This window comes from Geotrypetes seraphini, chromosome 5 (genome assembly GCF_902459505.1).
Source record: "Geotrypetes seraphini chromosome 5, aGeoSer1.1, whole genome shotgun sequence".
NCBI lineage: Eukaryota > Metazoa > Chordata > Amphibia > Gymnophiona > Dermophiidae > Geotrypetes > Geotrypetes seraphini.
Genome location: NC_047088.1, coordinates 218,338,515 through 218,482,693, shown reverse-complemented (window position 1 = coordinate 218,482,693; position 144,179 = coordinate 218,338,515). Strand labels below are relative to the sequence as shown.

The following is a 144,179-nucleotide window of genomic DNA, read 5'->3' as shown; positions in this document are numbered from 1 at the left end:
ACCAGTCGCTTGTGTAAAAAAACTGCTCTCTGTCCCATCAAAAGCGCCCTGCTCTCTCTCCTCTACCACCTCTCCTTCCCAGAACAGCACCGGAAGCTAGTCCTTACCCTGCTCTTGCCGCCCCGACTCTCCTGCTCTCTGCCACCCTTCCCTGCAGTGCGATCCCGTGGTTTTAACCTGCGGGTTTAAAGCGGGGCTGCACTGCGGGGAAGGGTGGCAGAGAGCAGGAGAGTCAATAATTATGCCTGCTTACCTGTGGGGGCTGAGTGAACTTGAGCGCCGCTAAACCCAGGAGAAACATTTTTGTGCTTGGGAAGTTCAGGGAGGGGAATTGTTGACGCAGGCCAGGACTCCTGAGGGTTCGGATGAACAGGTGGAACAGTAAACGTATGCGCAGACCATCTACAGGCAAAGTAGATGGTCTGAGCATGCGTCGGGATCGCTACACAGCGATCCGTGCCGTCGGATGGGTGTGTGCCAACGATCGCCCCCCATTTGAATATTCTTTCTTCGTGACTTGGTTGGCCTGCTGCGGATCAGCCACGGATCGGGCATGGAGAGGCAGGTTAGTGAATCTAGCCCTATGTTCCTATGGGAATCTTTAAGTGTTTAGCGTAAGCTAATCATTAGCATGCACTAACATGGAGAAGGTAGACAAGGATAGATTCTTCAAACTACGGGGAACCACAGGCACAAGAGGGCACTCGGAGAAACTGGAAGGGGACAAGTTTAGAACCAATGCCAGGAGGTTCTTCTTCACACAGAGGGTTGTGGACACATGGAACGCGCTCCCGGAGGAAGTGGTCGGGCAGAGTACGCTATGGGGATTCAAAGAGGGATTGGATGGATTCCTGGGGGATTGAGGGATACAGATAAGGGTAGATAAGAGTATGGAAAGAGTAAAGATAAAAACAAGGGGGCTATAGGGTTAAATCAAGTAAACATGACAGGTCATGGACCTGATGGGCCGCCGCGGGTGCGGACTGCTGGGCGCGATGGACCTCTGGTCTGACCCAAATTCTTATGTTCTTAATGCGGTAGTGCCCGTTGATGAATTTCCCCCCCCCCTTAGTCATGCAATGAATATTGGCTGACCAGGATATTCAGAGGGAGATAGCTGAATATTGGCATTTAGCCGATTTAGTGGTATTCAGTGAATTTGGAGCCATTTCTGGCCAGCTGTCTCTGAATACCGGGCCAAATGAATTTTGTTGGCTTGACATTTTTTTTGGGGGGTCAAATATATAATTGTAATGTCATATCCGTATCATTCATTGTCTTTCCTAAATGTTGTAATAGATTAGCATTGCAGAGGATAGCTCACAATATAGCCACATTTTGCAGCCTTCTATATCAACAAGGACAAATGGTTGGCTGCTGAAACTCACAGAGGCACATCACGTAAAAGCAGAAAGCAGCAGGTGATTAACAAGTATGTTAAGACCTGCTCTTTTTCAATTTAATTTCTATGGGTTATTCTTTATAGAGATGGGATGCATAAACCTTGGCATTTTGTTGTTGATGCTCTTCTTGGGTGGTAAATACATTCCAAGTGGGCCACGTTTGGCCATGAATTTACAACATTTTTCAAAATTATGGAGTGGATCTCTTAGAACAAGAGGAGTAGCAACCCTTCATTTTGATTGATTATTTTGCCAAGTATTGGCTACCAGGAATAATAATTATAAGCTATCCTGCTGTTGAAATTCATTCTCTTATCTGATTTACAAATTAAGGTAATACAAAAGGGGGGGGGGGAGTGTTTTTCTTAGAATCCAGGTCTGCCTATATGCAATAAACAGTATTATGCATCCCATTAATAAACTGCTTAAGTTTATATTGTTATCTGCTACAACGGCATATAAAAGATAAGGCCAGCATTGCACTGCAACACTTACAACAGCTTAGTAAAATGGTCCCCAAATTTGATAACCGCTCTATCCAAAGCAGATCACAGATATAAATATTGGCAGTACAATTGCCTCAGCTTAAATATATTTATTTTTAGTACTGAATGGTTTACATTCAGGTACTCAAGTATTTTCCCCAGTGGGCTCACACTCTACGTAATGTACCTGGGGCAATAGGAGATTAAATGACTTATCCAGGGTCACAAGAAGCAGTATGGGATTTAAACCCACAACCTCAGGGTGCTCTGGTTGTAGCTCTAACCACTGTGCCACACACTCCCACAATAAAAACTTTAAATAGTTGGAAGCAATAAGCATCAACTTTACTAACTGACCCCCAACCCAAAGCAGCCATAACCCCCCCACCCCACCCTCTTCCATTGGTAGTCAGTATCAAACTAGTTTTCAACTCAGAGTAACAGCAGTGTCACTGGGCCATGTCTCAACTTATGGCAGTGTCACACAAGAGTTACCATTATCTTATTCAAAGTCACTCAAAATACTTTGATTATGGGGCTCATTTTCAAAACACTTATGAACCCCAAGACATCATAAGGTTACAGCTGGGTCCAACTACCCCTTTTTTTCTGCCAGCTATGATTACCCCCTATTCCTACAGCATGCTCCATAAAATGGCATAAAAACCCACCAACACCCAACAAAACTGTTAAAATAACCAAAATAGGAAAAGTGGATGGACATAAGGGACCAGATTCGTTAAGAGGCCCCTAAATTGGCACCTACATTAATTACCTAAACAAGCTTTAACAAGCTCATAATTGTAAAAAAAAAAAATAATAATAATTGGCTGATAGACACCCACTCAATTCTATAAAAGCTAGGTAATTCTATAAAAGGTAGGCTTAAATCAGGCCACTTAATAGCAATCCTATCTGTAAGCAGTTTGGTTTATGCAGTCAAGGAGAGTGTGCCAGTCCCCATCAGCCTTGGACCTCAAACTCTTCCAGCTCTTCTAGCTGCTTGTGGGATTACTGCTGGTTCTCTGATCCCCAGCATTTTGGGTTCCCATCGGGACCTGGACACTCTTTACTGGTTCCTCCGCTGGTTGTTAAGCCTGAACTCCTGGACTCCAAACTCTACCGGGCCCTCCGGCTACTCCTTCTTCCAGACCCACTTTCAGTTACCCAGTCATCTTTTCCTGGGCTCATGCCTTGAGGACTCCTTCCTGTCACTCAGACTCCTCCATTCCCTGAGGACTCTTTCGGTCCCTCAATCATTCTCCATGAGGACTCTCCCAGTTGCTCACTCTCCTGATCACTCACACCTTCTCCACCACACCCTCTGCCAGTTGTCAAGCTTGAGCTCCCCTTGGACTCCAAGCTCTACCGGTTAGGCTGGTCTATTAGGCTTACCAAGCCAGCATTCTTCTCCTTGAGGGTTGCCTACTCCCAAAGAAGCTCCTTCTTTTCTCAGCTGTTTGCTCTGGAACTGTCCTATTCAGCACCTTACTTCACTCAGGGTGAGTGGACAGTTTCCAGCAGCCTTTGCAAGATCTTATGTAGATTAGCTCCTTCTATCTGCTGCAAAGGCTTCCCTTCTGCTGGTCTGTGACAGGAACTTTACCCTATCACAGGCAGACATAGGGATCCTTTTGCCAATCTGCGTTAGATGCTAATGCATGCCTAACGTAACAAAAATAGCCTAATGTGGGATATATTAAAGTGTTCCATGTTAGTTTTGTCATTTGTGTGTGCTAAGTGCATAGTCATTATTTTTTCTTAATTATCTTTGAAGGGCATTCTTGTACTAACCAGTTAGCACATCTACATACTAATTGGTTAGCATAAGATTAATGCAGGAGCCCTTACCGCCTTCAAAATACATGGTGGTAAGTGCTGCTGCAGTAATTTTTGTATATGGTCACACAGTAATAGACAATCTCACCTCTGATGGTCCAATAAAATGTGTAAGGATTGATATAGGATATGTCATATATTGATTTTTATGAATTGAGAAGTGTTGGACATACCCTTTAGTGAGACTTAAGTGGAGGTCACTAATACACACACTAATGCTAACAGTGCATGGCCATATACTGAAAAAAATGAAAAATAGTCCTTATTCATAGCCACAGGAAAAGAAAATGATTTAAGTGTGCAGGAAAGACCTACATAAGGGCACACTAAGGCCATTTCTTACCACAACTTAATAAAAGGACCCTATAGTTATGTATTTATGGAAACTAACTGTTTCTCATAATATTTCAGAGAAATATTGCTAGAAGACCCATTTCCATAAATATGAGTAAAAACCTTGCATGGCTCTGGCTCACTGTAGTGTTCCTTCAAAGCTTAGTGTATTGATCCCACAATTAAAGAACTCAAATATATGCCAGGCAAAACTATCAAACTAAATCAATTTCTTGGAGACAGGATGATCCAGATGCTGAGGCTTCAGTTGTTCCAGCGTGTCAGATTTTAATTTACCTTTAGTTGTTTCTAGATTCCAACCCCCCCCCCCTTTCACACGTTCAAAATAGTTGTACTTCTAGACTTAGCTCTGTTTATGTAGCCTGAAATATTGGCAGTTGTGAAATAACCTTTCAAATATGCTGCATAATTAGTTGCTTGAATCGCTTACTTCTGATGCAAGCCAGGGCAGTGGCTCATTTTGATTATTGCAATGGGGATTATCTTGGTTTTCCAAAGAAAGGCCATAGCCAAATGTCCAATATTCCTATGTTCCAGAGATACACATGTGCAGACTTGTATTATAAGTTACACACTTAACTGTGAGTCCCACACATGCTCTGCCCTTATTCCAAATACATCGAAAGTCCCCCAAATGTAAGAGTGTCACTAGGGAGATGGTTCCCATATAATAAGGTAAATATTTTATAAGGATAAGGAGGTTTCAGTGATTTGTAAGTGCATCCCAAGCACTTCTAGTAAGACAATAAGGAGTCTCAATGGACTCAATTGTCCCGGAAAATACACATCATTTTGCTCCTCTAATATGAAATCTTGTGTGTACCAAAATGAGACCAGAAACTTTGTGAAAATTCCACCCATGTGCGCACTTACCTATATAATATCTGCTATGCACAATGGCTCTGATTCTATAAATTACGCCTTAGTTAGGTGCTGGTAGGCACCTAGATCGGCAGTAGCCAATTTTACACACAAAACCTACATTTTTTAATTGGCTTAATTGGCATAATAATTTATAATACCATTAAAAGCTAATTTTTTAAAAAAAATTTTTTAAACAATTTAAATTCGACACAGAACTAGTGGTGCCTATACTAAAGTGCCTACCGGATCCTACCTGAAAAGTGGGTGTGGTTAGAGGCAGAGAATAGGTGTGGAAAACCCTGGCCTAATATACCGGAGGCTAACATTACTATGCCTAGTGACACCTAAATTGAGTTAGATGCCACCAGCCGCGATTCTATAATAGAAGTCTAGTGACTGATTGACAACCATGCTGAACATCACCTAGCTATTAGGCCCCACTAGGCGTTCTTTATAGAATCAGGACTAATCTGCATATATTAAAAGAATAGCATTTAAGTGCACTTGTGGCATTTATATGTTTCGCATTGTTGCTGCATCAGGGGAATATTTTAAACAACGAGCTACCGCTTCAAAGATTCTTGTTTAAAATCAAAGCTCCTTGTTTAACCTTTTCCTTTTTTTAACTTTAATTTTTATTGAATTTAACATACTTTACAAGTATAACTACTTGGTTTAGAAATACAGAATCATGTTCCAAAAGAAAAACATCATTAAACATTACAATATTTAAAATAAATATATATATGAAACTTAACTCTTCCTTAGACCTCAGTTAGGAGGAGGAAAAAAGAAAAACAAAGATATTATAGGGAGTAATATTACAATAATACAACGAAAAAGGTAAAGACTTAAACGCTACAACCCGGCATTTCCTTTAAGCTACACTCCCTCCACTAGATAAACCTTTGAGATCTAAAACGGAACGTAGATGATCTGGTGTAAAGTACACATATTTCAGACCCCTAAACTTAATAACACATTTGCATGGATAAGCTAGCAAAAAAGTAGCACCTAGCTTCCTTGTCTCTTCTCTCATGCCCAAAAACATTTTCCGTCTTTCCTGGGTTATTCTAGTTACATAAGAACATAAGAACATAAGAAGTTGCCTCCACTGGGTCAGACCGAGGTCCATCTCGCCCAGCGGTCCGCTCCCGCGGCGGCCCATCAGGTCTGCGACCTGTGAAGTGGTTTCTGACCACTTTTATAACCTACCTCAAGTTCTATCTGTACCCCTCTATCCCTTTATCCTCCAGGAACCTATCCAAACCCTTCTTGAACCCCTGTACAGAGTTTTGGCCTATCACTTCCTCCGGAAGCGCGTTCCATGTGTCCACCACCCTCTGCGTAAAAAAGAATTTTCTAGCATTTGTTCTAAACCTGTCCCCTTTCAATTTCTCCGAGTGACCCCTAGTGCTTGTGGCTCCCCTCAGTTTGAAGAATCTGTCCTTATTTACTCTCTCTATGCCCTTAAGGATTTTGAAGGTTTCTATCATGTCCCCTCTAAGTCTCCTCTTCTCCAGGGAGAACAGCCCCAGCATTTTTAACCTGTCAGCGTATGAAAAATTTTCCATACCATTTATTAGTTTAGTCGCCCTCCTCTGCACTCCCTCGAGTACCGCCATGTCCTTCTTGAGGTACGGTGACCAGTATTGAACACAGTACTCCAGGTGCGGGCGCACCATTGCGCAATACAGCGGCATGATGACTTCCTTCGTCCTGGTTGTAATACCTTTTTTGATGATGCCCAGCATTCTGTTTGCTTTCTTTGAGGCTGTCGCACATTGCGCCGATGGTTTCAGTGATGTGTCGACCATCACCCCCAGGTCCCTTTCAAGGTTACTCATCCCTAGCAGTGTTCCCCCCATTTTGTAGCTGAACATCGGGTTCTTTTTCCCTACATGCATGACCTTGCATTTTTCTACGTTAAAACTCATTTGCCACTTTTTTGCCCAGTCTTCCAGTTTCGTTAGGTCCCTTTGCAGGTCTTCACAGTCTTCCGTGTTTCTAACCCTGCTGCAGAGTTTGGTGTCGTCAGCAAATTTGATAACCTCACATTTTGTCCCTGCCTCCAGATCGTTAATAAATATATTGAACAGTAGAGGTCCCAGCACTGACCCCTGAGGAACTCCGCTCGTGACCCATTGCCAGTCTGAGTATTGGCCTTTTACTCCAACCCTCTGCTTCCTGCCCGCCAACCAGTGTTTGATCCATCGGTAGATATCCCCTTGTACCCCGTGGTACCACAGCTTTTTAAGTAGCCGTTCGTGAGGTACCTTGTCGAAGGCTTTTTGGAAGTCAAGGTAAATGATGTCTATGGATTCCCCCTTATCCATCTGGCTGTTTATTCCCTCAAAGAAGTACAGCAAGTTCGTGAGGCATGACCTTCCCTTGCAGAAGCCATGTATAACCATAAACGTTGACCACAAAAAAGTGATCCAGACTTTTTAAAGAATAACCTCATAACTGCATTAAGATCTTGTTCAAAGATAAAGTTAACAATTAAAGTTCCTCTTTCTTTAACTTCCATAGATGATTCCTCTAATATTGCCGTAAGATTTTGCAAGTCTTTATCAGAGACCAAGTTCTCACTCTTAGGTATATCAGAATTTCTTTTTGAAATAGGTAAAAAGTATACTTTATTTAGGGGCGGAATCTGATCTTGTGGAAAATTCAAACATTCTAGCAGGAATTTTTTAAAAATCTCAATAGGTGATATTGCCGAAATCCTTGGGCAATTTAGGATTCTCAAGTTCAATCTTCTGTTAAAGTTCTCAATCATTTCTATTTTACGGGCAGTAGAATTTTGTTCTTTAACAATAGTGGTAATTGAATTTTTCAATGAAGCTGACTCAGTTTGTATTTTGTCCATGTACTCTTGCTTGACTTTTACCAAACTATCAGAAAAGTTATCCATTTTCTTAATCATTACCTCAATATCTGAGGCAGTCTTCTCCACCTTCACATCCAGTCTCTTGATAGCCTCTAGAAGTGTCTCTAGTGTCACTGCTGGGGTGCTTGTTGGTACTCCTTCTCCTTCAGCCACCCTTCCACCTAGCGTTCCGGCTAGGGCAATAGCTCCTCCCATTGCCTGCTCCGGGGTCTCCTGCTTCTCTCCCTCAGGGTCAAGCTCAACACTCTGCGCCTCTGCTGGACATGGAGGCGCAGAGAGATGCGGTGGAGACAGTGATGTCATCAGGTCCAGAGACCCAAGTGCTCCCTCACTCAGGTCCAACGTGGAACTCTCCCGCCGCGGGGATGTCCGGGCGTCGGCTGGGCTCAGCGGCTGTAGAAACTGCTGAATCGTCTATTGGGCTGGAGACGATGTGAGCAGCAGTAATTGACCCGCTCTCACACTCCCCTTCCTCTTCGTATGAGGCATTTTAATAATGTAAGTATCTGGTTCAAATAATTGAAAGGTTGAAAAAAAAACGCTAAGCCTGCCAAGCACAGCTAGATAGCGTCCGCCATCTTGGATTCCTTCCTCTTGTTTAACCTTTTCCTATTGTAATAATTGTAATTATTTTAGCAAAGTTTTGTATTATTCACCGTTATCATTTACGACTATTGTAAACATAATGTAAATAAGTCATAAGTTTGAAAATATGGAATATAAATGTAAATTATAGTAGTGAAAGCCTTAAAAGTAAGCATTTACCTCTTAATATTAAAGGGAGAATTCATCAAGCAACATTAGGGTCTTAAGTCATAAACATGACTTAAATGGCCTTAATACCACTTGACATAAAGGCCCTGATTCTCCAAAGTGCGTCCCGATTTTAGGCAGCTGTAGGCGTCCTACAGCTGTCTAATCAGCCAATCGGGATGCACGTTTTTTTAAAAAATGCTCCCCAGGCAGGCCGCCTATATTGAAGGCACCTCCGGGAGCCTAGGGAGACCTGCAAGATGCCTAAGCTCACCTAAGGGCCTTAGGCGGGCCTTAGGCGAACCTAGGCGGCACTACGCGTCTCCCTAGTAGAGGAAGAGACGCTTAAAATGTAGGCTAGCAAAATGCTGGTCTACATTGTAAGTAGACGCGGCTGCTATACTTATGGCAGCAAGGGATCTCCCTGCTGCAATAAGTATAGCGGCCTCGGTCGCGGCCACCTGTCCCATCGTCGACAGGAGGATGCCCAATCCTCCTGCTGGAACCCCATGGAACACCCCTCCCTCCCAAACTGGTAATCGCCGACAGGAGGATGCCCAATCCTCCTGCCGGAACCCCCCTGGAACCCCCCTCCCCTCCCAAACTGGTAATCGCGGGCAGGAGGATGCCCAATCCTCCTGCCGGAAAGCCCGACGACCCCCCCAAAACTAACCTCCCTCCACCAACTAACCTTTACATGTTGGTCGGCTGGACGGGTCTTGCTGCCGTCCAGCCGACGGGCCCGCCTCGTGGAAATGAGACGGGCCCGCCCCTTCCCAGCCCATCCCCGCTAAATCTAAGGCCTGATTGGCCCAGGCTCTAGAAGCCTGGACCAATCAGGCCTTAGGCATAGCGGGTCCGCCCATCCCCACTAATCCTAAGACCTGATTGGCCCAGGCTAGGCACCAGGCTAGGCACCTGGGCCAATCAGGCCTTAGGATTAGTGGGGATGGGCGGATCCGCTATGCCTAAGGCCTGATTGGTCCAGGCTTCTAGAGCCTGGGCCAATCAGGCCTTAGATTTAGCGGGGATGGGCCGGGAAAGGGCGGGCCCTTCTCATTTCCACGAGGCGGGCCCGTCGGCTGGATGGCAGCAAGACCAGTCCAGCCGACCAACATGTAAAGGTTAGTTGGGGGAGGGAGGTTAGTTTTTTTGGGGGGGTCGTCGGGCTTTCCGGCAGGAGGATTGGTCATCCTCCTGCCCACGATTACCAGTTTGGGGGGGAGGGGGGTTCCGGCAGGAGGATTGGGCATCCTCCTGTCGGCGATGGGACAGGCGGCCGCGAATGCGGCCGATATACATATTGCAGCAGGGAGATCCCTTGCTGCCATAAGTGTAGCGGCCGCGTCTAATTTAACCTGATTCTCTAACCGGCGTCTGTACCCTGGACGCTGGTTACAGAATCGGGGTTTAGTGTAGGGCCGATTCTGTATAGGACACCTCTCCTGGGCGTCCTATACAGAATCAGGGCCAAAATGCCATGGCAATTTTTAAGTCACCAAGGGTTAGGCAGTAATGAGATGAAAAACATGCAAATAGCTTATTGTGACTTCTGGTGAAACACAACAAATCTGTTAGGGCCCAAAAAGTACAGTAAAATAAACCGAGCTTGTTACTGGGATTATTTCAGTACCTAGGATCATCGGGCTGTAAAATTGTAGCCTGATACTCCCACATCTGCAGAGCAGAATCTTCATGGCACCACACTCTCTTGAACCTCAAGATCTCCCCCCAACCTCCTTTCAGTACCAACTCCTTCAGCATCAAAACCCACAATCTCCCATTCAAGAGCCCCTAGATCCCCTTCTCCTCCATCATCCATAGGGGATACCTTTATGGGAAGCGGTGGTCCAGGGGGATATTCAGGCAGGAGCGAGGACCACTTGCTCCTGCCCAGTCTGGCACATTTAGGGAAACAGCACCCCTAGCAGAATACTTATACAACTAATGCAAGGAGTCATTTTTTCTCATAAGGGGGGGTACTAAATTGGGGGTGGGAGGGTCAAGAGCCTTGATGCTGAAGGGGGTCTGAGGGTCTTGAGATTCATAAGAACATAAGAATAGCCTCATTGGGTCAGACCAGTGGTCCATCAAGCCCAGTAGCCCATCCTCACGGTGGCCAATCCAGGTCACTAGTACCTGGCCAAAACCCAAAGAGTATCAACACTCCATGCTACCAATCCAGGGCAAGCAGTGGCTTGCTCCATGTCTTTCTCAATAACAGACTACGGACTTTTCCTCCAGGAAATTGTCCAAACCTTTCTTAAAACCAGCTACACACTCCGTCTTACCACAACCTCTGGCAACGTGTTCCAAAGCTTAACTATTTTCTGAGTGAAAAAAAATATTTCCTCTTATTGGTTTTAAAAGTATATTTCCCTGTAACTTCATCGGGTGTCCCCTAGTCTTTGTAATTTTTGACAGAGTGAAAAATCGATCTATTTGTACCCACTCAGGGGGGATCTGGTGCTGAATTGGATTGATCTAGGGGAAACTCTGCTTTGGAAATCCAGGACTATCAGACTGCAGGATTAACACTGCTTGTGAGGTAGTATCAAAATCCCGCAGGCTGTTGAATCCCAAGGGTAATCAAGGTGTGGTAAAAGGCAAACTTATGCTGCACTTTGATGAATTTGTCCCTGAACCTGCTAAACATGTGCACTATTGATGTTTCACAAGAAACTGCAGTTTTACGTTTTCTTCAGATCCCCATACACACAATAAAGTTGTAAAATAAGTATGATTATATTCAAAACACAATTGTTAAAATGGGTAAAAAAAACCAAAAAACCGACAATAGCAAAAAAAGCAAAGAAGCAAGTGAATTGCTGATCTATATAGAAGAAAATACAGAAATCATACTGCCAATGTTCAATAAATAGTTCAAAGTTTCTAGCTGCAACGCCTTGTCCCTTTAAAACTATAATGACAGATAAGTATATTTTATTTGAATTTACACCCCTGCTGAGATATGCCACTTTCTGGATGGGTTTTGAGTGACAACAGTGAACCTTGGAGTGGAACTTTCTATGACACTTGCCTCAGCATGAATCTATATAGTACAAGGCCTGTAGGATTTCAACCTGCTATGTAGGCCCGGTTTACAGCTCCTCTCCTTTATTTGACTACTGACATGCTCTGCTGGTGCTAACTCAAATAAGGATATAATGGTAAAAGATATATCTTAAATGAGGCACTTGGCTATAATTGAAGTGGCAGGAACATCATTGTCAATCTACAACCTTCTGTCTCCAGTAAGTTTAATTTAGATAACTCAAAAAAACACTAATGCTATATATGGTTACATGTCAATTAGATCTAGCGATTCAAATCTATGCATTTTCTAAATAATCTTAAGGAGATACCTAAGACCAGAACACCAGTCTTATCTGCTGCTACACATTCAGAACAATTTTCCAGTTCACATATGGAAAAGTGATAAAGCATGAAGGAGAAAATTATGGGTTTCAGGATTGAATTTTGGTAGTATTAATATTGAATTTTGTGTACTTTTTTAGCAGCAATTTTCTTGGAGCTAATGCCAGCCTCAAGTGGGAAAATATGCTGAAAAATACCTACTAATATTCTTTGAACAGGATATGCTCTCTCACAGAGCAAAGTGCATTGCTAGTTAATATGAACCTGGTTAAATTAGTAAAGCCAAGGGAAACCTACTAAAACCAATATAAAACAGATACATAATTTGTTGTAGAGCTAAAAGGGTCCGCTGAAAAGTTCTCAGCCCAACCAAGAAGAGAATGATGTAGAGCTATGAATCTTATAAGTTATTCACACTTTTCTATACACATTTTATTTCATATCATTGAAACAAAAAGTGTTCAGAAAAGGTGGAATAACCTGGAAGATTCTTGGCTCCACATCATTCTCTTCTTGGTTGGGCTGAGAACTTTTCAGTGGCCCCTTGTATGTACGTAAAACAACCTAAATCGTTTGAAGGGATATTGAAGGGAATTGACTTAGTAGAGAAAGAGAGATTGTTCACCCTCTCCAAGGTGAAGAGAACAAGAGAGTACTCGCTAAAGTTAGAAGGGAAAATATTCCGTACAAACGTAAGGAAGTTCTTCTTCACTCAGAGAGTGGTAGAAACCTGGAACGCTCTTCCGGAGGCTGTTATAGGGGAAAGCACCCTTCAGGGATTCAAGACAAGGTTGGATAAGTTCCTACTGGAACAGAACATACGCAAGTAAGGCTAGACTCAAATAGGGCATTGGTCTTTGACCTAAGGGCCGCCGCTTGAGCGGACTGCTGGGCATGATGGACCACTGGTCTGACCCAGCAGCGGAAAATCTTATGTTCTTATCCTGTCAGCAAAAAACACATAATTTTACCCCAGTTGTCAAGTTGATTTGTTCCATGTACTGAAGAACAAAACAACTGTAAGGTTACATAAATGTAGGATTTTAAACTAAGGAGGGATTTTGTCAAGAGACACTAACCGATGTAGCGTGTGCAAACCAATTTAGCAAATGCTAACGATTAGCACATGCTAAAATCTAAGATGCCCCTTTAACAAAGCTGTGGTAGCGAGTCCTTGCACAGCAAATATGACACAGCCCATATGAACTGAATGGGCCGTGCTGCATTTGCCACAAAGGAATTGTGATCACAGCTTTATAAAAGGGACCCTATAATCCTATCGGCATCTTAACATTTAACACGTGCTAATCATTAGTGTGCACTAAATTGGTTGGTGCCCCTTGATGAATTCTCCCCTAAATTGCCAATTTTTAATGGATGCACGGAACACATTTGCCATGTATGTTAACTAATACATGGGACATTTTGCTCATAACCTAGGCTTGAGAGCAATGAATTTAACATTGCCATGACCACAGTAAACGTCACCAACACCACTGCAAATCCTCAATATGCAAACAACAGATAAGAAACTCAAGAAGGGACCTTTTACTAACATGTATTAAGCACTTAGAACTAGATTCAGGAAAGAGCACCATAACTTAGGCATGAAAAATATGGGCACAAGCCCCCAAATTCTTTGATGTTTACATTGGTGCACGTCAATATATGTGTACAACTTAATTGATTAATAGGCTTAATCAGTGCTGATAATTGGCAATTAACTCAAAATTGGTGTTAATTCAAGTTAATTGAAAGTTAGGTACACATCTTGGTAGGCACATAGGACAAAGTGTCATGTGCCTTGTCTAAAGTGAATAACTAAAAGTGAGCGTGGTTAGGGGTGGATTGTGGGTGGGTTGATTTTTTTTTTTTTTAGATATGCGCTTGTTTTTGACTTGTAGGTCAGCAAGAGAAGTTTACACTGTATTCGGAAATGGACGGGTCATCAGGAGCGTTATGGGTTTGAACCCACAACCTCAGAGTGCTGAGGCTTTTAGCTTTAACCACTGTGCCAAACTCTCCCCTTCTGCTCCATTAGAAGGCAGCAGGATGCGTACCACTGCCTACAATCGGGACACCGTCTTAAGAATCAGGCCCCAAGTGTCAATTATATAACTATAATTGAGTGCAAAATTGCCATTATAAAATTGAGCAGGGGTCCTCGAGAGCCGTATTCCAGTCGGGTTTTCAGGATTTCCCCAATGAATATGCATTGAAAGCAGTGCATGCAAATAGATCTCATGCATATTCATTGGGGAAATCCTGAAAACCCGACTGGAATACAGCTCTCGAGGACCGGAGTTCCCTACCCCTGAAATAGAGCTTAAATCGGCATGTGCACTCCTAATTTTAATTGTGAGCACTTAAGCCATGTTAAAGGCTGATGTAAATGGCCACACCTAAAGTTGGCAGTTATGTACATATGTCATAATGTGCTATCACTTATGCAGATGCATTTAGGCATGAAAGGGTCCTTTTACTATGCTGCTTTAGGTATTAATGTGTGCGTAACTGGGCATAATTTATTTATTTAATTTATTTATTTATTTATTCATTCAGTTTTCTATACCATTCTCCCAGGGGAGCTCAGAACGGTTTTACATGTCTTTATTCAGGTACTCAAGCATTTTCCCCTGTCTGTCCTGGCGGGCTCACAATCTATCTAATGTACCTGGGGCAATGGGGGGATTAAATGACTTGCCCAGGGTCACAACACTTAGGGCTCCTTTTACAAAGGTGCGTTAGAGCCTTAACGCGTGGAATAGCGTGCGCTAAATTGTTGTGCTTGCTAGCCGCTACCACCTCTTCTTGAGCAGGTGGTAGATTTTCATGTAGCGCACACTATAGCGTGCGTTAATCCGGTGCATGCACTAAAAATGCACGCAAAGAAGGGCCATGTTGGGCACGCACAGAGGGGCCATGTTGGGACAGAAAATGGGCATTTCTGCGTTAATGAGATAGCACATCTACATTACCATGTGCTAATTAGAGCAGGATTAGCGCGTGAGCTCTTACCGCTTATAAAATGAGTAAGTGCTCATACACTAATTGTTGTTAATGGCTGTGCACTAATGTCAATATTAGCACTTGGCCATTAATTCAAAAAATAGAAAATAGACCCAAGTATATAGAATAGTGCCTAAGTGCAATTAGCACCAATTAATGCCATTTGAGAGTTATTATTGGGACTTAAGGCCAATTGGCACCTGATTTATCATCTCTTTTACAAAACCGTTCAAGAGGTTTTCAGTGCCGGCTGGCGCGCCGAATGCTCTGTGCTGCTCCGATACTCTATGGAGCTCTATGATCGTTGGAGCAGCAGAGAACATTCAACATGCCAGCCAACGCTAAAAGCATCTTGTGCAGTTTTGTAAAATGGGGGAGTTAATAATTAACCCCCTCCCCCCCTTTTATCAAGTTGTGTTAGATGTTTTTAGCATGGCTGGTGAGGTAAATGCTCTGACACTCACAGGAATCCTATGAGCATCAGAGCATTTAATCCACCAGCTCGTGCTAAAAACCTCTGGCGCAGCTTAATAAAAAGGGCCCTATGTTAGGCGCATAACTGGTACTATTCTGTAACTTGCATGCCCAAATTTCCACACTAGTCAATAATTTGGGCACACAGCTTTATAGAATCCGAGGCTTAATAAATGGTTAGCCTGTAGTAGCAAGCCATGGTACAAATGCATTTGTGCGTTAAATAGTATGTTATTATATTTTTTCTAATTTTTTTCCCTAAGGGGATGTGGCATGGGTGGAAAGTAGGCACTTTATAGAATCACAATTATCATCGTTAGGCATCCTTTGGGCCACATTGTATTTAGGTTCCCCATATTCTTGGCTTAAATTCCTAAACCTAATTCCAAAACAGGTGCCTACATACAAAATTTGCCTACAATCCACCCCTAACCATGCCTACTTTGTGGTAGATGCCTTAAACTAGGTGTCTATCTCAAAGTGGTAGGTGCCTACCATGTTAGGTGACTAACATCCAATTAAGTGCAATTTCTATCAATTACGAGGTACTAATTGTCAATTATCAGTGCAAATTAAATCTATTAAAAAATTAACGCTGGGTTTTTACTAAACAGCGGTAGAAATTTTGCAAGGTAAATGCTTCAACATTCATAGAACTGCTAGTGTGATTCCCAGTTGGCATTTGCAGGATATAAGAAACAATATGGTATGGTATGAGCGTCGGAGCATTTCCTTCAGTGGCCTGCGATAGAAACCTCTACCACCATTTAGTAAAAGGAGCCCTAAGGCTAGGTGCGCTGATGTAGGCGGGCTTTATAGAGTGTGCCAGTAAGAGATCATGCGGTAATCCTGCATATGTAAATAGCACATGCTAATGTAGATGTGCTAATCATTTAGTGCAGGAACATGCACTATCTGCCCCTTGACACGCTGCCTCCTCCCCCCAAAAAAAGTTAAAATATTATATAGCACCTGGATTAGTATGCACTACTTTGGCAGTTATCTCGCAGGACACCTAAGTGTGTCCCGTGTTACATCATTTTAAGCTGTGTTAGGTGTGCATGAGCACATTACACAGCTTAGTTTTATAATGATGTTAAAAAAATTCTTGGGGTATTTCATGTCATTTGAAGTAGTCTGAATTTTGCATATTATTTTGCAATTTCAGCTGTTTTCTATGTATGGAATGCCAGCCTTAACATTTTTCCCTTCACTTAAAATAAATAAACCCTTGATCCTCATGTCAATGCCCTTATAGGAGTAGCCTAATGATTAGAGAAGCACACTGAAAAAGCCATGGTTTAAAAACCACCGTCACTGCCTGTGATCTTGAGCAAGTCGTTTAATTCTACATTGCCACAGATACAATCTTAAATTGTAAGCCTCTGGGGACAGGAAAATGTCTATTTTATTGAAATATAATGCATCTTCATTAGTTAAATCCAAAGTAACAAGTTAGGACACATCCACCCTCATCATCACAGTTTTCATTCTGAAACCCTCTCACGCTCCTGATTCTCAAATCTAGACCCCTAGTTCTCACTGGCCATTCTTTCTGTGGGTCACCTAACACACTTTTAACTTTTCCCACACCATCATGCCCCCTACTCCAACAGAATATCTTTCCATTTGCTAAATCGTTTTCAGACGGTTTAGCATTGCTGTAAAACAGTATCTTGTGGATTGACCCATATAAGGCAGGGGATGCTGACTGGAGTGTTGAACAACCTGCAAGGAGGGTCTTGTGTGTTGTTGGTTTTTTTTTGGTTTCTGATTTTGAGTCCCTGACATCAGAATGAAGACTGAGAGGTTGGGGACTTTAGTGTGCATTGAAAAGGTGGTGGAATTTTGACTGATGTTTAAGAGAGTAGAGACACATAGTTAAAATTGGATGGGTGGAAGGCTTCCCCTGATCTACCTGACCCGAGGTAGAGAATAATAGTATGATTTTTGTACCCTGCTTTACATATGGAGTTTCACATTTCTGAGCAACTTAAAACATATTGATTACACTTCATAGACAGGTTTGTGTTGAATGCGAAGTCAGTTCATATATTATTTATCAAAGCAATTTCTGACTTCTTCTAGTTTTCACTAGTAACATCCCCGCCATCTCATAAGGAAAATTACATATGGAATCGGCAATAATGTAAAATGCCCAAGGATGAACTGGCAGGATTCTATTCAGTATTCATCCAAAGCAAAAATTTTCTGCAGGCCTACAGAAAAAGACTAGAAAGTGCCATCAGTACATACAGAAGCTATATTTGGATATGTTATGTCTTTGTTGAGGTTAATTTGAACATGTAAAAAATCATAAGTAGTAGATAGAAGGTGGATCCACACAGCAAGAAAGACGGTTAAAATACAATACAATATGGGTCTTATATACCACAATCACCTAGCAAGGTTGGTTTGACGCAGATAACAAATCCCAAAACCACTAGTGCAGTTAAGAAACTTAAAAAGATAAAACTTCCACTTTTTACAAAACCTCATAGAGTTAGATTCATACCTTATTGTTATTGGTAAAGAATTCCATCTCAAGGCTGCTTGATACAAAAAGGTAGATATTTATGTGTATTGGACTTGTTATACCTCCAGTACTGACTGGCATATCTGTACAGTAACCTGGATGCCACATTCTGAATAAGTTGAAGACACTGGATTTGAGATCATGGTAATCCATCATATACAGAATGGGTAATCATTGGAGCGTGACATTCTGTATGAAGAGCTGAAAAGTCATGAAAGTTACGTAGAAACCGCAAAATGTGTAGTATTCTACAGGGATAGAATGAAATCAAAAGTATTTAAAGAATGAGGCTGGGGGAAAAGGAAGCCCAAAAAGAATTGGTTTAATATTTGGCTGGGAAAAGGGATCAGTACCCCAACAGACCACTGTTTATTTGGTTTTCAGAACTAATTTATGTGAGGCAAGAAGGCAAGGAAGGCAAACAGGATGCTAGGAATTATTAAAAAAGGGATGGTTTTCAAGACTAAGTGCTCCTTTTACAAAGCTGTGCTAGCGGTTTTAGCGTGCTCTTAGCGTGCGTTAAATTGCCGTGCATTGAGCTGGCATTAGTTCTAGCCACGTAGCGCAGGTTTAGCACGCGCTAAAAACGCTATCGCAGCTTAGTAAAAGGAGCCCTAAGAATGTTATAAAGCCTCTGTATCGCTCAATGGTGCAACCTCATCTTGAGTATTGTGCTCAGTTCTGGTCTCCTTAGCTCAAAAAAGATATAGCGGCACTAGAAAAAGTTCAAAGAAAAGTGACCAAGATGATAAAGGGGGATGGAACTCCTCTTGTATGAGGAAAGACTAGAGAGGTTAGGGCTCTTCAGCTTGGAAAAGAGACGGCTAAGGAGAGATATGATTGAAGTCCACAAAATCCTGAGTGTTGTAGAACAGGTACAAGTGGATCAATTTTTTACTGCATCAAGATTTTGCCACAGCCTAAAAATGCGCTAGCCGTGGGCTCATGAACTAAACAATATATTTTATTTTTTAGTATGAAGGGTATGCTTGGGGCAGAGAGTAGCTGTGCCCTGCACTAATCAGCACTCAGAATTGGCGCATGCTGACTGATTAGCATAGGATTAGCATGAGTGACCTTACTGCCTACAAAATAGGCAATAGTAAGGGATCAAATGCTATAGTATAATATCATTATAACAAACTTCAAGGGACCTGGAAAAACAGTCCGTTATATCCAGAGTTGCATTTTAACTTTATTTAGGTCAACTTGAAACAACATTCAATCAATGAACAACAGTCACTGCACAACCATATCAGCAACATCAAGAACAAAACTCAACAAAGCATTGGTATGGCATTAAATGATTGCAAAACCAGAACACTAAAAGATGTTCTAAAGCATTATGTCGTACTGTACTGGAAAGAAAATACTCTGTCATTTTCCTCTGGGCTGCATTTTGATACAATATCACCAGCATGCCATGCTACTTGTAGGCGGAGCCTGCATGCCCGTCATAGCCAAAGAAAATTAGAGCTAAAAATGGCTCTCGGGACCAAAATAGTTGTCCGTTATATCTGAAAGTCCGTTATATGCGAGTCCGCTATATCTGATGATTTTCAGTATGTTTATAATGGTGCTCGGCCAGGACCAGCGGACCTCGTCCGCTATAGGCGAGGTTCCATTATAAGCGAGTCCGTTATAATGAGATTATACTGTAATGGCCATACACTAATTTCAAAATCAGTGCATGGTCATTAATAGAGAGAGCCAAATTGCACTCATTTTAGAGCCATGCTAAACAGTGGCCTTAGCGTGTGGATAACCCATGCGATAAAAAAATAGCACAGACCACTTTTTAGCTCAGGTCACTTTAGCAGAGCTCAGTAAAAGGGCCCCTTAATTTGGGAGCAGTTAGGTGAACTTACCTCATGAAATAAACTAATTTCAGTTATAATATGTTACCAGAATTATTATTATTGTTCTATTCAAAGTCCCTTCCTTCTGTGCCATTTTGGCTTTTTTTGCAAATTATGGGCCCCTTTTAGAAAACTGCGGTAGCAGTGCTGCCACAGTAAACACACCGAAACCTGTTCAATTCCTATGGGCTTTGTTACATTTACCGCAGCAGCATCACTACCACTGCTTTGTAAAAGGGGCCCTATGTGTGGAACTTCTGTATATGTTATGTTACTGTTGTTTATCTCTGATATAAATCATCTTTTTACTGTTAATTGAAAGGCGGTATATCAAATGTTGCAAAATAAAGAAATAATTAGACTTGGGACTCTGAGCCTGCCAGGATGATTTTAAACATTCTCTCATGTATAATGGAATCAACTTACTTTTCAATAACTGAATATATAAAAAATATATCTTTTCAATCAATTAACTGAGCAAGTCCTTCCAGTAGGTAATAGGAAAATGTCGTGTAGAGAACATAAATGGATCAATATTCAAATGCAGTACTGTGATGTTTAATTATATTATGTATATTCAGTGTCACTAGCCTGGTAACAGGCAGCACTGAATATGCATAGACATCATTGACTGGTACAGGCTCTACAAATAATGATGATATCTCTCTACTCTCCATGTGCAAACACATGTGATGACCCACACATGCATGCTTTTTATACTACCTGAGCGGTCAGGGGTGGATATTGGACAGAGTTGCCTTTTATGCTTATAATTGATAGAATATGGGTGTTCTTGTTTTAATTTGTATGCAAACATTTCCATATCCTTCCAAGCAGGATTTCTACTAGTATTTTATAAAGAAATCTTTCTAAAGTAGGCTACAAATAGTCACCTTCTTGCCCTGCCAATCTAGGTAACCTGTTCTATGGTTTTCCTCTGAGTAAACCAACACAGGTTGGTTGGTCATATGATAAAGATCACAGCCGTTCATTCATAGTAGTGAATCTAGCTTTTGATAAAAAATGAAATTGCCTTCTTTTCCACCCACATTGTGGGCCAAATTCTTCAAGCAACATCCCAAAATTTAGGCGGCGGTAGGCATCCTACCACCTTGTAATGAACCAATCAGGATGCATGTTTTTTAAAAAGAAGAAAAAAATATAGGCACTGTTCTTAGGCACCTGTCTCGCACCTACAGATGCCTAAGGCCAGTGTGGGTATGGTTTGTGCTGGAAGCAGCCTTAGGCACCCATAGGCATCCCTAAGCACTTCCGTAGATGTGAGACAGGTGCCTTAAATGTAGGCTTTTAAAATACTGTCCTACATTTAAGGCACCTAGGTTAAAAAATATATATATGTATATATATATATATATATATATATATATATATATATATATGCTTCTGGACATGGCAGGCACCACTTCCAGAATCAGGCCCTTTTTCTGTCAACATGCTATCCCTCTCTTTGTTCCTCAGCTGTACATCATGTTTTCCAATGAAACCATGAACCATTTCTTTAACTATTATGACATGGAGAAATCACATTGTGCTTTAACCTATCAACAAAGGAGCAAAGCAATTACAGAGCTAAACAGAATCCAGGAAGACCCAATAAAGAAAAATCCAAGAGAATTTGGTAAAAATTCTTAAGGGGCCTTCCAATATTTAATTTAGTCTTGGTATGTGATTAATAATCTGATTCTAATTCAGAAGACTGAACCACAAAGGTACATCTTTTGGGTATTTTTAATAACCATAATACAACAATCTGCAAATTAGCAGCTGGCCTGACTGGTATTTCACTTCTACTGTGCTTACTCAAGTAAAGCAGTTAATATTGGTATAATCATCAAACTAACATTAGTCAGACAAATGAAAATGATTTTTAATGTTGTGAGGGAGAATAGAAATGTTCAGAACTTAGGGTATCTAGAGAAAGGTGCCATAATTCTGGTAAATTGTAGTCAGGCTACTTCAAAAGGTTACTAAATTTAAAATCATCATTTTGTATTAAATATGTCAAAATCTTGCACAGTATTTTTATTGTGTTAATACATGATAAATTATTATACAGGAAAATAAAGGGGAAAAAAACACCCAGTATTTTGACTTAGGGCTCCTTATCAGTTCTATGAGTGGTGGTATTAGCTCCGACACTCATAGAATTCCTATAAGTGCTGGAGCTAATACCTCCATATCCGGCGATAAAAAAGCCTAATGTGGCTTCATAAAATGGGGGGGGGGGGGGTGTGAGACTTACAAATTATTATTGGACAGTTAACCTTATATGGAAAAGTGTAATCAGGTCTTTGAAGCCTCCTGCTGTCTTTAATATGTGCCCATGATTAACCAAGGACAGCGTGTTGGGATCAGGTAAGAGAGGAACCATGCCATGAAAAACCCATGCCCAAGGGTTGGCATCAGTCCTGGGGAACATAAGAATAGCCTTACTAGGTCCATCAAGCCCATTAGTCCGTTCTCAAGGTGACCAATCCAGGTTCCTAGTACCTGGCCAAAACCCAAGGAGTAGCAACATTCCATGCTACTGATCCAGGGCAAGCAGTGGCTTCCCCCATGTCTTTCTCAATAACAAGCTATGGACTACGAAAGGGGTGGAATGCTGGGTCCAATCCCTAGTCCTAGGTCTTCTAGACTACTGCAACATCCTCTATCTCCCCTGCCCCGCAGTACAAAACACAGCTCTAATCTATTCGCTGAAGAAATATGACCACCTCACCGTCGCAAACCTCGACTCACACTGGCTCCCAATACAAGCAAGAATATTATTCAAATTTTACTGTCTACTATTCAAAGCTGTGAATGGAGACAGCCCAGCCTACTTGAACAACCGCCAAACTACCACAATCAGGCAAAGGAGAACCCAGACACCATTCATGCACCCCTCAATCAGAGATGTCAAATGCAAAAAAAAAAGTACGATGGCCTACTGGCCACGCAGGCAGCGAAACTAGACCACCATCTCTCCAATCTACTGATCACGACACCAGACTACAAAACTTTCAGAAGAGAAATAAAAACTCTGCTATTCAAGAAATCCATCAAGACAAAATAACACCACAGGAAGCATTTCAATCTTCCCCAGATCCTACAACCTTCTAACCAAATTATCTAGTTTATAATCTCCCCCAAAGCAACCCGTTCTGCTTTGTAACTCTCCTGGAAATGTCCAGATAACCTCTTATGTAATCCGCCTTGAACCTGTATATCTTTTCTAGTTCTGACTGCCAACACTGTAACTGCAGCTCCTCCCATATTTCTCAGTTCAGTCGCTTAGGTGGGTGTGGCCGTTTGCCTAAATAAATGTTTTTAAAAATTTCTATTCCACTTAATGCTTCAGTGGATTATAATAAAACATCAAAACATCAGACATTACAAAACTACCACAGACCAGTTAGCTGCCAGACTATCCTTTAAACAAGAAAGACAAATTTACAATTCAAAAGAATTTGCTGTCCTTCCAGGCTGGCTGAGCCTGCTTCTGCTTTAGCCTTTTGGTGGTTCTCCTTGCAACTCAGAAGGCCGCTACCCTCCCAAAAGTTCTCCCCTTTGACTGACTGTTCCTAAGGAGCCTCCTCTCTCATTGGGCTACTAGTGCTGATTGCACTCCAATAGCCTGGTTCCTCTGTTGGGTTATTAGTGCCGATCACACTCCTTGTCCTTCAAGAGGAGCTTTTGGGGATAGTTCCCTGCTGGGGTCCAGGTTACCAGTCCTCAACAGGGCTCTGCATCCACCATAAAAGGGCTCCTTCTAGAGGGCTGCTTCTGTTCTTCTTTGCCCTTGGGCACTAATAGTGACTCTGCAGGCCCTTTTTTTCTGCCCTAAGCTGCTCTCAATGACCTCTTGCCTTAACCTTAGCTCCCAAGGGCAGCTGATCTTCAGGAGTATCTCTAATGGTGCGCCAAATACCAATTCTAATAAAAGCTCTATAGTAGCAAGTAACAGTGTTTCCCACATAGAGAGTTCTCTCCTCGATGAGTATTTTGCACAGCGATGACTATGCAGTGACTCATGGATTTCAGGCTCCAACACTTTTTCTCCTTTTGCAATTTAGCTCCCTGAACTCCCTACCATTTTCTCTCTCCTTTGAACTCATGTGGAATAGATTCTGCTCTTCTCAATATATATCCCCACATTCATTTGGACCAACAAGCTTTATCCTCATTCAAGAAATAATCTCTCAAAAAGGTATTACATTACTCACAAATGTCTGTGTATTCATCCCTCAGTGCATGATTTGCATAAGGCATTAACCAACCCCCCTCTGCTAAATAACTATGGGGGTCCTTTTACAAAGGCGTGCTAAACAATTTAGCGTGTGCTAACAATTAGCGTGCACTAAATGCTAACGTGTCCATAGAATCTAATGGGCGTGTTAGCATTTAGCACGCACTAATTGTTAGTGCGTGCTAAATCGGTTAGCGTGCCTCAGTAAAAGGACCCCTATGTGAACTGGATGCAGTTCTCCTGCATCCCCAAAGGGTGGCAGTTACAACTGTTCCCATGCAGTTTCAATGCAAACAGATAAACCTGATTTTAAACCAACCATACACAAAGATTTCTTCTTTTAAAGCTCTGTCAGAAACCCACCCCCATGGGGATTTCACTTATTAAATACAATTGGTTTTAAACATTTCAAACTAAACACCAGAGAATAAGTTAGATGTTCATATTGAAAGGCATGGCTGAAAGACATGCTAAATATGATTTAAAGGATAGCTTTAGCAAAGTTTTCCTGAATCTTAAAGCAAACAGCTTTATACTGGGGTAACTGCTGAAGCAAAAAATATTGTTGTGTCTCTGCTGTATGTATAGCTTTTCCTGTTTACTGAATTATAACTCAGTAACTTGACAGTAAATGATATACAGTAGGAAACATTTTTAATATTTCCAAGGCTTAATGGTCCTGTAATCCCATTCCTGTGAATACTATTTACAGAAAATCTTAGCACAGTCTCAAGATCATCAGCCTAATGACTGAGTGTATGTGTGTCTGCATCCATCTGTTTTTGGAAGAGCTGTCAAAGAAAAACATGAAAAAAGCAGGGATGTTATAAAACTATCCATATACAAAAAGGGGGAAATTCTAAGTTAATTGAAAAATGCCATTTAAAATGGCAACCCCCCCCCCATACTGGTGTCTAAATGAAAGGTGCTGTAATCACTTCTAGATAGGCACTTTATGGAGCTTAACACCACTATGGGTGTGGCTTATGCTGGAAGCATCATTAAGCGCCATAAAGCGACACAGGGTATTGGTCAATGGAGATTGCTCTGAGGAAAGAGATGTTACCAGTGGTGTTCTGTTCTTGGGTCTGTTCTTTTTAACATTTATATAAGCGATATTGCTGAAGGGTTGTCAGGTAAGATTTGCCTCTTTGCAGATGATACCAAAATCTGCAATAGAGTAGACCCCCTGGATGGTGTGAATAGCATGAAGAAAGACCTAGCGAAGATTGAAGAATTGTATGAAATTTGGCAGCTAAAACTTAAAGCTAAGAAATGCAAGGTCATGCATTTGGGCTACAAAAATCCAAAGAATGGGACTTGGGTGTGATTGTATGTAATGATAGGCACATGAGATCTCTTAGAGAGAGAAAGAGATAAATGGTTACTGCCGATGGGCAGACTGGATGGGCCATTTGGCCTTTATCTGCCATCATGTTTCTATGTTTCTATGATTCACAATAAAGATAGGTGCCCTAAATGTATTTCTGGTGCCTATTTTTCCTGGAGGCGTGTTTCTGTATAGGGCACCAGTGCGTGATTGACATATGATCGGTGACCGCTGATATCAGCGCTGTATACAGATTCCAGGTCAACCCAAAATGTCTATTTACACTGCATCCACTGCTAAATTTTTAGGGCCTCATATTCAACCAGCTGTAATCTGCATTTTGCTAATGGCTGCCAATTATATACTGTAAATTCAATGCCAAGCCATGTCCAGACTGGTGAAAACTATTCAGCACATAACTGGCTATGAAGGATAGATCATGCCACTGAGTCAGCCCAACTCATGGCAACACATACAGTGATGAATCTACCTTGTGATGTTTCATGGCAGAGTAGTGGAGTGGTTTGCCATTGTCTTCTCCTGCACAGTGTGCAGCTCCACTATGTTGTTGCTGCCCAACATAGGGCCCCCTCAACCTACAGCATCTGTTATTCTCAGGTGGTCTTCCATCTAGGTACTAGCCAGACCCAACCCTGTTTAGCTTCTGTTAGCATAAGCAGACCTACTCGGGGCAGCCAGGCCGTATAGTGTATGGTCTATTAATCTTGTTATACCGCTCGTTCATTTCACAGGTCCAAGCGGTTTATAGAATACAATTAAATAAAGAAAAAAAAAATAAATATATATATATATAAAAGAACTCCATTATTAAATAGATAGGTCTGACCCATACAAACAGCAAACATACTAAGAAACATGCACTTCCAAAAAACAACAACTCCTTTGTTGAGCAGGATAAATCTAGCCATACAAACAACCATACCAAAAAGCATTCACTCCTAAATAAAATCATAAAAATACCATTGAGCTTTAAAATTTCACCAGACTGTTAACTGAAGATCTAGAACATTTAGAATATGTGAGTAATAACGGATTGATTTAAGTCTTGCCCGAATGTTTCTTTGAAAAAAACAACTGTTTTTTTAACATAATTTTGAAAGATTGTAAATTTGCCTCTAATCTTAACTCTCATGGCTTATGGTTCCATAAATTTGGAACTGCAAAATAAAATTCTTTATTACAAGTAGACTCCCACCTAGCTCTATGAACAGAGGGTATTACCATTCTGTTATCTTGAATTGATCTCAAGGCTCTTAGTGGTGAGTAAGGAATCAAATATGAATGTAAAAAGTCAGGTTGTAGAGTGTAGAAAAGTCTATGTGAAAGGAATAGAGCTTGAAATTGAATTCTATAACGAACGGGTAGCCAATGATACTAATGTAAATTCGTAAGTTCACTGTAATGTCGCTGTCTGTATACAGTCTCTTCCCTTGTAAACCACTTAGAACTGTTTATGGTATGGTGGTATATAAAAATAAAGTTATTATTATTATTACTACTACTATTAATTATTTCTATGGCGCTACTAGATACTATAAGTAAAGAGGTGTTACCCTATCAAATTTTTTCTTGAAGCCTAAAACTTTTATTGCAGTATTCTGCAAAGTTTGTAATATTTTCAGATTACTATTTGAGGTCTCCAAGTACACAATGTTACAATAATCTAATTTTGAGATTATTAAAGCATGAAGAAGGGTAAGTAGATATTTCTCATGAAATAGTCCTTTTATAGTCTTCAAGGCTCTTAATGTGTAAAATCCTTTTTTTAATCATATCTGACACTTATTTTTCAAAGGTCAGCTGGTCAACCCAAATTTCCAGATTCCGAAAATTTCAACTTCCAAATTTGGTTGTGAGTAATGTCCTGTAATCCAACAAGATACACATTTCTCAGTGCTCAGGACTAATCTATGGTCAGCTAACTATTGGGCAATTACTCTAAGTCCTTCTTTCAGAGGATTCAAATCTAAGGGCTCCTTTTACTAAGCTGCGATAGTGTTTTTAGCGTGCGCAGAATTTTAGCTAGAACTAATGCCAGCTCAAAGCGTACACTAAAACTACTATCACAGTTTAGTAAAAGGAGCCCCAAGTGAATGGGATCAATTTTAGCAACTAATAGGATGTCATCAGCATAATTATACACTCTAAAGCCCATCTCCTGAATTAAAGTAATAAGTGGAGCCAGGAGATAGTACAGAACCTTGGGGAACTCCACAAGATAGCTGATATTTTTTAGAATTAGATGTTTTTCCTTTTACTATGTCCTATTATGCAGAAAAGGCTATAAAGAACTTCATAAAGACAGGCTTGCATTTTATGATATTCTATTTATGAAACATAGATGGCAGATACAGGCCAAATGGCCCATCCAGTCTGCCCATCCGCAGTAACCATTATCTCCTCCTCTCCCTATTGGCTAAGACTCTTTACACCTGCATTGTGATGTCATAGAACTTTATGGTTATAGAAACATAGAAGCATGATGGCAGATAAAGGTCAAATGGCCCATCCAGTCTGTGCATCTGCAGTAACCATTATCTCTTCCACTCTCTAAGAGATCCCACGTGCTTATCCCAGGCTTTCTTGAAATCAGACACAGTCTCTGTCTCCACCCCCTCTACCGGGAGACTGTTCCACGCATCTACTACCCTTTCTGTTATCTGAGACAGTTAATTGCTGACTCCATACCCAAAATACCCAGTTTTGGCTTGAGCGCTAACTGAGTATTTTCATTGGAGAGTCTTTGGACGTCGTGTACCTGGACTTCAGTAAAGCTTTTGACAGTGTCCCACACCGCAGGCTGCTAAGCAAGATGGAATCGATGGGGTTAGGAGAGACACTAACTGCATGGGTCAATGATTGGCTGAGTGGCAGACTTCAGAGGGTGGTGGTTAATGGTACCCTCTCTAAAACATCGGAGGTGACCAGTGGAGTGCCGCAGGGCTCAGTCCTGGGTCCACTCCTTTTCAACATATTCATAGGGGATCTGACTCAAGGGCTTCAAGGTAAAATAACACTATTCGCCGATGACGCCAAACTATGTAATATAGTAAGTGAATGCAGTTTACAGAATTATATGGCGCAGGACCTGCTTACATTGGAAAGTTGGTCCTCAACCTGGCAGCTAGGCTTCAATGCTAAGAAATGTAAGGTCATGCACCTCGGAAGCGGAAATCCATGCAGGACGTACTTCTTGAACGGAGAAACTTTAACTAGGACTTCAGCAGAACGAGATTTAGGAGTAATCATCAGTGCAGACATGAAAACTGCCAATCAAGTGGAGAAGGCTTCATCTAAGGCAAGGCAGATATTGGGTTGTATCAATAGAAGTTTCGTCAGCCGAAAGCCTGAAGTCATAATGCCGTTGTACAGGGCCATGGTGAGACCTCATCTGGAGTACTGTGTGCAATTCTGGAGGCCACATTACAGTAAAGATGTGCGCAGAATTGAATCGGTTCAACGGACGGCCACCAGGATGATCTCGGGGCTCAAGGGTCTCTCGTACGAAGAGAGACTGAACAAATTGCAGCTCTACACTCTTGAGGAACGTAGGGAGAGGGGAGACATGATCAAAACATTTAAGTACCTCACGGGACGTGTCGAAGTGGAAGATGATATTTTCTTTCTCAAGGGACCCTCGGCCACAAGAGGGCACCCGCTCAAACTCAGGGTCGGAAAATTTCATGGCGACACCAGAAAGTATTTCTTCACAGAGAGAGTGGTTGATCATTGGAACAAGCTTCCAGTGCAGGTGATCGAGGCAGACAGCGTGCCAGACTTTAAGAATAAATGGGATACCCATGTGGGATCCCTACGAGGGTCAAGATAAGGAAATTGGGTCATTAGGGCATAGACAGGGGGTGGGTAAGCAGAGTGGGCAGACTTGATGGGCTGTAGCCCTTTTCTGCCATCATCTTCTATGTTTCTATGTTTCTATACAGTAGTTAAGTGCTGCTGGAAATACCCATTTAGCCCTTGAAAGGTGATTTAAATGACCAGGAGCCTCTACTGGCCATTTAAATCATTTTGAATATCGAATGCATAACTTAGAATTATTTTCTGAGGACGGGGTGTTTGTGACAAAGTCATTTGCCAGTGGTTCACTTATGAGTGATGGCACATGAATGCACTGGGAAAGTGTGCACTGTGATTGCACATGGGGGGGGGGGGGGATTCTGTACATAGTGCTCCAAAATCGGCACTAGTCTCCACAGCTGACAGAAAGGTTCTGCTCCAATATACCCGTTGGATAGACTGCAGTCCTGTACTACTCCACCTCCTATTCCCAGTTCCCCCTAAGCTAATCCACCTAGTGCAGTAGTCTCAAACTCATGCGGCCCGGCAGGTACTATTTTGAGGCCTTCAGTACGTTTATCGTAATCACAAAAGTAAAATAAAACAGTTTCTTGATCATATGTCTCTTTAGCTATAAATTACAATATTATTATTAAGACTTAGCCAAAAGGAAAGATTTATAAACTATAAAGGGTTTTACCTCATGCAAAATTGTCATTTCTTTAATAAGACATTAACTATTTTTTTCGGAGGCCCTCCAAGTACCTACAGATCCAAAATGTGGTCCTGCAAAGGGTTTGAGTTTGACGCCACTGACCTAGTACATAAGCCCTCAGGGTAAAAAGAGAGCAGATAGTGTTTCAAGGAACATTTTATTGAGGACAACAAAACATGCCATGAAATAAACAAGCTTTTTTCTTGTTCAGGATATCAGCTTTATCTTACATAATAATCAAAGCAAACTAAACAACAGAGGTTTCTAACAAGCCTTTTTATTGAGAAAACCGTATCTTCCACTTTAGCTTTTCCCTTGTATTGAACTTCTAACATGACCTACCTAAAATGTTATTTCTTGAAATTCTATGCTTCAGTCATCTGGGACTGTTTCTTTTAGCAGTTAAAAACAACTCCCATTCTCCTGGGGAGTTTTAACCCAAAGAGTACCACAACCTCTTCCGTGGGTTATGGCTCCCTTTGATTACTTGTCAGGGCCTCCCTTCCATGAATTAGCCAGATCTAATCCTGTTTAGCTATAGACAACCAACCCTTAACCAGGGCTTTCTGCTACAGAGAACTTCCTACCTAGCTCTGAGCTTTTTGGGTCTTCCTGTTCTAACAGATTCCTCCAGCCCATAACTCCTTTTTAATGGCTTTACTGTTATGCACACTTTTCCCTAAGGTCTTGACCTTCTTTCCAGTGTCCACCTGCTTAGGGTCAATTAATGTGCATCCCTTGCAAAGGAATAAACTTTCTTGAGCCCCAAACTTTCAACACCAGCTTTACATGGCTTTTCCTTTCCTGCCCCTTTTCTCAGGGCTTGGATCTTCTTTCTAGTGTCCCCTCTGCTTAGAGTAAATCAAGGTTATTATTTATTTGCTATACCGCCTATCATTACGTCTAAGCGGTTTACAATAAATTTAATAAAAACATAACTGATAAAACAGGGGATTAAAGGATAACATTATTACTGGGACACACAGACAAAATTACTTCACATCCCTCCCAAAGGAATAAACCAACTTATGCTCACTTAGAAAGGAGTCTTCCTTATCATGAGGTAGCCAGCTCTTCCTTCTCCCAGGGCTAGACTTTCCCTGTGTAATCTTCCCCTTCTTGGACAGCCTGTTCACCTCTCAAAAGAAATACACCCTTCTCCTTCTAAGTGCTTCTCTCTCTGTATGGCTTTCCCTTCCTTCTCCAAAGGACCTGATTGACTTCAGAGTTGCCCCCTTTTCCTTGCTGATGAATAGCCTACAACTCAAATAGAACAGCCTGCTTCCAACCTTTGGCTAGCAGGCTGAACATTCATATACCAAGCTCATCTCTTCTGTTTGCAGGCTTCAAACATACAGCCTACTCTCCCTTGCAAAGACTCGCAGCCCCACCCCTTTGCTATAGCTGCCTTAATGAGATTAGCAACCTACCTATAAGGCAAGAGATTTGGAACTACCTTTCCCAGAAGCCTTGAGTTCTGCCCTGGGCTGTCTGCTGAGCTAACTTACTTGGCTGTGTTTCCTCTTTCCCTTCCCCATAACACCTGCACAGCCTGACTATGCAGCTTTCTCAAGTACCTGCATCATGCTGCTGTAAGGTAAGAAAGTCTTGTTACTTTACTTTCTATGTGTGGGAAACTTGGGGTCTGCTATATTTCCTAAACACACCAACCCTCATTTTCTCCACCTCACAGAGATGTGACTGGCTTGCTCATATACAGTATACGTGGGGGTGCTGAAAAGTTCTCAGCACAACCAACCACCTTCCAAAATTCTGAGCGTTATTTGGCCACTGTAGCTGAAAAGAGTGTTATTTTGTCAAGTGCCAATTTGCAGAAACAAAATTCGCCATTTTGACATTGTTACAAATCATTGATTGAACCATATCAACATCATTCTCTTCTTGGTTGGGCTGAGAACTTCTCAGCACTCCCTCGTATATCTCTATCTATCTATAAATAGATATATATTTAAGAGGCCCCTCAAATGTTTTGCAAGTCCATATATTTGCTGACTCCTGGGAATATTGTGACCATGTGTGAAATGATGGCAAGAAAACCCCTACAATGTTGAAAATAATTTTGCATGTACCACAGAACATAGTGTGGCCTAGTAAGGTTATAGCATGGTTTTGGATTCCTCTTGCACTTGTTAATACGCAATGATAATCTACAGTAAATCTATTTAATGTTCATCAGACCTCCATTTCAGCTTCTGAAAAAAAGTTCATGGAAGAAATTTATAGTCAAGGAAGTGATTGAGATTCAGTCTCATAGAAAAGTATAACTCAATATCTTCTACGCTGAGAACATTCTTCAGTTGCATGAACAGTGTCACCTTGCAGCAGTGAAAGTGCCCTCGGGGTAAAAGCTCAATTTCAGGCAAGTAGGATGCAGAGCGTTGCTTTCTATTGAAACAGTTGCAGGATCTGTACTTTCTCATTTTCCAATACAGTAATTGATCTCCATTTGAATCTATTGGGCAACATACCTTAAGCAAATGTTTGTACGATCAGGATGGCCACTCAAGAATTTTTATTTATAGTTCAGAACATGTAATCCAGAACATTTGTCTGGATTGTTAAGTATGTATCCAGGCCAATTCTGAGATCATTTTCATGCACCTTTTCTGACTTCACTTGCAATTTCTCCTTAAGTTATTCACTCTTACTTCTATCTCCAGTTACTCGATCTTATATGTTCCACCTCTGCTTACTCTCTGTGCTGTCTATTAAGAGGTTTTAGTGTGCAGTGTTGACTTCTAAGTAGTATACCTAAGTAGAATTCCTATGAGCGACGGAGCTGTTGCTGCCATGGCCGGCGCTAAAAAAACATGCTACGATTTTATAAAAAGGGGAGGGTTAATCATTTTCCTTAATGCCCATTGTGTATTTCTGCCTGCAAAATGAAATCAATTTAATATTTAAGCCTCACTACTTAATTGATAACATGTGTGGGGTTGCATAATGTAATAACTAGCTACATGTGCCAGTAGTGTCACCTATATGTAGATGTTTGTGAAATCACTTTCTTTTTTAAGTGCTGACACCATCACATGGAAGCTGCTGGGTTTGTGGCATTCTTTTTTTTTTCAACATGCTTATGAAAGAGATATTCAACAGCACTCAAGGCCAGATTAATACTATATTGGGCTTTAGGCAAGCATACATGTTTGAGTCTCATTCTTAGGGTTACCATATGGCTCCAGAAAAAGGAGGAAAGATTGAGACATCTGGGTTTTACTTCCACTGAAAGCAATGGAAGTAAACCTAGATGTCTCAATCCATCCTGCTTTTTCTGGAGCCATATGGTAACCCTGCACCAGGGTTGTCAAACTCAATCACATAAGGGGGCTGAAATCTGAAAAAAAGTCTAAGTTGCGGGCCAAATTTTTTATTAAGGTACGCTAACCGATTTAGCGCATGCTAAATGTGCATGTTAATAAAAGAACCTCTAAGTGACTAAGGCTTAGTCTTAGTAGAAGTATAGGGTTACAATGTCTCTAACCCCTCACTGGCTCTGTGGTGTAAACAAATAAATAAAAAATACTTTTCCTTTCTCTGTTAGGTCCTAGTTCACGCTCACTGTCTTAACACCAGCTCTGGCAGGATACACATTTCAAATCTGACATATTGTAATCACAAAACAGAAAATACAATTATTTTTCTACCTTCTTTTAGTCCCAGGCTCTGGCTGTCTTCTGATAACTCGCTTGCCAGGGTCTTCTGCCCATTTGTAATTTTCTTCTTTCTCCATGCTAACCATCCATCTTCCATCTCTGTCCTCCCCTTCCGTTTCCCTTCCCTCCCACAGAGGTCTGGCATCTTTCCTTTATTTCATCTCCATCCCCGCAGCTGCAGCAATGGACCCCACCATCCCCAGATCCACCATCTCTCCTTTTCTTAACTACCCTTTCATCCAGCATCTTTCCCTCTTTCCCCACCATCCCAAGGTTCACCATCTCTCCCATTCTCTTCCAAACTACCTTCCTATCCAGTATCTCTATCCCCCCCTCCACATAATCCCTTGTGTCCAACTTCTCTCCCTTTCTGTTCCTTCCCTCCCTCTATCCCATTGTCCACCATCTCTCTCCCTCTCCTCTGTTTATTTCTTCCCCACTCCCCTCGCTCCCCTTCCCTCAGTCTGGCATATGTACGTCTGGACCCCTCCTTCTCTCCCTGCGGACACTTCTACATTAGGGCCCATCCCCCGTCCCAAAGGCCTGTATATTTTTCCCCTTCTTCTTCCCGGTCTCACCTTCAGATTGGGCCCTCCATTCCTACCCTCCCTCCATCCCGGCTTCCTGGTCTCATCTTCAAAGCAGCCTGCTGAGGATCGTAGGCTGGCTGTAGCGTAGAGATTCTTACAGGCCGCTGTCGACCTTGATAGCACGTTCCCTCTGCCGCAGATCCACCCCTCCTCTGATGTACAGGATCATGTCAGAGGGAACGTGCTACCGAGGTCGACGGCGGCCTGCATGGTTTGCTACAGACGGCCGGCGATCCTCAGCAGGCTGCTTTGAAGAGGAGCAGCAGCGGCAACGATTCTTGCCGGTGGGCCAGATTAAAGTAAAAATAGGCAAATGTCCGGTGGGCTAACTTTTAATACACCATGGGCCAGATTTGGCCCATGGGCCAGAGTTTGACATGTCTGCCCTACACATGCTGCAAGCTTCCATTTATCTGACTCCCTCCCTTTCTGTGTGTCACATTCATTTTCCTTGCCCTCCGCTCCTCACTGTTTTCATTCATGCCCTTTCTGTCATATTTGATATGAGGGAAAGTGCAGAATCTTACCATGAGTATAGCAGAAATATATGTGAGTAAGCATGGGAACTAAGAAGGCACATGTGTCAAAAAGAGCGGCTTAATAATTAGACAGCCGGTAATATACGTGGTAGTACCACGTATATTACCGGCCGTATCGAGATGGAAAAAGAGATTCTCTTTCTCAAAGGACCCTCAGCCACAAGAGGAAATCCGCTCAAACTCAGGGGCGAGAAATTTCATGGCGACACCAGGAAATATTTCTTCACCGAGAGAGTGGTTGATCCTTGGAACGAGCTCCCGGTGCAGGTGATCGAGGCAAACAGCGTGCAAGAATTTAAGAGCAAATGGGATGCCCATGTGGGATCCCTTAGAAGGTTAAGCCAAGGGAACCTGTCACCAGGAGTGGGATCCCTAGGATAGTAGACTTGGGGGTAGGTCAGTAGAGTGGGCAGACCTGATGGGCTATGGCCCTTATCTGCCGTCATCTTCTATGTTTCTATGTTACTCAGTTACAGGAAGGAGATTTGTAAGCCAGTTCTGGATTTCTGTCAACCCTATTCAGGTGCACTTTGGGATCCAGTGGCATAGCAAGGGTGAGAGGCGCCTGAGGCAGTGGTGCCCCTCCCCACCCTCATCTTCGCAACCCCCCCCCCACTCCTTACCCAGTTCTCCCTGCCTCACATCCACCCCTTCCCCTGCCCTGTGCCTCTAGTTGTTCACCGCCGCAAGCATTAAGAACTTCAATGCGCTCTTCTCGATCCCATCATCTCTCCAGCCAATGTCACTTCCTATGTGCGACACCCAGCGGGAGAGGCGACGTGGTCACAAGGAGCACGTTAAAGTCATTGCTTGCGGCGGTGAACAACTAGAGGTATGGGGGAAGAGAAGGGGGACGCGCAAAAGACGAGCGGAGGGGCAGGAATAAGCGAGGCGGAAAGGAGGAGGGGTGCCGGCTCCCCCTTATTGCGCCACTGTTGGGACCTGCAGCACTGCTTTCAGTGGGAAGAGTCCGGAACGACAAACAGCTGACTGAATTGAGATGTGAGTTCAATAACAGGGCTGGCCCAAAATGTCTCCCTGCTGTAACTGGGTAACTTGGCTCTGGAACATTGGTCTGAGAGCACAGGAAGTTGAGCAAATCATTCTTACCCTCCTCCGCCTCTGGTCCAAGCCAAATGTGATAAGGGTGGACTGCCCCCAACAAGTGAGATTTACATGTGATGTAGTGGAAGTATAAATTTAGAAAAAAAAAGTTTTACATTTGAGAAAAGCTTTTCAAAACATTTTCTAACATTGAGGGAACTAGTTCATCTGAAATCTGACGTGCCGTTTCAATTTCCTCCCTTGACTTTCAGAAGGACATTTCTCTTCATCTCTAATGTCATTGCACAAACTGAGAAAGTCATAGGGCTGAAAGAGCAGAAAACTAGCTACTTAAGAAATTGTAGGTCCTTATCTCCAAAAGCGAATTAAGGTTAAGAGTTTTTTATTTTTAATTTTCAATATATTTTTTTGTATCATTAGAACAATAATTACTATGAACCAAGTAGGTTTCATTTGACCATTATGTCAAATACTTACATGACTCTTCCAATATATGACTATAGTCAAATGATCTCTACTGGTCTTTTGAGTACAAGCTAAACAAAAGGTTATAAATAATACAAAATTCAATTCAATAATAATTAGCATCAATATTTTGAGATCATTGAATAACATGCATCTTTTTTCATATAGAAAGACACTTAAATTCACAGATATCATTGTTGAAAAGTAGAGAAGCATTTCAAAATCGGACCTTGTTATACTCCTTTCTGTGCTGTTAAAGTTAATGCCAATAACACTGGAATTCACACCATCAGTCAGATTGTCCAAATAAAACACTAACTCACATATAGTGGCAAAAAATTGGCCATAGCTTTATTATCATTAACAATAAATCTTAATAAAATCAACATTTTCCAAAAACAGTATGGGGCTCATAATCGAAAGAGAAAAATGTCCAAAAACCGGCCCAAGTCGGCACTTGGACAAACATTTCTCAAAACTTCCAAGTGCCGATAATAAAACCAGGTTTTGGATGTATTTCTAAACGACCTAGGCTTTCATAGTGCCGCTCAACGTCCAAAGCTAAACAGGGCATTTCAGGAGGCATGTCGAGGGTGGGAGTTGGGCAGGATGTGGGCCGGCTTAGACTTACTTGTACAGCATGTATAACCGAAAGTTTAACAACAGAGCCTAGATGGAACTTGGACGTTGTGACTTAGACCATGTAAAACATGGTCTAAGTCACAAACACCCACCTAAACTCACCAGATAAGCACTGCAAACACATAACACAGACCCCCACACACTACCCCAGTGATCACCAACCCCCTCACCCCCATAAAAATTTTATTCACAACTTTAAATTTCAGCCTTCAGACCATCATCACCTGGCCGCCTAGCATAGGAAAGCCTAGTCGTCCAGCCCAGAGGCAGCTGAAGTCATCTTGGGGGTGGGTTAAGGACCCTTAGAGAGGAGGACCCATGCCCATAAGCCCCTGTAATCACTGCATTGATACTTAAACATGTGCACTGCCCTATACACCCCCAAAACCCTTTTTTACTGGCATATAAGTGGTTCCTGCAGCCATAAGGGCTATTGGGGTGGTAGATAAGTGGGTCTAGGGGATTCTGGAGGTGGTTTGGGGGGCTCACCATCACCTATAAGGGAGCTGTAGTGAGGAGAAGCCATGGCACCCTTTTTGTGAAGTTCACAGCAGTGCCTGTAAGGTACCCCACTATTTAGGTGGCATGTCTGGGTGTGCAGTCCATCACTTTGGAGACTCCTCTCACGTCCAACAGGGCTTGTTCTAGGCATTTTGGACTTGGAAGGAAAGTTGGACGGAAATGTGGAATAAAGATGGACGATTTAGCGGCTTGGACAATCAGATCGGCAGGACGTATAATTAGACGATTTTCGAAAGTAAAAAATAGTTGGAGGTATCTTTCGAAAATATGTCTTAGGCTCTTTTTAACTTTGGACGACTTGCGAGATGGACGTAAACAGACTTAGACGTCCCTTTCGATTAGGCCCCTCAACGTCTTAGTCACAAAATTCAGGAGCTACTCGGTGTCAAACTAGCTCCTCTTCCAAAATTCTCACCCATACCCCACTTCCGTTTCGGCAAGACTCGTGGTGCCGCAGAGTCCGGCTGCCACCCATGGCAGTGTCACACATGACCAGTTAAACAAAATTAGTCATCAAATCTGTTACATAGCCACACTGATCCACAATTGTTCCCCCCAACATATATTTTTTTCTGCCACATGTGGTGACAGCTTAGCTAGTCACTGCATCACCCCCCCCCCCCCCCAAAAAAAAAATAAAAAAAAAGCTGCGGCCCCGGGAACCAGCATAACAGGCCTCCAACAAATCCTGCATTGAACTCAAAAAGATATCAAGCCCAGTGCCAGACAAATGTACCCCATCTGCCCTATACAACCCAGGGCAGTCAATAGTAAGTAAATCATGGCACAAAACTAAACCTCTTGCAAAACACTTAAGGTAAACTTGTCAATATAATCTAGTATATGAATACCCAATTTTGACAAATAGACTAGACACTGTGGTGCATAAACTTTAGGCATAAAACATGCATAGATAACCTCTTTAACACAAACGAGCCTTGTGGAGTTTTTTCCGTGGTGACTGCTGACTGTAAGAGGAGCCAATGATTGAAGCAGGTCAGCTTAATTGCTGCATGATTCAGCTTAATAGCTGTGTGATACTGGGGGCTTGGTGTTACTACTGTTCCTCCTGTGCTGAGGCTCGTTTGTGTTAAAGAGGTTATCTATGCATGTTTTATGCCTAAAGTTTATGCACCACAGTGTCTAGTCAATTTGTCAAAATTGGGCATTCGTATACAAAACTAAACCTCCCAGCATACCCATAAACCTGGAAATTTCAGAATTAATACATTTGCGTAGACGCTCAATACCTGCTACCTTACGAGCATCTCGCCAAACCAACCAGGGAATGATGCAAGACCATACAAAACAAGTGCCTGGAAAATAAAACGAGGCAAAAAACAAGTCTTGCTTCATTCACCGGATAAGATCCACCCCTCTGCTATAACACAAATCATTATCCCCAACATAGAAAATAATCACTTGAGGTGAGGAAAAATGTCGAGCTTGCAGTAAAGTTTTAAGAAATTGTTCCCACAGCATGCCTCTCAAGCCTAACCAGCGATCACGGACTCCATAATGCACCAGTCCTAGGTTTGGTCCCCAACGAGACTCCTTTGCTCGTCGCTGTGCCCAAAAGACATAGGAATGGCCACAGATCCATATTCAATTATCAGGCAGCAAGGCATCTGTAGGAGAAACTGAAGCAAAACAAGATTAAACACCAGCACTTTCCGGCATAGCTCACTGACTCGACATGATCGTGTTTCAGCCCTATAAGGCCTGCCTCAGAAGTCTAAAATATGAAGTACGTTGTGACTTACATAAAATATACAAACCATAATAAATAATACAGTTAAAACAAAACCTCAAACCTATCATAAATACTATATAGACAACATCAAGCTGTGCTACGTTATTATGGGCCGTGAGGTAAGTGATCCAACTCTCATGGGAATTCTATGAGCATCAGGGCATGTACCTCTCCAGCATGAGAATTTGCGGGAGCCAGTAAGGAAGCCGCTCAGCGCCAAGAAGCAACACTAAATTGCGCTTCTACTCGTGCCACTCAGCAGCTGAAAAAACTCAATTTGTGGCAGCCAGTTAGCAGCAGAGCAGGAGTTTGGAAAGCTTGCTCCTGCCCGCTGCTCCTCCACCAGGGATCGGCAGAGGTATGAGTATAGGGCGGGGAGGAGGGGGCAGAGGTTTGCAGCCATGGCGGCAGCCTGAAAAATTCTGGGTGGGGGCGTTGGCTCGAATATAAACCAGGACCCCCATTTTTGGGCCCAAAAATCCCAATTTATATTTGAGTATATACAGTGCTTATTAGGAAACCAAAGTCCTATCCTGCCTCCCCATTTCCCCATGTAAAAACATGTTTCTTTCAGTCCCAGTGTCTAAATCTGTAGCATGCTATAATATATCTGTTATAACAGTCATGTAAATGATGCATGCTATTGTTTTTAATAAAAGTAATGTTGCATATTCACTGTATCATCTTAAGCACGGCCTCCCAAAATTCACAGTATATCAATTCCAGCTGAATAAAAAAAGAAATAAAAAAAATCCCTGGCCTCTCATTTCATTTGATTGTACTTACTGCCCACCATTACCAATATTACACAAAGCAAAACATTAATACCACTCATTTTGATCCTGTCTCTCAACTTGTCAAATCAATAATTCCACTTGCACAAGAAATCCTTAGGGAAATAATAAAAGGCATCTAGAATGGTGGACAGTACGTTTGTGTCCCATTAAACAGAAAGGACTGTTTTACCATAAGCTAAGCAACCATTCTTGTGTTTGCTTTCCCCCCACTTCCTTCAATCTCTATATACATTTTTTATAGAAATATATAAAATGAATAATCATACAATATTGTAAAAACCTAAAAACTATGCTATCTTCATCATAAAAGTTCAATAATGCATATAGTTAAACATTAATCCATTTGAAAACTGCAATATGGCTTGGTTCTGAGATTAAAGTGGTGGAAAGCATTTTATTTGATAACAATTCTCTACAAAAGATTTTTTTTTTTCATTTAGTAAGAGAAATTGCTAGAGCAAGTATTGTGTTCCGTAAACAAGGCTTTAAGAGTAGAAGTGAAATGACACAACTTCTACAGTGAGAGAAACGCTACATCTTGCTTCTTTTAACTAGATAGTTATTCCAAAGGAACTCTGCTGAGCTACATCCTGGTGTCTACATTGTAGAGGTTATGTTCAAGCCAAGTTGCAATTAATTACTTTACTTTTTTGCTGAATGGCCACGAGGATGGCAATTTCATCTGTCTTTCTTGCTATTCTAGTTCGTACAGCTCATAGGAAGTTAGAAAAGATAACATGAAAAACTTTTGTGAAAAACATTTACGTTCATAAAATAGATATTTGTGCATGGATAATATGCATTGACTGAAAATTGTCCTTTCACACTGTGCTTGCTTTTAGCTATGTAACAAAGCATCCCAGTGGGTGTGTTTAAGAGGGAGAAGTAAAATAACAGATGCATTTGGGGATTTATATTCAGCCCTTGGCAGTCAGCATTTTGCCAGCTTTATTCCCAAATATTCAGTACTGGAATATGTCCAAGTACCAGCATTGAATAGCCAGGCATACATGGATCAACTGAAACACTTGTGCCACTTAAGTGCAATATTCATCACTTAGCCAGCTATGATGAACCACATAATGACACAATGATAGGACTATGTTTCATGTGATCCAATTTATGGGATAAGGGCTTAATAGTAGCACTTAAGTGCTGACTTCACTCCTGGAATGCCCACAAAGGCACTGATTAGGCATTTTCAGGTGCACTGTCCACTGAATAGCCCTGGGTGAGCAATTTAAATGGCCAAGAACCATTTCTGGCCATTTAAATCATTTTGAATATTAACCTCTTTATTTTCAAAAGTAAAGAGTACATGTGAGCATAGAAAACAATTTCAGTTTGCTTCCAGCCACTTGAGGAATTTTTTGGGGTGGAAGTGGTCGATTTTTTGGATTTTCTGGTGTGTTTCAGAAATTAGTACATGTAGATTACATATGTAAATTTTTAAATAGGCATAAGATATTCACATGCCTTAATTTGAAGGTTTTATGTGCATAAAGTTGATTTAGGCCCAGATTCTACTGTATGAATGGCACCTGAAGATAGGCCCCTAGATCAGCATGTCTAGCTGATCTAGGAGCCTATCTTAATTTTCTTAATTAGGTCTCTCCGGTTCATCCCATGATGCACCTGGAAAGGGAAGGCCCACCATTCCGCCACTGTGGAGGCGGGCTTGCTGGCTGGAGGAAGTAAGCATCCCTCTTGCTGGCCAACAAAAATAAGTACTGGTGTGTTTTGAATGGGCTTCGGGGAGGGTTGTGGTGAGGGCATGCCTTGGGGGGGGGGGGTCCAGCAGGAGGGACTGGACATCCCTTCTGCCGATGATCTTGGAAAAAAGCTGGTATTTGGCAGGTTAGACAACTGATTAAGCAACAAAGTTGGATACCTTTTTTGTGAGAATTCGTGGGAGCCAGTTAGGAAGCCAGTCAGCGCTGAGTAGCGGTGCCAAAGCGTGCTCCTGCTCGGTGCTGCTCAGTGGCTGAAGAAAGGAGAGCTCATGGCAGCCCCCGACGATGGGGTTAGCAGCAGGGCAGGAGTGCGGAAAGCTCGCTCCTGCTCGTTACACCTCTGGACCACCAGGGATCAGCAGAATTCAGACAGGACAGGACATGGACAATTTTTAAGGAGGCCACGGCCCCTGTGGCCCCCTATTTCAACACCTAGGTTTTAGAAGGCTTACCATACAATAGAAACAAGGTATGGTGACATCTGTATCTGGAACTTTTAATGTGAAATTCACTGAAGTAACCTCTGGTCTCTCAGCTCAAATGTCTGTGTTAACATCTGAAGCTGCTTGAGCTGATAACTTTTCAGCACCCTCTCCTAATACAGGCTAGAATGTACTGTTTTTTTAAACATCTTTGGGTGGTGGAAAGGGGGTCAGTGACTACTCGGGGAGTAAAGGAGGGTCATGCCTTAATCCCTCCAGTGATCATGTGGTCAGTTTGGGCACCTTTTTAGCATTTAGATGCTTTTAAAACAGGTCTAGCTCCAAATATCTTAAAAAAAAAATAATAAAAAAGCCCAGGACCTTTTGTTTAAGGTTTGGCTATGCCTGGCAAGCATCCAAGGCCTAAGCTCATCCAAAACTTGCCTCTAACACATCCCCTTAGGATTTTGACATACTGGAGACAAAACAGCCAGAAAGATGTCTAGAAAGTCTGTTTTGAGAATGCCCACTTGGACATTTTGACCAGTAAGACATCCAAGTGCTTGTTTATGCTGTCTTTTGGATAACTATTGTTTTTTTTAAAATGAGCCCCATAATGTATAAATTTATACCCACAATAACACAAATGAACTCCACTCTTAAGCCATCTCAGATTTATTGGTATAAATTTTCTTAACCTTTTTATGGCAACAAAGATCTTCCTTTTGAAGCTTGTGCATTGCTATACAGAGAACATGTCAAGGTGCACTTGGAAGCTTTCTTTAATCAACCAGAGGTGCCAAATAAAACTAAGATGTTTCTGCATCTCTGATCCCCATTTCCTAGCCTTTGGTTGTTTCTCTTACTTGAGGCTCTTCTGTCTGTTTTTCTGCAGTACAAAGACTTGAAACTCATACTGAAATTTCTACTAGCAGTGCAGCCTTTGTAATTTTTCCTCTCTACCTCTATGTCTGCTTTTCAAGTTTTTGATTGGTTGGCTTGGAAATTCCATTTATGCATTTATTTGTTTTGCTTATTTATATTTGTTTGATTTTCTTCCTTTTTCAAAAGTAAAGGTATAAAGCAGATTACACGTGTTCAATACTTGATTACCATGCCTCACAAAGCAAGCACTGGCTGTTTAAGAATTCCAAATAAACTCCGCAAAACAAAATCCTCTCAATCCCCCAACCCCCCTCCCCCAATTCACCAAGCTCTGCCCTCCTCCATTGTTCCCTCTAACAAGAATGGCATAACTGTAGCAGCATTAATTCCATCCTCATGGGCCCTGAACTACAAGACCCTGCCACATCATCATCTCACAAATTAAGATTTTTATAATTTGTAAAAATAAGTATGGGAAAGAATGTCATTGAGTATAAGTGTAAAGTAAGAAATTGGTAGTGGAAATCAGAGGGAGGGGGAAAGGTCAGGGAGATGTTAAGTACCAAGGGCCAACTAAAATGGCGCTTAACGCAATTCAACAAGGTGCAAGTACCTTTTATAGAATCACACTAAGCGCCAGTTCTTCACACAGATTTTATGTACACCCATTTAAGCTAGATAAAACCAGTCCTAAATGCCTGTGCCTAAGTTGTGCGCAGATTGGGCTTATTCTATAACAGTGTGCATAATTTTTAGGACCATCCACAATCCGACTTCGGCCACACCTCTTTTCAGATTCATAGACCGCAACTGGTACATATGTTTTATAGAATCGTGCTTCCCAAGTTGTCCATGTAACTTTTAATTAGTGCCAATTAGCGTCATTTTTGAGGTTGTTAATTGAAATTATTGGCACCAATTAATCTAATTAACCAATTAGTTTGTACATGCACATCAGCTGTGTGCACTGATTTGCACACGCAATGTAAGGCGCCATATGCAGAATTGGGGGGCAAGTGCACACATATGTTATAGAACAAAAGCACTTTAGCATCAGAGACACTAATAATTGGGTGTTAAGTGTGTAAGTGCTAGGCACTATTCTATAATATATGTGCCAAAGCAACTTATGGTCAGATTCAGTAAATGGCACCCAAAGCTAGGTGGCATTAAGATCCAAGCTAAGAGAGGAATTCATCAAGCAGTGTTAGGGTCTTCATGTGGGCATTAGAGCCTTAAAGTACATTTAGAGAATTACCGTATTTTTCAGAATATAAGATGCACCGGACCATAATACACACCCACCTGTAGAGGAGGAAAAACCAAGAAAAAAAATTTGGTTCAGAATTTTTTTCTTCTTGGTTTTTCCTCCTCTACACGTAGGTGCACACCTGGTGGTTTGGTACATCTGATGCTGGGAAGCCAAAAGCCGCCCAAAGTCCATAGCCCAAAGCCCGATGACATCCAAAGCCCGAAGCCGCCAGAAGCCACCCAAAGCCGCCAGAAGCCACCCACAGCTGCACAAATCCCCCCCCCCCCCCCGGTACCTGTAGTGGTGGTGGTCTAGCGCGGTCTCCTGGTTGGCTGCCTTTGTCTTAGGAGAGCGATACACAATGCAGGACCATGAACTTGGTGCTTCCTACCTGGTTCTGCGCTGCTCTGTGATTGGCTGCGTCTTATGGTCTGAAAAATACGGTAATGCGTATTAAATGCTAAGGAGCTCAAAGGTATAAAATAGGCTTCTTAGCATTTAGGATACATTAATACCTTTAGGGCCGGATTCTATAAATGGCTCCTAGCGGTGCCGACATTGTACATACCACTTGGCATGGTTGACAATCAACTGTTAGGCACCATTTAAAGAATCCCACACAGCAGTATCTATGTGTGCTTAGGTGTCACTGGGCATTCCAGAGGTAGGCGCCGGTATTTTAGGCTAAAAATGCTAATTTTCCACCTGGTATTAAAGAGAAGTAAAACTGAATGTGCACTTTTGGAAATCCCAGGGATGAAAACTGTTTCTTTCACCAACCTAACTGCATCCATAAGAATATGTGCACTGTGGAAGCTCACTTTTTTCTCTTAGCTGCTTAAAGAAAAGCAATCTTCAGACAGGCCAGGCCAAAGTCACTGTGTACCCAGGTAAATCATTTTGAAAATTGCTCTCCTTTTCCTATAAATTGCTGTATCAGGTCTTCACTCAAGTTACAGTATATGGTAATGCTCTAGCTCTGAGCTGTCAGCCTCAGATGCCTAATGCCACAAATAAGATTGCTTTTCAGCCAACATTTTTAAAATAGAGCCAATAAATGCAAATAAATCCTGCTGATATTGGTTATGGATAAGAATTTAGACCTGTTGTGGTCTATCATGAAGGCAATTCAACAACTGTAGCATAACTACTGGACTACGTTTCTTGCTTAATCCTGATAGCTCACCCATTCGTTATGTATTGTAAATCTGTTATTTGATTAGCAAGATTTACCTACATGCAAAAAATGATGGAAAACATTAATAGATCCGGCTCCTTGTTCTATATAATATTCTTGTACACATTTGATCTTCTTTCTCTATATCCTATGATCTCCGCTCAGCTGGTAAGTCTCTCCTATCTGTGCCCTTCTCAACTGTCACTCCAGACTCCGTCCCTTCTGCCTTGCTGCGCCGTATGCCTGGAACAAGCTGCCTGAATCCCTATGGCTGGCTCCGTCTCAGGCAGTGACTAAGGCCCAGTTGAAAGCCCACCTCTCGACTCCCAACTCCTCTCACCTTGGATTCTGCATCCCCAACCCTATATGTCATGTCTGTCTGTCCAAGTTAGACTGTAAGCTCTTCTGAGCAGGGGCCGTCTATAAGTGTCAAAATGTACAACACTGTGTGTGCCTTTCAGTGCTATACAAGCGATAAATAGTAGACTACTTTTCTTGCTTAATCCTGATAGTTCACCCATTCTTTATGTACTGTAAATCTGTTGTTTGATTAGCAAGATTTATCTAGATGCAAAAAATGATGGAAAACCCTTATTAGATCCAGCTCCTTGTTCTATATAATATGCATTTTACCTTCTTTCTCTATATCCTAAAGTATGTGTACCTGCTTAAAATGTGTACACATATGATGCATATGTCTAGTAGCGCTATAGGAATTGGTAGTAATAAGGATATCTTTTGCAACCTGAAGTTCAACCAGGTTGTATAGAAAATAATGAAGTAGATCAAAAACTTTACATGCCAGACTCCTAAATATGATTTTATACCAGCAAGTTATTCTCATGCTTAACATTTAATAGCAATTCTCACATAGATATAACTAAATGACTTCTGTAGTGCCACAAAGATTAACACTCATTAAATGGAACTGAAATTTAAAATTGTGCCAATCTGTTACTGTTCTAAAAGGAAAGCACCAGGTGGCCTTTTTAAAGTCAGGTGGCTAGCTATGTTATCTTTGCAAGTATTTTTGATAGCCCAAATATAATTAGAAATATTAAATGCACTTGCTGGGCATAATTTCTAATTCTTGCACTACTGTCCTTATCGTTATGCCATTTTTATTGTAGCTGGTAAAAAATGTCCAAACCACACAGGTTTGTTCTAGCTGATAGCTCTACCCCGAGATAATTAAGCTGTTAACCATGTACTTCAGTGGTCAATGTGGTTATATATCTTTGTCTTACTGCTGCCCCTCCTCCTCCTTTCCACAGATCTCAGGGGAAGCAGATGAATGGCATTTGACACTACCCAGTTCCACAGATGACTGATTAGTCACAACTTGGAAACACAGGTACACTCAATCACATGCTTTCTAAGATTCAAGGATTTCTTTTAGTTGAATCTGCTGATCTAAATCTAAATATCTAAATTGTTTTCTTTTATTAATAATAATTAAAAAAAAAAAAAAAATATATATATATATATATAGCCCACTCCATCTACCTTATAAGGCAGGTAACAAATCATATACGCAATCCTTAGAACAGAAAAAAACATTAATTTATTATAATCATCATTCCACAACAAACAAAACACATTTCTCAAACTATGTGTGTTCCAAAGTTGTCTTACATAATTGCCTTATCCCATTACAATAAAACATCTATTTAAACAGTTATACTTTAATCTTTTTACAAAAACATCGTTATAGTGAAATGCCTGTTTAACGAGCCATGCTTTTAGCTTGTCCTAAAATCAGTGACACTTCCAATCCAAAAGAAGGTCTGTAATATGATGAGATGTGTAATTTTAGAATGATTTCCATAACCATTTTTAGCAAGGGCAATTGAAAAGGCAGTTTTACCACAATTGGAAGAATTTGTACAAAAAGAAATTTAATCTAATCTAATCTTCGATTTATATACCAGGTCATCTCCCATTGGAGCTCGACTCAGTTCACATATAAGTAAGACTAGAGTACATAGAAAAGGAAGCATGAGAGAAGTAAGAATTATATTATTGTCATTTTGTTGAGACTGTAGTTAAACCATTTAGAAATTGCGAAAACGAAGTTTTCAGAGTTTTACAAAATAATTGCAGCTGGCCTATAAACCTAATAGAGTCAGGGAGTTCATTCCAGATCTCTACAAAACAAAAGATTGACTAAGCTTCCCAACAGATTTAATTCCCTTAAAGGAAGGGAAGGATAGCTTATATCTTTGTGTATTTCTCAGATGTATTCTAACATAAAGGGACTAAAGGGTCAAATATTCCATAGAGAAGCTTGAAGATTATGCATATGCACTTGAACTGGATCCTAAGGTGAACTGGGATCCAGTGAAGCTTTCTCAACAACGGGGATACATGATCATACTTTTATTTCCCAAAGATGAGCTTAGCTGCAGTATTCTGTATCAACTGAAGTTGTTTTAGACTGTCCTGCTTAATGCCCAGATAAACTGAGTTACAGTAATCTAACTGTGCAAGCACAGTGGATTGATTGTACCAACACTGAAAAATGTTCTTGATGGAATAGTGATCTAACCTTCCTCAACATACGCAGACTAAAAAAACTAGTTTGGGTTCAGGGAAGCCTGAAGCATGGAAACCTTTGCTTTCTTCTGTGGATGAATTACAAGTAGGGGTTGATCAGTGAAAGTGTTTTGGCCTGGTCTCATTGGATATTTCATCTGCCTTTGATTCATTGGATGTGAATTTGCTCTTAGTTAAATTGAGGAAATTGGGTGTGACAGGGTCCGTGCTGGAATGGTTTTGATCAATGGTTCCCAACCCTGTCCTGGAGGACCACCAGGCCAATCGGGTTTTCAGGCTTGCCCTAATGAATATGCATGAGAGAGATTTGCATATAATGGAAGTGACTGGCATGCAAACCTGCTCCATGCATATTCATTAGGGCTATCCTGAAAACCCGATTGGCCTGGTGGTCCTCCAGGACAGGGTTGGGAACCACTGGTTTAGATCATATTTATTTGAGATAAAGATGTGTGCATGTAGTAGAGGAGTGATTTCACTTGAGACCTTGTTAAAAGATCTTCATTATCAGCAACCTTACAAAGAAAAGCACCAGCCCTCTTAAAAGAAATGGGAGTCTCTTTTCGCACGTATGCTGATGACATTCAGTTTTATTTTCAAATAAAGAAGTGGGGTAAATTATTGATTTATGATATGAATGCTTACATGAGTAAGATTGGAACATAGATAAGTATGAATGGCCTTGAATTGAATTTAGCAAAAACTGAATTTATGATTGTAGGAAGAGTTAATGAGCATCTTTGGCCTGAGAGTTTTTGTGTGACAGATCATTTTACCTATATGCCTACATCCACTGTACCCCTTTGTTACATCTACATTCTTGGATTGAACCTTTACTCAGATTGTCTTGACCTTCTTCACTGTACCTTTTTGCTCTGATTGTACCTTTTTTCGCTGATTGCACCATTTTTGCTGATTGTACCATTTTCGCTGATTGTTCCTATTTTCTCTGTTTGTACCATTTTCTCTGGTACCTATTTTCTCTGATTGTACCATTTTTGCTGATTGTCCAGTCCTTCTTTGTTGTAAACCGCCTCGAACTACTATGGCTTTGGCGGTATAGAAGAAATAAAATTATTATTATTATTATTATTATAGTTAAGAAGGAAATCATGTTATTGGGGATGATACTGGATGTGAAATTGACAAAGTGTGCAAGTGACAAGAATAGTTCAGATATCATATTTTGCTTTGAGAATGTTGGCCCAGTTGAGAACAGTGCTTACTGGCTGGAATTTTTTTGGGAAGAATTAGAGTATGGTGTTGTCAAAATTAGATTACTGTAATGCCTTTTATTTGGTTAGGAGAGTTATTCTGGTATGAGCTTTGCAGGTTTTACTGAATTCTGCTGCTTGCATGTTGATGGGAGTGTCACACTTTGTTCATGTATCTCCTATATTAAAGAAACTAAATTGGCTTCCTGTGCAATTTCTCATACATTATAAGATTTTGAAATTGGTCCATCAAGGAATATGGTAAATTACTCAGGTATGTCAACAATATTTTGCAAATATATAAGCCAGGGCTTACATTTAGGTCTGAAATATGCATGTTGTTGGATGTGGGAATGAATAGAGATACATTATGTAAATACAGCAAAATCATCCTTTTCAGTGGCTGGCCAGGTTCTGTGAAATGGTATTCTTGGAACTTTATGTTTTGTGAGAATATGCTGAGGTTTAGGAAGTTTTGGGTGGGTGGGAGGGGTAAAAATGATTGCTCATGTATTTATGCAAGATGAATATGCTTCTCTTGAATTATTATATGTACATCTACTTGTTTATTGCACTGTTGATAGTTGGAAAATCAATAAATAATTTTTTTTTAAAAACATCTTATTGGAGGGGATCCAAAAGCCCTGCCAGTTGAAGACCACCTGCTCTGGTTTGGCAACCAGAAATCTCCAAGCTTTGTAGTTAGCAACAGTGTCCCCAAGCTAGACTAAACTAAACTAAAACTTAACTTTATATACCGGATCTTCAACCAGAGGAAGCTTGACACAGTTAACAATAAGTTAAAAGAATAAGCTAAAGTACAAAAGAAGTGGAGGGGCATAATCACAAGGGACGTCTAAGTTCATTTTCGTCTAAGTCGCAAGTCATCCAAAGTAAAAAAAAACAGCCTAGGACACATTTTTGAAAAATACGTCCAAAATTTTTTTTGTTTCGAAAATCGTCTAAGTATGCTTCCTGTCGATCTGATCATCCAAGCCGCTAAATTGTCCATCTTTATACCATATTTTCATCCAACTTTTCGTCCAAGTCAAAAACACCTAGAACAAGCCCTGTTGGACATGGGAGGGGTCTGTAAAGTATTGGATTGAACACCCAGACATGGCACCTAAATAGTGGGGTACCTTACAGGGCACTGCTGTGAACTTCACAAAAAGGGTGTTATGTCATCATCTCACTACAGCTCCCTCCCTGCCCTCAACACTCCTCTTGAAACGCCCCGTTTAGCTTTGGTCGTTCAGTGCCACTATGAAGGCCTAGGTCGTTTAGAAATGCATCCAAAACCCGTTTTTATTATCGGCACTTGGACGTATTTGGACAATGTTCATCCAAGTGCTGACTTAGGCCGGTTTTTGGACATTTTTCTCTTTCAATTATGAGCCCCTTAGTTTTCAAAATGTTTAGCAAATAAAAAAGTTTTTAGAGAATTACGGAAAGATTGGAAGGAGCTGGGACAGCTCAAAATTAAAGAAAGTTCATTCTATAATTGGGGAAATTTAAACATCAGAGAACTGCTAAAATTCTTAACTCCTTGAATTCCTTTCTTAGAAGGGAGAGAAAGTTTAAATCAATGAGTGCCTTTCGCATATGAAAATCTATAAACATTCCATAGAAGAGGAACAAGAGGAGCAAAAATACCATATAAAATTTTTAAAATAATACATAAACATTTAAACTGGATTTTGAGATAAACCGGGAGTCAATGGAGACTCAAAAGCAAAGGAGTCACGTGGTCGAATTTGCTTTTTCCACAGATCAGCTTCGCAACGGTATTCTGAATCAATTGTAGTCTCTGAAGGCAGTTTTTAGTGATGCCGAGATAGATGGCATTACAATAATCTAGCCGAGATAGTATAATAGATTGGACCAAGGCAGAAAAATGATGTTGATGGAAAAGAGATCTGACCTTCCTCAGCATTTGTAAACTGAAAAAACATTTCTTAACCAGAGAGTTTATTTGATCCTTAAAGGTAAGGGAAGAATCGAAAAATATTCCCAAAATCTTGAAGGAGAACTCAATTTGTAGGGAGGCTCCAGAATCTAACTGCAGAGCTTGGGGAACTTTGTCCTCTGGACTGAGGGAAGAAGTCTTCAGCTGGCATGGCTTTGGGATCCCCACCAGTTTAGGTATTTAAATTTTGCATTTGTGCAGGGGCAGGGAGCATGAGAGAGGGCAGGAAGAAAATTTAGTGCCTACCCACTATAGGCTCAGGACCTCTACTCACCTTCACCCCTCACTCCCACATCAGCTGTCTACTAAGCCACTGGACACAAATCACAGATCTGTGATGCACATATCCCAAAGCTTCCCTCCATATATTATTTAAACAAAATATATTATATGTAAACTAACTTGGAAGTGCTCGGAACCCACAGGTAGAGAACCCGCAAAATGCGGATCCACTAGGAAAAGACACCAGTACTGAAGGCTACAGGTGGAACAATGGAGCAAAGCCAAGTTACTAGGGAAGCACATCCACAATACCTCAACCAGACATAGGAAAACTCACACCCATTCTCATACCCCCCAATTAAGGAAATCAAACAGAAAAAACTATATGATGGCCTACTAGCCACTCAAGCAGCCAAACTAGATAACCAAATCGCCAATCTACTGACGACATCCCTCGACTACAAGACTTTTAGAAAAGAAATAAAGACAGTGAATTCCAGAACACTGGGCCAGCAATCCTACCCATTTTTTTTCTCTGTATATTTCCAACCTCACTTGTTTGAAGGAAGGCACATCCAATAATCCCTTATGAGCAGATCTTAAATTTCTTACAGGTCTATGTATACTTAAAGTAGAGGTCAAAATGTGAAATGCAATATAAAAAAATCTTCAGTCAAACAACCACATGCATAGTAACAAATGTCAGCATGCGAGACGCTGCTTCCTGTATCACACACTGTAGGGTCTTTTAAATAAAATTTGCTTCCCTGGTGACTTGGTTTTGCTTCGTTGTTCCACCTGTGGCCTGCTACACTGGTGTTTCTTTTCAATTATTTGTGTTGCGGTTTTCTCTCTGCTGCACGACTCATCTTCTACCAGCCTTGCTACGCTCATGTCACCCCTCTCCTTAAGTCACTTCACTGGCTCCCTATCTGCCATCGCATACAGTTTAAGATCTTATTGCTGACGTACAAGTGTGTTTATTCTGCTGCCCCTCAATATCTCTCCTTATATACCTCCCAGAGAACTCCGTTCCTCAGATAAGTCGCTCTCAGCTTTACCCTTCTCCTCCGCTGCCAATTCCAGACTTTGTTCCTTTCATCTAGTTGCCCCCCTGTGCCTGGAATAAATTGCCCGAGTTTCTCCGACAAGCCTCTTCCCTTCCCTTGTTTAAAAGCAGACTGAAAATCCACCTTTTTGATTTAGCCTTCAAAGCTTAACCATTCTCCTATGCCCTCCAACCCAGCCAGCTGACTTACCATTCCCCTTAACTGTATCCATAGCATACTATTTGTCTATCTTGGCTGTTTAGGTTATAAGCTCTTTTGAGCATGGACTGTTTTCTTATTCTTTGTGACTCTGTGCAGTGCTGCATGCCTCTGGTAGTGCTATAGAAATAATTCATAGTAGTAGTAGTAGATTTGCTCTGACCAGAAGTTAGGCATTTTTCAACCGATATTCAGAGTGATTTAAATGGACAGGAAAGACTCTAGCTTGCCTAAATTGCTTTGAGCTACCCGGCCACCAATATTCAGCGGCATTAAACTGGGTAGTCCCAGTAAATATCTATTCTGACCATTGATGTTGAATGTGGGCAGGTCAGGGTATGGTGGAAGGGCCGGCACTGGGAAGGAGCTGGTGATTATGCAGGCGCCATCAATATTCAGTGCAAAATGACATACTATATGGACAATACACAGCAACCTAAAGCTGAAATAAATTAACCAAAAAAAAAATCAACCCAAAACATTCAGCAATAATGGGAATTCTGCATTGGAATTTGTACCAATTGGATTAGAAGCTATGTGGATTTGATGACCTTTATGCTATGTTCTGTCAGTACTGTGAATACCGCAAAATTAACGATGCTATGTATGTTATGTTATATCTATACTGTGAAAGCTGCAATATCAACTAAGCTATGTCTGCCAAGTCCTGCCTATACTGTGAATGTACTTTTCTAACCCGTTCTAGGCTCCTTTGGGAGGATGGGCTAAATAAATAAATAAATTGACATTTGATGTTTCTTTGAACAGATGTTTGACTGAACAGATATGTTTGATATGGACTTATGATTCCTATACTATTTTTACTAATTATTGAAAATTATCTTGTTTATTAATTAAGTGGAGTTTTTCTGACCTGTGATGTTTTTCCTTTCTAATACTACATGGATATGAGTGGAGATCAGAATAAGGTTCATAACATACCCTAATGGGATGAACCTTTCACTTACCATAGGCAATGCTACAATAGTGCAAAAAAATATATGTTAATAGTTAATCTAAAGCAGACAGAAACAGAAGACAAAAATCTATCACAGGTCAATAGCAAACAATACAACAGTGGAGGAGACGAAGACCCAAATTAGTCAATGGCATAAAGCTCTTAGTCTTTACTAATTTATGTTTCAGAGACAGCTGGGTATTTTTATAGGTTTTCAGATTGTTCAATGTCGTTTTGGTTTTTCACCATCAATCCTACATTATCAACTCCTGATGTAGACTTTGTGGCCAAAGCACAAATTGTGTAGAGTCATCCTTTTATAACCTAATAAATTCATCCTGGTATATGACATTGACTATTTGGGTCTTCATCTCTTCCAATAGGTAGAGGGGCATAATAAAAAAAAAGTCTAAGTCCCCTTTTGGCCTAAGGCCTTAAATGTTGAAAGTAGAAGTAGGGAAAATGTTCATTATTTAAAAAAAAAACATCCAAAAGGAGGGTTTGGTTTTTTTTTTAATAATGGCCTGCCTCTACATTCAGCTGTTTAAATGCCAGACTACGTCTACACTAACACCAAATAAACAACCTAAAAAAGGCCTAACTCCCAAACGCCCAAAACAAGAGCTTTTAGGCGAAGGAGGAGCCAGTCCTTCTCCTAAAAGCTGGATTCTGTAACCGGTGTCTGTCAAAAACAACACCAGATACAGAATCCCCCACCCCAACAATCCGGTATGAGGGAGCCCAAGCCCTCCTGCCCCACGGTAGGGGGTGGGTCGTGGCCAGGAGGGCTTGGGCTCCCTCCTGGCCATATTGTAATCGGCGAACGGGGAGGAAGGGGGTTTGGAGATCACCGGGGCAAGAGGGCTTGGGCTCCCTCTTGCCCCGAAGCTGTCACGGGTTCGGGGGTGCCGCGGGGCAAGAGGGCTTGGGCTCCCTCTTGCCCCAAAGTCAGTGGGGGGGGGGGTCACGGCTCGCCAGGACAGGATGGAGCCCAAGCCCTCCTGCCCTGGCGAGCCGTGACCCCCCCCCCACTGACTTTGGGGCAAGAGGGAGCCCAAGCCCTCTTGCCCCGCGGCACCCCTGAACCCGTGACAGCTTCGGGGCAAGAGGGAGCCCAAGCCCTCTTGCCCTGGTGATCTCCAAACCCCCTTCCTCCCCGTTCGCCGATTACAATATGGCCAGGAGGGAGCCCAAGCCCTCCTGGCCACGACCCACCCCCTACAAAATCGGGCAGGAAGGAGTTCAACTCCTCCTGCCCAAGCGAAGCCACTACCCCACCCCCTCCACTAAAATACGGGCAGGAGGGATCCCAGGCCCTCCTGCCCTCAATGCACCCCCCCCCCCCGCTGACCCCTCGATCCCCCCCCCAATCCTTCCTCCTACCTCTAAATCGTTGGCCGGACGGACAAGTGCCAAGCCTGTCCATCCGGCAGGCCAGGCATCTGTTTAATGCCGCGGTTCAGAGGGGGGTGGGCGATTACCATCACGGCAGGAGAGATGAGCCATCTCTCCTGTAGCGAACATTGCAGTAGGGGGTAGGCAGGTTGCTGGGGCCACTGAGCTGCAGCGATCAGCTCAGCGGCCCCTTTTCGGCACTTATACCAGGCAACATGCCTAAAGTTTTGGTTATACCTGCTGCACGCCTAGGTCTAGGTCAGCTCACCTTCTGCCCACCGCCAGCCCTTTCCCCTCCTCTAAAAATGCCTCTTTTCACTCTATGCGTTTAGAGGCAGGCGAAAGGCCTAAGCTGGTTTTAGACATGTCTAAAACTAGCTTTGATTATGGGTACTTGGACGATCAGGCTTTTTGATCGTCCAAGTAGCCATTTAGACCACTTTCTAGCCGTTTGTTTATTTTATTATGAGCCCCTTAATCTCATCTATAGACTACATGTAAAACAGTTTAAAATCATCAAAAGTTCCACCAAAAATGTTTAGAGTAGTTTTGGCTACTTTAAATATTGCCCACAGTGAAGTAAAAGGTTCACACCATAAGGGTATGTTGTGTCTTATTCTGATCTCCATTCATATTTCTTTGTTTGTCAATGTTGTATATCACTTTGCAAGTTTTTTTTGCATTTTTTTTTTTTGAGGGGGGGGGGGGGAGATATGCTGTAAATAAATGAATATAAAAAGTGTATTTGCTGTTTGATATAATTATTTATTTACTAAGATCTGATACTGACCTTGTTTGTATATCTATGTTATAGTTTTACTATAAATAGAATAAGCTATTACCACAAATATAAACTATAAATATCACAATTTATTATATTTTCAACCTTATCAATCAATGTAATACTTCATATCAATACCCCCAATTATTCACTCTCCATTCATACTACAGAACCCTTCTAGAGACCATAAAAACTTCAAACAGTATATAATTACTGTCCATCTGTGACTCCAACTGTGGTTCAGACGTTGATCCTAAGTAGGGTGGATTATTGTAATTCACTATACTTAGGAGTTGTGAAAGGGAAGTTGAGGGCTTTGCAAATGCTTATCAACTCCACTGCAAGATTAATCACATGAGTTCCTAGGAGTACCCATATAACTCCAGTGTTGAAGAAACTACACTGGTTACCTATGCAACAAAGAGTGCAATTTAAGATTGTTGTGATTAGACATCAGACATTATATCATGCTTCCCCAAAGATCTTACAAGAGCTCCTCCAGATCTATAAACTGAGAAGAGAGCTTAGAGATGTAAATGGGATGAAATTAAGTTTGAAATTGTATTTTAATTTTGTATTAATAAATATCATAATTTCACCTCTGGGCATCCAGGGATTGGTTCCACATTGTTTTGTTGGTAATAATGCTAACCACCACCTTTAGGAAAGAAACTGGAAAACATAAGGGACAATATTCAGCAGGTAATGCTGACTACTTATTCCCAGATATGTATAATCAAGCCATGTCCAGCTGCCAACATTAAATAGGTGGCTAGGTATGGTTGGTCCTTTCTGACAGGTTAACTTAACTGGTTAAGATTACTCCTTATGTTTTCCAAATTCTTTCTTAAAGAAAAGCTATATTAAGAGAGAAGTAAATGCAATGATGTTCATCAAACTCCTCCAAAGAGCTAAGATATTGAAATCTTGGTTCATGTACTGTTTTGATATCTGACAAGGTTTTATTCCTTCTACCCTGTTTCCCCGATGGTAAGACACTGTCTTATTTTTTTTGGAAGGCCAAAATATGCTCTAGGGCTTATTTTCAGGGGGATGCCTTATTTACATTTTTTTCTAAAAAGGGGGGGCTGTCTTATTTGACGGCTGAAGAATCGGTCGGCCGAAAAATCGTACCGTGTATTGCCAGCTTTATCCATCATACCATATATTGTACCATTTAATGTCCCCAATGTTCTCCATCAGGGAAACACAGTAAATAGATTATTCTGTAGTGCAGCATCAGAGGGGACTTGACAATGTGAAACCATTGTTTATATACCGTATGCATTTTAATCAGGCTTTATATACAGTAAGTGGTATTGCTCACAGCAAAAGAAACCTGTCTGCGTGTCTCACTTTTGGATGTTCTGGCCGTGAACAAACTCCTGCAGTCTCCGTTAGGGAGGGATGAGGGAAGCTGCCTGTGTTTCCTTGCGCGGAGTCACGTGCGCGCGCTGCAGTCCTGTCACTTCCTCCTCTTCACTTCATGACGAGGCGCGGCACGCAGCCATGGAGGCAAATACAGTAGACGGAGGGACCACACGGAGTCACCCACCATACCACCCGATTCGGGTAAGCGCAGGTATCGGTGGGTGGCTTATTTGCGGGGGGGTGCCTTATTTTACATTTTTTTCTAAAAAGGGGGGGCTGTCTTATTTGATGGCCCTGCCTTATCATCGGGGAAACAGGGTAGTAAGAAAGATTGCAAAAGCAATGGTCGATGCTATGAATAAGAATGGCAAAGATGGTCTTGGAATGAAACATTCTGCAAGTCTAGAATGCTAGATATAAATACACAAAATCTAGCCAAAATGTATTGACAGAAAAGACCAATTTCATTTCATTTTAATTACCTCAGTATTTAACCTGTCGTTATAAAAGGCAGGGTACAGATAGCATATCCGTAAATATTAAAATCCAAAGCAAAAATTAAAATACAGTAATAAAAATATGATTTAAATAACAGTAGTGGCTTAAACATTCTCATTGTGAAAATACTAAGCTCACTTTAACCCTATCATTCATAACTCACAAATTTATTTATTTATTCAATTTTCCATACCATTCTCTCAGAAGACCTCAGAACGGTTTACATGAATTTATTCAAGTACTCAAACATTTTTCTCTGTCTGTCCTCACAATCTAGCTAATGTACCTTGCGAACCTTTTCCCTGGTGGTTCAATGGTGTATCCCCTCTGCCGATTGCGAAGCTAGTAGCCAGCGGCGCACCTGAGCCGGCGTGCAGGAGTGAGCTTTTCGTGCTCCTGGCCGGCCCTGCACTGCTCCTTGATAGGCTGCTGCCAGTTCTGGTGGGATTCGCGGTTCTTGTGGCTCCTCTGTAATGTGGGCGGGTTCCCCCATATCACAGCAGCGCCAACACTACTAAATTAAGTGGGGAGAGTCCCCCCCCCCCCCCCACAACCCTTTGGAGCGCTTTCAAATTGAGTTTAAATCCGTTGCACTGATGTTCTGCACGCGATTGTCGGCCCGGCTTTGTCTGCGCGCGGTTTTGACGCATCACCCAAAAAACATGATTAGTGCATTCAAAAGAGAAAATCACCTCAAGAAACTTTGACGTATTTTCTACATTAAGCCTTTGTTAGTGATTAACGTTGTTTAGTAAAGGTTTGTAACTCGGGCAACCGAGTGTTAAGACGCTTGATTAAGGTCGGCAGGATTTCATCCGTAGTCTTGCTAGCTCTCAATATGCTGTTCAAATAACTAGGCTACATTTCAACTCAATAAAGCATATTAGGCATGACACTGGCATAGTAAAGGGGGGGGGGGAGCGGGGGAGTGGTCCACCCCGGGTGCCGCCTTTGTAAAAGGGCGCAGACACCTATTCTCCTCTCTGCCCTCTCGTGCAACCCACTCCCCTCGTACCTCTTTCATTTTTCCTGCGTGAGCAGCATTACGAACTTGCTGCCCCGCGCTTAGGAAATGACGCCAGAGAGATAGCCGACATGCCACGGGCAGCAAGTTCGTGCTGTTGCTCTCGCCTGGAAAACTAAAAAGGTACGGGGGAAGGGAAGGAGGGGCATGTGCAGTGGGGGTGGGAGGGTCAGGAAGGAGTGGAAGGGTGAGAAGAGGGTGAGGGAGGGGCGCCATGTACCCTCACTACACCACTGAGGCAGGAAAAACAATGTTGTACTATTTTTCTAAAATGTACAGTATGAGGCACCAATGATATTTTCCATCTAAATTTTATGCAATGGGATCTAAAAGGATAGACTGCTCTGTACTTGGCACCATTTTTATGCTACTTTATTACCAAAGAAGCCTCTTTATGATATAAGGGCTCCATTTAACGCTGCAAAAAATGCGCTTCATGGCAAGTAGTGAGATGCTTATCTTTTTGAACTATATTTTGAGCTGCAGTATAATCCCAAAATGCTCTTGGAAATCATGAGATGCTGTAGATAAGAACCTGAAAGTAAAAAGGGACACTGAATATTGATTTAGATGTGATCCTGCAAAGGGATGGAAGCAGGAGAATAGGGTTGAGAGAGAGAGAGAAGAAAAAAAAAAAAAAAAGCACTTCAAAAAGCACCAAACTCTAAAGGATTTATGCAATCAATGATATTTTAAAGCACGAGAAATGTTTGGTGCTGTTCATTTATTTTGTACTATATGATTTTAATTTCACAACAGATGGACTAAGACTTTTAAATTCTCAATCATTTTAAACAACATCCGTTGTTTACATTCATGGCTTGACACTTATCACCTTTACTAAATATATTATGACTAGTAATACTACAGTACATTTCTACTGATATACTACAAGACCAACACAAAATTTATTTAATGATGTTCTTTTTTTGCTTAGTCATATGTGTTTATCCTTGTAGATAGTGTTAGATACCTTTTTCCCCATCTGTTATCATAAACATTTACAGCAATATCATTACAGAAAAGGTTGGCAATAGATGATCACATGTATACTGAACTATTAGAAGAGTCTAAGGCCGAATAAGTTATATTTTTGCTCATTTACCCACCTCCCCCCCACACTGTTTTTTTGTTGGTTTTTTTTTTTTTTTTTTTTTTTTTTTGCAAAACCGCAAAAATGTTTTTTAGCGCCATTTGGTGCGCTGAATGCTCTGCACTGCTCTGACGCTCATGGAGTTCCTATGTACGTCGTGAAAGCAGCTCAGAGTATTCGGTACACCATCCGACGCTAAAAAAATTGCTTTCACAGTTTTGTAAAAGGGGGGTTAGTAAGAATATATCCTCATTTTCAGGTTATTTTTCATGTTTGAGATATTCATTTTTAAGGCATGCATCCATGGATTATTCTACAACAGGGTGCTGAGATGTAGGTGTCCAGAGGGTGCATATAAGAAGCGTATTGCATAAAGGAACTTGGGGGCATATTCTATAAGAGGTGCTTAAAGTTAGGCATCTATCTTAGGCCTGCTTTTACTAAACCGTATAAAGATTTCTACTGTGGCCCGGGGCGCTAAGGGGCTGATTCTATAAATGACGTCTAAAGATAGGCATCTATTTTTTAAGCATCTATAAAGATAGGCGTCCAAATAGATTGAATAATGAGCATTATTAATGCCATTAATGAGCAATAATTAAAACTTAGGCATCCAAACACTGCACAATTTTATCAACACACGCCTAGAATTTTATAGACGCAGATAAACATAAGGCATTTTTGCAATATAAACTATAGTGGTACCTCGGTTTACGAGTGCACCGGTTTGTGAGTGTTTTGCAAGACGAGCAAAACATTTGCAAAATCGGTGCCTTGGAAACCGAGCATGGCTCGATTTACGAGCACCCCCCCGCAATCCGGCACCCCCCCTGCGATCCGGCACCCCCCCCTGCGATCCGGCACCCCCCCTGCCTCAAACCGGCACCCTCCCCGCCATGATCTGACCCCCCCAACACGATTGGGCACTCCCCCTGCCACGATCCGACCCCCCCGACACGATTGGGCACCCCACCAACACGATCCGACATCCCACCCCGACATAATTGGGCACCCCCCCGCCGCTTTCTACCCTCATCTGGGCACTCTTGAAGATCGGCCTACTCGTCTGCTGGGCCTTGAGCATCTGAGCATGCTCAAGGCCTGCGAGTTCACGTTCACGTTCAGAACGTGAACTCGCAGGCCTTGAGCATGCTCAGATGCTCAAGGCCCAGCAGATGAGTAGGCCGATCTTTAAGAGTGCTCAGATGAGGGTAAGAAGCGGTGGGGGGTGCCCAATGTGTCGGGGGGGATGTCGGATCGTGTTGGGGGGTGCCAAATCGTGGTTGGGGGGGGTCAGATTATGGCGGGGGGGGTGCCCAATCGTGTCGGGGGGGTCGGATCGTGGCGGAGGGGATGCTGGTTCGAGGCAGGGGGGGTGCCGGATCTCAGGGGGGGTGCCTGATCGCAGGGGGGGGCCTTCGAGGGGAGCAATGCCGGTTCTGGGGGGGGGAAACGCATCAAAGCGAGTTTCCATTATTTCCTATGGGGAAACTCACTTTGATAAACGAGCATTTTGGATTACGAGCATGCTCCTGGAATGGATTATGCTCGTAATCCAAGGTACCACTGTATTTAGTACTTCTACTATTCCATTGAGAAACTATCATAAGGCCTCCCAATAAATTTTCTCATCTATCTATTTCATCTATCTTTTTTCACTAGATTTCTGGTGCAGAAAGAACAAAGATGAATCTTTAAATTAAATTAAATGTACTCTTAATAGAATACTAGATTGCTGTACTTCTCAGCCCAGATTCTATAAAAGCCACCTAAACTTAGGCACCTAAATTGGCATGCCTAGCTGATCTAGGTGCCTAACCTAATTATTTAAATGAGTTAATTAGTGTTGATAAAGCAAGCAATCAGTACCTCATAATTGGCTTAAATTAAAACTATTTGGCAGGTGCCTAACTAGAGTTACCAGATGTCTGGATTTTCCTGGACATGTCCTCTTTTTAGAGGGCATGTCCGGACGGCTTTTCAAAACTCGGCACTTTGTCGGGAGGGCATCTGCGCTTGCACGGATTCAATACGGTCATGTCACGCACATACATGCATCTGTGTGATGTCATCGGGTTGCATCCGCGCAGATGCCCTCCCGACGCATTCCCGAGGATGAGAACAAGTTGAGGGGGTGAGGCTTGGGGACAAGGCTAGGGTGAAATAGGGCGTGACCTAGTCATAACGGGATGGGGCTGTCTGGAACTGGGTGGGCCTGGGGGCAGGGCTAAGGGTCTGGATTTTACTGGAGTAAAATCTGGTAACTCTATGCCTAACTCTGTAGGCACTTACCACTTTCAGGTAGGCGCCTAGCCCAAAGTGCCTATCATATAGCCCAAAGTGCTTATATGGGTGGATTACGGGTGTGGGTGCCTATATGGGTACCTAGCTCAAAGTGCCTATATGGGTGGATCATGGGTATGGGTGCCTATATAGGTGCCTAGCTCAAAGTGCCTATATGGGTGGATCACGGGTGTAGGTGATCAATAGGTAGGTGAGAATGGGTGTACTCTGAATTGCTAATGCTGAGACAGTACTGGATTTGCTGCCCCCCCCCCCTTGGGTTAGTCACCTGTCTTCTCTATGGTAACAAGAAAGCAAAGTTTGGGCTTTATCCCAATTTGTGGATCCAATTGATGCACATTTATTTTGGCCGCTGAAACCTGTGGTGATGAGGCACCGTAACATTTTGCTGGAGCAGAAGCAAAAGCAGGGGATTTCCACTGCTTCCTGAAATGGAAGTAGAGAATGCAATGGGGACAAATTTGTCGCTATCCCTGCAGGATCTATCTGCATTCCCATCCTGTCCCTGCGATTTCTGTCCCTGCCCCATCCCTGCAAGCTCTGTCCTCATCTGATCAAGCCTTGAACACATGATTTTTTAAATGTTGAGGCTTGTGCAGATGAGGGGATAGGACAGGGACAGAACTCACGGGGATGGGATGGGGATGGAGACAGATCCCACAGGAATAGGGATAAATGTGTCCCCATGTCATTATCTAAATGGAAGACTTGCTGAATCCCATCCTATTGAGAGATCTCCCCCACTCCTGTCAAGGGTCTTCCTTTAAATACATAGTCTGTTGCTGATTCTGTTGGCACAGTTTCGGATTAGGGATTATTTCAGCCCTGGGTAAGAGAGGAGATCTTTACTCTATCACAGGTGTTTGAGGCACAAGCAGCATGTTGTAAAAATCACTGAAACAGAGGCAGCGTGGACCTGGAGGAAGTTATGTAGTTCTGTCATCATTTCTGGCTAGTCTTGCTCAGGTGTTATTGTTCAATGTGGTACTGGTTCTGAGATACGACTGAAAAGCCCTAAAGTTAGAAGTGTTTGGTCATGATTCCAATCTTAGATTTTGCTGCTAATTTTAGAAGTGCTCTTCATGTTTTAGACATCTGTTAGCTAGCATTTAGACAGCCATATTACGTAAGCATCCAAACCCCAATTTTACGAAACTGGATTATGAATGTCTAAAACTGAAGAATGTCCCTATGAGAAGGGGGCGTGGTCTGGCGGCGTTATAGGTGGGGCTAGAACATTCATACCCCATTACAGAAGGGAAATGAATGTCTATATCAGAAATCATAGACATCTAATTTCAGTAAAGTGCTCCTTTTGAGCACTGGAAGTGTTAGGAAAGTTAACATTCTTAATACCCCAGTAGTTGATGTTCCCTCTGAAAGCAAAACTGGCAAGCAAAATGGAATAAATATATATGTTTCTAAAATGGCTGAAATAAGCATTTACATTCTAGCACATAAATGTTGATGTTGCCATTCGGAATATTAGAACCAAAAGAAGGGGGGGGTCCAACCTTGGCTGCAGTGAAAGAACCAACCAGGAACAAACAGACCAAAACTGCAGATATGTACAGCGATGTAGGCAAATTTTATTGTGACAAGCAAACTATATATTAAAACCTTTTTACCAAACAGGGGACCCAACACGGTCCGTGTTTCAGACAACCTTCATCAGGGGTCCATGGTAGAAAAAGGAAAAAACATATGTCACAACAAATACTGTAAGATATATAATGAAACCAAAAGGTAATGGGTCATGCCGAAAGCCACTGTGAATTTCATTATATACCTTACAATATTTGTTGTGATATATGTTTTTTCCTTTTTCTACCATGGACCCCTGATGAAGGTTATCCAAAACACGGACCGTGTTGGGTCCCCTGTTTGGTAAAAAGGTTTTAATATATAGTTTGCTTGTCACAATAAAATTTGCTTACATCGCTGTACATATCTGCAGTTTTGGTTTGTTTGTGCCATTCGGAACATTAACATCCCTGTGCTGCCTCAGTAACGTTCATATTCCAGCTTCTCCCCATTGATATTTTAGATGTAAAGTTTTTTAAAACCAGGCATTTTTGCTGCATGTTGCCAGTGTATAGACATCCATTTCTCCATGTACTATTTTTTAAACATGCTCCATATCAGCAGATCCTCTTTTAAGATTCTAGCAGAACTTGAAACAACCTGATGTAGATATATCAGCCCAGATTCCTCGAACCAGCGCTGATTTTCTAGGCCTTGGTAGGCTCCCATACCTCTGTTAAAAGTGACTTCCAAATGACATTTTTAATCAAGATTTGAGGAGCATACGGGTGCCTAGAAAATCAGTGCCAGAATTGCACCTATGTAGGTGCTTTAGGCCACTGTAGACATGCCCAACACCAGAAGTGGCATTAGGCGGCCTAAGGTACCTACATAAGTACAATTCACATGAAGATAAGCACTGGAAATGTAGCCCCGGAAAACCCTGGCCTACATTTCCGGCACCTATCTTTTGCATCAGCATGATTCTAAAACCTGCACCAATGCGTGATTGACATGCAATTGGTGGCCGCTGTTAAGGCGGCCGCTCATATCGGTGCTGGTTCAAGAATCTGGGCCATCAAGTCCCAGTTGTACATTCTTTCTAAAATGCCACGCCACATCAATACATTTAATAGATACACTATAGGTAAGGTAAGGCAAGACTTGTTTTTGCTAAATCCATGTTGACACATTCCCATTAAGCTACATGGTCAGTAATTTTGTTGTGTAGTACAGCTTCAACCATTATGCCCAGCACGAATATCAATCTCATAGGCCTATGGTTTAGTGGAATATCCCTGAAATTCTTAAAAAAAAAAAAAAAAATTGGTGTTACATTTTCTGAACTCCAATTTTTAGGTATCATGGCCATTTTGAATGATTTACAGATTATTAGGAACAGGTTAACAATTTTATGCTTGCATTCCTTCAGAACTCTGGGGGGAATACCATCCAGTTGTGGTGATTTGCTGCTCTTGAGTTTGTCAATTTGATCTATTATTTAGATTTACAGTGATGTGCTTTAGCTGCTTCCAAACATCACTGCCAAAGGTTTCCAGTGCGGCTATTACTCCAATACCTTTCTCATTAGAGACTGAGGCAAAGAAATCATTCAGTTTTTCTGTGATTACCTTATTCTCCCTGAGCACTCCTTTCACTCCTTGGTCATTCAGCAGTCCAACCGGCTCCCTCATGTGCTTTTTGCTTCAGATGTCTTCTTAATTGGTTTAAAAGCCTATAAATTAAAGATTGAGCCTGGGGTGAGCCTTGTGCTTAACTGACTTTTTATAAGCACAAAACAGAAAGCATTAGCCATTAAACCCAGATCCAGAGAGTGTGCACAAGACTGGAAGGTATAAAGCATGTTATTCTAATACTGGGAAGTTATCATGTGGTCTGAAGCAGAGTAAAATGTTAGCTCACTTTTCTATGGCTAACATTTAGTGAAAGGTTTATGTCAGTTTCTTTTTCATGCTGAAATGAACTCCCCTGAATCTTTTTGTGTAATGGAAAAAAAGAACAGGAAAATGAGGAATAAATATGAATCTGTAATTGACTGCAAGGTTAAGGGGGAGAAATTGCTGTTATAACATGATGGTCAATACACTAACTGCCATATTATATATCATACTAGTTTGACCAATCTTAGGCCTACTTTATCAAGCCACGTTAGGTGGTAAAAGAGCGTTGGAGCTTTTACCACAGTGGCCAGCAATTTTTTTTTAAAAAAACCTAATTCTGCTTGATAAAAGGGGGCCTTAGATTTTGGTACTAATTTTAGAAGTACTATTGGTATTCCAAGGTCATGCAGGTTGCAGATATCCTTAATGAATATGCATGAGAGAGATTTGCATATAATGGAAGTGACAGGTATGCAAATCTCTCTCATGCATATTCATTAGGGACATCTTGAAAACCTGACTGGCTGGGGGTCTCCCAGGACAGGTTTGGGAACTACTGGACTAAGGGCTCCTTTTACTAAGTTGCAATAGTGTTTTTAGTGCATGCAGAATTGCCACACACGCTAAACCCGTGCTACGTGGCTAGAACTAACGCCAGCTCAATGCTGGCGTAGGCATCTAGCACGCGTGGCAATTCTGCACACGCTAAACGCGCGCTAAAAACAGTATTGCAGCTTAGTAAAAGGAGCCCTATAATTCATCTAAAACAGAATGCTCAAATTATTGATCAATAGCAAACCTTCTTTTCTTGGCAAAAATCACTGAAAAGATTGTATTTAATCAATTATCAGATTTTGTAGAAAAAGCAAATGTTCTCCATCCAAATCAAATAGGATTTAGACAGAATCATTCAGCTTGAACACTCTCTTATAGGACTTACAACTTCAATTCTTTACTATATAGGTCAAAGAAAATCAGTCTTGCTTAACGGGGCGGAAAATTTCATGGCGACACCAGAAAGTATTTCTTCACAGAGAGAGTGGTTGATCATTGGAACAAGCTTCCAGTGCAGGTGATCGAGGCAGACAGCGTGCCAGACTTTAAGAATAAATGGGATACCCATGTGGGATCCCTACGAGGGTCAAGATAAGGAAATTGGGTCATTAGGGCATAGACAGGGGGTGGGTAAGCAGAGTGGGCAGACTTGATGGGCTGTAGCCCTTTTCTGCCGTCATCTTCTATGTTTCTATGTTTCTATATATCAGATCTTTTTGCTGCATTTGAAACCATAGATCACCGTCTTCTTCTGAACAGACTAAACTCTATAGGACTGTAAGATAATACTTTAGATTGGTTTTCTTTCTACTTTACAGATCATTTACTTTAAGTTCTCATTTAGAACTTAGAACCTAACGGATGTAGCGGTATATAAGAAATAAATTACATTACATTACATTTACAAGACTTCGTCGAAGCCCTTTACACTGGACTATGGAATACCCCAAGGATCAATCCTCTCTCCTCTTTTATTCAATATCTTCTTAGCCCCTCTTCTAACTCTGGGCCAATCAATAGGATTCACCTTATATGCCTATGCAGACTACATCCAATTGCTTCACCCCATTGATCCAAATTATGTAAAGGATAGTCCAGAGATAAACAAAAAACTTGAAAAAATTCAGTCAATGGCTAAACAACAATGCTATCCTTAAATGTTTCTAAATCTAAAGCAATGATATTCCCATGTAATGACATGGATCATCCAATCTCTCCAGTCTGCCTTAAATCAATACCAATTCAACTCACTACTTCTATTAAACTTCTTGGCGTAACACTTGATAATTAACTTATCATCAGCAGATTAGTACTGTGGAGAGAAAATGTTTCTATAGGTTACATATGATCTGGTCAATTTCTAGTTTAATAGAACCTTCATCATTAAACATTTTGATACATTGACTAGTAATCTCTCAGCTTGATTCCTGCAATATGCTATATCAAGGAATACGTCAGAAAGAATTAAGAAAACTTCAGATTATTCAAAACATGGATGTTAAACTGATATCCAAAGCAAAAAAATTTGACCACGTAACTCCTCTTTTGATAAAACCTCACTGGTTACCACTTTCCCACAGGATTACTTATAAAATTTTACTTCTCACATTTAAAACAAACATTTTCCATTACCAGGATTCATAGATAGACAAATTATTCCTTATTGCTTCTCAAGAACACTAAGATCAAGTAATTAACATCTCTTAACTATTCCCTCTTTATACCACTTATTTGACGACACAATGCACAAAATGATTTTCTCTGTGTCTGCGCCCACTCTATGGAACTCATTGCCATCAATCCTCTGGGAAGAATCTTCCAAGTTTATTTAAAGATTGATATACCACTTAAAATAATTGTTTAAGTGGTGTACAATGAGAAAAATATAAAATCTAAAATTACTGGGGTAATCTTCTTTAGACAAATTTAAATTTAACCAAAAAACTTTTCTGTTTAAAGATGCCTACAACTAATAACACCCAGAATCATAGTTTTTTTCCCTTTATCAACAATATCACAGGAAGAGCACATCCCTTTCCTATTGTACTTACCCTCTTTGTAAATCTATCCTATTAATTATTATATTTTACCCACCCCCCTTTACCATTTGTATAAGAATGTTTTGTTTCTGTCTGTGAATTAGTATGTGTTATCCCTGATTTTTTTAATTTCTTTGTACATTGCTTAGACATTTATTAAGTGGTAGATCACATTTTAAATAAACTTGGAAACAATGTGCCCCAATGCAAAGTTCCTCATACTGGCGGAAACTGAGTTTTTCCTTTTCACTCCATTGGTGACAGTAACAGGCACTGGATTGGCGTTGCTCAGCAGACCTCTGGGCAACTTGGGTCTGCCTCGCTCAGCAAATCACTTACTGGGGGGGTAAGCCGAAGAGCAAAAGCTCTGAAGCCCTATGGGCCTCGGGGCAGTTACTGCTGCGGCCTGTGCTATCAGACTTTGTAAAAGAGAGAGCTAGATTTTTCTTTGCAGGTTGCTCCTAGTCATTACTCCAACTATAGCATTGCTCCAACCATCTGTAAAGTTTCAAAATTCTAATTCTTGGGTTCAGACAGTCTGGTTTGATTGCTCTTGCTTGCATCAGAATATGTAACCCCCTTGCCTGCATACCTAGGCAACTGTCTGGTATAAGCCTTGGAAGCTGAGGTGGAAGGGGCACACATCAGATTTGTTAGTTTTAGATCAGGGGCTTGACCAGACTTTGACTCAGTAATTCACACCACACAGTCTTTTCTGTCAGAACCAAAACTTTACTGTCCTTCATATGATTAAAGAACAGTACACTTTCCTCTTCGTTGAAAATATATCAGCTATTTACAGTTCCTTTAAATTCTTCAAACCTACTCACCAGGTTGATGAGAGTCCTACTTGCACACAGGTAAATACATCTGCTGTTCTCAGTGACAGATGCTACAAGTAATCAGTACTGAACATAGATGGTAATGCTTACAGGCTTTTCCAAAGTATGAATGGTATAGCTTGGCTCTTGTGTTAGATGGGCACATTAGTAGTAGATGTTATACCCTTCAGCTCTAAAGTGGTGGGACACCTGGTTGTTGTAGCACAGGGGTCTCAAAGTACCTCCTTGAGGGCCGCAATCCAGTCATGTTTTCGGGATTTCCCCAATGAATATGCATTGAATATGCAATGAATATGCACATAGATCTCATGCATATTGTAACCAGACAGACACAGTGCCTGCCTTGGTCCCAGCTAAAGCTCCTACAAAGATCCCTAGTAAAACCCGGAAGGGAGTGTGTAAAGGCTGTCCTAAGGTGGATTTGGCTGATTCTCAGGCTGACCACCAGAGGGAGCCTGAAATTCCCAATAATCCTGTAGACCAGCAGTATTCAGGTCATCACAAGGGGAGCTCTAGAGCTGCCTTGAGGACTGCTGAATCAACCAGGTTAGGGCGTGTCCCAATCATACAAAAGCCAGCAGCTGAGAGCAAGCAGTCAGGCAGGCTAGGGAGAAGGTTGAGACCTTTCTTCCCTGAGAGTCTCCTCGGGCCAAACAGGAGCGAACCAGCCTCACCTATGGAGGTGCAGGAGGCTGGAGACATACTGGAGAAATCAGTTTCTGAGCTTGAACTCCCGATGGAAACTGACCACATTCCAGAGGAAATGAGCCTTGGTGAGGAAGCCATGGAAGTTGGTTTTTCCACCAGCTGCAACTGCTAACTGGAAGAAACAGTGAGTGTTTTTTCAGCTGACTTTGGTTGAGAAAGACTGTTTTGTGAAAGCTGAACCTTTGAGGATCTTTTGGTTTTTCTTTCCTGTTTTGCATTTTTGCTAGGAAGCTGATAGTGTCTGTTATTTTGGGAGAGGTTTGCTATTACCTGGGTGGGAATTTTGTAGGCTATATAATAGCTAAAATTAAAGCAAACCTGAGGCACTCTCCTGTGCCTGGCAGTTTAGTGCATGACTGCCAGAGGCTTCATTATAGTGGCTCTGAGGTGGGCCAGTGCCTTGAACTCTATTTTTGGTGATTAAACTGAATAATCTGCTTGGGAGCAGGCTGTATTAAGCTCTGAGGTGGGCCCAAACCTCAGAGCTGAAGAAATAAGAAGAAAAGCAGTGTTGACTTTTTATTGCATTATTTGTTGCTCTTTTCTTTTGAGTTTGGACTGTTTAAGTTTGTGGTTTATTTACCTGTTTGCTTGGACCTATAATTACCTAACTTTTGGTGCTTTACCAAGGAATAAAAAGTGAAGCATTTTTCATTTATCTCCTTTTGAGAGAATTGTGTTTTTTTTATTATTGGTGTCAGTTCAGGCCTGCAGGGTGACTCCAGTCCGGGTCACACGCAGGTGTTATTATTTGTGAAACCACTGTGAGGTGCTGTGGAGTCCCAGTCGGACCACAGTGGTGGTCACAATATTCATTGGGGAAATCCTGAAAACCCAACTGGATTACGGCCCTCAAGGAGGGATTTTGAGACCCCTGTTGTAGCAGGACCTTGGACCTTGCAGAGGTGAATGGGTTCTCAATTCCCTTCCACTAAAACTAGGCAGTAATTGGTTTTGTTCTGATATTTGCCCCAGATCCTTAATGAATCCATGCCTCTTTAGCAAGTTTATAGTTTATTTATAGTCTTGCCTTTAACATATATATATATGCAATTCTACATAAAATTTTACAACACAGAAACATATCTCAGATAGTCCTCTTATTTTACAAAAGGTCTGCTCCCTCTTATGTTAAAACCCGGTTACACTTCTGCTCAGAGAGAGCAATCTACTGCCGCTAGAACCTTTTCTCTGAATATGGCAAGGCTCCCCCAAATGTCTACCAGCTCCCAACATCTTCTAAACTATAAGATCCTCAGCTTTCTTATGCTGGAGTTTCTATAGACTATCTGGAACCTTTCCTGATAGGCTCAGGATATACAAAGTTCATCAAAAGCCAAAGCTAGGATGGGCCTCCAGACTAGTACTGTAATAAAATATATGCACCTCTCTCCTATCAGTTGGTTGGCTTCTCCCAGCTATAGCCAGAAGTGAAAACACTGATATAACTGACTTTTAGGAAACAGCAGTGAGAATTCAAGCAGATCTAACCTGCTGAATTTCTCTTGATGTTACATTTTTGCACAGAATACAAATTTGGCAAACTACTCATAGGTACAGATATTAGATATTAGATGTGAGTATTTACATAATTGTACATGTTAGTATATGCACATGTAATGATGTTCCCGTTCCTAATACAATCTGCACAAACTAATACTTCTGCAGCTAAAGCAACTTCAAATCTTCCTACCCAGATGTGGCGAGACTTGGACAACTGCAACAATCATGATGCCAGCCACAGAAGCCTAAGAAAACAAACCAATTTAAAAATTGTAGTGCACTATATAGAATTAGGATGATATTGTATAGTGCCCTCATCCATCAGCAGCCATTGTTTGAGATAGTAGATAAGGAAGGGACAAATAAGGTAGGACAAGACTTTAATGGTCAGCAGTAGGAAGAGTAAAATCTTACCAGAGATATGAATTCATTAGTGTGGATATTTTTATATTCATTTATTTGGCTATTTATTTATATATAAAAATTCAATCAAGGTGGTTTACAAAGTATAAAAACTATCAAAGCACAGTTTAAAAGAAAAGGCTTTAGCAATAGGAAATCCTCAATGCAAATCAACTCTTCATGCCATCATTTTTTAAACAAAAAATAAATTAGACTTTTCCTAAACAATATCAAAGAGACAATTGTTCTAAGTTCATCAGGCAGCTGATTGTTATAGGTTTCAGCTACCCTGTATGCCTTCTTTCTCCATTTTTCTAATCATGTTTCTTGTACTATAGGTTACTGAACTACTATTGATCACAGTGGTATCTTCTAAATATGTTATTACTTCAAACATATAGAACTATATGAATATATATCATAAGGTGATGTGCTCAGACCTTTTACCCAATAAATAGTGTAGTCACTACAATGGGTTTAACAAGGGGACCATCATTGCAACCACCTGTCCCCACCCTCCCTCATTAACTTATTGTAACGCTAGATTTTTACTTATCTGAGTAGGGAGGCTTTGCGTGGATAAGCTTGTCTTTGTTAAACCTCATCGGAGACCAAATTAAAGTGATAACGTGCAGTGTTAAAATCCAAAACTGTGGTTTCTTATCTCATTCCCGTCCCCCCGACTCGAGTTTCGTTTCCTTCGTCGGGGAGGGACACTATAAAAGAAAATAAACTAGTTAGATCTGTTTATCTAGGTTGAATTTATATAAGGATCTAAGCTATAGCTATTAATACTGTTATTTCATTTAAAGACTATTCAAAATTAGTATATTACCTGATAACGGCTAACTGAGGTCAAACTGCTTCAAAACCTGGAAACCGAGTACCTCTTGTTACCCAGAATCTATATTTATATGGAGAATCAAGCGGAAAAGGTTGGACTATAGGCTTACCCGGATGTTGACTCTGCCTGGGAAGTATCAGAAGTAATTATATGACTAACCAATCTATGTCTGCATTTAAGCCTTGTGGATGCAGGGTCTGCCAATTATATATGAACCGTTGTTCTTTGTGGATTAATAGTTTTGATGTATTTCCTCCAGTGTCATGTACTTGTACTAACACCGTATATTTGAGGTCTTCCAATGTATGTGAATTTTCCATCCAATGAGATACCAGGGGGGCGGAGATACGATTTTTTCTGATGTTACTAAGATGTTCTATTATTCGAGTTTTTATCATACGTATAGTTTGTCCTATATATAATAGTCCGCAAGGGCATTGAATACAATAAACAACCCCTTTAGACTGACAATCTGTTCCTGTGTTTAATATGAAGTGTCGTCCGTACCCGGGTATACTCAAATGGGTGACGTTTGATACATAGCGGCAGGTCGAGCATTTACCACAAGGTTTATGGGGAAATTTGTTATTAGAACTACTCCAGTTGACTTTATGTCTTAACTGTTCCCCGAGGTTTTTAGCTCTTGAAAAAGCAAATTTACTTGTACTATAGGTAACATCAGAAGGCTTTTTTCCAACGAGCATAATGATTGCCTAGGAGTATATAATTTGTTAGTAGATATTAAAAAAAATTAGTGCATACTAAATCAATTTAATTCACATTAACTTATGAATTGATGTTGGTTAAGTTGATTAACATAGTTATAGAATCTTAATGCATGTTAATATTTTTTATTATTATTAGAATGAATTTGTGGGAAACAAAAACACCCTAAAAAGTCAAGAAAAAAAAGTCAAAACTTAAAATTTTTGTCCTATGTTTGTACTTAGGTCTTGCTGGATTTTACAGTGGTCATTGTCCAGCTTGCAGTTGTGCATTCAATTGTACAGCTCTTGAAATAGAGAAGGGTGGGAGCTATATATTCAGAAATATTTAGCATAAACTGATCATTTTTTTGGTAGAGTTGGCTTCTGCTGTTAGATATATGGAACCTGGCCATCAAAAGGATGTTTCCATTTACTTCCAAATTTTATAAAGTCCTCTTACAGTTATGTGCCTACATCGGCATGCTTATCCAAAGTAGGTGCCTAACTTAATTGATTAATAGGCTTAGTTGGTGTTATGCCATGGCTGGCCAGGGCAGCCTTTGGCAGTTATATGTGGCCACTTTGGCTAATAGGTGTGAATCTTCATGTCTGCTTGCTTTTCAGCTGGAATCCTTGCCTTACATCTGTGCCAGACAATTAGGCAGCCTTTTCGTGAGAGCAAGTTGTTATCAGCTTGTGTCATATATCTTATACTGTTTCATGTCCTGCCGAGGAAGAGTTTCTCATGCTAAGAGAGGGTTAACATTCCATCTGTGAAAGTTAGAAGATAAGGGAGACACCTGTTGTTACTGCAGAAACAGCAGTGTCTGTGTAAGAGATTCAGCATTTTCTGTGCTATATAAGACTGAGAGTCACAAACTGGACTTTGAATCTTGCTGCAGCCTTGGGAATGCCATGGATTGGGTCCTTTCCCTTGATCGATCAGATTCCCGATCAGTATTGGAAGGGGGTATGCCAGACATGGTGAAGAATTCTATTTGATGTATATAGATATTCTCTGCTGATATCTTGTATAATATCTGATGTCTATCTGCATTATTTGTATATTATCTGATGTTTATGCAATAAAGAATCATATTACTCTGAAGCTTTGGTGGAGGTGACTAATACATACCCTTGCTAGATAAATACGTGGCAGAACAGTTGGTGACAATAATTGGAATATAACAACCCGTAACTGACTTTAATTGGACATAATTGAAAGTTAGGCATACAACCTGGACAGTGCAATTCTATAAAAAGTTTGCGCCTAGTCCAAAGTCCTACCTACAAGTGTGCGTAGTTAGGGGCAGATCATGTGCATGTTTTTGAGTTATGCACTGGCTTTGTAGACCACGATGCGCTCAAAGCCAATACACTCAACCACCACCATCGAGCCACCACCACCATCAAGTGTACAAAGCCAGTACACTCAACCACCACTATCAAGCCTTAGATGTTTGGTAGCAGATTCCTGGAGATCGAACGGAGAAGTATTTGCAACACTGCAGCTAAGTAAGCAATTATACTTTGGCTAGCAATGTTGGAGCTTACTACTTGCTAAATGGCAGTTTATATTGCTTACACTGCTTGGCTTAACTTGCTTCAGTTTGAACAATTTATAACTATCTACAACTATTGGAGGGTGGTTAAGAAAGCATTGACTTTGGAGGTTTTTGTGACTGATAATAGTTGCTGATTAATAGACATAAGGAGGTCTTTTCCTCCTACAATAGAGTTTGCTAGATGTATTTAGTTGTTTTTGTTGAATTATCATTTTTGAATTGCATTTAGTGCTACCTAGTCATTGCCAATTTTCTAGGTGACCTATGTAGAATCAGCCCCTTAATGTTCTCTTAAGCTTCCATGGCTGGCCTCATGATTATTGTGGTTGTAAATGGAACCAAGGTTTCAGCCATCATGCTGTGGCTTTCATCAGGGTTTGCAGTTTGTCTTTACATATAATGAGTTCTCAAATCAACGGTCATTCAACAATTCTTTGTTGAACCTGGTATCAGCTATCAGCTATTCTAATTTTGCTGTTTAGACTGTCTTAAAGATGAGTGGCTAATTTAGTGAAACTAAACAACAAAATTAAACCACTCATCCCCAATACATTTTCAGTCTTTGGTCTATGTCCTTACTTAACAAGCTAGATCCCTCTGAAAGTATATCCCCCAGTCCCTCTTCCTTACAAATCTAGTCTGTTGTCTATAGGTTATTATTTATTTCCTGTTCTCTTGGGATTCATGCTGAATTTGAATCAGCAGGTACTAAGAATACATCTTTCACAACTAACAGGATTTTACCCATTTTAATGCATCCTCACCCACCCATCTGCATTAGCCATCATGCTTGAATGTGACCAGCAGATATAACTGTTGAACATTAATTGGAGTTTCCTCTACCAGAGGCTTTAACACTGCATCTGAAGCATCACAAACATCAGCTACCTTTCTCATTTCTTCCAAAAAATACTGTATTGTGGTAGGATATGAGCCACTGGTGTCAAGAAACCATAATTACTTTATGTACATGCTAAAAAGTATTTTAAAAGCTCAATTATTTTCTCTATTTCCTAATTGAAAAAAAAATACCTGAATATTATCAGAAAAATTAATAATAATAATAATTTTTATTCTTATATACTACCAAACAATTAGTTCAAGGTGGTTTACAGCAAAAAGGAACTGCCACAAACAGTTACTTACTTATATAAGCATATCAAAATTTCTCAATTACAAAATGGCAATTAAGTCACATATTAAACAGATATGTTTTAAGAATTTTTCTAAATAAATAATAAGACTGAGCTTGGGGAATAAGCGTACTCCAACATGAATTCATTGCACTAGCCTGAAATGCAAAAGTTTTTCCTTAAGAATAAACGATATGCTTTTACCAATGGAAACATAAACCAGTAAGTTTTTCATGTATTCTTATTTGAATTAAAAAATTCAAAGTGGGAGAAGAGATAGGTTGGAGTCAATCCAAATAAAACTTTAAATAGATACAGCCAAATTTAAACAAAACTCTAGCCTCAAATGGCAACCAATGGAGCTTTAAATAATAAGGGGCTCATAACTGAAAGAGAAAAACATACAAACACCGTCCTAAGTCGGCACTTGGACGAACATTGTCAAAATACGTCCAAGTGCCGATAATAAAAATGGGTTTTGGACGTATTTCTAAATGAACTAGGCCTTCATAGTGCTGCTGAATAACCATAGCTAAACGGGGCATTTCAGGAGGAGTGTCGAGGGTGGGAGTTGGGCGGGACGTGGGCCAGCTTAGACTTTGTCGTACTGCATGTATAACCAAAAGTTATACAGCACAGGATCGACGGAACTTGGACATTGTGACTTAGACCATTTAAAACATGGTCTAAGTCACAAAAATCCACCTAAAGTCACCAGATAAGCACTGCAAACACATAATACAGACCCCCACACACTACCCCAGTAATCATTGACCCTTGCCCACCCCCATAAAAATATTAATCACAACTTGAAAATTGTGCCTCCAGAACATCATCACCTGGCAGCCTGGCATAGGAAAGCCTAGTTGTCCATCTTGGGGGTGGGTTAAGGACCCATGGAGAGGAGAACCCATGCCCATAAGCCCCTGTAATCACTGCATTGATATTGAAACATGTGCACTCCACTATACACCCCCAAAACTCTTTTGTACTGGCATATAAGTGGCTCCTGAAGTCATAAGGGTTATTGGGGTGGTAGATAAGTGGGTCTAGGGGATTCTGGAGGTGGTTTGGGGGCTCACCATGACCTACAAGGGAGCTGTAGTGAGATGAAGACATGGCACCCTTTTTGTGAAGTTCAAATCAGTGCCCTGTAAGGTACCCCACTATTTAGGTGCCATGTCTGGGTGTTCAGTCCATCACTTTTCATACTCCTCTCACATCCAACAGGGCTTGTTCTAGACGTTTTTGACGAAAATGTGGTATAAAGATGGAAGATTTAGCGACTTGGACGATCAGATCGGCAGGACGTATACTTAGACGATTTTCAAAAGGGAAAAAAATTTGGACATATTTTTCAAAAATGTGTCCTAAGCTGTTTTTTACTTTGGACGACTTGCGACTTAGACGAAAATGGACTTAGACATTCTTTTCGATTATGTCCCTCCACGGGCTTACATGATCATATTTTTTAAGACCAAAAATCAGGCGAACTGCTGTATTCTGTATTATTCTGAGTCTATTAAGAATTTTTTTAATGAGATCCTAGATAAACAATATTACAGTAGTCCAATATGGATAGAATTCAGGACTGAACTAGTAACCTAAAAGACATGGAATCCGAATATTTTTTAATAGTATGAAGTTTCCGTATTACTGAAAAGCATTTTTTAATCAGCAGTTCAGTATGGTCGTTAAAAGATAACAAGCGATCTAACGTAATGCCTAAAATGAGGGAGTCATTTTAACAAGCTGCAGTAAAAAAAGGCCTTAGCTGACCCTTATGTGTCTTTCCCATAAATTAGGGCCATTTTTAACATGGCAGGAAAAACTCCAATTTTCAATTTGTTGCATTAATGGCTAAGTGCTAAAGTTACTATATATACTGTACATTACCTCCATTCTGAATTTACCCTAAGAAATATTCCAGTTCATTATTTGTAAAGTCCCACAACAAAATAATCCAAAATGAAAATGAGTATGAACATTCAAATTCAAGGAGGAAAAGATTTCAGTTGGTACCCATGCGGGTTATCTATGTAACTCTCTGTGGGAACTGTAGTACCCCATCACAAATCATAAAAACCTCCTAAAAAAAATGTCCATTGATTTATTTGTTATATTACTTATTCATACATATTCATGTTCATTTTCGTAATCTTCTTTCACAATCCACTAGAGCAAAAATCAATTTCAACTTATCTTAAATATCAGTGACTCAGATAGATAGCAACGCTCAGTTGCTAATGTTGCCATTAGCATGTGGCTATTTTTGTAAATTGTTGTTTGCAGTATTTTTTGTAAATTACCATGTGAGCACTTACAGCCAATCATTTTATAGGTGGTAAGGGCTCCTGTGTTAGCACACGCTAATATAGATGCACTAACTGCTCAGCAAAGGAATGCCCACTCTCTGCCCCTTTAAAAAAAATTAGAAAACTTTTTAGCATGCAGTTAATGCCACACAGATTTCAAAGTTACTACAGGATGCCTGAGTTTGTCCCATGGTCTCTATTTTTGCTGCATTTATTAGCACTTAATAAGGGTCCCCTAATAATTTGCAATATAATCACTCTGCCTCTTAATCCTACTGATCATTCAACTAACTTAAAATACTTACCCTCCCCCCTTTTACAAAACCGCAAAAGCGATTTTTAGCGCCGACCGGCACACTGAATTCTCCACACTGTTCCCGACTCTCATAGGAAGTCTACGAGTGTCGGGAGCAGCACAGAGCATTCAGCACACCAGCCAGCGCTGCAAACTGCTTTTGCGGTTTAGTGAAAGGGGGGGGGGGGGTTAATGGGAATTAGTTGCTACAACTGATTAATGAAGACTACCTGCAGAACTTGTATTAATAGCTAGGAAATGGTCCATTTCTGTATTCACTGAGGTGCCACAACTGGATTATCACACAACTGGCTCAGGAATCCATATGCCACAAATTGTTGTTTTTAGTTTAGGATTATCTAGTGCTTTATTGAGCTAGAAATCCATTTTGTGGTTTAAGTACTGTTTCAAACTGAGTGCAAAGAAATGATCTCACATGTGTAATGGAATAGATTTTATCGTATTAAAGTAAATTCAGTTTTTAAGTTCACCTCCATTATTGGAAGGCAGATATATTTTCATGATGACAAAAGATAAGCTTTTGCTTGGCTAATAGGATTTCCATTTGGCGAAGCAGTGTACTGTTGACTGAAGGGGAGAGACTTTGGATTTAGTTCAAGCCTTTTTTCAGTTGCAGCTCAAGGGGGGCTAAATTCTAATACAGTAGTTTTTTTTTTCCCTGTACCTGAAGGGCTTACAATCTAAGTTTACACCTAAGGCAATGGAAGTTAAGCAACTTGCCCCACATTACAAAGAGTTGCAAGTGGATTTGAATTGAATTTGATTTTTTCCAGCACACCAAAACCTGTTCTAAACCTGTTGCTGTAACCATTAGGCTACTTCTCCACTCCATGTCTATAATACGTTGAACGTATTTATATCAAATGTACATGATCTCCTTCCTTCCACCTATTACTACATAACAATAACCATATTAGATCAGACCAATGGTCCATTTGGCCCAGTTTCCTGTTTATAACAGTGGCCAATCTAGGTCACATGTACCTGGAAGAATCACAAATTGCAACAACATTCCGTACTATTGATCCAAAACAAGCAATGTCTTCTCCCATGTCTGTCTCAATAACAGACTATGGACTTTTCCTTCAGGATCGTGTCCAAACCTTTTTTAAACCTATACACTAACCCACCTACACTAACCCATACACACCCAGCTACACTAACTACTGTTACAACATCCCCTACCAATGAGTTCTGAGAGTCTTGCCTTGCCTCTCGTCCATACATCTCCTGGAACAGTTAAGGCAAAGGACTTTAACAGTATTCCTTCTTTAAAAATTATCAACACAAGAAGAGCTGAAATTTTTTTCCGTAACCACGCCGCAATCATGGAACCACTTACCATCCTTTAATAGAGAAGAAACACATTCAAAAGCTCCCTTAAAAGTTTCCTTTTTAAAGTTGCTTTCGAGAGCTAAATTCAGAGATAAACCTCAAAACCTAATTCAATACAACCACAGTTACAACCAGCCTTTCTTAGGCTACCACATAACTCCTCCCTTATGTTTTATCCTTTTATGTTACTTTCCTTTTTTTCTGTAAGTCTTGCTTTTATTTTTTAGTATAGTCTTTGTGTTGGTATTTTGCCCTAACCTTTTTTTTTTTTTTTTAATGTAAATCGCTTAGAAATGTTTATAAGCGTTTTATCAAATTTTAAATAAATCTTGGAAAATTATTTTTAAAAAACTTGGTAAACTTACCAAATAAAGGCCTAACAGTGTAAAATTGTGATTAAAGTAATTTTTCTCTGATATTTCAATTACTCTCCTAGGAATAACTTTAATTTTTTAAGCTATGTGCTAACATTCTTCCCCAAAGAATTGAGCTAGGATGTGTTACTCATTAAAGGAAAATATTGAATGTAGACAAAACTCCTAGCTGCCCCAAGTAAATTCACAGTATTATTTTGGAAGCATTTATTATATCTGATTGTACAATTAGAAGGCAAAAAAAGGCTATATATTTTTTTTGGAATATACATACATTTCATTCTTAAATTAGCTGCATATTTCTGAAAACAAATGCAGATGAGGACAGCAAAGACCTTATGGTCAAAAGGGCATACACGATAGACAATACGAGCTAGTTCAGTCCCAAAATGCCTGAAGAATTGATGATATGCAAGAAGAACCTAGGACATTCTAAATAGCTGCAGTGTAATTGTTCCTACAGCTCTTCAGTCTCATTGGTGTGTACAATTGAATGTGTTGTCCTAGCCATGTTGTATGTTACCCCTGCTCTCTTATCACTACACACCCCTGAAAAGCTAAAAAGTTCCATCTTTTCCCACAGCCCTAACCAAGAAATAAAGGTGTCACAAATACAAAGCACAGCACATGCAGACACCAGCATGATCTAATAAGCCTCCCAATTCTATTGAATTTTGGATAAAAATCAGAGCTTGCAAAAACTGGTTTTGAAAACAGAAGATTTGAGCACCATCTCTCAGATCAGATTCTTGATGAACAATGTTCAGGGTGAGCTGTCATTCAAAAACAAAAATGGTAACATCTGCTATTCTGTTTCATTATCCACAGAAAAAGAAATTGTTTAAAGGCCCACGGATGAACAGTGGGCCAGTAACAGTGGCTGAGCTATTGAAGAGTGAATTTGTGATAGAATAAATGGGAGGGGATGGGGGAATGGGGGGAGAGGAGGGTGATGTCAGGTAATGGTAAGGTGATATGGTTGGATGAATGAAGAATGGATGGTTGTTAGGAGAGACGCTGAAAATGGTTGGTTGAATGGAAGTGGCTTGGGACTGGATGAAAGGTTGAGCGGGAGTTTGGACTCTAAGGTGTTCAAATGATTGAGTTATTTTATTCTGGGGAGGAGAGGGTGGTGAGGATGATGGTGAGCAAATAGGCAAGTGAGGAGGATGGGAATGAGGGAAAAATAGCAATTTTGCCTGTCCACCCTGTCCCGTCTGGGGCGGTGGATTGATGTTTGTGGTCCAGTTGTTTATTACATGAGCCGGTTGTTGGTGTTATTGGTTTCCAGGGGGGGGGTGCAGTTTTGGCAGAAATTGGTTATTCCAGGCGGTCAATGATTGGTTTATGGTATGGATACAGGGACTGATGGAAGGGCAGCTACTTGTGTGTGATGCCACCACAGGTATTAGTGAGGCTGGGCGGCACCACAGGTCTCATGGGGGAGGAGGGAAGGGTTGGATCAATGTTGAGAAAACATAAGATGAAATTGTGAGGGCTGTCAGCTACTTCGTTACCGACTAGCTAACATGGATTGGTTTCTTTGTGAAGACCGCTCTGGGAAAGTTGAATTTATTTATATTCATGGTTTAATGTTATTGAATTGATTGTTAAAGCTGCGGTCAGAATTGATTTATCCACTTCCAAGAAGCTTGTTGAGTATTATTTCTAGAGTTAATTTTGTATATGAGCGATGAAAGTATGCGGATGTCATTGTTACAAAGGAACATCCGCCTCCCTTCTGACCAGTTGATCCTCCCTTCCACAAGTATCCAAAATATCCAAGTGGTAGGAGTTATCTCTTACTTCATCACAACTCTTGTGCTAGCTCTTTTAGATGAAGCCTCTCCTCTATGCTGACTGCCTATGATACTGGTAAGTATGGTGTCACCTACCAGTCTTATTGGGAACCTGCTTAGAAATGAGGTGACATGCCTTTCTCAAGTGAAAAAGATATTATTCTTCTCAAGTAAAAAAGATAATATTATTCAGAAAATGTGTTGGTCAGTTGGCAGGCTAAATTGATGGACAGGAGTGTTTCTCTGGCTACAGATTTGGATGTCTTTCTGGCTACTGATCTCTGAATAAATGTGATAGCAGTCTGAAAGATAATTGAGCATTTATCCCTGGACCCAGTGCTTGGGCTCACAAATTAAGGTTGTGTGCACCTAGGAGTTGGGATGCTGCAAGAGGGGAAGAGAAAGGATCTAAATCCCAGGGTGAGACAGGGTGTATACAGTCACAAGTGACCCACAAGATAGAAACTTTGTTTGCTTGTTTGTAGCCTCTTAACTACTTGGATTTTTTGTCACTTTTATGTTTTTATATTTAAAACAGCCAAAGACCCTATAAGATCCCTGAGGAAGGCATTTTTATTTTGCAGAAACATGGCCCTTGTTGGGTTATTTTTATTGTATACATTATTTGGTTTCTCTTATGTGGGTCACTTGTGACTGTATGCACCCTTTGTTGATTGCTTTTATGATAACTGTTTTTAAGTTATTTGGACGCTTATTAAACTATAAACTGGTACATCCGATCTTCTATTCTACAATATTTTTGTTGTTTTTGTTACTGTAACACATGTTAATTTAAGTTACTTCCAAAAACATTGGGGCATTTTCATCTGAAACTGAAAACAGGCCAAAAACTGACTTCAGGCCAGGTTCACTGCCGGAACCAAAGATGAAATTCATTGGACTCTATTGCAAAAGCATGTAAAGCATGTCATTATTATGTAAATTGAATAATACAGCCTGCAGTGAACTCCGCAAGCTGTATTATTCCTTGAAGAATAACAGCAGCTAAAAGCTAACTTTTTTCCTGGCAGAGAGCATTGGGCTGCTGACTTACCTATTGGTGACACGAGCAGCCAGTTTAGAAGTAAAGACATGCACTATGGAAGCATTATAGGATTGAGGGCCTTTTGGGCTGCCATAGGCAGGTGGTGAAGAAGTGTTAACTAAACTGTAGGGACGGTGAGTTAACAAGACTGCTCAGATGATTGCTTCCCCCACCCTTGACTTATTACAAACAAAACTCATGAAACAAAACGATGTGAAAAACAAAAGAAACAAATGAGCAATGAACTAAAAATTAAAACGAAATTAATGAGTTAAATTAATAATAATAATAATTTTATTCTTATATACCACCAAAGCCATGATAGTTCAAGGTGGTTTACACCAAGAAGCGCCGGACAATCAGCGAAGAGATCACAATTCAAAGTCATCAATACAATCTTACATAATGGAAGTGGAAAGCTATATAGTGGAAAGCTATATAGTTCTTAAGGTTACTGGTTGAATTAGCAGAGCTATAAAAATTCTTAGTTTACAAATCGATTGAACAAACTCGTTTTTACCAATTTTCTAAAATTGAAGTAGGTTGAGGAGTGCGTGATAACGTTACTCAGCCAGTCGTTCCATTTGCCTGCTTGGAAGGCAAGGGTTCTGGCCAGGAATCTTTTGTAGTGGCAGGCCTTTATTGTCAAATAGGTGAACAGATGTATTCTTCGTGTGGGCCTAATAGAACTTGCCAGGTTAAATTGGGAAACTAGGTAAGTAGGGGCCAGACCAAATATTGATTTATAACACAGACAAGAGAACTTAAACAGAATTTAAACAGAAAATGCTTGAGTACCTGATTGTAAAAACCGCTTAGATAACCTTGATAGGCGGTATATAAAATCCTAATAAACTTGAAACTTGAATTTGCGCCTCCAGGGACAGCCAATGGAGTTTTTGATAATTACACACAAGTGGCAGCCAATGGAGTTTTTGATAATTATATACAAGAAGAATTACACACAGGAACTGAGAGGGACAAAATAAATAAATTTTAAGGACTTCATTTTCTCACAGAAATGATCCAGTGGAAAGTGATCTGTGAAGAAAACATCTAGATTGGAGAACAGCTGGAACAATATTACAACTTTCAAAGTTGATCATTTTTTGTTTTGTTATGTTACAGCACAGTGCCATAGCGTTTCTGTAATGTTATCCCAAAAGAAAATTAGGCACCATTTTACTAAAGGGCATTAGCCCTTAAAACAGAAAAGGTGCTATGAGAGTACTTCCAGAGAAAAAGAGATCTTCACTGGGAAGACTTTACTGGGAAATTGCTTGCAAACTTAGGGAAAGGGAGCCTAAGGGCTCCTTTTACTAAGGTGCACAAGCGTTTTTAGCGTATGTACAAAATTACCGTGCGCTAAACCGCACGGTACGCTTCTAGAATAACACCAGCTCAATGCTGGCGTTAAGGACTAGCGTGCGCGGCAATTTAGCATGCTCTATTCCACGCATTAAGGCCCTAATGCACCTTTGTAAAAGGAGCCCTTAAAGTTAATAGGTAAACTCAGGGACTTTATTTTAAGTATTAGCAAGGGGATTTAAGGGATAGCATAGAAAGTTTCTGTTACAGTTAATAGGCTAGCACAGACACGGGCAACTCTGGTCCTAGAGGGCCGGAATCCAATCGTGTTTTCAGGATTCCCCAATGAATATGCATGAGATCTATTTAAATGCACTGCTTTCAATGCATATTCATTGGGGAAATCCTGAAAACCCGATTGGATTCCAGCCCTCGGGGAACGGAGTTGCCCACCAATGGGCTAGCATTTAAAAGGGATATTTTTAAATTTCTATAGTATCAGTATAAAGTACAGCTAATAGGCACAGGAAGCCTCAGTTCAGACTTTAAGAACATAAGAATTGCCATATTGGGACAGACCAAAGGTCCCTTAAGCCCAGTATCCTGTTTTCAACAGTGGCCAATCCAGGTCCCCAGTACCTAGCTAGATCCCAAGTAGTATAACAGATTTTATGTTGTTTATCATAGGAATAAGGGGGAGAGTGTGGTGCAGTGGTTAAAAGCTACAGCCTCAGCACCCTGAGGTTGTGGGTTCAAACCCACGCTGCTCCTTGTGACCCTGGGCAAGTCACTTAATCCCCCCATTGCCCCAGGTACGTTAGATAGATTGTGAGCCCGCCGGGACAGAGAGGGAAAACTGCTTGAGTATCTGAATAAATGCATGTAAACCTCTCTGAGTTCCCCTGGGACAACGGTATAGAAAATAAAATATAAAAAATAAGCAGTGGATTTCCTCAAGCTATCTCTGATTTATAGGCTCTTTAGCTAATTAGAAGGCTACAGAAGTAATTAGGGGCTGTTATCAAGTAATTAGCTCTTAGAATGGTAGTCTACTAGATCCTTAAAAGGGAACCTACCAATAACCTTACAAAATATTACCAAAATGGTTAAAAAGGAGCTAAATGGGTCTGTAACAAAAGTCAGAAGTGTAAACCAGGCATGGATGTTGTTTAGAAATATCATTGTGGAACCCCAGACCAAATGTATTCCATGAATTTAAAAAAGCGGAAAAGAGAGAAAATGAGAGCCAGCATAGTTAAAAGGCGAAGTGAAAGAGGCTATTACAAACAAGAAAACATCCTTTAAAGAATGGAAAAGGATCCCAATGAAGAAAGTAAGACGAGACATAAGCATTAGCAAGTTAGATGCAAAGCATTGATAAAGAAAGCTAAACAAGAATATGAAGAACAACTTGTCAAAGAGGAAAAAACTCATAGTAACAAATTTTTTTAGGTATATCAAAAGCAGAAAACATGTGAGGGAATCTGTGGGACCGTTGAATTATCAAGGAGTACAAGGTACACTCAGGGAAGATAATGCCATAGCGGAAAGACTGAATGAATTCTTTGCTTCGGCCTTTATGGAATAAGATGTAAGAAGTCATCCTGAACCGGAAATGTTTTTCAAGGGTGATGAGTTGGAGGAATTGAAAGAAATCTCGGTGAACCTGGAAGACATACTAAGCCAAATTGATAAGTTAAAGAGTGATAAATCACCTGGACTAGATGATATACATCCCAGGGTACTGAAAGAACTCAAACATAAGAACATAAGAATAGCCTTACTGGGTCAGACCAATGGTCCATCAAGCCCAGTAGCCTGTTCTCACGGTGGACAATCCAAGTTACTAGTACCTGGCCAAAACCCAAGGAGTAGCAACATTCCATGCTACCAATACAGGGCAATCAGTGGCTTCCCCCATGTCTTTCTCAATAAGACTATGGACTTTTCCTCCAAGAACTTGTCCAAACCTTTCTTAAAACCAGCTACGCTATTTGCTCTTACCACATCCTCTGGCAATGCGTTCTAGAGCTTAACTATTCTTTGAGTGAAAAAAATTTTCCTCCTATTGGTTTTAAAAGCATTTCCCTGTACCTTCATCGAGTATCCCCTAGTCTTTGTAATTTTTGACGGAGTAAAAAATCGATCCACTTGTACCCGTTCTACTCCACTCAGGATTTTGTAGACTTCAGTCATATCTCCCCCTCCACCATCTCTTTTCCAAGCTGAAGAGCCCTAACCATTTTAGTCTTTCTTCATACGAGAGGAGTTCTATCCCCTTTACCATCTTGGTCGCTCTTCTTTGAACCTTTTCTAGAGCCACTATTTCTTTCTTGAGATAAGGAGACCAGAATTGAATGCAATGTTCCATGGAGCGATACAGGAGCATTATGACATTCTTAGTCTGGTTAACCATCCCTTTTTTTAATAATTCCCAGCATCCTGTTTGCTTTTTTGGCTGCCGCCACACAATGATACCCAGATCCTTTTCCTGGGCGCTAAGCCCAAGGTGGACCCTAGTATCTGGTAACTGTGATTCAGATTATTCTTCCCAATGTACAAGACTATGCATTTGTCCACATTAAATTTCATCTGCCATTTGGATGTCCAGTTTTACAATTTCCTAAGGTCTGCCTGCAATTTTTCACAATCCGCATGCGTTTCAACAACTTTGAATAGTTTAGTGTCATCTGCAAATTTAATCACCTCACTCGTTCCAATTTCTAGATCATTTATAAATAAGTTAAATAGCACCGGTCCCAGTACAGACCTCTGCGGCACTCCACTGTTTACTCTCCTCCATTGAGAAAAATTATCATTTAACCCTACCCTCTGTTTTCTTTCTGATAACTAATTCCTAATTCACAACTGAACTTTGCCACCTATCCCATGACAGCCATCTCTTTTCCAAGCTGAAGATCCCTAACCGTTTTAGTCTTTCCTCATAGGAGAGGAGTTCCATCCCCTTTACCTCTTAAATTGCTGATCTTTTTTTAGTGATCTGAAACCTGTTGCTAAAATCATCTGTAGTATCTGAAGATTGGAGGGTAGCTATATATTGATTGGTTGCAGTGGGATCCCTGTGATTGTATGAATTAGCCTGGGGTAAGACTAATAGAAGGTTGTAAATGATGTGATCACATCACACCAGTTTTGCAAAATTATAAAGTACAGGTGTAACTGACAAAGGTTGTTCTGGTCACTCATCAATATCTTGCACACAAGAGCACATTGACAGGGCAGATACCTTGATTACAGAAGACTGACGAATAATTGTGTCTCAAGTTGGCTGCATATTTGGATATCAGCTAAGGATCTGCATTTGTCATAATACATGATTACTTAAGATACAGGAAAGTCTGCACATAATGGATTCACAAACAGCTTACTGATCTATGCAAGCAACAGCTTAGGCATGTTTTCCGTCAATCATTGAGGACAAAGATGTGCATTTCTAGTCTAAAATGTGGAATACATGTTTATTACATTTGTCCCATCATATGCACACTTTTCAAGTTTAGACTGATATATGCCAGCTTTGTAAAATTGGGATTCTCTTAAATGTTAATGCAATATAAATGTTTATATGCCATTCTATGCATTTCTAAGAACCCAGCAGCACTATCAAAATAATCAATGTATTCTTATATCAGCAGTATAAACAGAATACATTCACATCAAATATTTCATTTAGACAAGTCAGTCTGTGCAGTTTCTTGTCATAGCTGCATTGATTACCTTTGAAGTTCCCAAGAACTTCTTTTTGTGACTTTCTGGGGTGTCAGGTCAAAAGCACGCCAGGACAAAGGCGCGCGTAGACAATTGAGCGCAGCACGGGGGGCGCGCCGCAGAAAATTACTGTTTTTAGGGCTCCGACGGGGGGGGGCGTAGGGGGGAACCCCCCCCACTTTACTTAATAGACATTGCGCCGCATTGTGGGGGCGTTGTGGGGGGTTTGGGGGTTTGTAACCCCCCACATTTTACTGAAAACGTAACTTTTCCCTGTTTTTAGGGAAAAAGTTAAGTTTACAGTAAAATATCGAGGGTTACAACCCCCCAAACCCCCCACAATGCCGGCGCGATCTCTATTAAGTAAACTGAGGGGGCTCCCCAACAAAACCCCCCGTCGGAGCCCCTAAAAACTGTAATTTTCTTCGGCGCACGCCTCCGTCTTGCGCTCAGTTGTCGGCGCGCGCCTTTGTCTTTCGCGGGGTTGTCTATGAACCCTTTCTGGTACATTTTGCCTGTGGTTGTATGTGGTGAATTTCTTCATCAATTCTGTGACTCCTGATGCAGACATTTTCTTGCCAAAACACAGTTGTGTTGAGTCCTGTTATTTACACCACTGTTCATTGAATATAATAAATTTGTTTTGGTTCTACAGCTTTGAGATCACTGCCTTGCTTTTGTGTCTCCTGTGTCATCCTACACGAGGCTGATCTATCCTTTGCTTTTCATCTTCTAAGTTGACTGGACGTCTCTCATGGTTTCAGCTGTAAGCCTCTGCTCTTGTTGGCTATAAATTAATTGCCTAATGAGCCTGACAACTTGATAGAATGAAGCCATCTTAGGACAGGACAAGGAAGAAACAGAAACCACCTGACTTACCATCTCAAAACTCTAACAAGGATCCTAACAAACCTATCCCAATATCATATCTTCCAAATTCCATGTCTCATGATGTAATCATGAATCTGAGACCAGTACTATTTCCCTTCCTTTTGGATTTGAAAATGAAAAAAGCTTTTGCTATGAAAGTATAGGCTTCATGAGGGAACAGGAATGAAAATTAGCAGTCTTAGGGCTAAATTCACTTAGCCCCCGATTCCATGTCTGATCAGTGGTCAATTGCATGCAGGCCGACAAATTCACAAAAGACCTGCATGCAAATGGAGACGATTGTTGACACGCCCCCACCCACTGCACAGATCGCTAGAGAGCGATCCCGACGCATGTGCAGACCATCCAAGCCCAGCAGAGAATTTTTTTTTACTGTTTTAAACTTTTGTGAGCCCGTGGTTTTAATCTGCTTTAATCACATGGGCTTGCACTACAGAAAAGGGCAGGAGAGTCAGGGCGGCAGGAGAGATTCGGGGCAGGCAGGAGAGAGAAGTAGATTCGGGGCACGCAGGAGATTCGGGGCAGGCAGGAGAGAGAAGTAAATTCAAGGCAGGCAGGAGAGAGAAGTAGATTCGGGGAAGGCATGAGATTTGGGGCAGGCAGGAGTTGGTTCGGGGCATGCAGGAGAGAGAAGTAGATTCAGGAAATATAAGAGATTTGGGGCAGCCAGGAGAGAGAAGGAGATTTGGGGCAGGCAGGAGATCGGGGCTGATAGCAGAGAAGCAGGTCAGAGAGCAGGCGGCAGAAGGCAAGGCAGTTAGAAAGGACCTGAGCGACTGGTCCTCAGCAGTTGCTTCTTTTTGGATCGGCCAGCCCAGTCGCGGTTCCCTGAAAAGTTTTGTGAATCGCATCCCTGCCTACTTTGCATGCTGTTTCCCCTCATTTGCATGCATGGATCGGAATTGGATCAGAGGAGAGGTTAGTGAATTGGGTCTGAGGGAAATCGGGCCACAAAGGGGTCGCAAACCGATTGGTTTGCTTAGTAAATCTAGCCCTTAGAAGCAGAGAAAAAAGCAAAGAGTACCCACAAGGCTCAGATAGATAGAAAAGCACTTATTGTACAAAGGCACCTGTCAATTAATGGCATCTTTCACACATCTAAGTGGCACATATCTTTAGGCACTAGCTTATAAAATTGTCCTTTGAACTTTTAGCAGATGAGCAAGTTTTGAATAAGGTAGTTCCTAGCATTAGAGGTGGTCAGCAGTCACAGGAGTTAGGAAAGAAGGGAATCTATCAGGGCCAAAAGCATTCCCCTAGATGTCATGAAGGTAGCAAAGAATGTAAGAGTAACCTAAGCCTTTCAGCTTTTGGTCAATCTTCAGCCCTAGTTCTAGCAGCAGTCCCTAAGGGTGCAGGGAGAGAATCTGGAAAAACTCAGAGAAGTGGAGGCATTTTGCATAATTTTGCTAGTGGGTTTGCTGTCAGAAGGTGATCAACAGATGAAAGCTGTGTGGCCATCTTTCCAATAGTGGCATGCTCTATAATTTGTATGAACAACAGCAGAATTGTTTTCAGAGGAGAATGCTGATACTGTTCTTGGAAAACTACCTTGCACTCCAACTAGCAGCAACAGGAAATATAGAGCAAACAGGATGTCCAGTAATTCTATTGTCCCAGAAACTGTATAAGGGACTAGTCAACAGTAGCTCCTTCATGAAAGAGAAACAGTACTGATGACACTTTGAGCTACTTTCAATTAGGAGCCCTAAGTCCATTGCTGTAATCCTTCGGCTAAAATAATAATTAAAAAAATAGGTTCTTGTCATCAAATTCTTTTGACCCAACAACAAGGGTAAGCTAACTGTAAGTATGTAAGCCAAAATGTCCCGATAGGTAATAGATGCAATAGATAAAAATATTATAAAGCTATAAAACATTAATTAATAACAACATATAATTTATGTATTCCAGCTGATTTTATTACTACACGGAATAACTGTAGCTTTAAACTTTGGTTTCTGTTTTTAGAGTAATTAGGAAGAGTCATCTACGATTGTTTTCTTATCAGGCAATTCAGATGTGGAACAGTCTTCCTTTAGAAATAAGAAGCCTGAATTTGTATATTATTTTTCAGAAAAGTTTTAAAGACCTACTTTTTAAATAAATATTATTTTTGATATTTTATCACTTTGTGCAATAATTTTTAAGTATATGTGCTCCCCTTAATATAGGGTTATTCTTGTTGTATTCTGTTCTGAATCTGAATTGAAAAATAGCGGAATATAAGACTAATGATTAGATTTGATTATTAGCAAAGGCAAAGTGCAGAAAGCATCTGAGTAATTATAAAATATTTGACGTAGATAAATAACATAAAAACATAAATTAAGTTGTAAGAACCCAACTTGATCATGTTTCATAAAGATGATTCTATTGGGGTAAAATGTTATTGTATTAGAACATTTTAATGCATGCTAATGAAATTAGCACACATTAATTCATAGGTAAATATGCATTAAATAAATCTAGCATGCACTAATTTTTTAAAGGCACACTAATGAACCGAATGCACACTAATGAATGTACATCGCTAATGCTTGCTGATGTACTCTGCACTTCATAATAGTGGCAGATAAAATGCCTCTCTGGTTGGGAAGACTAAACTAACCTTCACCCCTGTAAGATAAAAAGTTGGCTGGACCGAGGTCACAATTGCCTGCCCCATTATATTGCCTATGCTTAGTAAGCCAGCAGTATAAGGCAGTTAGTACTACTAGTCCCTGTATGCAACGGGTTCAAGCCAGCACTGTAGCAAGCAGATCTGAAACAGGAAATTATATACAGTACAGTAGGTAAAACTCACACATACGGTAGTTAAAAGTAGGTGCTGGTGTCTGTGACATCAGGCAGCAAAATGACAGCTTATAGGGAAGAGGCCCCAATCTGTTGACAATGCATATGCCACACATAATGACAGCACTAAGGTCCAGACACACAATTGGCCACCCCCACAGTTTTTAACCATTTCAGGAAGTAACCAAAAGTGCTGCATACTGTAGATCCTAGGTTGACATGTTTGGCATGACCAATACATAGGAGTTTTGATATACTAAAGATCCAGCTTTTTTCTATTCTATCTTGAACTCTCAGCCACCACTGTAGTCTCTAGACTCCTACAACTCTCTCTCTCTTAAAAATATAGAGAGAGGCCCCAAAAGGCTCATTCTTAAGGAACATCTGTTTATTTGGAGTGTTAAGACATCAAATGTTTGGAGCTAACCTCACATCTAGAATTATCAGGAAAGGGATGGAAAACAAAGATGAAAATGTTATAATGTCTTTGTTTCGCTCTACGGTACGGTCATACCTCAAATACTGTGCCATTCTGGTTGCCATATCTCAAAAAAAGATATAGCGGAATTAGAAAAAATACAGAGAAGAGTGACAAAAATGATAAAAGGGATGGGACAACTTCCCTATGAGGAAAGACTAAAGCGACTAGGGCTATTCAGCATGGAAGCATGGAAAAGAGACGGCTCAAGGGTGATATGATAGAGGTCTATAAAATACTGAATGGAGTGGAAAAGTAGATGTGAATTGCTTGTTTACTCTTTCCAAAAATAGTAGGACAAGGGACATGCAATGAAGCTAGGTTCCCTAATGTGGCTTGTAATTGATTTATGCGATATTGGTGCCTATTGTTTAAATTTAGATCAGAATATTTTGAAAAAAAAAATTTCCATGTTAAATTATGGTTGCAATTGAATTCTATTTCCTGATGCATGTATGTACCTTTTATTTTGAAAAAAAATGATAAATAAATAATATTTTTTTAAAAAGTAGTAGATTTAAAACAAACTGGAAAAAATTTTTCACACAAAGGCCCTTTTACTAAGGTATGCTAACCAATTAGCGCACGCTAATCAATTTAGCTTGCGTTAAACGCTAACGCATGCATATTAGTCTATGGATACGTTAGTGTTTTGCACACACAAATTCGATTAGCACGCGCTAATCGGTTAGTGAACCTTAGTAAAAGAGGAGGAAAGTGTAATTAAACTCTGGAATCTGTTGCCAGAAAGTATGATGAAATCAGTTAGCTTAGCAGGGTTTACAAAAAGGTTTAGAACATTTCCTAAAAGAGAAGTCCATAGACCATTATTGAGATGGCTTAGGAAAATCCATTACTTATTACGAGGATAAGCAGCATAAAATTTATTTTACTACTTGGGATCTAGCTTGGGACTTAGGTTGGCCACTGTTGGAAACAGGATTCTAGGCTTGATGGACCTTCGGTCTGTCCCAGTATGGCAAATCTTAAGTTCTTATGTCCATTCATTGCTCAAACCTTTTAACACGTAAAGTAGATAATGAATCATGGTTCTCTTGCTAATACTGAATATTGCATCAGGTGAGATACCCTTTCACTGTCTAAACTAAGCTTAAGTACACCAAACTGCCTACTGATCAACAACAAACATAAAACAAATTACAATTGGAGTGGATGGTATTTAAGGTGGGGTTGAATTGATAATTATTGTTGAATTTGTATGCTGCTTTTGTATTTGAATTTGTGGGTCTCTAGGGTCTTGGTTGACCTGAGCATATAAATAAATAAATATAAAACATAAGGGTCCTTTTACTAAGGTGTGCTAACTGATTTAGTGCGCACTAACCAATTTAGCGCGTGCTAATCGATTTAGCACAAGCTAAATGCTTAGGTGCCTATTCTATTCTATGGGCGCCTTAGCATTTAGCATGCGCTAATCTTTAGCGCACACTAAATCGTTTAGCGCATGCTAAATCAGTTAACGTGTGCTAAATCGGTTAGTGTGTCTTAGCAAAAGGACCCCATAGTAACATACAAAGTAAATGACGGCAAATAAAGACCCGAATGGTCCATCCGGTCTGCCCAACCATATATGCTCCATAAATTAATTTGAATTTAAATGGTCCTTTTTCTTAGATATTTCTGGGCCAGAAACCCACAGCCCTGCCCAGTAGTGTGCTTAGGTTCTAAAAACAAGCATATTATTCTAGAGACTTATTCAGTCTGGTAATAACCCATCCAAAACAGTTTTTCAAGGTTCTCTCACATTTATCTAGTGGTGCACATTAAATGGGACCTGAGATGCTTTTAACAGAAAATCCATTTGTTGATTTTTTTTCCCATTCAAAAGTCATGATGATAATAGAGAACTTAGCTCCAACCTCTAGATATAATCAATCTAAAGCCCTTACATTGAATCCTGTTGTATCCAAAATCTCATTAAACAGAGCAACTTGTCAGACACCCTGACACTCATTTACTATTCCTTCTAGTAAAATGATATGAAAAGTCTTATCATCTTTGAGTCCTGCCACCTTTCTGTTGGAGTAGCGTAATGGTTAGAGCAATAGACTGAGAACCAGGGGAACCAAGTTTAATTCCCACTGTAGCTCTTTGTGACCCTGGACAAGTCACTTAACCCTCACTGCCCCAGGTACAATAACCTTTCTACCCTATTTAATCAAATCCATAGTAATTGTCTCTCAGAAGGATTTTTTTTCTCTACCATAGAAAACTGCTTATTTTTCCCTTGCTTTTCTGGACCCAGTCTTACTGGCCAGCTATTAGCTAGTTTCAGTTTTATATTTTATGTCAAAAGTGGTAGAAAAGGTTATTCATAAACAGCTAGTGAATGTCCTAGACAAAACCAATGTGGAAATTATCGCTATAGCTGCAAACAGTAAGTACCACGTTTTTAATGTTTTCACAATTTGAAAGTTGTTTAAATTACATGGGAGATTTTGTTTTCATGTTGCAGTCTCTATAAAAGACCCCCGAGGAAGCCATTAGTGATTGCAAAACGGGCCCTGTCGGGTGAATACTTGACTGCACAAGGCACTTTACACTAAGGCACTTTTTGAAGAAGTCTCAAGCTAAGTGCACTTTTGTTGATATTTATTTATTGATTGATTCATTGAACAGAAAGTAAAAACAAAAAATATTATGAGTGAGAGGATTTTGGTCGATGAACGAGAATCCTTTCTGCATTGATACCTCAATGTTCATTCATTGAACAGAGCAGGATTTCTGAGACCTTTTCCTCTCAACATAGACATAACTTATAAGTTGTGGTTTTGAAACCTATTTTTTTTGGGCATTGAATATACATTCTAAGAGGTTTCTTGCTTTTTCTATCACTGTAGTGTTCCACTATTACCTCAGCCAAGCACATACAGGCACCAGTTTGTTTTCCCAAAGCCTGCCTCCGCCTATCTCTAGGGAAAACTTGAGAGTTCTTCTTTCTCCCTTGGGGAATTCTCTAGAATGAACCCAGCCTGGGTAGAAATACCTCTCTCCTGTGAGTCCTGCCCCGCTGACTCAACACTGAGCTCCATAGCCCAGTGCATGCTGGAACCTGTAGTTCCACATTTGATTAGCATCTGCTGCTGCCCGGGGGTATAAGATTAGCATATAACATATAACATATATAGCATATAGCATATAACTGATTAGGCTATTATTTAATTAAAAAAAAAAAATAGGTATCTGCATTCTTTTGTAGACTAGAGTGTTAGCAGATGTCCTGTTCTAGAATTGCTGTCATTTATGATTTACACACAATTTATGCAAGAATGACCTTAATATGTATATTCCCAAACTGTGCAATATGTTTTCACATTCTAAACTCATTATGCTGTTTCTTATAAAGAAAGTGTGTAGTACACAATTGTCTTTAAGTTACATCAGAATGTTATTTTATCCTGCCTTGTTTCTTGCTAGCAGCGTACTGTAAATTATCATTTTAAATTATAATGCTAGATTACGGTTTCTGCAGCTTAATACGTTGGAATGTAATATAATTGCCAAATGCTAATGAGAAGCCATGCAGGTTTAACATGCTTTTTCACAGAAGCCAAGTATTTTACATATTACAATGAAGTGCCTGTTATTATGAAACACATTACAATGGAGCTTAATTTGCTTGAGAGACAAGACATTGTCACCTTATTTTAGGTAATACTGTACTAAGTCATCTCAGAAAACGATTCTGTAGAACTCAAGTATCATTGGCACAAAATTGTACAGCTGCCATACTACAATGATACATTTTAAAATATAATTGTTATTCTTCTTGAATCAAAAAATAATTCAAGTTCACATTTTGATCACGACTGACATATACTCTTTATGCAATGATTATATTTGATTTGATTTATTTGATTTCTTGTATATAGCCTTGTAAGCCTGAAAGCTGTGAAAAAGATATACCTTCAGTACTGAATCAGGAGCTTATAGATGTTCAAATAGAGCATTCAAAAATGATGTGCAGTGCAAAGTGGAGAGCATAAACTGGTTTACTGGTTCAAACACATTCTGTCTGTACACACAGTACAACTTTAAGCTCATCCATATCATTAAAAATAGGACTCTTTGCTGACCTCCTTCTTTTTCAATTAAAAAAAAAATTGCCATTATACATGGCCTGTGGGGTGCAAATATCACTTGTTAGCCAATCATAATAAAAATATTTGATCTTGCATTCTTCTACAAATTCATATTAACTTGAAAGACAGAAGCAAAACAGCAATTAGTACTTGAAATGGTAAAAGAGAACCTTAAATAATGCATTAATTTGTGCATTATACAACAAAAGCTAAAAATAATATATATGTATAGTTTTTCAAGATTTCCAATTAGGGTATTGGGCATAGAAAGCATTTTCCAAGCAAATATGCACACGTATATACACAAGCACGCAGGCACACAAATACATACACACTCCTCCTCCCGCCCCCCCCCCCCAAATAGGTCTGTTGCAGTGCAAAAGAAACCCAGTTCAAAAGCAATTCATTATTAATGCCTGAATATTCTTGCTAAACAGTTCTGATTATTTCACAAGAAAGAGGTCAAGGTGGTGAAGAAAGGGATTTAATCAAATAAACTCTCAATCTCTCTCCAAATAGCATTTTCATCTAGCAGCATGTAAATTCATCAGATGGTTAGCCTCAGAAAGCACTGGCAAGGTTAATCTGCTAGGACTGTTAAAACTTCTCTGATATGCCTATTGAATAAAAAAATTTAAATGGGACGAGCGAAGCAAATTCCTCTAAATTATTATTTTTTATTTGTATCATGAACTGTGTAAAATATCTGCAGTCCAGAGCAAACCAACTTCCTTCCATCTAGGTTAAAGTTTATTAATTTCAGCAAGGGTCTTTGTTTGGCCCGATGTCATTCAATGGCTGAAATCTCTAAGACTATTAAGTGCCTGTTCCAACTTCCAAGGCATCACAGTGAATAACTTGCTATAGCAAGTAAAAACTAAGGAACATTAGATTCCACTGGGGCAAACATACCAAAAACCAAAGCTCACAGTAAAATACATGGCCTGGGTTTGTGACCTGAAGGGTTCTCTGCATTTCCTTTTTTTTTTTCCTCCTTCTTCTTTTCTTTCTAACTATGAATTAAAACAGGTCTTCTGCTTTAACTAAGAACCTAAGAATTTCATAAGATCCTTATCCCAAGATAAACTGACAGGCAAATACTGACAAGACCTACTGGCTAATGTAAATGAATACTAATAAAAATAGCTTTTTATATGTTTTTTTTTTTTTAATATGTTTACATACAACCTCATCTCAAAATGTACTAATCAAACCAAGAAGCGAATCATAGTGTGTCTAATGAGGATGCATATTTTATTCTGGGTCTAGTTTTGTAAACATTGTGTACTCATTCTCATACCTAATGTCTTCAAGGAACACTCGAGATTAGTTTGCTTAGAATCTATATTACAGTAACATATATATTACTGATGTCTGGAGTCAGAACAAAGCAAAAACCAAGTGCATCTTCAGTTAAAATAATTCTGACATGGAAGCATTAGAAAACAAGCAATTACCATGCCCAGTAAGACTAAAACACACAATATTTAGATGCAAACTTAATATGCTTTTTATTTACTACCAGAGAGAGAGAGAACTAGATATCAATTGTAACTAAACAGACATGGGATGCTAATATCTATGAAAACTGGTATGCATCCTGTATTCAAACAATCAAATATTTCCAGCTTGCTAAACTCACTCTTAAATGATATAAACTTTGCAGTTCTCCTTTAAGAAGTCATAAGGTAGCTAGTGAGACTGATTTTTCCCTTTTTATAAAGACAGACAGTGTTTTCACATTGATGCTCTGTACCCTTCTAGCTCTAAGTACCTTTGTCAGATCTTAGAATTCATATTCTACATGAAGAATCTTTTTAAAAAGCAAGATGTAACTGTCTAATTAAGAGCAGTATGATTGGCTAGTTCACGGACTCTGTGACAGTTATGACTAATACACACACTGGCATAGCCCTAACCTCCCTGCACAGTTTGCCACACAAAGATGGTATTTTCAGAAATGTGCAGAACACTGTGATACAAAGCTTCACCTTGTCTGGTCCTGTTCCATTTAAATTTTTATTAACTGCCTGAACATATGCCATTCTAGAAGAGGATGGTAGTTACAAAATGTCAGCAGAAACATTTAAACTGCGAAAATGTAAATGATTTTATAAATTTGTAATGAAAGGTAATTGTCATGTTGGAAAAGTAACAGAAAAACAGATCATGTGTAAATGGGAAAAAAAACACTGAAAATCTCTCCGTAGCCAAAGGTACACAGATTGAAATAGATTTTAATGAGTACTGAGGAGAGTATTTAAATAAAATTAGAATCATAAGCAGAAATGTGAATTCTATAATATTTTATTTTCAAAACATTAGCAAAGTTCATCACAAAAGTTCATAATAATGAAAAGACATCTTAGAACTTTAATGTGCAAATTTTTTTTTTACAAATATTGGGAAAGTTAAAAGAGCTGCCTCTAATTTCCAAAGCAAATCAGTCAACTAGAATAATAGAAATACAAAACAGATATCGGTGCTACACAGCTTTAGAGAATATCCTATAGCTAATTTTCCCCCACTTTAAACGGAAATGAAGAGCAATTTACTGATTAATCCCCTCAGCACTAAAGTGCTGGGTCAGTGCTTTTAAATATGTCAGGCAAGAAAAGATTGGCAAGGAGCTGAGGTTTTCTTTGGCCAACACACTGAGCACAACCACCTTCCAGTTAGGTTTGCGGCGACCATCTTTAAATGCCTGAACTGCTCTGCGTGGCCATAACAAGATTTGCAATTCTCTGCGTTTATTTACACACCATCACCCCAACTAGACATCACACTGAAGTGGCATGGTCGCAGCTGACCCTGGGGGTCATCCCTGTCTCAGCCGATCCAATTTCCTCCTGCTCTACAATTGAACTGCAGTCAAGCTGTACAGGATGTATGCACACTGCTCCATGCCACAGTAAAATTAGCAGAGGCTTGTCAAGGTACATTTTCTGCTTTTGCAATGACAGACACTGGACAAATAGATCTGCTTTTCAGAAATCCTTAGAGGTTTGGACCCTTCTCAAAGGTAGACCAGTCTGATGGTTTTATAAGCGAGGTGCCCACGTTGTGCAAATCTGTGAGTGGCTGCAGGGAAACAAGGCAAGAACATGCAATGCACTTTTGTTACATACAGTGTGTGCACACATTTTGCTGTATTTACAAATGTTTGTGCAATTCGAATGACTTCGTCTTGGAACATGTGAATGTTCATTCCATCAGAAGGTTTGCTGTGCTTTCTAACAAAGAGAAAGATTGTATTTATGTGGAGATTACTAATATTATATACCTATTTTAGTATTATGCGTGTTGTCTGCACTTTACAAATGAGTAGTAGGTTGCAAAAGAGATCTCAATTCAGAGAATTGAAGTACTCATCTTGTACAAGGATAACTGGTGCAATCGACAAACACTAAAAATAAAAATAAAAATTCTCATTCTTTTTTTTACAATGAATATGAGACTCGTACTGTAGGTATACAAAGATGTGAGAATTTGAAAAATGGCAAATGTGAAAACACTAGAATATGCTTTTTAATCTCTACCAATGTAATTTTATTATTCAGCGTAATTCTTCCATCAACCGGCGTGAAGAAACCCCAGGATCATTTTTATGTTCACTGGAAGACAGAATGAAATCCGAAACCTAGTTAAATAAATTGTTCATTTATTCCTTTCCTTTTATGCACCAAGATCTACATGTGGTCATTAATTATAAAGAGACTATTATAGCACCATATTTTCATTCAATATGATGTCCTGGTATATATCAAAGAAATCCCATAATTAAAACAGAAGGACCACAATGACAATTAAAATTACAGTCTATATGGGGAAAGAAAGTACAGTTCTGCCATTTTTCACCCTGTCACTGTCAGCGGTCTGGGATATTCCAGTCACGTCTCTGCTAAAGCAGCCTAAATTCTGCCTCCCCAATGCAACCTCAAAAGCATTATCAGCACCTAAGCAAGAGCCCTATGCAAGGATAATTTAAAACCAAGCCCCAGTTTGCAAGTAATCGCGTATAAAGTGATATTTAAGTGGTGTTTTAAGCACACTTCTGATGGCTACAGCAGCTTTTTACTGGTAAATGCTTTTTCCTTTGAGTAGTGATTATGAGTTCTAGGTGAAGAGGTCCTGTCTGCAGGTCTGCCTGTAAGCCTTACTTCCAGCTGCCAATCTTTATTTCACAGCGAAGAAAAAGCCACATAGTACCTTGTTCCTACTCTTGTATGCTGTCATCCCCTGAGCCTGATAACTGCAAAATCATTTCCACATAACACTTTTCTGCTTCTGCCTCTTAAACCTTGAGACCTACACATTGGGCATGCACTCACACCCTTGGCAACTTCTTCACCAGAAGCTACTTCCTTTGAAACATCATAGGATTCCACTTATCTTGGTAAATATCTACATTAATGGAATACAAAGCCTTCTTTTTCTAGCCATATGTATTTCCTGCAATTTATTGTCTATAAAAGTCATGAACAGTGAATTATTACCGTCGAAACTATGTTTTTCTTTATAATAACTTTAAACTGAGCACTCAAATATGAAGCATGCAATGGAGATTGAGAAGGTTTTGTATAATAAAACTGTGACATGGTCATTTTTTCCAGTTTTGCATTACGCAGGCACACTCATGCATGGTGCTTTTTAAATTCTTATTATATGTGGGGTCAGAGGGTCGAATGTCAGAAAGTGCTGTTAATTTCACGGGGTTAGGGGAAAGTAAATTCAGAGGGAATACAGATCACTTAGCACAGAAAAGCAGCTCCTCTGAAGTTTGATTTTACATTTGTTAACCATATCCTTCAGCTGACGAACCATTGAGACCACTGTGACATTCTGGTCCCTAGTATAATGGTTTGACATGCTGCACTGAGTGTGATTCAGTCGGCCTACTGTATGTGCCAGCTACCGCCTTTCCCTGAATCAATGAAGCACTGAAAGCTCCACACAACTGGAACTGAACAAAGCATGTTGCCATTTGGGCTGTGATGTTTAAATTACAGAGAAAGCAGTCAGGATGTCTTAAAGTTCAGTCTGACAAGAAACGTAAAACACATTCCTGTCTTCATTCTCTCCGAAGGTAGCAACTTGCAATGTGCCCTATCACTGGCCAGCATCTTTTTCTATATACTGAGAAAGTAAAGCTCTGAGGAACCACCGGTTTTCTGCTTATAAACAAAGTGGCAAATTCTGTCTAGTCCGCCTGAGATAGATGCCTATATCACCGTGCCTAGCCGACGTAGGCGCCTAACTTAATCGATTAATAGGCTTAATCGGTGTCGATAATTGGCACTTAACACTTACTAATTGGCTTTAATTGGACTTAATTGAAAGTTAGACGCTTAACTTGAAAACCACAATTCTATAAAAAGTAGGCACCTAGTCCACAGAGCCTACCTTAAAGTAGGCATGGTTAGGGGCAGATCATGGACGTAGGGGAGGGTCATTGGGGTGGGCAGACTAGATGGGCCGTGGCCCTTATCTGCCGTCTATTTCTATGTTTCTATTTCTATGTTTTTGAGTTTTTTTCAAGTTTCAAGTTTATTTAAAATATTTGATATCATCGCAGTATCCAAAATTTACAAAATTAAAAATTTTACAAAATTAAAAAGTTTACAAAATTAAAAATAGAAAAAATAAAAAATTTCCAACAAACAGGACATTAAAGACAACTATGACGTAAAAACACTGATGAAGAGGAGGGGGGAAAAATGGATTAAATATAATTCGAAAATAAATAAAAAGGAAGGGTAAGGAAACAAAAGGTTGGGGAACGGTACCCACTTAATTTCTACTTAACAGGGTTCCTCTTGTGAATTAGGTGACTAACTTAGGCACAAGAATTTAGGCAAAGAAATCCCTGGCTTAAGTAGGGTGCACCTAGTTAGGACGCCTTGCAACACTTAAGCATGATTCTATAAATTGCGCCTAACTTTTAGAATCTCATTTAGCACTGCAGTAGTCAGCGCGTAAATTTTAGGTACACTATAACAGAATCGGGCCCAAAATGTATATAGACTCGGTTCAGTACTTTGTGGGCTCTGCTTTATGTTTTCAAAGGGGACATGCCCCTACTCTTGACCTATAGAAAGCATCTTACTAACCCCCTCCCCCCCTTTTACAAAACCGCGATAGCATTTTTTAGCTCAGGCCGGTGCGCTGAATGCTCTGCGCTGCTCCCAACACTCATAGAGTTGCTATGAAGTTGGGCGCAGCGCACAGCATTCAGCGTGCCAGCCTGCCGGGGGGGGGGGGGGTTATTAAAGTAATAATAAGGCACTAAGGCCTTAGGACTGCCATTAACACTGAGTTTGTTTTTAAAAAGGAGTTGCACTAGCCTTTAGCGTTGGAACTAGCACTGTCTTTCGAGTTAAGGCCAATAGCATTGCTTTGACGCCTGAATCCTGCAAAGAAATGAAGGCACATTCAATTCAGGTAGCAGGAAATCAAATTGGAAAGGGAAGGGACATATCCCCCCCCCACTCCAATACAATTCTGTGACATTCGCCAAAACTACAAAAATAATACAATAATGAAAAAAAAGATCACCCTCGATAAGTTTTATTGCATCCCAGCCTTACCGCTGCTTAAAAGCAGGTGCAAATTTGTTTGCAGTTTTCCAAAACATCCTAAATTTTTTTGGGGAAAAAACCAATATGCGATTCAAGATCTCCCAGAAAACAATTAAGCATCAGTTAGATAACAACAGGATTTTTTTTAAAAAAACAACCCTATTTCCCACTGAACTCTATCTGAACTTGATCCTAAGTGGCCAAGGCCAATTCCAGCAGGGTTGATAGCCTCAGTATGAAATCGGGCCATTTTAAAACTGAAAACATTTTCTAGATGTTTCACATTTCTCTGTTTGTTTATATTGATTTATTATGTATTAGTTATTTGCAGGGGCAGGCAGACAGTGATCTGGGCCCCTCTGACATGAAGGGGCATGGGCCTCTAAATACCTATCAAAAAATTATTAAACTAGATAGAAGCAAGGGGAAAGTGGGCCTCTACTGTTGTGGGCCCCCGGGCACTGCCCTATTATCTCAATGATCAGTCCACTCTGGTTATTTGTGTTTGCTGGAGCTTTTTTGCTGATTGGTTTGACTGGATCTTGTTTGGTATGATGGGACCTCTAGTTTAATTTATTTATTTAAAAAATTTATATTCCGCATATCCTGTAATTCTATGCGGAGTACAATAAAGCATCCAAATGAAAAATACCAAATTACAGCCTTTTCATGCAACATATATTTCAATGAAACGACATAATACAAAGAACGTGGGGTACTGGTGGACAAAACAATGAAGCCTTCGGCAAAGTGCGCAGCGGCCTCTAAGAAAGCAAACAGAATGCTAGGTATTATCAAGAAAGGTATTACAAACAGAACAAAGGAAGTTATCCTGCTGTTGTATCGGGCGATGGTGCGCCTGCATCTGGAGTACTGGGTCCAATATTGGTCGCCATACCTTAAGAAGGATATGACAATACTCGAGAGGGTACAGAAAAGAGCGACAAGATTTATAAAAGGTATGGAAAACCTTTCATATGCTGAAAGACTAGAGAAACTGGGGCTCTTTTCCCTAAAGAAGCAAGGCTTAGAGGGGACATGATAGAGACTTACAAGATCATGAAGGGCATAGAGAAAGTAGAGAGGGACAGATTCTTCAAACTTTCGAATATTACAAGAACGAGAGGGCATTCGGAAAAATTAAGAGGGGACAGATTCAGAACCAATGCTAGGAAGGTCTTCTTCACCCAAAGGGTGGTGGACACCTGGAACGCGCTTCCAGAGGATGTGATAGGTCAGAGTACGATATTGGGGTTCAAGAAGGGATTAAATGATTTCCTGAAGGAAAAGGGGATAGAGGGGTATAGATAGAGGATTACTATACAGGTCCTGGACCTGATTGGCCTCCAAGTGAATAAACTGCTGGGCGTGATGGACCTCTGGTCTGACCCAGCAGAGGCACTGCTTATGTTCTTATAATATATTACAATACATATAACAATACAACCAACAATTAACAAACACCAACAAAACATCTCCATTGCCTCTACTTGACTGAGACTTGACTGCTGGACTAAACGTTAAGACAGATATTATGATTGTGGGACAAACTCCAGAAAATAATATGGGGGACTGTATAGAGGTGCTTGGGTCTCAGGTAGAAGTGAAAAAGGAAGTGATAATACTGGGGATTTGCCTATATGGGAAAATAGATCCTGAAAACCATCCAGGGCGGATATGTGCAATTGCACATTCTATATAGACTGAAACCGTTATTGACACTTTGTGATTTTACAGCGGTTGTGCAGGGCCTTATTTTGTCCAAATTAGACTACTGTAATTCCCTCTATTTAGGCATGACAAACTCAAAGATTAAGTCCTTACAACTGCTGATGAATTCAGCAGCTAGATTAATCAGTGGCACCCCAAGAACAGCTCACATTACTCCAATTCTAAAACAACTACATTGGCTACCCATAAAACAATGAATGTAATAAAAAGTGTTATCATTAGTGCATCAGGTGTTATATGGGATTGCCCCTGTCTGGTTTCTATCACTGTGGGATGATTACAAGACTGGAAGAGCTTTGAGATCAATAGGAGCCATCAAATTAATAGCTACCATGGAAAGGGGAGTACATTATGTGGCCATGAAATCTAAAATGTTTTCAGTAGCCGGAGTGAATTTATGGAATGCTCTGGTTGGACAATTAAAGCTATGTACAGACTGCCCTAAGTTCAAGAACGTACTAAAAACAGTTGTTTGACGCCTGTATGTAGAGGTTGTATTAAGTTTCATATGTTTCAATTCTTGGAAATTTTATTATGCAAGCTGTTTGTTATTGTTTGTATATAGGTTGCAGAAAATACTGTATGTTATATGTGGACAAGATGGTTGAAAGTCATTTAATTTTATGAATGTTTACTTCTTGGAAATTGCTTAGAACAGGGGTGCCCACACTTTTTGGGCTTGCGAGCGACTTTAAAAAATGACCAAGTCAAAATGATCTACCAACAATAAAATTAAAAAAAAAAAACACAAAGCACACTGTAAACAGAAAAAATGTTAATTATCATTTTTATTCTGGGTTTTTTTCAAAGAGGTCAAGGCAGATGACTCTATGCACTGTCACCTTAGTAACAACCATACAAAATAGACAAATATACTCCCCCTCCCTTTTTACTAAACCGCAATAGCAGTTTTTAGCCCAGGGAGCTGCACTGAATGCCCCTCGCTGCTCTTGACACTCATAGGCTCCCTGCATTAAAAACCGCTATTGCTGTTTAGTAAAAGGGGGCCATAGTGCAAAATATAGACAGCAGATATAAATTCTCAAACGGACACATTTTGATCACTAAATTGAAAATAAAATAATTTTTCCTACCTTTGTTGTCTGGTGATTTCATGAGTCTCTGGTTGCACTTTCTTCTGACTGTGATTCCAATAATTCTTCCCTTCTTTCAGCCTATAATCTTCCTCTCCTCCAGACCTCATTCCCTCTCCCAACTTTTTCTTCCTCTTTCCCTGCCCTTTCTTTCTCTCTGCCTCCCTTCTTTTTTTTCTCTCTTCATGCCCCCCCTTTCTTTCTTTCTTTCTGTTTCCCTTCTTTCCTTCTGTCTCCCTGCTTGCACCCTTTCTTTCTTTCTCCCTGCCCTCCCCCAAGCCACTGCCGCCGCCTTCGGGGAACAGGCCTCCAAGCCACCGCTGCTCCAAACTCTCCCTGCTTCCCTGCGTCGGGCCGACCAGAATTCATCTCCCTGATGTCAATTCTGCTGTCGGAGAGGAAGTTCCGGGCCAGCCAGGCAGCGATTGGCTGACCTAGAACTTCCTCTCTGACGGCAGAATTGACGTTGGGGAGAGGAAGGCTGATCAGCCCGGTAGATTGTAAAGGCAACACGAGTCTATCACGGAGCCCGAGATGGGCTCTGTGATCGACTCACTTTGCCTTTGCGATCTACCGGTCGATCGCGATCAATGTATTGGGCACCCCTGGCTTAAAACTTAGGCGGTATACAAATTTTTTAAATAAATAAATAAAATAAAAAATATGGCTCTTTTACTAAGCTGTGGGGGGTTTCCTATGCACCAAGGCCATTTTTACCACAGCAGTAAAATGTCCAATTTTAATTAGCACATGAGCACTTAACAATACCTATTTTGTAGGCAGTAATATCTATATTCTCTAAACGCACCCTAAGTGAAAAAACATAGTTTAAAATGCTACTTAAAAAACAGCACTGGCATCAGACCTCCAGAGACACCTACTGGTAACTAACACCACTCAACCGTGGCTAATGCCAGAAGTGGCGTTTGGGAACCTGTAGGTGCTTCCACAGGCATGATTCACATCAAAGGTAGACACTGGAAATGTAGGCCTTGAAAACCCTGGCCTACATTTCCGGCACCTATCTTTGCTGGATGTGCAATTCCCTAAATGGTGCTGTCAAGTGACTGACACATGGTCAGCGGCTACTTTTAAAGCAACCAGCAACAACGGCGCCATTTAGAGAATCCAGGCCTAAGAGCTCATGAATTAATCCTAGGCAACATCAATTAAACTGAGGTAATGTAGCTGCATTATCTGATTAGAGTAGAAATGGCCACTCTCTGCCTCCCAGACACGTCCCTTCTGTGAAAAAAAAAATGTTGGGGAACTTACTGCAGAATACCTGAGCACGTTCTTTGGTAAACTCTTTTAAGTTGTGGTAAGCATGTACTAACTCTTACCACAGCTTAGGGCCCCTACATTAATTATTAGGGCCCTCCCCTTTGAATCTGTGGTATTCTGTACTGGGTATGCACCTAGCTCTATAACACGGCTTCTCAATCCTGTCCCAGTGACCTCACCCCCAGTCAGATTTTGCAATGTCTCCAGAATATGAAATGTATTGTCTGCATATTCATTATAGATAGCTTAAAAACTTAGAGGCTATAGGGTCCCAAGGATAGGTTTGGACATTTCCATTAACTGAAAGTGCAATTGACTCAATGCCACATATGATCTTTTGCCCTATAGGTGACTGTGGTCCTCAAACATGTCCTGGAGGAACACAAAGGGCCTGATTCTATAAATGGCACATAGCATTACCTATCTTGTATGCACCGCTCCATGCAGTTATCAATCAACCGCTAGATGTCCTTTATAGAATCACACCTGGTGGTGCCTAGGCATGCTTATGTGTAACTGTGCATCCTTGTGGTAGGTGCTTGTATATTAGGCCAGGGTTTACCTGGCCTAAACTACCAGTGCCTATGATACTTAGTGACACCTAAGTTAACCACACCTATTCTCTACCCCTAACCATGCCTACTTTTCAGGTAGGCATCAGAGGGCGCCTCAACTTAGATTGTTGCTAGACGCTGTGCCGATATCCACGCATAACTTTGATATTTTTTACAATTGTTTTTTCAATGGGTTTTTAATGACATGGTCAGTTACCATGCCATTTAACCCATTAACAAATGAGTTGTACGCAAATTTAAGTTAGGTGTCGCTAGGCATCCATGACTAGGGTACCTAGTGTTACTTAATCTAGGCACCTATTATAGAATCGGGCCCAAACGGCTTGTTTTTAGGATATCTGCTTAAGAACATAAGAATTGCCGCTGCTGGGTCAGACCGGTGGTCTATCGTGCCCAGCAGTCTGCTCATGCGGCGGCCCTTGGTCAAAGACCAGCACCCTAACTGAGACTAGCCCTATCTGTGTACGTTCTGATTCAGCAGGAACTTTTCTAACTTTGTCTTGAATCCCTGGAGGGTGTTTTCCCCTATGACAGACCACGGAAGAGCATTCCAGTTTTCTACCAAAGAATATGCATGAGATAGGTGTGCATGCACCTGTCTGGTTGGTGCTCCTTCCAGAGATATTAATGAACCACTATTTGCTGTTGACACTAAGGCCCAAATTTGATATATGTTGCCTAAAAAATCGGTGCCGGAAAGTTCAGCGTTTAGTGCAATTCTATAAACTGCCTCCAGAATTAGTAGTTTATGAAATCACACGTAGTGCCTGTCCACATGAGCAACAGGCACAAGCATTATGCCAATGAAAACCAGGCCTAAATGCCTGCACCTAAGTTGTGCGCAAATTGAGCATATTCTATAACAGTGTTTTAGGAACACCCACAATCCACCCATGCTCCTCCCCTGGCCACACCCCCTTTTAAAATCCACACACTAGAATTAACGTGCACCACTTTAAAGAAATTGCTTAGAAAGTTGTGTGTGTAAATTCAATTACTTGTTAATTGGCAATTATCTGCACTCTGTGGCTTGCTAACTAATTAAGTTGATCACCCATATTGGCAATGCACACAGTTTTGCTCTACAATTTTGGCCACGGTATACAGATTCCAGTCCTATGCGTATTTTGGAATTAGTCCGGTGGTTAAAAGATGTTCTTAAAAACATCCATTACTAACTTTGTAGTGGCACACTTTAAATAGCTGCCTTTTGTAATTAAAAACTTTTTTTCCTTCACCTTTTACATTCCTCTTCCTGCAAGAAGCTGTTGCCTGAAGTTTAAATCCGTCATTACCAGTTAAAACAAAATCACCAATTAGGAACATGAACACGTCTGTATTAATCTCATTAAGGTGACGGCACCAAATACATTGGAACTATTTTTGTGCTTTTACTGTGTTGCTATGGCTTTTATCAGGCCCTGTGGTCATATACAAAGACCTTGCAGCTTAGTCATTCAGAGTCATTCGGTTGTGGACTAAATGTGGCATTACCATCTATAGCTGAAAATTGCTTTCAGCTTTTAAACTGCACTGACTAGTCTGTAGTTAATCTTAGATCATTCACTCGCAAAATGAAATGAGCCAGAAAGATGGTCTTTTTTGTGTGTGTGTGTAAAATAATACATCACAAAACACTTATTTGCCCTGCCCAAAAGAGAGATCAAATTCATTTAAAATCCCATAAAACAGAGTTGTGAATTTTTAATTTTATTTAGTAGCCGAGGAATGGAGGGTAAGCCATCTTTCCTTAGCACACCGCTGCTATGAATTTACATACAGAACGTAGTTTGATGCTTATTCAACCTTTAATCTACCTTTGATGCATACTCCTAGTTCAGCATGGATCAGGTGACACACCTTATTAATGAAAATGTAACAAGGGCTGTTTTGAATCTCTGATGTAATTAGCCATAAACTGCATATAAAAAAGTGTGTGCTTTGCTTCCTGGACTTGCATACAGAGTTGTATCTGCTCTCATCACAGAAACTTAACCTTAGGAAGCAGAAAAACAGAACATTCACTTCATAAATTTATAATATTTTCTGCATAAGTAATTACAATATTGTGGACTGCCTTGCCATTTTCCTATAGTATGCAGTTGTCTACTGCAAGTAACTAGAATTTGAGTGCTAAATATGTTATGTTGTACAGAAGCTTCTAAATAATCAGTTTTAATTATGTTTTCAATCATGTTGAACACAATTATCAAAGGAATTTAGTTGGTTAGCTAAGGAAATATCCAGCTAGATTCCCAAAGGTTAAAACTGTACCCCTCAGAATAGCTAAATCAAATGGTCTAATTTACCCCCTCCTTTACAAAGCCACGCTAATGTTTTTAGCACCGGCCGCCGTAGTAACAGCTCCGACGCTCAAAGAATTCCTATGAGCGTCCAAGCTGTTAGCGTCAAGGCCAGCGCTAAAAATGCTAGCACGGCTTTGTAAAGGAGGGGGGTTAATGGGAAGGCTAGACTTAACCAGGACTGAAGTGAACTAGGGTGTAAAGATAGGTCAAGAGAGAGAAAATTCTGCATCTGGATTTGATTTTTCAAACTTACAGCATATTTACAAGTATTATGTTGACTTACAAAAATTTCTGAATTAACCCCCTCTTCTATTAAACTGCGCTAGCAGTTTTTAGCGCAGAGAGCCACGCTGAATGGCCTGTACTGCTCCCGATGCTTATAGGAACTCTATGAGCGTCGGGAGCAGTGTGGGCCATTCTCTGCGGCTCCCCGCACTAGAAAACTGCTAGCACAGTTTAATAGAAGAGGCCCTAAATGTTATATTAGGGAGAAAAGTACCCACAGATGCAACAGAAAGCTATTAGGTTTGTTTTAATTGAAAACGGATTACAAAAATCTGTGGGTATTAAAGCACTTGTGGGCTTTCTACCGAGTATGTTTCTCAAAATTGTCCTTTAAATACACATGTGTATGTCAGCTCACTACATTTCAGCAAAATAAATGGGAGAGAAAATGCCCCCCTTTCCTTCTTCCATCAGTTTTCTCACTCACAGAGCTAATGCTGTGGGCTTCAAAAACAAGTAATCTTTAAAATGTTTTGGTGATATTTCGCAAGTGACACTGCAGCTACCTGAAGTTTATCATGGCTGGTTGTTTAAGTGTGATTGTGTTTCTGGCCTCTGGTTTTAATGTTTTCAGAAGTACTGATGCATGATAACTTCAAGATGGCACCATTTTTTAATGTCACATGGATATAAGAAACTAAGACGTGTTGAGGACAGGCTGTGAGCTTCCCATGATAGCTCGCTGAACTGTAGGGTCACTTCCTTGAAATCAGGTTCATGCCCCACAGTCAGTGGTCCAGCACTAGCTAGTGCATGGGCCTGACAGTCTCCAAAAAGGAGGGAGCCAGCCACCCAGATCATGCAATATTGTTGGTGGAGTAGCCCAAAATTATATTGGTACCAGCTGAGTGACATACTTAAAAAAATAAAAATGCCACCAAAGTAGAAAATGACATGGGGACAAATTTGTCCCTGTCCCCTTGGGATCTGTCTCTATCCCTGTTCCATCCCCATGAGTTCTGTCCATGCCCCTGCCCCATCTCTCCAAACTCTTGCCCTCATCTGCACAATCCTCGAACACTTATAAGTCACCGTGTCATTCTCTACACCAGAGATCAAAAATGTTTTTATAATTTTTATTTCTCAGTAACAGTCTCTGAGAAATATTGTCTCTTAAGTCATCTTAAATATTCAGACTCTCGTCTCTTAAATTATGAATAAAATATAGCACTGATTCAACAGCTACCAAATTTGTGTATGATGAAACATAAATAATGCTCCTTTCCCACCGATACAACAGAAGTGCTGCTGAGTAGAGCAAACGAGCGTGTTGAGTTTGTAATACTTGTCAAAAGTACAGTTAAAGGCAAACATCATGATGCTCTCGTTTGGTGTAACTTTCCCATATTAGTAGAACATTTTATTAAAACAAGCCTGGTTTGGGCTATTAGAAGTACATGACATGCATAATTCATGCAGTATCTTCAAAACAGCAAAGTTATTTTCTTGTTGTATAGTATTTCACAAAAGAGTTAGATAATATAATTTTTATACTGTTATTCATATTTTCAGTGCCTGATTTAGAAAACTTCTGTCTAAATAGAAGCTTGGAGCTTAAATAAAATATTTAAACATTTCATTGGGAAAAAAGGTTTTTGTTTTTTCTTTAAATGTATGTCTATGGCAAGATTCATTTGAATATAAGATATTTTTTAAAATATGCATTCTAATTATTACAATATTGAATTATGACAATAAACAAAATAGTATTAATTTGCTGTTTGCTACCAGCACAGATTCACATATACACGTGCACACACATGGACTCATTTATAGTAAATGTACAATTAAAAGTCGTATGCACAATACTGTAAATCAAGTTTGTTTTTCCAGTATGAAAAACTAATTTTTTTCTGTTTTGAGATAAGAAAGACCTCTGCATTATATTTATTGTCTATAATGTTCATATTTTTAATAGGCTGAACCAAATCATTTCTCATTTTCATAGGCTTCACTTCACTTTTCTTACACTGAATAAATTGCAACTTATTTCCATGAAATTCACAGACGACACAGATCTTTATTTTGCATAAAGGCATAAAAAAGTGTCTAATATCTTCAATATTCATCTGCTAAGTGGACATTTGCATTGGGATAGAACAGAAAAAAGAGCCACAACCCTCCTGCAGTGACAGCTGTACAAAGGGATGACATCTGACAGCTGTGACAGTGCTGAAGGGAAACTCAGATGACTCGCTGCATCCATGATCCAATTACAGCACACATCCTTCTGTCAGACCCAGCAGCTTGACTCCAGCATTTGGAAGGACAGTATTGATCTCTTGTCAGAGCCCAGTTGCCTGCTTGCAATTGTATGCTGCTGAACTTTGAAAAGCCATAGTACCCTCTTAAATGATAGGGGCAGCCAGGTTATAGTATTCAGGTACAAAGAGAGGTGCAAAGGGTAGCTGCTAAATGCTCTAAACTTGAACAAATCATAACAATATGACAGTCCAATCATACTCAAGTAGCCTTGCTGATAGAGCTAGCCACTGTCTGCACTAATAGACAGATAGTTCTTTGTGGTTTCGCGGGATGATCGTACTTGATGAAAAGGCCACTGCAATTAGTGCATGCTGGTTGGCTGTGCTGTGTGACAGCAGACTAGATAGTATAATGGCAGCTGCCAATAACTGTAACTTCGAGAAACCAGACAATTAGGCCAATGATCCTCACACTATTAGTCCCTCAACTCTGGACCTTCGCTCTGCCTTTACTGTAAATCTTGCAGGGTCAATGGGATATGATCTCGGAGAACAAAACAACTTGGGCAAGAGGTCAGTCGTTCTCCAGTCCTACCTTATGGTAAACGCTAACATGAGAAGAGAATAGGGCGTAGCGAGCCAGCATCAAGTTTCAAGTTTTATTAAAATTTGATCTAAACGCAATATCAAATATTTCAATGCGTATTACAAATTAAAAAAGGGGACAAACAATAAGACAGTTTATTACAAAATAAAATATATACATACAAATTTATTACTGACACAAAAGGAAAGGGGGATAAACTACAATCATTAAAGAAAGAGGAGAAACATTTGTGGGTAACACATCAGAAGGGGGTGACAAATGAAAATAAAGAAGAAAAAGAGAAAGAAGGCGAAAGAAGAGAGGAGGATTTGAGTCCTGTGAATAAGGACTGATTGAGACTGGATATAAGTGCAAGCAAGTTATCTTATCTATGTCTCAAATGCATCTTTATACAGAAAATTTTTCAAAAGACCTTTGAACTTTTCTAATGAGGGTTCAGTACGCAAATAATTTGGAAGATTATTCCAGAGCTGAGGAGCTATAACTGAAAAAATAGTAGATCTCCTAGTATCTGTTACTTTTAAAGAGGGGATAGTCAAAAGATGCTGTTCTATTGATTGAAGTTTCTTAAGTGGGGTGTATGGTGTCAAAAAGCGGTCCAGGAATATTGGTGTATTAGATTGTCGTATTTTAAAGGTTAACTGAACAATTTTGTAAGCAATTCTGTGTGGGACTGGTAACCAATGTGCCTTTTGCAGAAGTTGTGTTTTGTGCTTTTACATGTACGTTAGCAAATGAATTTGTACAATTTAAGAATATGATCTAAGTGAGTTTGTTGCTTGAACGGAAGACAACAAAGGGAACCGTTACAGTTTGATTTTGTATGCAGAATACGAAGAAATAGAAGAAATTAAGAGCAAGAGAAGAGCTTTAGAATTTGGAAATCTGAGATTTTGAATAGTGTGGTGCAACATGAGATCACGTTTAGCTGCCATTTTGTCTGGGAGTCCCAAATATTGATTATCTTGTTACTAAATGTTGCCGTTTGTCATGAAGAATGAATTTTTAGTTGGTCAATTGTTTATTACAAGCAAAAACAAACAAACCCAGAAACAAAATACAGTATGTATAATGGCACAGTGCTCAGGCCGCTAAAGATTATAGCACTTTTTGCATACAATATTTGTTTTAAATCTGATCTAAATGATACAAAATGCTTTCTCAGGGATTGTATAGGAATTGACATCAGCATCTGAATAAACTTTGTAACATTATACTCCCCCAAAAATAAATGTACAGTCACGCTGGCTTAGTGACAACATTTAATATTAACAATTGTCTCATGACAATTTCCTAATATTCTCTTCCTTAGTGTGGCTTACTATACTCTAATTCAGTGATAAAACTAGCCCTTCAAACCACAGCAAACAGCATCATCATCAAGACCCTGAACTTCCCTTCCCTCCCAGTGGGACATGTGGTAACACAGAGCCCTTCCTCCCTCCTTTTTGTATCGCACACGAGCAACCCCAGTGCATTCTTCATTCCCCTACATCTTTCCTCCATAACTAAGTCAATCATCCATCAATCTCCATTTTTTACTGCTACTACCCCCAAAATTGCAACCAATCCTCAGCTCTGCACCCAAAAAATGTAATATAGCCCTGTGAAGTCTCCCAACAAATACCCCAGAGAGAAAAGAGCAGGAAAAACACCACATAACTTCCCCACACAGAACTCATTCTCCCCCACTCATCCTCTCTCCATAGATTGCCCCCCAAGCCCACCAAAATATTTGCTGATCCACACACTCAATCAGCTGTACCTCAGCACAGCCAATCAAAATTCTTCTCCTCCTCTTCTCCAGCCAACAATTCACTTTTGCTATCCCACCATCCAATATTTAATGCATCTAGGAATTATGCAATACTAAGTCTCTGCCAGTTCACACCCACCCAATCCCACTTTCTCTTCCTTCCCCCTGCTCCCCTTCTTATATCTCCTAATATTACATTATTTTTCACAGTTGATGTTAAAAGCCCACAGTATGGTAGATGGTAGATGTGTAGAACTGTCTCCCGGAAGAGGTGACAGAGATTGTGTTCTGAATTCAAGAGAGCTTGAGATAGGCACATGAGATATCTTAGATAGAGGGTTACTGCGGATGGGCAGACTGGATGGGCCATTTGGTCTTTAGCTGCCATCATGTTTATGTGTTTCTATTACACAGTGGGCACACAAATACCAGGACAAGTAAGCTGAAGGGAAGCCCACTGATATGAATTTGGTGTGCTGAAAGCACTGACATCTGAATGGAGTTAGGAAGATTATTGTAATTATTTCTGTGCTGGTGGTGGTGGTGGGGGTGCAAGTTAGGCTGTTTTTGGAGAGTGTGGTTGTGAAGTAAGGGTATATGATTCGTATATTGGAGTCGGTCCAGAGGAAGGCTACTAAAATGGTGTGTGGTCTTCGTCATGAGGCATATGGAGACAGACTTAAAGATCTCAATCTGTATACTTTGGAGGAAAGACAGGAGAGGGGAGATATGATAGAGATATTTAAATACCTACGTAATGTAAATGTGCATGAGTCGAGTCTCTTTCATTTGAAAGGAAACTCTGCAATGAGAGGGCATAGGATGAAGTTAAGAGGTTATAGGCTCCGGAGTAATCTAAGGAAATAATTTTGGACAAAAAGGGTGGTAGATGCATGCAACAGTCTCCCGGTAGAGGTGGTGGAGACAGAGATTCTGTCTGAATTCAAAAGAGCCTGGGATAGGCACGTGTGATCTCTCTGAGAGAAAGAGATAATGGTTACTGTGGATGGGCAGACTAGATGGGCCATTTGGCCTTTATCTGCCATCATGTTTCTATGTTTCTATTTGGAGAATGCTGTGATGTTGGGTGGGTTACCAAGCTAAGTCGGTTAGGGATTGGTGTGGGTAGGAAACATAATGATTGGAGGAATTAAGGGTGGGAAGCAGTGAGGAAAAAGAGTATTTGTGTTTGTGTGGAGGTCCAGGAGGTATAGGGACAGTGGGGAGCATTGGGGGACTTTAGCATTTCAGAAGGGTTTGGGCAGTTGGTCAATATTTTTGGTAGTTTTCTATTGTCCTCCCTTCCCACCCTTGTTGGTTGGCTGTGTGTGGGTGCGGGGGTGAGCTGCTTGTGTTGGTGTTGGCATGGAGATTGAGCTGTAGAGGATGTTGATGTGGACCTTGTGTTAGATTGGGTGTTTCGAGGGGGTGGTCACAACTGTGCAGGATTTGCAGGGTCCTTCCAGGCGGCCTACAGTTTTGTGAGGGGTGTAAGAAGAATTTATGGATGGTGTTTACTGTGTGCAATACCACCACTGATAGCTGTGAGGTCAGCTGACACCACTAGTCTTGCAGATGGGATACTTATTGGGACTGAACTTGAATATCTGGATTTGGTTGGGGACACAGAAGCTAGATTGGATCTGACTATCTGATGCGGGAAAGAAGATTTGAAGAACAATAAAGCTGCGGCCAAGTTTTTGCCAACAGAGTTGTATGACTCTTTTGCTGCTGATTAATTTTGTTGAGTGTGTAGTACATTGAAACAGAAGGGGTGCGAGTGCCAGATGTTATGAATATTACTCACTAAATCAGATTCTAACTATTTTATAAGTCAAGAGACACATAATTCACGTCTTGTAGATTGGGTGACTCAACACAATCAGGGCAGTTCTATAACAGAGGCACCTAATTGTCGAGAAAATTTGGCACTAGTTTATGACAGAGCATGTAAGTGCCTTAATGCATGACTGTAAGAGGAGTACACATGGGTGGAACATGAGAGGGGGATGGGCATATCTCCAATATCTGCGAGTAATTTAAAAAATATTATGAATTAAGTATGTAAATTGTCATACTTAGGTACGCCTGTCAATGAAATGACTTAACTGGACACACCTAAATGTACCTGATGACGGCTTATGCTAGTTTTCTTGGCATCCAGCTACTGTACGGAGTAAGTGCTCAGTGTGCAGCATCATGGTACCTGAATTGTGATACCTACTTATAGAACTGCCCCCAACGTCTTTGGACTAGTAGCAGAATGATCAAACAGAAATGTGTTTTGCTATACATTTAAGATTTGTAATGCAAAAGAAATACTTGAGTGCCATATTAAACCCTTATCTTTTGAGTTACAGATGCAATAAATAAACTACTGTTTATCAATAAAGTTTATTTTGAGTCTGATAAATGAAAGTGCAAAGAGGTTGAGAAAAGTATGAGTGTGTTTCTAAACAAAATAATAGTGTATGGTAGCTATAATTCTGTGTGAACTTTTTTTCTTTTTTAATCCACTGAAAAATTTAGGGAACATCACTCATGAACTGAGCAATCAATTCATTAGAGATTCAGCAACAGCTAAAATGCATTTGCAAAATTTCACAGCATGGAAAGAGTATGCTAAACCTAACTGCAGCTCAGGGAAATGAAGATTTTGTAAGAAAGATGCATCAAATGCATTTTACATATTCTACTATAAATACAAAGGAAGTTCATAAATTATTTAAATGAACCTGCACTGTGAGAGAAAAAAAACTTCCCAGGATCTTGGCTTAATTTACACAAATGGTACCATTGGCACATTATCCTCATTGTTTGTAATAAGTTTCTTCTGACTTATACAAGAATAATTTTACAATTTCTCAAAAGAAAAATAAATATCTTTCAGCATGTATATGCCCTGTAGAAATCTTCATAGTTCATGCTGTGCTGTATAAAAGTGCCATTCAACATGGATGAAAGAAAGAGTTTGTTTCACTGATCTACACAAAGTGCTCTATTCTTTCACTGTTAAGGAATAATTATAGAAAGGTTCAAAAAACGATCCAGAATAGAACACCATAAAGTCTTGATTGAAAAAGTCTTCACACTCCTTGAGTCAATACTTGGTGAAGGTCCATTTTGCAGCAATATCAGTCAAATGTCATTTATAATGTTTATCCACTTTGCACAGCTGGCTAGTACAGTTTTTATGCATTCTTCTTGGCAGGATCATCTCTACACTGCTGTCTTCAAGTCTTTCAAGGACATTCACTTTCTTCTTGCTGAGCTGCTCTTTCGTTTCCTTTGCTTCGGGCTGCTGAAAAGGTAAATCTTCAGTCCAGTCCCAGATTTTTGGCAGACTGGAACAGGTTTTCCTCTATATCTTCTTACACTTTACATCATCCATGTTCCCCTTAGTCTCCACAGTTGCAAAATTGTCCCTGCCACATAACATTTACAGTAGGGATGGTATACTCTATAGTTTTTAGGCCATTCATATCACATTAACGCTGAAACCAAAAAGTTTCACTAAAGTCCTATCAGACCATAAATCCTATCCTGGGCTATAATCTGTTCAGGAAGTAGTATTATAAGTTGACGATCATGTTAAAGCCACACAATTGTAGGGCCTACATGATAAAGAACATGCACTGTGGGTCAATCTGGAACGAGGGAAAGGAAAATGTGCAGGCCTCCTTCACAGACAGAAGAAGTAGACAGAGATTTAATTGAAGACATTCAAAATATAGCTGTAAAAGGGGAAGTATTACTAGCAGGAAATTTTAATATGCCAGATATTGATTTGGGTATTCCTATTGTGGGGTATCCCAAAAGGAGGGAGATCCTGGATTCTCTACAAGGAGCATTTTTCCAGCAGTTAGTAATGGAACCTATGCGGGATGGGGCCATACTAGACTTACCCCCTCTTTCACTAAGGTGCGCTAACCGATTAGTGTGCACTAAACGCTAACACGTCCATAGACTAGCATGCACGTGTTAGCATTTAGCGCGTGCTAAATCGATTAGCATGCGCTAATTGGTTAGCGCATCTTAGTAAAAGAGGGTTTCAAGTTTCTTTATTTTTGATATACCATCTATCAAAACAAATATCTAGATTGTGTACAGTATAAAAAGATTGTAAGGGACAATTAAAATAGGTAAATAAAAGCAATATTTTATCAAATATTAAAAATACTAGACAAATTCAGAGTACCGTACATGAGATGGAAGGAAAGTAGGGGAGGGAAAGTTTGTTTAAAATACATCGAAGTAAAATTAATAATAATAAAAAATGGGACGGTAAATGGGGGGATGGTAAAACATTAGGAGGGGAATCATTTCAAAAGAAGTATCAAATGTTTCAAAGCTTCACATGAATCAAGGAGTTAAGAAGCTGAATCTAGTACTAAAGAATAAAAGCATCTTTATAGAGGAAGGTTTAAGTTTGGTTTTAAATTTTTCCAGGGAGTTCTCTAATCGAATGTCTAATGGGAGGGCATTCCACAAAGTGGGGGCGGTAACTGAAAAGATGGATTTGCGAGTAGTATCGTAAAATAGTTCCCGTATTGATGGTATGGAGAGTAAATTTTGATTATTTGATTGGAGGGTTCTGGATGATGAATAAGGAATCAAGAGTTTATCTATGAACACCGGTTGGTTAGAGTTTTTTGTTTTAAAAGTGAGGAGGAGTATTTTATAGGAGAGACGATGAGTAATAGGTAGCCAATGTGCTTTGCGGAGGAGAGGAGTGACATGGTCAAATTTTTTTGCATGATAGATTAATTTAACAGCAGTGTTTTGCAATAGTTGTAGACGACGGATTTCTATCTGGGTTATACCTTGATAAAGGGCATTACAGTAATCTATATTTGAAATTACTAGGGAGGGCCTTAGTGCTTACGAATGGAGAGAGAATTTTTGATGTTATAGTGGATAATCGTGTCCAGTGATCAATAGATGGTATGGTTTAATATTATGATCCTAAAAAGCAATGGAACGAGTGGTCTGTAGAATCCAAAATGGTTGTCAAAATAGCAGATCAGCCAAAGCAAAGTAGCTGAAATCAGTTTGTTGTAGTGAAGACACGGTGCACAAAGACCCAACACAGGCCCTATTTCGCCAACACAAGGGCTCCATCAGGGGTATAGTGAAACCAGGCGGTGTACAAAAACAGCATCACCAGCCAAGTTGGAGCATTACTTGACCAAAAGATGGCAGTGTCCCACAGTCAAAATCATCAGCAAACCAGCAGCACTGTGTCTTCATTACAATAAACTGATTTTGAGTGCATGTTTTGGCTGATCTGATGTTTTGACAACTATTGCGGCTTAATATTAAGACAGGTTTAGAAAGGGCTCATTCAAAAATGAAGATTCTAGACTTCAAAAAAACTTTGTTCAGATGGGGGATTACTTAATGGAGTTATCTGGATGGGAACATCTAGAAGATGCAGGAAAGCAGTAGACAAAACTGAAAAGAGCTATGGCAACAAACCATTTTTTAAGGAAAGAGGGTGCTGATCAGAAGGGTACCTAAAGGATCAATCCCGTTACCTACATTGTTTAAACACCTACCTTAAGCCTTTAGCTGAGCTGACTTAGTTGGTGAATGTTTGGTTCTATATCTGTGTGAATGATATGCAGTTTCTCATATCTGAAGAATCAGATTTTCCCACAACCCTGAATAACTGACTGCCTGTTAAAACTATGTAAGTATGGTTTAAAAGCAGCAAACTGTGCATGAACTCAAGTAAAATTGAGCTCTTGTGGCTCAGTAAAAGAAGGGTTCACATATGTAATATAAAAATCCCCATTGGAATCTATAAACTCTCCCCAAATCACAGGTCAAAAACCTTGTATACCCCTTGACTCAATACTTATGCCGATCCCTCAAATCCAAGTAATTTTCAAAAGCTACTTTTATCATCTGCAACAACTACACTGTCTTTCTCCATATATTGAGAAAGCAAGTCTTAATACACTGGTTCACTCCATAATAACATCAACATTAGATTACTGTAATGCATTCTACAATGGTCTGACTACAAAGAGTTTGCACCAATTCCAATTGATTCACAACATAAAGGATAGAAGGTTCTAAATGAAGTGATCACATCACACCATTTCTACCAAAAAAATTCACTGTCTACCAGGACAATACAGGAAAAAGGTTTAATTTATATGGAGGTTAGTTATCAAGCTGCATTAGGTCACTAACCCACATTATGCATGTTAAAGGGCTCTAATTCAGGGTGCCCCAATGTAATGTTATATAGGTTACCCCACAGTACATAGTAATGAGATGCAAAACATGGATTAGCATTACTGTAAACTGGGTTACAGTACTTGCACACCACAAGTCACATTATAGCCAGTAAAATAAACACAGCTAAAAACTGGGATTATTTTATTGCCTGGAAGCATTAGTCTGCTAAGCTGTAACCCATGCTCCCTAAAACCCTGAGGGTCTGGCCTCAAGTCCCTGAAGATGTTTCCTGGGGTCCCCCCATTCACAAGTCACCCTCCCAAATGGATCTCCTTAAATTAAGCACACTTCTGACATCCCCTCCATTCTGGATTCTCCCATTTAAGTACCCACCCACAAAATTAAGGGGCTCCCATAGGAGAAGACTCCCAAATAACACCCCTCCACTTGATGTTCCTCCCCAACCTAGAAGCTGTCACAGAGGTATCTTCTCCTACTCATAAATAGTCCACAATGTCAGAATCCCAATAATAATAGTAATAATAATAATAATAATTTATTTTTATATATCACCTAACCAGCAGTTCATAGCGGTTTACACAATTAGATACTCAGCATACAAAATAATAATAACATCATACATAATAAAATCAGAGTAACTAATACAAGCATTAAAACTAATGAATAAAGATAACATAATATTGACTAAAATAAGTACAGATAAAAAGATTAAAAGTATATTATAACTACATGATAATATGAAAATCAATAATGTATATTATATTGCTTAAACAAATGGGTTTTAAGATCTTTTCAAAATTGATAGTAAGAAATGGAGAAACAAGAAGATTCAAACATGAATTCATTAATCCTGCTTGGAATGCTAGGATTCTATCCAAATTTTTTTTTTTAACGACATGCATTTGCTGAAAGAAAATAAAACCAACCAGATCTACAGATATTTTTCTTAAAAACAAAAAAACTAAAATGAGAAACAAGGTAAGCCGGTGCTAAGCCAAATAAAACTTTAAAACAAATGCATCCAAATTTAAATAACACTCTAGCCTCAAACGGAAGCCAGTGAAGCTTTTGATAATATACACTGATATGATCGTGTTTTTTTTTTCAGATTAAAAATCAAATGAATAGTTGTATTTTGTATGATTTTTAATCGGCTAGTGGTTATTTTATACGATCCCAAATAAATAACATTACAATAATCCAATATTGAAAGGATTGAAGATTGGACCAGGATTTTAAATGATATAAAATCAAAATATTTCCTAATAGTACACAGCTTCCAGAGAACAATAAAACATCTCTTAACCAGTGAATATGTATGGACCTTAAAAGATAAGGACCAATCTAAAATAACCCCTAAAATTTTTAGTGTAGGAGATATCTAATAAGATTGACCGTTTAAAAGTAAAGTTTCAGTAGTTTTTTCATTAGGACTAGCTAGAAAGAATTTTGATTTACCCGGATTTAATTTCAATCTAAATTAAGATGTCCAAGTTTCCACTTGTATATGAATAAAAGCTAGGTAATTTAACACTTCTGAAGTATTGAAATGTCATCTACGTAAACATAAAATTTTACTTGTAAACTACGTAATAAATAACATAAAGGTGCTAGATAAACATTAAATAAAGTTGGATAAAGCGGTGAACCCTGAGGGACTCCACTTTCATTTACCCATCTGGTAGAGTATTGTCCAGCACTGACTACCTAGTAAGACCTATTTTTCAAAAACCCTTGAAACAAATTCAACACCCTATCTGAAATTCCGACGGAATCCAAAAATACTAGTAGTATATCATGGTCAACTAAGTCAAAAGCACTACCAAATCCTGTTGTAGAAGCCCTTCCCCTACTCCAGGGCCTACCATAAAGATTTCCTAGGGTCTAGGGTGGACCATACAGGGGTGATTCACAGTCATCCCTGCCTTCACTAGGGCAGGGATCAAAATAACATCACCAACTCCTAGTGGTATTCTTGTGGTACTACCATATTAGGGCAAAGAAACAACTTTTACTGTACCTTGATAACATCTTCCCATATCTAATCTTCAAGGCTCTTAAATGAAATATGCAAGACTACTTGAAGAGCAGGATCTCCCTCTATACACTTTCAAGGTTGCTATGGTCCTCCCAAGAACGATCTATTACCACACCTTTTCCAAAGGAAATCACACAATGTGACACCAGCCAAAGAAGTTTCTCTGAAGTAATCCCCACTCTCTGTAATGCAATCCCTGAAAGGCTTTGCTTAATGCAAAACTATCTCTACTTCAAAAAGCAGGTGAATGCTTGGCTTTTTTCCCAAACATTTAATGGAACAAATGCATTACTAGAGAGTCAATTAATTACTGTTGACAGTCACACACACAATGACAAATACCAGCTGCACCTACTGTAGCAAAAGTTTCTTATATACTCCTTCTCTAGCTGAGATCTTTTTGCTGCACTTTTCATACTTCAAATGTAACTTTCCTTAAGTTAATCACTCTTATTTCTGTCTAACTCCTATTATTCTATTTATAATGTATGCTGTTTATTAAGAACATAAGAATAGCCTTACTGGGTCAGACCAATGGTCCATCATGCCCAGAGGCCAGTCCTCATGGTGGCCAATCCAGGTCACTAGTACCTGGCTAAAACCCAAGGAGTAGCAACATTCCATGCTACCAATACAGGGCAAGAAGTGGCTTCCCCAATGTCTTTCTCAATAACAGACTATGGACTTTTCCTCCAGGAACTTTTCCAAACCTTTCTTAAAACCAGCTACGCTATCCGCTCTTACCACATCCTCTGGCAAAGCGTTCCAGAGCTTAACAATTCTCTGAATGAAAAAAAATTTCCTCCTAATGGTTTTAAAAGTATTTTCCCGTAACTTCATGAGTGTCCCCTAATCTTTGTAATTTTTGATGGAATGAAAAATCGATCCACTTGTACCTGTTCTACTCCACTCAGGATTTTGTAGACTTCAATTATATCTCCCCTCCGCCATCTCTTACCCAAACTGAAGAGCCCTAGCAGTTTTAGTCTTTCCTCATATGAGAGGAGTTCCATTCCCTTTACCATTTTGGTCGCTCTTCTTTGAATTTTTCTAGCGCCACTATATCTTTCTTGAGATAAGAGACCAGAATTGAACGCAATGCTCCAAATGAGGTCACACCATGGAGCAATACAGGGGCATAATGACATTCTTAGTCTTGTTAATTATCCCTTTTTTAATAATTCCCAGCATCCTGTTTGCTTTTTTGGCCACCTCTGCACATTGGACGGAAGGTTTCATTGTTTTGTCTACAATGATACCAAGATCCTTTTCTTGGGCGCTAACCCCCAAGGGAACCCCAGCATCCAGTAACTGTGATTCAGGTTATTCTTCCCAATGTGCATCGCTTTGCATTTGTCCACATTAAATTTTATCTGCCACTTGGACTCCCAGTCTTTCAATTTCCTAAGGTCCGCCTGCAATTTTTCATAATCTGCATGCATTTTAACAACTTTGAACAGTTTAGTGTCATCTGCAAATTTAATCACCTCACTCGTCATTGCAATTTCCAGATCATGTATAAATAAGTTAAATAGCACCGGTCCCAGTACAGACCCCTGCGGAACTCCACTGTTTACTCTCCTCCATTGAGAAAAATGACCATTTAACCTTACCTTCTGTTTTCTATCCGATAACCAATTCCTAAACCACCAATGAACTTTGCCACCTATCCAATGACACTTTAATTTTCTCAGGAGTCTCTCATGAGGAACTTTATCAAAACCTTTTTGAAAATCTAGATACACTATATCAGTGGTCTCAAACTCGCGGCCTGGGGGCCTCATGCGGCCCGCCAGGTACTATTTTTGAGGCCCTCAGTATGTTTATCAAAATCACAAAAGTAAAATAAAACAGTTTCTTGATCATATGTCTCTTTAGCTAAAAATGACAATATCATTAAGACTTAGCCAAAAGGAAAAATGGCACTGGCAAGTTACTGTAGATGCAAAGCATTGATAAAGAAAGCTAAGAAAGAATATTAAGAGAAACTTGCTAAAGGGGCAAAAACTCATAGTAACAATTTTTTTTAGGTACATCAGAAGCAGAAAACCTGTGAGGGAATTCATGGGACTGTTGGATGATCAAGGAGCAAAAGGGGCACTCAGGGAGGATAAGGCAATAGTGGAGAGACTTTTTATCAAGCCGTGCTAGCGGGGTTAACGCACACAACTTTTCATCACGTGCTAACCCCCGTGCTGGCCTAAAAACTACCGCCTGCTCAAGAGGAGGCGGTAGCTGCTAGTGCGGCCGGCGGTTTAGCGCATGGTATTATTCACATTAAACCTCTAGCGTGCCTTTGTAAAAGGAGCCCTGAATAAATTCTTCACTTAAGTGTTTACGGAAGAAAATGTAAGAGATCTACCTGAGCCTGAAATAGTTTTCAAGGGTGATGATGCAGAGAAACGGAAAGAAATCTAGGTGAATTTGGAAGATGTACTAAGCCAAACTGACAAGTTAAAAAGTGATAAATCACCTGGACTGGAGGGTATATATCCCAAGTTACTGAAAGAACTCAAACATGAAATTGCTGAACCGCTGTTAGTGATCTGTAACCTGTCATTAAAATCATCTTCAGTACCTGAAGATTGGAGGGTGGCAGATTTTTAAAAAAGGGTTCTAGGGGAGATCTGAGAAATTACAGACTGGTAAACTTGACTTCAGTGTGGGGCAAAATAGTAGAAACAATTATAAGAAATACAATTGCGGAATGCTTAGACAAACATCATTTAATAGGACAGAGTCACTATGGGTTCAGCCAAGGGAGATTTTGCCTCATCAATTTGCTTGACTTCTTTGGAGGTGTGAATAAACATGTGGATACAGGTGATTTTCAGAAAGCTTTTGACAAAGATCCTCTTGGGAGGCTCCTGAGAAAACTAAAGAGTCATGAGATATGAAGCAATGTTCAGTTGTAAATTAGGATTGGTTATTAGATAGAAAACAGAAGGTAGGGTTAAATAGCCATTTTTCTCAATGGAGGAGGGTAAATAGTGGAGTGCCACAGGGATCTGTTTTATATAGCAGCTTGATTCTGCCTCAACTCATTTATTCTGTCCACTGATGAGCTATATTTTAACTTATTATGGGACCTAAGTTAATTTATGGTTTATTCATTTTTATAAACAAACTTTCCTGAGAGCACAAAGCATAATTTTGGTGTGTTATAACCTATGTTGCCTCTAAGATGAGCACACGAGCAGTTACTCATACATTCCAGGAGTGTCGCTCACAGATTTTATATGGTCGCTCTCAAAAATACTTGCAAATCTTAGAAATTGTTGCTCACCCCCCAAATTTTTTTGTTGAACTTGTCACTCACATGAGAAAAAATTTGCACACACCCAGCCAATCTTTATAAGGAGCATTTGTTATAAGAAAGGGTATGAAGCCTTATTTTATTGTATTTATTTCTTTAAATTTTTATTTAGCTCATGCCTTTTCAGAAGTAGCTGAATAAGTAACAGATATGTGTGTTACAATTATTTTCCTAGCCATAAAACTCTTATAAAAACTAAAGGGGGTGGGGGGATCACGTAATGAGCTGAGCGAGGCAGATCACACTTTGCCTGGCTCCAGGGCCCCCTGCTCCGTCTAGTTAAAAACTCGCCTTACATTCATCAATCGGTGGCATCCAACACCCTGGAATCTTTGTGAGCCCCTTTATGAACAGATTTGTTACCAAATCGGTGGCAGGAATGGCCTTTAAACAGAAAAAAGACAAGGGGAAAATGAGGCCGCATGAGACTTCTGCGGCGGAGGAGACCACATCACTTGTGCAGCTTTTGGCTGTGGAACATATTCTTCAACTCACTACTGCTGTGGTACAGTCTTTGGAACCGAGATTGAACAAGCTTTCAGGGCAACTTAGCTCACTGGAGACACTTCTGACTAAATCTTCCCAGCGGATCACTGTGCTAGAAGAGTACTTGTCTGCCTTGGAGGATTTTGCTGCTTTGGCGGGAACTCAGTGCACTGATTCTCTGGCCCGTTTTGCATCATACACAGATAAACTGGATGAGATAAACAGGTTGAGATGGAATAATCTGCCTTTTATTGGATTCTCTATAATGGTGCCTGACATGCAGCTCCCTAGGGTTCTGGAGCACTGGCTGCAGTTGGAGCTGCCTATAAAGGATCGCCTGAAACTCTTTCGTATTGAGCGAGTCCATCTCCTTGGCCTCAGATAGGACAGATCGACCCAATCTTGTGTGGTCATAGCTATGATCTTTAATTATGCACATAAAGTGGACTTGATGTGAGCATGCACAACAGATGTGCTTTATGAAACTATGCCTATTAAGATCTCCCAAGATTACTTGGCTTTGATCTTGTACAGATGCAGAAAATTTATGCTTCTCTGTAAATCCTTGTCTGCATTTAAAATCCGCTTTATGCTTCTTTATCCTGCACTGCTTAAAATACATCATAATGGGACAAGGAAAGCTATTGACTCAGTGGAATCTGTGCAGGATTTTGTGCATGGCATACTGGATTCATCCACAGAAGACACCAACATAGCTTTATTTTTCGGTGCAGGAACAATGGGCTTTATATAACGCTGGTTTTTGCTAGTGTTAACTACTCTTCATATGTCTGCACGTGACACTACACTAATGTTTGTTGTTTACTGCTTTTTGGGCTGAGGTGGAGTGTGTGTGCGGGGGGGCCCTTGGTCATCTAAAGTGATCTCCAGTGTCCTCCCATCGATTTAAGGGAGTGCCCCTGATGGTTCTTGCGTGTGGTATAGATGGTTGGGGGGATATGGGGGTATTGTTGCATGCTCTTCTGTTTGTTGTTGTTTGTGGAGCACAGACCTATGTTTGTTTTTTTTGTTTTGAATGTGCTTGTGTTCTGGGTCAGGGTGGAGGCTGTGCACCCTGACGTAGGTTTGTTTTGTTGCTATTTGACTTGCATCCCTCATTCCCTTACTGCAGTCGGGGAGCACCCTGAGATTGATCTCCTGGAATGTGGCTGGGATAACCTCGCCCAACAAATGCAGTAAAATCTTGGCCACATTGCACAGAAACCAGGCTGAAATTGCTAGTCTCCAGGAGTCCAGACTCACTGAGGCTGAGCATCAGAAATTGAAACAGGGCTGGGTGGGGGAGATTATTTGTTCTTACTCTTCCTGTCACAGAGGTGGAGTGGCTATACTGGTGAATAAATTTCTCCAAGAGAGGGCAGAATTAATTGATAAGGATGAGGAGACCAACAGATACCGTGGATTGCAGAGGCAGGCCTGGGGGTGCTTTCAGGAGGTTAGGCCCTTGCTGGGAAATCAGGGTTTGCGAACTTCTTTTCGGGGGTGCAGAAGGTTTGGAGGGGGGGCTTCTTCCTGAGAGATCAGGTTCAGGGGATCCTATTTTACACATCAGTCCATGGAGCATCTCGCTGTGTGTCCGCAGCCCATTTCTCCTGGGGAGGAAAAATATCACTACCTCAAAGCTGGCATTTTTTCCCATCAATAATGCAACTTGCATAGTTTAACACGAGATGCTTTATTCAATTTGCATAATAATGAGGTGCTTTGCATGCATTTGCATCTCATTATAATGCAGCATGGGTTGTGGTTGAACTAACATGCATTATATAAAATAACCCATACATGTTGAATATTAAATATTATATGCCATTCTCTTGACATATGTTAGCAACTTCCCCCAACACCCAAGTTTGAAACTGAGGCAAAGGAGGGTTACGTGATTTGCCCAATATCACAAGGAGCATTAGCGGACTCTCAATGCTGGCTTCCCTGCTTCTCAGCCACTAGCTTACTAGACGAGCAGGATGATCTTTGCTTTTAGTTATTGTTTATTCATAGTTACTTTTTGAAATTTTCTATAATTGTTTTATACTAAAAATTTAGGGCTCCTTTTACAAAGGTGCGTTAGGGCCTTAACGCGCGGAATAGCGTACGCTAAAATGCCGCATGCACTAGCTGCTACTGCCTCCTTTTAAGCAGGTGGTAATTTTTCAGCTAGCGTGCGCTATAGCGCACGCTAATCTTGTGGATGCGCTAAAAAACGCTAGCGCACCTTTGTAAAAGGAGCCCTTAGAGTACAGCATTTTAGGTAGATCAATGAAATAAACTCCTACTTTAAAACATTTTGAAATGTATTTTTTTCTGGTAGTAGAATGTTAAAATGTACAACAGTGTGAAGACTTTTACAAGGCACTGTAAATCATTATCCCTAACAGAAGCAAGAGGTAGCAATATTTTAATCCATATCTTAACAATCTTCCAAAGATCACATGCATATGTTACAATTGACACTGCATTAATGAACAAGGCTTTAAATCTACATCTAAAGACATTTAAAGATCAAGAATTAGCAAGACCTATATACTTTATATCTAAATGTTTTGTACTTGATATTCCTGGGTGTCTGGCCAGAGCAGATAGTGCCTGTGGAATTTGGTAGCAAATGCAACACATATTAGGTTCACCCACAGCTGATGCAGAAAAAACTGCTCAGAGGGAACTAAAAAGCATAACTTTATTTGAGCTTCAGTGAGTGGTGGTAGGCTCACTTAAATAGTAATGGATGGGGAATGCAAATGGATAACATTCATTCAGAGATAGACTATACGGAACTGAGCTCTACATTACACATGCAAACCTTTTCCATTATATGGGAAATTTTCTCTATAAAACTGATTCTGCTGGTGAGGATATCCCCAGATTATTAACTGCACTTTGTAAATATGCAGAAGATGGATGTTTTTGTTGGCAAAATGTCCAAATCGCTATTTTTGAAACCCACTTTTTTTAGTTCATATGCAGGCGTTTAAATCTCAACGGGATGTGTTTGGGGTGGGACTATGACGGATTTATGATTTTGATTTTTTTTTCCCCCCGCAATAATGGAACATTGTAGAAAATGTCTAGGGCAAAAATTGGACGTTTGAGGCTAGACCTATTTCAATAATGAATAAGTGGCAAAAAGTACCCAAACTGACCAGATGACCTGAAGGGATTAAGGACGTTTACTCCCTCAGTTGCCACTGACCTCTTCCCACCCCCTAAATATGGGAATGAAACAGTATATATTAGCCTCAGATGTTATGGCCAGACCAATTAGAGCAGCAAGCAGGTCCCTGGAGTAGCCTAGTGGTCAGCACAGTGGACTATAGAAATGGGGCCCCAGACCCATATCCCACTGTATTAATACCTTTCTGGTAGAACATATGAGCCCTCTAAAGCCCACCCAGAATCTGCTGTAACTACATGTAGGTGACACCTACAAGCAAAAGGGCTATTATGGTGTACAGTAGGTTTTGGGTGGATTTTGGAGGGCTCCCCGTAGCATGTAACGGGGTTATGGTGAGATGTGTACCTGGGATATTTTATGTGAAATCCACTGCAGTGCCCCCGTGCTCTGCTGGGATGTCTTTGTGGCTCCCTCATACATTTTAATGGCTTGTTTTGGTACATTTTTCATGTAGACTTTTTTTTTTTTCTTCAAAAAATGGTCCCAAAAGATAGACGCGGTGAGCTCAAAAGCATCTAGCAAATGACCATTGTTGAAACAAAAAGTTGGACATTTTTCAGATTTGAAAATGATCATTTTCTCTACCAGATTACCAGATATTTGGCCATTTTTGTCAAAATATGACATAACATAACATGACATTTGTATACCGCATTACCCTTCAAAATTGGATTTAGATGTCATATTGAAATGTCCCTGATAATATTAAAGATAAAAGTGCTAGCTTTATCAGCAAAACAGTGCATCCTAGTTCAATTCATTTTTATAGTTAATTATTGAGAGAAAAAGACATCAGAAACCTAAAGGCCTCTTCTATCAAACTGCGCTAGCAGTTTTTAGCGCAGGGAGCTGCGCTGAATGGCCCACATTGCTCCCGACGCTCATAGGAACTCTATGAGCATCGGGAGCAGCGCAGGCCATTCAGCGCGGCTCACCATACTAAAAACTGCTAGTGCAGTTTGATAGAAGAGGCCCTAAGGCACAATAAGGGCCATTCTGCTTTCATCGCCAGTCTAGAGAGCCTCACCGCCAGTATTTTTTTTAAATTATGGGGTCATGTAGGGTCAATGTTCAAAGTAACTTAACTGGTAGGTACTTATCTTAATTGATTAATAAGCTTAACTGACACCAATAATAGCATTTAATGGCACCAATAAAGGCACCTCATAATTGATGTAAATTGGAATTAATTGACAGGCACCTAACTTGATAGGTGTAATTCTCTGAAAGTTAGGTGCCTTGTCCAAAGTATCTATCTAAAAGTAGATGTGGTTAGGAGGCGGACTGTGGGCATGTTTTGGAGTTAGGCACCTATATCTGACTTAGGCATCACTGTGCGCCTAACTTAGGCGCATGCATTTAGGCCAAGAAAACCCTGGTATAAATACGGTGCACCTAAAAATTAGGACACCTAGTGATGCCTAACACCACTTAGGCAGCACTAAGGGCTCCTTTTACTAAGCTGCGATAGCGGTTTTACCACACGCTTAACGCGTGCAGAATTGCCAACCATGCTAGACGCTAATGGCAGCACTGAGCTGGCGTTAGTTCTAGCCATGTAGCGTGGGTTTAGCTAGTGCGGCAATTCTACGCGTGCTAAAAACGCTATCGCAGCTTAGTAAAAGGAGCCCTAAGTGTGATTCTATAAGGTGCACTTAATTTTAAAGAATCACGCTTAGTCGGCATCTGTGTTTTATGTGACATATATGGAAGCAGGACCTTAGAATGTAAATTTTGGTTCCTTATCTGTCTGTAGCAGAGAAGAAGCAGCAATGGCAGTACCGGCATAATGGAAGAAGCCACACAGTGGCAAGAAGAACCAGTGGAACTTGGGACAGTTGCTGAGCAACTTCTGCTCAGGTCAGGTCTGAGACACTGGTGTTTTGGTGGGAACAGATTAGGATCACTGCTCTGTCTGGTCACCTCCCCCCCCCCAAAAAAAAAATGGTCATAGAAGATAGAGGATTCAGAAGCTTTCAAGTCGTGAAGGAAATAATCAGGGTCTTCATGTGGAGAGATTGGAAGAGATCTGTGCTCTGAGGGCTTGGAAAAGCAAGGCCCAATCACTGTGGAGACAGGTCAAGGCCCGTCATAGAGCAGTAACAGGCTGCTTCCTTAGTATAAGGACTGAGGATAGGCTGCTACTTCTGGTGCTGTGATTTCTATTACTTTTTGATGACTCCTGATGGTTTGCATAGCTAACAAGGTAGAAGGCCCTCACATCTGTGCTGCCTTGGTAAATGAATAATTCAGCAGCCTGTAGACAGCATCCAGCAAGTCGGCTGGAGCAGCATGCATTGGTGATGGATATACAAGACTGAGTATGTACAGTATATATGCAGGGTCAGGCCCTCATAGCCATGCTACTGTGATAATGCTTCTAGCTCTGTACTGGTGTCCCCCATCTGACACATCTTCAACATGCCCTGAGAACATGCATGCTCAGCATATTTAACAGAGAGCTTAGATTCTTGCAGCATAACTGCACATTGGAAAGTCCATTGCCCTGCTGCAAAATCAAGGAAAGAAGAGAACCTTGACACGTGAGACTGAGAACTGGGCCAAATGAATGCACTATAATCATCTGTAGTACCTGAAGATTGGAGGGTGGCCAATTTTGTAAAAAGGGTTCTAGGGGAGATCTGGGAAATTACATAAAAATAGGGCAAACAATGTGTTGCAGATAATTCAATTTAAAGCACAGAATTATGTTGAGCAAGGGAAAAGCCTCAGGGCATTGTTTGGGACTCAATGCCCTCACAAACCTTCTATGTGCCTCCTTACCAGCATAACCACCACCTCCCCCCCCCCCCAAACATGTTCTTGTCAGTTAATTACTTTCATTAAAGCAGTCTTAGTTTGTATATTAACAAACATGAGAACACCACACTTAAATCTTCATTTGTCTTTCAAATCTTCCATAATTGTGTGCTGCTCCGTTGCTTATAAAGTTCACTTCTCCCCTGCCGACGACAGCCAGCGTTTCACTTAGACAAGCTGTTTCAGGGCAAACGGGATCTCAGTGTATTGACGCTCACACTCTAAGCAAATATGGCTGCATGTGTCACATGCCTATCATGCAATTCTGCTGGTGCAATCCCATTACGACACTTCTGCTATGATCCCTTTTGTTCCCTTTAGCAATCCACAAACCATTTCCTTTCTCTTTCTGCCTTACCCTGCTTCCCAACACGGATCTTCCTTTTTCTGTGCTCAGAATCTTATACCCTTTATGGAATTTACACCAATATACTTATGCTTGCTCAGTGTAAATGGTGTAAGTTCCTAACTTGGCAGCCCTGAAGTGTTTGCAATTATGGTCTTTAGGGAGAAGCTGCAAATATGAGAGCAAATTATTTTAGAAATATCATATAACTGAAGGATTTTTTTGTTTGTTTGTCTGTCAATTTAATCTATGGGTAGGTACTGTAAGCAAGTCCTTCAAAAGAACAATATTATGTGTAGAGAAACACGGAAGGTATTTTTTTCACTCAACAAATATAGCTCTGGAACTCATTACAGGAGGATGAGGTAACAGCAGTTAAACATATCTGGGTTTAAAAAAAGAAAGCTAGAAAAAGAAAAATGAAGACAGATAAAGACCTATCTAGTCTGCCTATTCATGCCGTCAACTATACCTTCCTCTCTCTTAGAGATCCAATATACTTGTCTTAAGCTTTCTTGAATTCAGATACATTTTTCATCTTCACCATCTCCACTGGGAGGCCGTTCCATGCATTCACCACACTTTCCGCGAAAAGGTATTTTCTGAAGTTACTTCTGAGCTTATCCCCTTTTACCTTCATCCTATCCTCCTCATTCCAGAGCTTCCTTTCCACTGAAAAAGACTTGCCTCGTGTGCATTTATGCCACTTAGGTATTTAAATGTCTCTGTCATACCTCCTCTCTCCTGTCTTTCCTGGAGGAAAAATCCACAGACTGCTATTGAAACAGACATGGGAGAAGCCACTACTTGCCCTGGGATCGGTAGCATGGAATGTTGCTGCTATTTCAGTTTCTGTCAGATACTTGTGATCTGGATTGGCCACTGTGGGAATAGGATACTGAGCTAGATGGACCATTGGTCTGACCCAGTATGGCTGTTCTTATGTTCTTATAACAAAGCAAGAAGTGCCTATTTTTAGCCTGTTTCATAAAGACAGACACTTATGTATCTCCATAAAATAATATACTAGGGGTAACCCAACAGAAATCATGACTAGAGAGAAGTTGCAAGAACCAGGTATAAATGTGGACAAGTACAAACTGCAAACTTCAAAAAATGGAGAAACTGGACTACAGTGAAAATTACACATATAAAAACCCAATGTTTTGTACAATATATAGCGCCTATTTGTTCCCTCTTTATTCACTATGAAAGGAGGAAAAAGGCCTCAGAAGCCATGGAGAGTAGTGCAAAAGGAAATACTATACCAGAAGAGCTGTACTTGCTTACTAGCTCCCCCGTACCCTTCTATCACTGGCCAAAAAAACCTCCTTGTTTTAAATAGGAACTTGGTTTAAATGTCTATTGCAAAATGCTGACAAGCATGTAAATCAACAATAAATAAAAATGAATGAATGCTTATCTTATTGATGTCTTTCTGAAGTTTGTTCAGTCACTCCATCATAGGCTTGGTGCAAACAACCAATCAAAACGCTGCTGTAGCCGACCGTGGCCATCGTTTCACGATAAATCGATCGTTTCACCAGGGCTCTGCATACCAGAAAACAAAATGTTAAATCTAATAAAAACAGCACTGCATTTATATATAAAATGAATCTATTACCTGAAAAGGCAGTAGCACTGCGTGATTTCATGTCGGGAACAAGGCAAAAAAATGGCATCGTAGTGGTGCTTAAATGAATCGTTCCAGCCAATCACAAAGAGATACTCACATGATAGGATGAGCTTAAAAATTAAAGACTAAGCTCTAACGCTCCTGATATCGCTGATATCAATGATAATGCACAGCAATATCAGAAGTGGTAGAGCTTGGTCTTTAATTTTTAAGCTCACCAATCGGGACACTTTTATTTTTTTTTAAATTGATGCAGCGAATGACACCTATAATGTAAGCATCTGAGTCACACCTATGGCCTGGGTAGACATGGCTTACGCTAGAAGTGGCCTTAGGCATCCATAGGCGTGCCTAGGCGCTTGCGTAGGTGCAAATCAGATGCCTTAAATATAAGCCTGTAAAACGCTGGCTTATATTTAAGGCATCTGTACAAAAAAATAGATGTGATTTTGGGTGCAGCACCTACTGGTGATTGACACACGGTAGGCATCTGTTTTGCAGGCGCCTACTGCAGCAGACGCCATTTCCATAATCAAGCCCTCAAAATATAGCTGTAAAAGGGGAAGTATTATTAATAGGTGATTTTAACATGTCAGATGTTGATTGTGGGGTCTTCTAGAAGTAGTGAGATCCTGAATTCTCTACAAGGAGAACTGTTGCAGCAGTTGGTAATGGAACCCATGCGAGATGAGGTCATACTGAACTTAGTGCTTACAAAGAGGGAAAGTGTTTCTGATTTTACAGTGAGTGATCATTTGTCATCCAGTGATCACCAGATGGTGTGGTTTAATATTAAGACAGGTGTTGAAAGGGCTCATTCAAAAGTAAAGATTCTAGACCAGGGCTGCCCAAGTCTGGTCCTCGAGATCTACTGGCAAGCCAAGTTTTCAGGATATCCACAATGAATATGCATGAGAGAGATTTGCCTGCACTGCCTTCTTGGTATGCAAATCTCTCTCATGCATATTCATTGTGGATATCCTGAAAACCTGGCCTGCTAGTAGATCTCGAGGACCGGACTTGGGCAGCCCTGTTCTACACAATAATATCTGGCAAAAATAAAAGAGGCTGGCTGAGTAGTCAGGAAAGCAAAGATTCAAATGGAAGAAAAAATAGTTGATATGGTGTGGGGGTTGTTGATTCTGGAGGGTCGGTATGAAGTGGTAATTGGAACATCGTTAGGCAGTTTGCAGTAAAAGGGTATTTTTTTTAATACTAGCTCTATGGCTAGTAAATGGTCATACTAAAATATAAGAATGTATTTCTGCTATGCTAGTACAGTACTCCCCCGATACTCATGGGGGTTCTGTTCCAGGAGGAGCAAGAGAGGAGCCAGGGGAGGAGCAAGAGAAGCAGGTGAAAGAGCCTCAGGAGTAGTGTTGGAGACAGCAGAAGGAGTTGGTGGATAGGACCAAGGGAGCAAAGCAGTGCCTTGCTGAGCCATGGTTGGGCCAAGAGGTGGACATGCTTGAGGAGGGACTGGCTTCACCCCAAACCTCCAGGGAACCACCAGATTGGGAAGGTATGGATACCACCTGTGGGCCAGAGGAGGTCAGTTACCTTCCTGAAGTTATGGAGGTTGGTCCCTAAAAGGTTAAACCTTTGAATTGTTTTGAATTGTTTTTTTTCTCCTTTGCCTATTTGGGGTAAACTGGATCTGGGAAGTCGAAGCTTCTATAGGAGGAAGCAGGAAGCTGACTTTGGGGAGTTTTATTTCTTTTCCCCTATCAGTGTTTTGGAGTTTTTTTCCTTTTCCTGCATTTCTTTTTGACTGTGAAGTTTTTTTTCTACTGCTCAGTTTGGCAGTAATTGCAGCCTGGTGTGGACTATTGGGAATGGGTTCCTGGAGAGAAGGCTCAAGAGCCCTAGAAGTCAGACCAAGAGGATTGGCATTTATTTTGAGGTGGGTTTTTTTTCAAATGCTAATTTGTGAATTTCTTCTCCTTTGTGCTACCCAGACCACACTTACCACTCCAATCAGGAGGAAAAGGAACAACCTTCCTTTCTTTGAAGTATTTACCAGCATAAAGCCATTACAGGACCTGATTAAACCTGTGAGACCACCTGTAGCACAAGCCATTGCAAACAGCTACAACTCAGTGGTGCAGTTTATGGTCTATCTTCTTTCTGTTTGCAGGTTTCTTTGTAAAGTTTTCTTTTTTTTTTTATTTGCATGAAAACTGTGGTGTGGATTGCCTTTGTGACTTACAATTTCCATCCTGACTATTTTGTTTTAAGCCCTGTGAAAAGGCTAAATAAAGACTACTTTTTCTTTTCACTACTTGTTTTGTGTGGTGGTGATTTTGGGCTAATACAGCCAACCTACCGGGTGGCCCGAGGCAAGTGCCCAGGCCAGAGTTTACTCCTAAGGGTTACCCTAGTTCCATGGGAACATGCCAGGGATCTGAATCTAGTCCCCACCAGTGCCCTCTGCTGTCCTGACTAGAGGCCTGGTGGGCGACAATCTCTGTCCCTCCTTGCTCCTTCCCTGATCCTCCCTGACGCGCATGTGCCCCCTCTTCCCTTACCATATACCTCTAGCTGTTTACTTCCGCGAGCAACAAGAACTTCAACGTGCTCCTCGCAACCCCATCGGCTTCTCCCTCTGATGTCACGTCCTATGCGTGGCTCCTAGAAGTGACATCAACGGGAGAGATGATGCGGTTGTGAGGAGCACATTGAAATTGTTGCTCATAGTGATGAACAACTCAAGGTGCGGGGGAAGGGGGCACGCGCGTGGTGAGGGGAGGTGTGGGAAAAGGCCAGGGGGCAGAGAGGAGGAGGGGTACCGGCGCCCCCACCAACACGGCGCCCAGGGCATACCGCTTCCCCCCCACCACCCTTTTACGCCACTGCTGGGAAGAAGTGAATTGCATCCAACAACTTTGGCTGCTAACAGGAAGCTATGTAGATGCTGGCCAATATTCAGTGAATATGTTTTAGAAATGTTCATTTCTTTGATGCTCTCAAGCTCTGCCAGTGGCGAATCTGTGAAGTGCGCTGTGCCGGGAATTGTATTAAGACCTGCACTATAATATGACTGTTTGCTATCAGGACGCTTCAGAGACTTTGCTATCTCCTAAATTTGTTTTATTTTATTTTTAATATTTTATCTTCTTTCATTCTTTCTATTTTCTATTTCTTTGATTTTAGAAATGTATTACATATTTTTATTTTAATCAGGTACTGTAACTACAGCTTCAGGACAGATAGGGTCATTTTCTCAGGAACCTAATTTCATTTTAATTTGATACTTTGTAAACCGTTTAGGTCAGTAAAATGCAGGAGCGGTATATCAAATCTTAACTAAACATAAACACTCGCATAATTATGCAACCTGTTAGGACTGCTATTTATGTAGCCTTATACTGAATATTGCCAGCACTCACATAAGCTAAGGGGTCCTTTTTACTAAGGTGCAGTAACTGATCAAGTGCATACTGATTGGCTCATCCTAAATGCAGTTCAGCTTATAGGAAATTGAATACAGTGGTCTACATAGCATTTAAACACTCGCTAATCATTAGTGTGTGCTAAATCCATTAGCGCACCTTAGTGACATAAGAACATAAGAACATAAGCAATGCCTCTGCTGGGTCAGACCTGAGGTCCATCATGCCCAGCAATCCACTCTCGCGGCGGCCCAACAGGTCCAGGACCTGTGCAGTAATCCTCTATCTATACCCCTCTATCCCCTTTTCCAGTAGGTAATAGTCCAATCCTTTCTTAAACCCCATTACCGTACTCTGCCCTATTACGTCCTCTGGAAGCGCATTCCAGGTGTCCACCACACGTTGGGTAAAGAAGAACTTCCTAGCATTCGTTTTGAATCTGTCCCCTTTCAACTTTTCCGAGTGCCCTCTTGTTCTTTTATTTTTTGAAAGTTTGAAGAATCTGTCTCTCTCCACTTTCTCTATGCCCTTCATGATCTTGTAAGTTTCTATCATATCCCCTCTAAGTCTCCTCTTCTCCAGAGAAAAGAGACCCAATTTCTCCAATCTCTCAGCATATGAAAGGTTTTCCATACCTTTTATCAGACGTGTCGCTTTCCTCTGAACCCTTTCGAGTAACGCCATATCCTACTTAAGGTATGGCGACCAAAATTGGACGCAGTACTCCAGATGCGGACGCACCATCGCCCGATACAACGGCAGGATAACTTATTTCGTTCTGGTCGCAATACCCTTCTTGATTATACCAAGCATTCTATTCGCTCTCTTAGCGGCCGCTGCGCACTGTGACAAGTTAGGGCTGTTATTTATGTGGTCCTATTTGGTCACAGCTATGCAGACACCAGCACTGAATATTGCTGGCACTATATAGCTGCCAGCTCCTCCCTGAGTATGCCATTGGAACAACTCTCTCTCTCTGGCCTGCTTTGGAAAAGGTCAGTGAGTGCCAATATCAGCAGCTGGCACTCTGTTGTGAGGGTGTATCAGGTTTTCATTAGGTATAGAAGTGGGGGTTGTGTTTTGTTCTGTGGTGGGGTGTTTGTTCTAATTTTATCACATATTTCCTGTTTTAGTTTAACCTCCTCCTGAGGAAGCCCTTTTTGGGAGAAACTTGGGTCTGAGTAGAGGGGCAGTTATTTTATGCACATTTTGGGCTCCTTTTACTAACTGCGATAGCGGTTTTAGTGCACGCTTAACGCGTGCTGAATTGCCGCACACGCTAGACCTTAATGCCAGCATTTAGCTGGCGTTAGTTCTAGCCGTGTAGCGCAGGTTTAGTGTGCACTAAAATCCTGCATGCGCTAAAAATGCTATCGCAGCTTAGTAAAAGGAGCCCCTTCTGAACATGCACCAGTCACTTTGAAGCAAAATAGTAAAGGGATAAAACAGAACAAAAAAATTCCTGCCGGGCCACTATATAGCTACAATGAAGGAACAATATCAGCCACTTCAAACATAAGATAAGTGCTACCTTTTTGTCAATTTTATTAGTTGCTGCTGTGGTAACATTTCTGTATTGGGACGGAGGAGTGTTATGATGTTCCCAAACTTGTTTTCTTAACAGCACCGTTTGTGCAGGAGATAAAGGGCACTGAGCACGTTTCACATTATATATTTAATTTATTATTTTTTTATGGCATTTTGCACATTTTACAAGATATATGCTGATATTTTGATGGTTATATTTTATAACACAAAATGTTCTTCAATCTAATGAGTTCTGTACATCAAACCAGTGGTGTAGTGAAGGGGAGTGCGAGGGGGCGGTCTGCGTTCTTCCTTGGGGCACCGGCACCTCTTCTCTCTACCCCTCCTTCCCCTGCCATGCCCGCACCCCTTTCCCATACCTTTTAACTTGCTGCTCGTGCTGGCTTTGGAGCTCTCTCTGCCGTCACTTCTGAGAGGAAGTGACATCAGAGAGAGCTCCGAAGCTGAGGTGGGCAGCAAGTTCTTCCATGCTCGCACCAAAGTTAAAACAGTATGGGGAAGGGCCATGCACACGCATAGTAGGGGAGGGAAGAGGGTGGGAGAGCGATACCACTGCCCTGGGTGCTGGTCACCCTCACGACGCCACCGCATCCAACTGCCCAAGAACAAAGGGTAAGGTGAAGCCTGCTATTCTATGATCACAATTTTCAAACCCATTTTCATGAAGACAACAGTGTTTTACTCATGGAAGTCGACTATTTGAAAATTCCTTACCCTGTGTATAAGTAAAAAAAAAACATTTGTGTCAAGCCACAAGGTACATCCTTTTTCCTGCATTTTAGTGGCGGCATTCCTTAAGGAAGGGAAATTTGTTTGAAATGACATCTGAAACATGAGAGCTTGTTTCTTCTTTCTGGCCTGAAACAAGAAGGAAAAAATAAACTACATTTCTACTAAGGAAAAGTGCACACTCTTTCTGAATTTGAGACATGTTTTCTGATAATGCTGACTTATGCGCTAATGGGAAATAGTGTATTGCATACTCTTTCTGATATTTGCCACTGAAATAGAAAACAACAAAAACCCTGGAACAGAATGAAAATACCCATAAATAACATGGAAATTAAAAAAAAAAAAAATTAGATCTGCATCTACTACTACATTTTAAACAACCTATCACTATCTACTATCTACTACCAATCTATCCTGGAAAAGTCCAGAACAACAATTGTAACTTAACGCATTCTTGATTATATGTACTGCAATGCTACTGGAAATGTCCAGTCTTCTAACTTGTAATCCGCTTAGAACCGCAAGGCACAAGCGGAATAGAAATCACTAATGTAATGTAATGTAATGTAAATGCATTGTGGGGCTCATTAAAAAAAAAAAAAAAAGATAGACGTCCAAAAGACAGCATAAACTGGCACTTGGATGTCTTACTAGTTAAAACGTCCAAGTGGACATTTCAAAATGTCTTTACAGACATCTTTCTGGTTGTTTTGTCTCCAGTGCGTCTAAATCTATGGGCAGGGATAATCAAATGTTTATCAAAACGTCCAGGACATCATTTAAATGTTTGGAGATGGACCTGTTTTAAAAATGAATAAGGGTAATAAGGTGCACAAACTGACCAGATGACCACTGGAGAGGCATGACCCTTCTTACTCCCCCATTGGTCCCCCAAAGATGTGACCCCCCTTCCCCACCCCGTACATACCAACCTGCATTACATCTTCAAATGATCACACAGACAGCTGAGCAGAGCAGAGGGCCACTCTAGAGGTACTGCAGTGACTATCACATTTAAAAGTCCCAGGAGTACATGTCACTATAACCTGCTTATATTGTATAGTGAGCCCTCCAAACCCCACCCAAACCTAATACCTACATGAAGATGACCTCTTCAGGCATAAGGGATATTTTTGTGGTGCACAAGTGGGTACTGTAAGTTTTAAGTGAGTTATAGTAACATGTTCCTGGGATTTTAAAATGTGACATTCACTGCAGTACTCCCTAGAGTGCCCCTCTGCTTGCTCAGATGTCTGTGTGGACAGATTGCTAAAAACGCTGGCTGCTTGGGCGTTCCAATAGCTTGTTTTTTGTGCATTTTTCATTTGAACATCTCTGTATTTGAAAATGGCCAAAACAGATAGATGAACTAAAGGACAAAATTTCTAGATAGGTCATTAAAAAAAAAAAAAAAAAAGATGTCTTGCTGTTTTGAAAATGGACATTTTCTTTACTAAAATGTCCAAACTATTGAAAATGCCCCTCCACATATATATATATATATATATATATATATATATAAGCAGCCTAGGGCGCTCGTTGTCCAACATCAGCAGCGTCTAAAGTCCATTCTCGAAAATACATCCAACATTTTTTTTTTCTAAATCGTCTACCAAGTTGACTATCTTTATACCACATTCCAGACCAAAAATGTGTCCAAGTCCCAAACGCCCAGAAAAAGACTTTTGGATTTGGGAGGGGATAACAAAGTAATGGACTGAACACCCAGACATGGTTACAGAGTAGTAGGGCACCTTATAGGGCGCTGTTGTGAACTTCACAAAAAGGGTGCCACATAAACACCTCACCACAACTCCTTTTCAGGTTATGGTGAGCCCCAAAACCCACTATACCCAATAGCCCTTATGGTTGCAAGTGGCACCTGTATAGCAGTAAAGTAGGGTTTAAGGGATTTTGGTTGGCTCATATTTGCCACCATGACTACAGTGGTTAGACTGGCGTATAGGCCTGGGTCCCCCTCTCTATGGTTCATTAGCCCCCTCCCTCCCCAGACTACTTAAACCACCTCTGTGCAGCTCTACTAGGCTTTCATATGCCAGATGCTGATGTTCTGGAGGCAGGTATGTTTTTATTCTGATTTTTAGGGCACTGTGAGGGAGTCAGTGATCACTGGGGGAGTGTGTAGGGGGTCTGTACTTTGTCTTTGCAGTGGTCATCTTGTCACTTTGGATACCTATACCTGTTTTTAGATCGCCTAAATCAGTGATTCCCAACCCTGTCCTGGAGGACCACCAGGCCAATTGGGTTTTCAGGCTAGCCCTAATGAATATACATGAGACAGATTTGCATATAATGGAAGTGACAGACATGCAAATCTGCTCCATGCATATTCATTAGGGCTATCCTGAAAACCCGATTGGCCTGGTGGTCCTCCAGGACAGGGTTGGGAACCACTGGTCTAAATCACAACGTATAATTTCTATCTAGGCCAGGGGTAGGGAACTCCGGTCCTCGAGAGCCGTAATCCAGTCGGGTTTTCAGGAATTCCCCAATGAACATGCATTGAAAGCAGTGCCTGCAAATAGATCTCATGCACATTCATTTGGGAAATCCTAAAAACCCGACTGGAATACGGCTCTCGAGGACCGGAGTGCCCTACCCCTGATCTAGGCAGTCTCGTTAAACTTTTGATTATCCCTTTAGGACAGGGGTCACAAAGTCCCTCCTTGAGGGCCGAATCCAGTCAGGTTTTTAGGATTTCCTCAATGAATATGCATGAGATCTATTTGCATGCACTGCTTTCAATGCATATTCTGTTTTGATTTTGAAAATTATTTTTATCACACAATCTATCCACAGAAAAACAAGGCACAAGCGTTTGCGAGTAAAAGCATTAAATGTATTTGATTTTGAAATCTGGTACAAAATCCACCAGCAAAAAAATATGTGGATGACGTACTGTAGCTATATGTGCAGTATGAGAAAAAAATAAATAAATTTCCAACCTATCTGCTAAGTATCCTAAATCATCATGGTATCACATAAAAATGTAGTCTTTCTCAGTTTCTCCCAGTAAGGCCAGAACCTATCTTTGTAGTTTAAAAGACGTTGAACTGCAAAAGATATGTTTGTTTCTTATGTGCAATTAGCTTTCCCCATCTCTTTTATCAAGCCGCGCTGCCAAGCAGAGCAAGCCAAATGCAGAGCCGCCCATTCTAATCCTATGGGCGGCTCAGCATTTAGCTCGCACTGCTCAGCAGTGTGGCTTGATAAAAGGAGGGGTCTAGGAGAACAAAAATGGTAAATAATTCATAACAACGTTTGCTTTATGATGCTCAGAAGAAAAAAAAATCTATAGAACAGCATAAAAGAAAATGCCAGGTGAAAAAAATACAGAATAATGAAATTGTGCAACTCAGAATTTGGAACTTTTGCTGTGAAGATAGATTCCTGAATGGAAAATGGGGATATCTTTGTTTGGCAGCTAGTTGATAAGAATGAAAAAAATAACTTATATGTGCATTTGTAAGACTTCTGTGTAATTGAGAATTGCAATTTTATTGCCTATACTAGTGAAAAGGTTTTAATATTTTTATGAAAGAGCAGTTTTTATTCACTTCTTTAATTCCCAGGTTTATACAAACACGCCTGACATGGTCATGTTTTACCAAAATGGCTGTCTCAGTAGCAAACAAATAAGGAACATAAAAATCATGCATGAACCAATAAGCACAGGTGCGTGG

General features: G+C 40.4%; 1 long non-coding RNA gene across 1 annotated transcript; it reads left to right on the top strand.

The window, feature by feature from the left end:
• The first annotated feature begins 31,431 nt into the window (after positions 1–31,431).
• Positions 31,432–94,862, top strand: LOC117360877. Its single transcript, XR_004539543.1, has 3 exons — positions 31,432–31,554; positions 46,751–46,830; positions 94,715–94,862. It is a non-coding gene; the product is annotated as an uncharacterized LOC117360877 (long non-coding RNA).
• The last annotated feature ends 49,317 nt before the right edge of the window (positions 94,863–144,179 follow it).